The sequence below is a fragment of the Magnolia sinica genome, chromosome 2, assembly GCF_029962835.1.
Source record: "Magnolia sinica isolate HGM2019 chromosome 2, MsV1, whole genome shotgun sequence".
Taxonomy (NCBI): domain Eukaryota; kingdom Viridiplantae; phylum Streptophyta; class Magnoliopsida; order Magnoliales; family Magnoliaceae; genus Magnolia; species Magnolia sinica.
In genome coordinates, this window is record NC_080574.1 from 113,558,511 (window position 1) to 113,702,689 (window position 144,179).

The 144,179-nt window shown below is 38.8% G+C and overlaps 1 protein-coding gene across 7 annotated transcripts; it reads left to right on the plus strand.

Annotated features, from left to right (window-relative positions):
- The first annotated feature begins 3,499 nt into the window (after positions 1-3,499).
- LOC131237414 (protein SIEL) lies at positions 3,500-43,695 on the plus strand. Of its 7 annotated transcripts, XM_058235159.1 has the most exons (10): positions 3,500-4,367; positions 8,169-8,249; positions 10,210-10,443; positions 10,926-11,117; positions 23,237-23,377; positions 23,994-24,086; positions 40,081-40,622; positions 41,211-41,414; positions 41,490-42,626; positions 43,023-43,695. In XM_058235159.1, exons 1-9 carry the CDS (start codon positions 3,666-3,668, stop codon positions 42,118-42,120), a joined length of 2,820 nt encoding a protein of 939 aa, XP_058091142.1. In that variant the 5' UTR covers positions 3,500-3,665; the 3' UTR covers positions 42,121-42,626; positions 43,023-43,695. The 7 variants fall into 7 exon arrangements, with proteins under 7 accessions (XP_058091142.1, XP_058091144.1, XP_058091143.1 ...); XM_058235155.1 differs by having other exon boundaries at positions 3,502-4,367; positions 41,211-42,626; XM_058235156.1 differs by having other exon boundaries at positions 3,502-4,367; positions 41,211-42,626; positions 43,114-43,695.
- Positions 43,696-144,179: the final 100,484 nt, after the last annotated feature.

A 144,179-nucleotide genomic window follows, 5' to 3' on the forward strand; every position in this document is an offset into this window, starting at 1 on the left:
ACCCACTGCTATTCTACGTGTAGGCCTCACTATGAAGTATGTGTTTTATCATCACGGCCCATTATTTGGGTGGTGGGGCCCACCATGATGCGTGTGTTGTATCTATGCCGTTCAACTACTTGTGATATCATTTTATGGTGTGAGCAAAATAATGGGTTAGATCTAAAGTTCAAGTGAACCCCACCATTTAAATAGCGGACCGTGACATTCACCGTTCAAACTTCTAAGGGCCATGGGAGTTTCCAATTAAGCTGATATTGTTTTCACTTCATGATCCCTATGTTTCTTTATGAATAGGCCGGGTCTTAAAATACATAAGAGCGGGCTCGACTTGATATATATGAGGCCCACCGGCGCGACCTATTTGATATACATGAAGCCCAATGGTGTGACCCATATAATGCGGGCCATGTGATGTGGCCCACTTAACTTACGAGGCCCAGATGCGAGGCCGTTATGATATATTTGAGGCCTAAGTGCGAGGCCCACCTGTTGTGTATTCGAGGCTGATGAGATGTATGTTGGCCCACATGACGAGGCCTATGTGACGTAAATGAGGCCCATCATGATTGTAACGTGGGGTCATAGGCCCATTATATGTTTCTATGTAGGCCACTCCTTGGGAGCAATGTTGGTTAGATGTCCACATTGATGGGCAATGATAGTTGGATGTCCACATTGTGACCTTCCCTTAGGCCTTGTTAGACCCATTCTCATCATTCCCTTAGTGGGTTAATCCAAATAAGTGGGCCCCATTCGCCGTAGACGGATGGCTTCGTACAATCGGATTTGTTATAACCACGGTCGAGTGTCGATCTTTATACTATGGTTGATTGACTGATCATTTATAGACCCCGGTTTGTTTATCAGTGCCATTGTTGTGATTGATTTGTCGATTTTGATTATTGACCGATTCTAATTTATCGTGGCCGATTGCCGATTATCGATCGAGGTTGATTATTGATCTAGGCCGATTATCGATCAAGGCCAATTACCGATTCTGATTTGTCGTGGTCGATTACCGATTATCAATTGAGGCCGGTTATCGTAACGATTGCCGATTTCGATGGTCGGGGCCCAATGTAATGTATATGCGGCCTGTATTTGAGGCCCGCTGTAACGTGTATTCAGCTCGTGTTTAAGGCTCAATGTGTGATTTATATGAGGCCTATGTGATGAGGCCCATTGTGATGCATTTAAGGGCCAGGCGATGGAGCCCATTGTGATGTATGTTAGGCCCATGTGAAAGACCCATCGTAGTGTGTATTAAGCTCTTGAGTGGGGCCCATGTGTCGTATATTTGGCCCTTGTGAGCCATGGGTCCACTATATGTTAGACTCTATGTGGGCCATTCCCTGGGGGAAATGCTGGTTAAATGTCCACATTGTCGAGGCTGATTGTCGATGTCAGTTATTGATACTGATTATGAGTATGTGACAGCATAGCATCATGATACATGCCCATACGCATCATCTGCATGTTTGTTATGAGATGTGGTTGATCATTGCATATGTCATTGGGCAGGTTGTTACGAGACTCTCTGATAGGCGGAGGTTATCTCACATGAGCGCACGGTATGTGCAGGATTGATGCATGACTGGATTGTATGACTCATGCATCTTGCATTATGATTACTGTACGCCTGAGCGACATCAGGGCTATAGCCTCCACAGGCATATCGTGGATGACCAGATGGGACACCGAAAATGTTGGTTCTAGCATACGGGCGCCATAGATGTCCCTGGGTGAAAATCTCTAAACCTCCGTGGCCAGGAGACGCCCTAATGTTGAGACCTAGTGGATACGTGAGCGCCGGAGTGCCGAATACCAGGAGGCCGCGTCTCCCACGTGTCGTGGTCGGTTGGGAGGAGGTGTGACCTTACCCGCCCGAGGGTAGGGGGCATAGCCAGGCTGAGTTTGACCAGCTCCTGAATGAGTCCGCTATCGACGTGCCGGATAGGTATTGGCAGACTATTAGCCAGGCGGATAGTGAGGTTTTTTACGCTCACTTGGACTGTGCTGTTAGGAGAGGGGCTGTGCCATTTGGAGTGTACTAAATCCTGGTGATGATCCCAGAGATGTACCGTATTAATATGTGGACTTATTGAACAGGATTTGCATACTCACTCATTCATTCATTCACTATCCACTCGGGCTGGTGGTGCGCAACTATTTGTTATATGAACTTTCGCAATGGCCAGGATTTCGGTTGGGGCGCACGACTAACCTGAGATCAGGAGTTTACCACATTGAGTCTGATTATCCAAATTTAGGTATGAGACTGGTTTGGATGGAAGTCCCTTGTGATGGACCCTATAGCCTGCGATACTACGTATTATCATCCCTACTTCACACTCCAGCATGGTCATTCCATTTGTACTGTATATTACATCGCATCCTCGGCATCTGACATTTAGCTCTTTATGACTCTTCATTTGCATAGCTGTTCTGTATCGCGTATTCTAATATTGCTTGACTCATGGACGTATCTGTATTTCCGCTTACTCTGTTATCGTATGATTTATGATATTGTCAGTATTTCTGTTTACTCTGATAATTCATGATCTTGTCAGTATCTCTGCTTTATTCCGATATTGTATTATTTATGGATTACCAGTATTTCTGGTATTGTATGAATATGACATTGTGTTGAATACTTGACACTTACCTTGCGCACATACCTACACAACCTTCTAAGCTTTCTATAAGCTTATGCACGATAGATGCGTGCAGGTGATGTTAGGTTGTAGCAGTGTTGAGCTTGGAGCGTGCAGCGGTCTTTTGGAGCTTGATTTTCGATTTATGTATTTTCCTTTCAGCATTGTACCCAAATGATTATATTAGTGGATATGTGATGATGATGTTGCCTTTGTGAATTGGGTAATCTTGTGGTTATGCTTATTATGAGTTAAATTTACATTGGAAAATCCTCCTTGTAGGATCCCAGGATCGGAATCTGGCGTATAGACGCCAGGAATTGAGAATGGGATACTATGGAGGCTGTCGGCACCAGATTTGGCGATCGAGATTCCAGTGAATCCGATTTCCGGATTTGAGTCGTGATACATCGGCATTCGATTTGAAACCGAACCGCATCCTGCTCTAGCACGTCCGCGTATCAACGACCAAATTTTGAGCCAAACAATTGTCATTTGCAACCAATAGATCATTTTTCTAGTAATTCAATAATTAGCTGTATATAATTTGCTTCTTGTCATTTTTCTTGACCAGTATTTAAGATTGATTAACAAGGGCCACGTAATTTTTTTGGTTTACGGAGAGATGTAAATTGAATATGGGAATGCAAAAAAAAGATCCACGTGGATACAACCGGTAGTACAATTACCTATCTATTTGCCAAGAGCATCATGAAGTAATATACCTTAAAAAATAATAAAAATAAAAATTCTGGAATTGGCACGGAACCAGATGAATCCCATCCCACCTAATCCCTTCTAATCCCACCGCCCAAACAGGCCCTTAGTGTGGTGCCAGGTTCCATGGGTGGGTGTGAGCCCAGGCTTTTCCTGTCTCTATTAAAAACCAGTCTCTCTTTCCCACGGGGATCGTCCATGGGTTATATCAGTCCAAACAGGCCGTGAGCAAGCAAACCTCGTTATTTAGATCAAACACGAGGGAACAACAAAAAGACGAGGGGAAGGAGTATGCCCGCCAACCAAGCCATGGACGCGGCACCACATATTCTAGACATCCCTCTCCCTACTGACCGTCGATCTCACCTCCATCTCCTCTCATCCCTCCGTTCCGTTGTCTTCCACACTTCGTTTCCTTCCGAAGCCACCATTCGCAGCGCCATCCACGCCCTCTCCCTCCATTTAAACCGCTGCGACGAACACGACCCCATCCATCTCCACCAAACCCTCAATCTCCTCACACACATCTCCCTCCTTCACCCTAACCTCTCTCCCCTCGTAATCGACACCGTCCATTCCTATCTCCGCCATCGATGGCCCACAGGCCGATCCGACCGTCTCATGCTGGACGCCCTCGCGGCGATCATAACAGTATCAGGCCACGGCCGCAGCAGAAGCTCACTGTCCACGATGGAAGGGAGCGTCATCATCTCGCTGCTGTCCAGTCCGATCGCAGCCGTCCGTTTACGGGTTCTTAATCTGATGGCGCAGATACTGAATGTGGATTCGGATACGAATTACGCGCGCGCGTTTTTGGGGTTTCTGAAGGATCCATATCCGCTTGTGAGGAGAGCTGCTTTGGATGGATTGGTTGGTTTTGCCAAGTTGAACGGTGCTGGGATGTGCAGTTTGATGACGGAGGGAATGTATGATCGTACAGTCAAGCTTCTACTGGACCTAGATGAGATCGTGAGACTGGGCGCGATTCGATTGGTTAGAGATTGATTTTTTAGTATCTTGCAGTATGAGTTCTTTTTGTTTCAGGAAAGATCACCTGCCACCAGCTGTAGGTTAGCTTAAGCTACAGCTGTTGTCGGCCCACCATGAAGATAACTGATGTAGAATTCAGGCCGTTCCAATTGTCATCTGGGACGCACATCAACTCTCCATTGTTTCTGTACATGGTGGCTGCATGGTGATCGGACCGACCTGATTTTGGACGATGATCTTCATGTCGGGCCCGACTCTTGCATGGACCTGATGCTGCACACAACTGACATGCTGGCACATGGGACTGGCTGTAGGTTAAGCTAATATACGACTACTTGCAGGCAATCGCTAGTCTCTCTCTCTCTCTCTCTCTCTCTCTCTCTCTCTCTCTCTTTCCTCATTGCACTTGGAATGGATCTATCATACAATTGTGCAAATTGGATGATCTTAGCCACTCATGTTGGGTGGATTTTTGCCCCATGAACGCTGGATGCTGCTGCTTTTTCTCCTATTGGTCATTCATTTGCTGGACACTGATTGGATGTCCAAGATTATTTGATGAGATTTTTATATATCAGTACCTTAGGAATTGGGCATTTGCATTTGGGCACACAAGTAAATCGTCTATGCCATAAGCTAGTGGCTCATTCATATTTTTCGCATCCTGGTACTTTTGGTTAGATATATCTTACTTTCTTTTTTTTTTTTATAAAAAAAATATTATTTTTGGAAGGTAATTACTTTTGTTAGTTTAAGTAGCTGATTTATTAATTATTATTATTATTATTATTATTGTAAATGATGAAAACCTGTTTGTTTTACAAGTTATTACAATAATGTAAAGGAAATGTGCAATGATTACAAATTACTTGTTTCTTGACAACAACTACATTTGACTGCCAATTCCTGTGTTTGGTTTATTGGTGGTAAAATTGTAATGATGATGACATTTTTACATTATATTGATGTTAAATCATCACCAAAATACACTAATGTTACTGTTTGGATTTGAGGTTTTTCTTGTAATTACATGAAAAGGTGCAATTATTACAAGCTAGTATTGTCTTGTCTCCTGAATACATGTTTGGTTTGGCAGTGGTAAAATCACAATGATGACACAATTCTTTTACATTACCAGGAAAATGGGCAAAAGAAACAGGCCCTTAAATCAGCGTGGCTTGGCAGTTCAGTCTTCTTGTATACCACTTTTGACTTTAGGAAAAGAGAGGACTGGTTTCATAGTCTGCATGACTGGTCTAAAATATTATCTTATGGCAAACCATTGTGGTTCCATGCTTGGTGATTTTGATCACTTGATGTCGAGGGTCCCATTGCAAGTGGGCAGCAACACTAGATGAAATGATAACCCTCTGTCTATAATGAACAAAGCCCTGATTTGCATTAGGTTATAATCAATTAAAATAGTTGATTAGTTAGTCCCACTGTAGATTGCTGTACCGTGAAGATTGCTCTACCAAATGACCTTAAACTCTTGTCAATTATGAGCTGCAAGGTTGACTAATGCTTATGTGGGTGGGATCAAGTTATAGCTCAATGAAAACATAATCTGAATTTAAATCAGGTTAGAGAAATCAAACTCAAACTGAGTTGACCCAACCCAACATAAAATTGGATCGGACCAGTTGGGATCTGATTGAGCTCGGCCTAAGTTGCAGCCCTAGGTTTTGTTCATGCCATGTCGGCGATGGGCTCCACATGATGTGGGATCTTGTACTTGCATGCCATGTTGGCAAGTGCTTTATGAGTGGGGTTTCCATTCTTCCTGTGTGGAACTGGAGTGTGGTAGAGCAATCGCTCCATAGTATATGTGACATGGCGAAGGGGCGTTACTTGATACTTTGACAAAGTATCAAGCTTGATATGCAGGCATTGAGAAATTGCACAAGTGACATGATTAGCTCATTGTGGAATCTGCTCTCTACGGAACATCCTAATATCAGATTGGTTGAATAATCTTGGCCTCAGATTTATTAATACTTGTTGAAATAGGTCTGTCAGGCATTTTTCATTTTAATTACCCAATAAATGCCCATCATGCACCTTTGAAAGAAAAAAAGAAGCCCACCAGTCCATAGTAAGATAATTATATAAGTGTAATTTTAGTTCATGATAAATCTAAATTGGGGCCTGTGATTTAGACACTTCAATTTGAATTACCCGTATGGCACATATGCAATTTCTAAGTGCCCGTGTCTCATCCATTACACTTTTTTAGAGTATCAAAGTTTTTGTCACATGGGAAAGGGTTTCGCTACATATACAAGATACCATCTACATGCTCGTGCATGTGCCGTCATGGACCGCATGTGCAATATCCAACCCGTCCATCAGATGATCTGATTTTGTAGATGTCTCTTCCAATTAAAGATCTCGTGAACCCATTAGGTGGGCCACCGTGCTAGAAACAGTTGCATGGGTGAGAAATTCCGGCCTAACTATTGGACCAACCTGATTTTTGGCCTAGAAGATAATGCAGGGGCATTTTCACACCAGACTCAGGTGAGGTAGCCTGTGGGATGCAGTGGCACACTCGGGGTGGGTGGCCCGTGTGAGGCGGGTGCCTTGTGTGAACCCATGCAAAGTGGGGCCCACGAGGGGGGTTCGGCTGAGGTCCTAACCCATGGGATGTGGGGCTTGGGCTATGGATAAATGGATTAATTCACCATGCTCTATCAGTTCGAGCTTTTAGAGCAAGTGGTTAATTGTCCTGCATCAGAAGATCTACAGTGGTACCCCTCTGATGAATGAATTGGATGTCGTACTTGTGTTGCCACACCAACACATGCGGAGTGTGTAGGAACTTCCTAATACACAGTGTGGACTTAGAAAAGTGACAATATCTTAGAGAAAACTTTTGATACACAGGCAGAGTGCAATGGATGATACACAGGCACACAAACCATACAGGGGCAAAATATAGTTCAAATTCTATCATTCAGGTATTGGACCCACTTCAAATGTTTATAAAAATAACATACCTTTCTGGAACAATGCTCTAACTAGCTGATTGATTGATATCTAATGGACAATCATGCTTGTTGCCATTTCATACATAAGGATATTTTTGTCATTTACTGAAGTGAAAACCAGCCGCTTAAATTAACAGACCTTAGAGAAATCTACAGAAGGTACCGGGATGCAAAAAACCTGAATTATGAAGGTACCTTAAAGCATTACAGCTATAATTATGTACCAGAATGCAAACATCCAATTACTAGTGCACTTATATACAAAAATTGCTTATTTGATTGATGTGAATTTTGGGCTATGGCCCATCATGGTGGGTTCCACATTTTTACACCAGAGAATGCTATTGTTGAACTTTTGGTTAATGCACAGTCAACTGGCTTGTACTACCATAAAATTGTGAAAATTGGACTGTGTTAACCATCACAATTCATAAGCAACGAATTTTGCTTGTTGATGTGTAGCTCTGCCATTTTTCATTTTATCAGTCCCCTTCCAGATGATGAGCGGACACTCATGCTTGTTTGATCAATGCATTTTTGTGGCCATTGCCCGATCCATGGAAAGGCTTCATTTAAAAAAAAAATAAAAAATTAATTAATTATTTAATTTAATACCACTTGGTTTATCTTTACAGTTTGATAGAAACTCTTCGTTAGAAGTTATCTTTTCTATTGTATGCTTGTTGCTGCTTAGCGTACGATACTGCTCCAGCCTCCAATTACTTGATTGAGAATTCCGTTCTCATGTATGGAGTTGCTGTGATGTGCCTTAGTTCAACTTTATGAAATGAGTGAACGTGATTTCGAAATTCAGGTCAGCGAGTGGGGGCAAATTTTAGCTGATGCAAATTGTGAAGTGGATAACAAAGAGCAATTAGATGAAATATTTCTTCAGGTACTACCCCCCGATGACCATGCTTTGTTATGAAATTCTTTCATCTTCTCTTTATCTTCTCTAAAGCAAGTGGTTGCAGTACTTCTGCCAACCACTAATTATTATTTGGTGCGTTTGATCATTACAGAACTTTTTGAGTGCAATCTCATTGTTTTAATGATCGAAGAGGTTTTGATGCCCTGTACCATGTATAGTAGAATCTTTGATGCTTGGTATGCTAAGCTGGGTTCTAAATCCGTGCACCCAAATTCCAAAAGAACTAACAAAATGTTATGCTAAAACACACCATATCATGTAAATTCAAATTGTAGCAAATAGGAAAGCCATCTATTTATTGGCACATAGAGAGACCATATTTATATTCCATGCAAGCATAAAAGAAACATCACAGTAGAGTTCCAAGATGAAAATGTAAAGCTCATACAAGGCTCATAAACATCTCTTAATGCAACACATTTTGTGAATCCACGTGTAAAACCACTACTCTTCCCATCTGATTTTTTGAATGTGGTTGACAATGGTTAATTTTTCGTCCTCGAAGATATGCTTATTAATTGCACATGTCATGAGAAAGTTGTCATTCACAACAGAGGGGAGACTGTTTGGATTCTTTTGTTAGGCCAAGGTGACATGTCATTTTAAAACCAGGTGTCCAAAATTAAAAAAATATGATACTTCTTGAAAGATCCAGACAACTGCTATTTATCTACAGTCAGCACTGCATTGGATCCTATGGGACCAGTCAGGAGACACTGAATGCTGTCTCAACATTCGCTATCCAATAACTGCTCAAGTGTGGTCATCATTAACCCACCATGTGTAGTCTGCTATACATGTTGCATGCAAGTGGAGAAAGATTCCTGGACCCATTAATCATGCTCCTAGTTGAAAGTGCCTCCAGCTGACACATGAATGTACCTACCTTTCTTTTTACAAAAGCCACTGGGGGTATCGGTACATAGTTTGCCACTACAACATGAAATAAATATGTGACTGTTAGAAATGCACTTGATGACTCAAACGACTTGTGCTTGAAAGAATGAACACGCTTGTTAAACGAAGTCACTGAGACCAAACTCTGAATAATTACTCCAAAAAGAAGCACCTCTGGATGAGTCATTCCTCTTTCCCTGAATGGACTCCAAATGAAGCGGCTTCGGAAGAGTCAAATTCACAGCAACCGGTCCTCGCTAACAGATACCTCTAGCGCCAATTTACCACAAATACTTCATTTCATTAAAGTTTACATAGTTTTTAAGAATATTAACTGCTACATTTCTTAGCCATAGATTAGGATCTATTGTTTTTTTGTAAAAATGAAGTCTTAACAATCTATTTGTGGTGTAAGAGTGTAGGTCATGTCATGCTAAAGTTTGAGAGTATTTATGACATTCCCTTGAAACGGGTTTCCTTCCCTAAAGAGGCAATCACAACTTTTATAGGTTAATTTATGGCTGTCTTGTCTGCTAATTGGAGTTATAGGGTCTTGCTTATTAGCAAACAATTAGTTTTCTGCACATTTGGGGGCTGTGGTTCAGTGATCCAAATTGTTGACCTGATGGGCTACACAATGGAACCTGAAAATATCCCAGATTGGACCATCCCAACCCGTTGATCAGTGGACAACAAATAGATGATTTAGAGAAAAGTACAGCAGTGGTACACATTTACTGTGGAAAAGGCCAAATATTGAAGGGTCAGGGCATTTCCTATCTGGCATATTTTTGTGTATGCAATTCATGGCGGGTTCTATCAGATTCAGATGAATGGCTGAGATCACTGAAGCATGGATCTTTCATATTCATAATCTTGCACGTTGAGAAACTGTGGGTTACTTACTGGTGAGTAGGAACCTATAGATCCTCCTAATAATTTGTTTCTACTCAAATCTTTGAACTAGTTTTTTAAAAGTGTATAAAATCCTTTTTTCCACTATCTCTCATATCCTAACTGCTTCCAGCTTTGCTCAATGGTAAGAGACATGAGTATGAAGGTTAGAGTTGAAGCTTTTCTTGCCCTTGGGAAAACCAGGCTGGTATCTGAGGATGTACTGTTGCAGTCCCTATCGAAGAAAATATTAGGCAATCAAAAAGAAAGAAAAAGTGCAGGTAAACCCATTGGAAAAGAATCTGCACTTTCCACATCAAGTGCTGCTGGTGCTTTTGTACATGGGCTCGAGGATGAATTCCATGAGGTAGTTTTGGCTGCAATTAGATTGTGTTTCCTTGAGGAACCATGCAATCCTGAACCTGAGTGTATCCTAGATTCTTAGCATCCTTGGGTTTTCACGCGAGTGGCGCCGGTAATTCAGTGATCCAGATCATTGATCTGATGTACCCCACCATGGATGGGGGACAGTGGAAATGTCTCCTTGATGACAGTGATAGCTTTGATTTGTGGCCTGCAAGTAGATGGGTAAAAAAAGCATACAGCAAGGTTCCCATTCAACTGCAAACAAGCCAAAGATTGGTTGCTTAGGATTTCCAATCTGGGGACTTTTGAGTCTTGTCCATCCTAGTTTGGCCCATCGTATCAACGCTCTGAGTCTGGACCACTGAAACATGGGATCCACTTATACAAAATGGAAATAGAAGGATCTCTGCATATTCTCGGGTCGAGGATCATATGGTTCATATTTTTTCATAGACTTACTATTCCAAATGCACCTTCTTAAAGGTACGGAGAGCTGCCTCTGCTTCCTTGGGATCACTTGTAATATTCTCTATCCAGTTTGCCGATGATGCCTTAAACTTATTGATGGACATATTAAATGATGATACCTCGGTTGTTCGGTTGCAAACTTTGAAAACAATGTTCCATATGGCATCATACGATCATCTGAAAGTGCAAGAGAAACATATGCACATGGTATGGTCCTTTTACTGTAACTTACAAGGTCCTATGTTTGAATGCAGATGTAGAATATTAGGGCAGTACTTTAACTGTGGATTTTAGTATCTAGTGCTAATGTTTCTGAATTGGATTCTGTTTGTCCTCTCTAATTCTCTGTTAGAAGTTTTCCTTCATATGAATTCATGCATGTTAAACTCTGTTAGAAGTCTTCCTTCTTCCTTCATATGAAGTCACGATCCACATGCTATCTCTTTTCAGTACTTGTAGAAGTAGCACCACTGGCAAAACCTAGGTGATGGAAAATGGTCTTTCTCCCATTTTTTATCAGTTTAGTTTGAATTTCGATTGAAAGTTAATTGACATTGTGAGTTGATATGTTGCATAAGAAAGACAAGGTTTGAGAAAATCCAAAATATTCTCATTGTAAAATAGTAAAATTCATCTAATGCCACATCTATTTCTTTGATTGAATAGCGTCTCTTGGAAAGCTCTAATGTTAACTTCGATTTGTCGTGAATCAACTACAAATACTAATGTAATGCACCACAAAACAGACTAAACTGTTGTAACGAATAAAATCATCGTCGTCATCATCATCATCATCTCTCTCTCTCTCTCTCTATATATATATATATATTAAAATTTTATTAATCATCTTGCTCATATTAATCTTCATCCTCATCATTATCATGAAGATATATGTTTTTTTGGTCTCTGGCCTTAGGGCTCGATTGGGAGCTTGTAAATAGAAGTAAATGGGAAATGGATTTGGAGGTAAATAAATTGGGAGTAAATAGCTTACAAAGTTGTGTTTGGCTGGGAGTAAATGAAATGCATTTGAAATCAAAATATTCTATTTGGATGTGAGTAAATTGGAGGAATTGGAATGTATTTGAATTTTTCAATATATTCACAGGAATATATGTGATATCCCAAATCAGCTTGAATATCCCAACTTAGTGTACATGTGTGATATTTAATAGAAGGATTGTAATTAGCCCATTGAAATATATACTTTAGCCAAAAATGAGAAAATTTCGAGTCTCAGGTAGGCCACAAACTTGTCAATGTTTTTTAACCATCCATTTAGATGGCCATCCTTCGGACAGTTTGGATCATTCTTTTGGTGTGATTTTAGTGATGTAGCCGATATTTGCTTTGTTTTGGAGTATCATTAGTGTGACACGTGTATGGCGGACGTGCATAGCAACACCTTTGTTTACATGTGCGACTCTCCAAGGGGGCTCAAGGCATTTCACCCCATTTACTTCCAAATCCTCTCTCGTAGAGAGGATTTCATTTACAAGCACATTTACTCCCATTTCATTTCATTTCATTTACATGCGTTTACTTCCATCCAAACACACCTCAAGTACCAATTACCTTCATTTACTCCCAATTCCACCTATTTACCTCCATTTACTCCCATCCAAATGACCCCTTAATAAAATTCATCATCTTTCAAAAATAAAAAAATAAAAAATCACAAGGACCTATGTCCAGCTATTTGGTTTTATCAATCTTGTTTTGCTGATCGATCCTAGGCCCTACGACTACCCTCAATAAATGAACAAGCTTTCATAATCCTTTATGCCACTTGAATTGAATTTTGTTAGATATTCTTCTCAATGTCTTTTCATGCCCTTCAACCGTAAGCAATGTTCCCCTCCTCACGAGTGCTGTATCTAGACTTCATCGCACATGATTGAACAATCTCAGTATGCTTTCTAGTGTTTTATTTCCTATTTGGAGTACTCCAAGGTTGCTTCAGATGACCTCATTTTTAATTTTATCCTTCTTGTAAAATAGTGGAAAGAGATGGAATAGAGAAGAAGAAAGAGAGAGAAGGGAAGAGAATGTAGAAAGTGGATAATGGGTTGAAGTTAAGTGTTTACACCTCTCCTCTCCTTCTTATATATCATGAAAGTTTCACAATTACAGAAATGTCATTAATAACAAAAGCAAAAATCCCCTCTTATGTCCTAACCAAAATAACCCATTTAAGTGGGCCCATGTAGGCCCATATCACATTCATTAACACTCCCCCTCAAGTCAGAGCATAAATATTATAAGCTTGGAATATATGTGTAGCTTGAGTGGAATGAAGTGAAGACATCATCAAGTCGGTCCTGAGATTAAACATATGAAGTAGAGATTTTGCCTTCGGAAACATTCTTACGTATGGAGTGACGATCAATTTTTATGTATTTAGTTCTTTCGTGATAGATTGGATTGTTTGCTATGTGTGAAGCAGCTTGATTGTCACAAAATAACTACACATGTATGTGCAATGTAAATCCCATTTCATGTAATAATTTCTTTATCCACATTAACTCACAGTCACATGAGTATGAGCCATTTCTTTGTACTTTGCTTCAGTACTCGATTGGGACACTACATTCTACTTCTTGCTCTTCCACATGACTAGACCTTCTCCCACAACTGTACAATATCCATAGCGGATCGTTTATTTGCTAAGGAACCTACCGGTCTGCATCTTAATATCCTGTGATCCAAAGATGACCATTCCATTTATAACAAAATTCCTTTACCTAGTGTTCCTTTCTGGTAACGCAAAATTCGAATAACTGCTTCCATGTGAGATACTTTTGGAGAACTTATGAATTGGCTTACCACACTTGCTACATATGATATGTCCGATTGAGTAATGGTTAAGTAGATAAGTTTTTCAATTAATCTTTTGTGCCTCCTCCATTGTTGTCAAATGTGACCGCATATACGCATACTGTGGATCAGAATCTGCCAAGTATGCCATGGCATACTTTAATATGCGAGCGCATATGCGATCACATACTGCATATGCGATTGCGTATTTACCAATAGTCAATTTTTTTTTTTTAATTTTTTTTAATTTTTTATTTTTCAATTTGGTGCACTTTTGTTTATAAATAAGCAATTATATCCCATCCATTTTCACTATTCTTTACTCCAAAGCTCTAAATCTCTCGCTTTATCTCTCTTACTCTATTCTCTCTACAACTATTTCAAGTATGTTTATTTTTTCTATTTTGTAAGTTGTGCTTGTTATTTTTATAAATTAAGTTGTAAGTTGTAACTTAAAGAGTAGTTTTGAGTTATCCATTTATCAATACAATTTATATTTTGAAGTTTTTTAATAATTAATTCTCTCTTAATGTAGCTTGTTGATTGTTTTGTTAAAATTTATGTAAATCTAATATAAGTTATTAAATATATAACTTAATGAAACACTCAAAATATAACGAAATAAGTAAAATAACCCAATCCAATCATGTGTACTAATTAGGCAAGTTTTTCCTTTTTTTTTTTTTTTCTTTTTCATTTTTTTTTCTTTTTTCAATTAATTTTTTCAAAAAATAAAAAAATATGCAATGACATGTGCAATTATGCGATCACATATACAAACAGCATATGCTGTTCGCATACGATCGCATATGTGATTTGACAATATTGGCCTCCTCATATCCTTCATTGCATCTCCTTGATCACTGACAACCTTGTGATTAGGATCGATTGGAGTGTCAACTGGGTTGGTCCCAAGAAGACCCGTTTCCATGAGTAAAATTCATAACAATTTTCCATTGAGATAGATTAACTCCTTCGGATCTGGCCACTTCTATACCAAGAAAGTATCAAAGATGAGCCAGATCTTTTATAAGAAAATGTCGTTGGAGATGCTTTAGTTCTTCAATCCCCTTGTTGTGCTTCCAATGACAATAATATGATCCACATATACTACAAGTTCAATGAGACTAAAGATACCCTAATGTACAAAAACTGAATGATCAGCAGGGCTTTGAACAAAGCCATAGTTTAATACAACCTTGCTAAACTTGTCAAGTTGGAAGAGGGGTGATCCATGATTAACAACTACGGACAGTATAATCATAATGGAATTAGATTTGGCCCTAAGAGTGAAGGTTTCACTATAATCAACACCAAGTGTCTGACTATACCCCTTATCGACTAGGCGAGCCTTCAACCATTTAAACGTACCATTAGGATGAAACTTGATTGTGTAGACCCATTTGCAACCCACAACACTTTTACCAATCAGAAGAGTGGTAAGTTCCAAAGTGTCATTCTGATGATGTGCATTGATCTCTTCCACCATAGCTTGCTTCCTCTTATGTAACAAAGCTTCCTCATATGACTTGGGAACAAAGTGAAAAGATGGGGATAAGGCAAAGTTGTGGAAATTTAGAGATAAATAATGAAATGAAACATATTTAGAAATGGAATGATCGATACATATACGCTTACCCTTTCTTAGGGCAATATGAATATTAGATGTATTTGAAGAACTCACTGGACCACAAGTTTTTGAAGAAGATATGTTGGACGACACATTATGATTGGTTGTACCATTTGCCCGGTTTTGTCGTGAGTTGACTTTTAGTTGAGGAACAGTGGGAATGGTAGAGGTAATAGATGATTGAGGTTGGATGTCTTCATTGACCGCAATAGGTATGTGAATAATTTCCGTATCAAAAGATTTGGTATCTTTTGAGAAGAATGTGGTAGACTAAAAATAGGTAACATTTGCACATATTTATTGCCTTCGAAGTGATGGACTATAACAAAGAGAACCCATCCGTGTGCGAAAATATCCAAGAAAAATACATTTAATTGCTTAGGGATCAAATTTATTGTGGCCAGACTCTAATTGATGGACAAAAGAAACATATCCAAAAACATTAGAAGGTAGAGGAAATAACAGAGTATCTGGGAACAAAACTTAGTGATGTAGGATGATGCAAAACCAATTATGTGACCGAGATTTAACTCAAAATCAAAGGAATAAATAAAATCATCAAACTAAAGCGTGATGCACGTACAAACAACATGAAGCCCAAGAGATGACGGGTATGATTTGAGGCCAAATCACAGTCACAAGCCCTTTGACCAAACAAAACACTCATAAAATTGGGCCCAAGGAAGATAAAGATGTTTCGACTAGCATATGAGTAGTCCGGGTTCAATAAGTGAAAGTTTGATGTTTCCCTGGTTGGACCAGGGTAGTTCCAACGCAAAAATTTTGAGATCTAGGAATATTAAATGCAAACGGCCAAACCTGAGTTGCTTATCGTGGACAAAGGAACATAACCGACTCAAAATCAGAACAAGTGCGCCCCACATGTGCGTGTGGCAGCCACACGGGTGGCCGTATAGTCACATGTGTGGGTTGATCATGTGGTCCATGCACAGGTCGAGTTCGTTAATAATGGAAGATGGGTTTAGGTGGCCCGTAGGATCAAGTAAAATCATATCCAAGTGAAAACAATGAAAAGGAGGCTTTGTTGGAGTCACTTTCTTCTTACCTTAGGATTGAAGATTCAAAGAGACCTACCACCTATGATTCATCAAGCATGAAGTGGAAGAGGAAAGATCTTAGGGACGAAGGATAGAGTGACTTCACACCCTCTAGGCTTCTATCCAAAGATCTAGCCTTCACAACAATGAAGGAAGAAGAAAGTGACTCCCACAAAGCCTCCTTAAGATTTTCTCCAAACTCACATTAGGTTTAGATATCCCCACCCCACTTGCTTTATATTATTCCAAAAAATTGTTGAAATGACAATTTTGCCCATTTAGTAACAAAAGCAAAATACCTTTTATGTCCTAAAAGGTAAAAAGTCTAATCTACCATCCCAAAAGAAAAAAAATCTTATGTAACAAATAGATGTCCACCGTCCAATCACAAACTAAAATGTATAAATCATCAAATAACATAAAAGAACTAACTAACAAAAGGGTCCAACATAATCTAACCATCGGATGGCCCTATGATGGGATATAAGATGATCCAATGGATGGACAATCATGTAGACCATGATCAACGATGGGATGGTTTCCAAATATGGTCCATGCAATCCATGCTTTTCTAATGCTCGCCGATGACCATTGGCGATCACCATCAGTCACCTAGCCAAAGTGAAAGTGCCGATGTAGCTTGTCGACACCTAAGTCTCTGATATGTACGGAGTGATGGTGTGATGTCCGCATCACTTGGAGAGGCGATTGACCCTTTAAAACAAATGAGTCCATCCGATTTATCAGAAAATATACTATGAATACTGCACCACTCTAAAAATTCTTAGGTACATTCATGTGAATTAAGAGAACACGAGTTATTTCAAGAAGGTGATGATTTTTTTGTTTTGCAACTCCATTTTGTTTTTGGGTGTGCACGCATGATGTTTGATGTAGGATTCTTATTTTAGAAAAAAAACTGACTAAAAGCTTGGGACATGTACTCCTCGACATTATCAAATTGAAACACATGCTTTTGAATTAAACCTATTTTGCATTTTCATGTGGAAAGTCTTCAAAATAGAAAATAATTCACATCTATCCTTCATTAAATAAAGTTATGTTATTCCTGAATAATAATAAAAAAATGTAATAAAATACTTAAATCCAGACCTACTAGGTATTTTAACTGGACTCCAATTATTGAGTGAACAAAAGAGATATTTCTCAATACGTGGTGGAAAAGTAGCGTGGTGATGCTTACTCAACTTATAAACGTCGTACTCTAGACATGACATCGACGTCAAGGAAGGAATGATATTCTTAAGAATATTCACTGATGGATGACCGATGCGACAATGCCATTAATAAGCTGAGATGTCTTTTTATGTTGTTGCGCTCCCAACGTCATGATCAATATAGTACATCCCATCATGCTCATATCCTCCACCAAGTGTCCTCTTCATGATTAAGTCTTGGAAAACACAATGAAGGATAGAAAGTGACACAACAAGAAAGGAATTTTGTAAGTTTGCTAGTAGAGAGAAGGCTTAAAGGATTTTACAGATTTTGAAATAAGTAAAACAGAGGATAATGAAAGAAAGGGATTTTGTATGAATGGTATCCATTTCACATGCTTTGTATTGGATACCATCTCCCAAAGTGACAGAGGAGCTTGTTAATGAGCCATCAATAAACGAAAACATGTTAGACTGACCTGTCATATGGTCGGACGCTCTAGAGTCAATTGATATGCCTCGTTTGGCACCATGGATTGGAAATCCTCTGGATTTGGAATACCTTGGATTCCGAAATCTCCGGTTGTGTTTGGCACCCTAGAATCCCCTGTAATCCAAAAATAGTTATGCACTTAATTTATATAGTATATTTACATGAGCTTGAATTTAATTACTAAATCAACTTTAATATTCCTAATTAGTGTACATATGTGATGTTTGACACAATGATTGTAATAAGCAAATTGAAATATATACTTTGGCATAAAATGATAAAATTCCAAGCCTTGGATGAGCCACAAGCATAAGATCACAACTAAGAGACTAACCCTAGGTTTCTTAAGAATTTTTTTTAAAAGCACAAGCAAGATAAGAGATACCAATGGGTAAAAGAGAATACGAAATAAGAAGATTTGGAGAAGAAGAAAAAGGATCAGAAATGATGAAGCTTTCATGGCTACTGCTGTGGATTATCTGATTGATTCGGGATATCATTAGTGGGCCACGTGTCCATAAAAAAAATCAGTGTTCCACATGTACAATAGTTTATTAGCCTAGTGACACATGTTACACATGTGACTCTCCTGCCTTTAAAAATGAGAAAAAAAAGGAGAGGATTGGTAATCCAATTAAAAGGGAGGGATTAAAAAACTCACCGAAAGTGAGGATTGGAAATCCCCTGGACATGGAATACCTTCTAATCCACCTTGCCAAACAACCGATGGATTCAAAATACCTTCAAATACCCCCAAATCCAAGTGCCAAACGACTCCATAGAGTATGAGAATTAGATCCGAAACAAGCCATACCTGAGGTCACGAATGTAGCTATAGGGTTAGAAGTAATTGTAGAAGTAGTAGGAACTGATTGATTCTATAGATTGTTCAGTAACTTGGTATATTCTTCTTGGGTCAGAGTAGCGATCGTGCTAGTAATGCAGGACAGATGATTTAACCTAGGACGGTGTAACAAAATTAAATAACAGATTAATTAGAGCAATGAAAACACAAAGTAAAGCTAATCTATCACAAAATTTAAACATTCAGTTATGTAACATGTTTGAGTTCAAGCTATACGAAAGTCATTGTTTGAATTATCTCCAATATCATCAAAATGTCTCCAATATTGTCGTTATCTCCAGCTTGGCGATACTGATAACACCAGTAACACCGTTAGTGATACCGATAACACCGGTAGTATTAGAAATTCCAAGCATCAACAATGTATTGCCAAGTACTACCAACGAATCGATATCGCCAATATTTTCAATCATGTAAATTCCAGGTGTCGCTTGTATTTCTAATGTATCGATATCACCAATGTATCGCCAATATTTTCGACTGTGTAAATTCTTGGTGACACTTGTATCACAAGTGTATTAGTGATTTTTCAATAATATTGCCAACGTAGAGATATCACAGAAAGTTTGTTTATTAAAAAAAAATCTATTTCAAAATTTTTTATGAGTGCATCATTGTATGCAGTTTTCCATTTGTCGTTGCTAATATTGATAATATCTAAATATTATCATTATCGCAACATGTGCCATACCAAGACCACAATCATTTGTTTCCTTTGCTGTTGTTGATGATTTCTTTGCAAAATATCGCGAGTTGTCGATATTCTGCAATATCGATGGATGTTTGGATGGAAGGTTGAATGGATGATTGGATGGTTAAATGGGATGGTTAAGATTGTTTCTTACGACAACGCATGCTTTTAAGCCCCCATTAAATGGAAACTTATTGCGTATACATTCTCGTTGCAAATTTTTTATTCATATATATACAAATGTGTATTTTAGCATCTCCTGAAGTTTCATTGAAAATTCTACGGTTTTTCCCATGTTTCTCACATTTCTGGTTATCAGCGATATTGTCGGCGATATCGATATTGTTTTCGTATCCCCGACCAGTGAAACTTGTAGCGATTCCAATACTTCGAACATTACTGACAGTCCAACAATGTTGATCTAATAAAATATCAATTAATCAAGATCTATGAAAGGTAGAACTTCCGTCTAAGCATAGGTACTAATCATCATTCAAGGGAAGTACTTGACTTTGTTAGGATTGGTAGGTTTTGGTTGATTTCGAGGTTTAAGGAATTGGGGAAATAGGTTTAGGTTTTCATATTTAGGAAAAATAATGTTTGGGGATTTGGTGTTTTGGATTTGGGAATTAGGGTTTGAGGATTTAGGGATTTAGGGTCTGGGGATTACGGTTTGTATAGGGAAACAAAGGATAAGAGGGAAGGGAAGGCTGACAGTACGGACAACCATGCAAGTTTGTCTGCACGGTTGTACGAAAAGGAGGGTACAGCCAGGGATGGTCGTACAGTTGTATAGTAAGGGGGAGTGGATCGGGTGGAAGTTCAAGGCGGGTTAGGTTGAGGGTGTAAGGGTTGGAAGAAGGAAGAATAAAAACGGAGGTAGGGATTGTTTGTTCATGGAGAAAGAGAAAAAGAAAACTAGAAAGAAAGAAAACAAGAAAAGTGAAGAAATACCTTTTGATTGAATAGAATGAGAGAGAAGGATAACTTGGAATCACTCCATGGCATCACACCAATTAGTCATACGTGTTTATGGAGTAGTAGATGTAGAATTAGCCAGAGGAGGCATGTTGCTTTTTCTAGCGTGGGAAGCTTGATTAGCCCCTATAGGCTTCCCATGGAGGTCCCACTATTTTTCAACAAAATGATTGGAGAGCTCACAATGCGTGCGTTTCCTAGGTCTGCGATCTTTGCTATGACCACCTCCCATATCCCCACAACCACTTCTTCCACCACGACCATCACTGCGGCCCTAGCCAGATAACGATGCTAGAACCAGGCTATTAGTGGCTCCACTTGTAGAGCCCAAAGATACATGTTGGAAGCGTGCGTACACATTGTTTAAAGATGACACATATTTACCACCCAAAATCTATGCACGAACCAGTTTATTAAGTTTCTACCCATATAAGAATTTTGCCACTTGGAACTTTTCACTTTGTTGATGTAATCTCTCCAAATCAGTAGTTAGGGGCTGGTGTACGTTTAGCTCTTCCCACATTACTTTGATTTTGGAATAGTATTTACCCAACGATTTACCTCCTTGTTGAAGCTTGAATATTTCTTTATATAACTGATTAGTACGAAATATGTTTTTATCAGGTGAATACTTTTCTTGTAGAGCACTCACATTTCCTTAGCTTCCAGAAATATGACATTTGCACATATGGAGGGTTCTATGCTACTCCATACCGGGTCATGATTCGTTTTATTTTTTGGATCCATTGGTCATAGGTACTAGATTCTTAGATATCCTAATTTTCCCTTGACCGTGAGAAAACCTTCGATTGATTTAGGCCACTGTAAATAATTTGTCCAATTTAATTTTATAAAGGTTATCTAGACTCCTAAAAAATCAGATAGGTTTATATATATATATATATATCCGGATTTCGGGTCACTTTATCTCCATGACAAATAAAAGAAGAATACCTCACAAGCATAAACGCAGGCTAATCTAGCACAGTCGATAAGTATCACACTTGAATACTTCACACGATGCGCACGTCACCCTAGACAAAAAGATTAACTCACATGTCTACTACTTTCAACCGGCCATGAAGAAATATAATCACGAACACTACATCTAATATGTGCAAACAGACCACATGTTTGTAATGATCTCATGTGAGATGATATCATTCAAGAAGCCAATGTCTTCATTTCCCCATGCACACACGGACCATTACAAAAGGACCAACACACAAAAGAAACCCTAGGTTTCTTAAGAATTTTTCAGCACTAGCAAGATAGGAGACACCAATGGATAAAAGAGAATAAGAAATAAGAAGATTTGGAGAAGAAAAATGAGCAGAAATGATGAAGCTTTAATACCATGTAAAATAGTGGAAAGAGGTCGATTAGAGAAGGAGAAAGAGAGGAGAAAAGAATGTAGAGAGAAGAGAATGGGCTGATGTTAGGCTTTACACCCCCCTTCTCATTCGTTTATATTTTGAAAGTTTCATAATTATAGAAATGTCATTAATAACAAAAGAAAAAATCTCCTCTATGTCCTAGACTAAAATAATCCATTTAAGTGGGCTCATGTAAGCTCATATCATATTCGTTAGCGCTAGTCTTCTCACTCCAAATCCTCATCTACATAAAACTCAATCTCTCCTCGTGTTGCTTCTAATAGCCCAACACTCCACTCCAACCCCATATGGCAGGGCCAGTCGAATAACGGTCTTATAAAAATTTCCCTGAAGTTTCATAGGCATACCATGATTCCACAATGCTCCAGAGGTGATATGGATTTTGGCCATTTGCGATCCACATCTCTATTTCTAGTGACCCAAACATATTCTTCTACAATGTTGTTGTTGATTAAGTTGTAATGCAAATTTATATGTACAATTTAGAGATTTTATACTTTGGTTTATTTAGGAGCATACATGTACTATAATACCATGTATGCTAGGTCTAAAGTATTACCATTTACATTCATCATTTTGTATATAAATTGCAACATGTGATTATAAATAAAACTGAATTGCATAAACTTTGTGTATTTATTGGAGGGACCCACATTATCATACCTCTAATGTACCATGTATTGGAGGAAGAAGCGTACTGCGTGCCCTTTCTGGTAGCTCATACCGAAGCGACCTGTGATCCAGGTAACCTTGGGAGGGACAATATCTTAGAAGGCAACTCCACTATGAACCTACAGTATCAAACTCAATTAAAATCTCCAATTAGAAGGGATAATAATAACTGACATTTCAAAATAGACTAGGTTTCAGGATTTGGCCCTTGTCCTCTCACAAATGTTAGCAGATGTTGGTTGCAAGTCTATTTTTCATAGACAACGAGGATCCAGTTCGGTCTTCTTCTCTCCAATCTTGGATGGGTTTTGGTCTGATTGAGGTTCAGCACTCCACCCATTTATGTCTCAGCTTTGAGCATGTTATAAAAATCAACCTATATTTAGTAGTCAAATGAATTTAATAGTATGAATATGAATGTTTGAGATGCTTTGTTTGAAGATTTTTTCTATTATGAGTACTTCTTTTCTGGTGTTCTTTATTCTTGGACAAACTATCATTGGAATGCATATTCTGCTCTGATTATATATCCTTGTGATCTTTGCAGTTCCTCAATGTGCTAGTGGACTCAGATTCCCCAATCAGACATGCAGCAAGAGAACTACTTCGAGTTATGAAGTTGCCTAATCTTGAGATGTTTAGATCATCAATTAATGGTCTTCTAACCAATTTGGAAACATATCCAGAGGTGCAGTGCTCCTTTACTTCTATTCCAGTGCACATTCTTACATTAAAAAAAAGTTATGACTTCTGATATTTATTAAGAAAGGAAAAAAGAAGCCCTTACCGAGGTTTAAATTTTAAATTTCAAAAGATCTTAATAAATTTAGTCATTTTTAAAAAATAAAAAAGGACAACAGCTATTGTTTTTGTGAAGTGGAAGTCATGCAAATTACCTGCCATTATGACCTTATCTATTGACTAGGTAGATCTCAACCATTGCCTTTAACCATTGAGGCACCTTCTTTCATTGTAATGTTCTGCATGCTTCCAGCATGCTAGATAATGGGGTAATCAAATTCTTTCTTTTATAGGTAGGTTATCCAACTTACATTCATAGTGAATTTGAAATTAAAGTTGCACATTAATATTATTATCCTACAAATGATCAAAAAAGGAATCTTGCATCTGTAAAGCTACTATTGGTGATAACTATTCAAAGTTTCTCTTGAATATTCTATTGCGATATACCTTTCTGTTGTGGAAAATATTATATGTGTTGATTTGAATAGCATTATTGAACTCATTACTTTCAATAGTACCTATTGTGTTTACTTTATTGTTTATCATTTTCCTCCTTTCAGGATGAAGCCGGCATCTTCTTTGTTTTATTTTGTATTGGTAAAAGTCATTGGGACTTTGTTGTCAACTTTGTGAAGGAGTTTTCTCCAGAGATGGTAAACTTCCCCTCTAAAACACCACAAAAAACTGACAAAATATGCTTTTACTTTTGTTAATATACAAATTGTACACCTATTTGAATTGATCTTCAGGTACCATTAAGCTCTTAAGTTCCATTCTAGCACTGTACCTAGATGTTGGATGGGCGTTGACTACTTGGCTTTTCCATTTTGCATCATTAACATGGGGAACTTAATGCGCGAATATCTCTTCAATGAGGTTTAGGCTATCTGCTTGCTAAAAATCTTGTGTAATCACATGTTAGCAACGTGGCAAATGATATATCAGACTGTTAGCTAAAGATGTGGTTTCTAAGTTGGATCTTTTCATATGTAGTTTATTCTTGCTTCATGATTTATGTCCTTTACCTTTTATTAATAAAACTTCATCTCTAAAGAAATGCTTAATGTGCACCTTTGGTAATAATTTGTGATTCCATGGTAAACAGCTTATATACTCTGCCTGGTGATGATTTGCTAGTTGGTCCCAAGTCCTCCGAGTGAAGGAGGAGAGTCATTGATAGACTGTGATGCAGGACACATGATTTAATGCTAGCATGCAACATGGAGATTATGAAAGAGTCCATAAAGTAATTCAATTAACAAAAGATGCTAACCTACCAAGTAATTAAGAGTAAACAATATGAAATAAAATTTGATTTAACTTTTATCACATCCCCGCACGCTAAGAAATCACATAAATCAATTAAAACTAGGACTGATGGAAGGATAAAACTTCCAATTTAGCATAGGCACGTTCCACACACAAGGGACAAATTTATAGGTTTTATGATTAAGGTTAGGAAGGGGAAAATCTGAAATTTGGAAAATTAGGGTTCATGGGAATCGAGGATTTTGGAATTAGGGTTTTTAGAAATGGGAGAGATAGAAAATTGAAGATCTAGGGTTTAAAAGGTTGTAACGGAAAGGAAAAGAGGAATATAAGAGAAGAAGAAGAATAATACCTTTTGAAGAAGAGAGAGGAAGGAGGTAAGAAGAAGAATACCTTTCGAAGAAGAGGAAGATGAAGGATATACCTTGGGGAATCCACCACCAAACAAGTTTCTACCATTCCTTTCGAAGAAGAGGAAAAGGAAGGATATACCTTGGGGAATCCACTACCAAACAAGCTTTTACCCTTCCAAAATTTAATTGGAAGGGAGAGTTTTTTTTAAAAATCCCTAGAAAATAATGGGAAAAATTCTTTCATACAAGAGAGCTTCTCTCTGTCTCTCTCTCTCTCTTCTTCTTCTCAAATCTCCACTATGGTTGGAACTCCACTCCCCTTGTGGTTTTATAATTAAAAAATTCGGAATTAAAATTTAGCATAATTACAACTATGCCATTCATTTAAGTAAAATGTCCCATCATCCAAAATAAGAAAACTAAAACATTTATTATCAATCCCAACCATCAAATAAATCTTAAAAATAACAAAAAACATAAAGAAAGCAAGATTAAAATCCAAGGGGCCCAAATTGGGAAGATCTGGTGGCCCGATGGCTTGATCGACAAGATCCAATGGTCGGATTGACACGAAATAGAAATCGTATAACTAAAATGATTTCCTAAGCAACTCACATGCATCATCCCAAGATGGGCTCTTCCTGATGCACGTCCAATGCATGTGGGGTCTTTAAAATGGCCCGGCGGGGTCCATCTGGAACTCGTCTCCCATCCACAAAGAAAGCTGCTCTGATGTGGGTGGTCATCTCCATCTCTGGTACACCCGAGTAGGTCCTTTGATGTCCCCATCAGATTGGTAGCCAATTGTCAAATTGTTGCTAGGGAAACCATATTGCTGACCCCAAATATTTGGGACAAGGCTATGATGATGAATGACAAGTAATCTATTCCCAAAATAGAACTTTAATGACACCAAAATATGAAACTCATACTTTGTCTAGAATGCGTTCTTGCAACTTAGGATTTCAGATCAAGAAAAGGTGTTTTTGAGGTGTTAACAGTTGGGTATGGTCCCATGGCCCTCTTGGTTTTGGTTATGGGCCTATGGTCGACAAGTTTCTTAGTGTTTTTAAAGTTGGGATATGCTGGACACAGTTTATTGTACAGGGGTATTGTTGTCATATTTGTTTTTTTTTTTTTTTTTTAATATATTTATAAAAGGGGGTGGGGACGTGTAACCCAAACCCATTTCTTTCTTTATTCATCTTTTCTTCTCTCCTCTCTTCTTTCTTTTTGCTTCTTCTCTTTTTTAATCTCTACACCAATCTACATGGTATTAGAGCCCTTGAAAAGGCGAGCTTAAGAAGTCCTATAGGGGGGGGGGGGGGTGAATAGGACTATGCCAAATAATCGAATAAAATGCTGAATAAGTAAATAAATCAAAGATCTCAATTGCACTAGTATTGAAACGTTGATTCAAACTGATTCGTAGGACAACCTTCACCCAAACAAGTTTACGCAGGACAACTTTATTTCACGAATTTGATAAAAATCAAAATTCCAAACTAAGCAAGAGTAAATAAAACTATCTATTACAAACATTCACCACTTTTGCATAAAAGAAATTACAATCATTCACCACAACACCAAGAATTATAGTGGTTCGGTGTGTCAACAACTGTTCTCAAATAGCCACACCTACTCCACTCCCAAGATTACTAACCACGTAATCTCGGCTTTCACTATGAATAAGGTTTTCACAGGCTTACCTTAAAACCTGATACAATTGTGATTTTATCGGGCTATCACAAACAAAGAAACCCTTCACTGAGATTTTCTGGCTTATCTCAGAAAAACCAACTCTGAGATTTTCTGGCTATCTCAGAAAAAACCAAATACAAAATATAAATGTATACTTATCTTCACCGTAAAAGAAGTTGTAGCCGTAGAACCGCTTTTCTTGAATGACGAATGTTCAATGTTTGGTTCGATAGAAAAGGTCCAGGGATCTATTGATTTTAATTACATTTAAAACAATGGCTACTTATATTAATTCCTTTAAATATCAAAATGAAGAGTATTCTCTCTCTTTTAAGAATCAGAATGATAAAATAAGAGATTAAGGAGTTAAGCAAAAAGCTATAAAATGATTTATAAATACCGCTTGATAGCTTGACAATTAGTAAGGCTTCTCTCTCTCTTGCAGAAGGATTTTGGTAAACTCAAATTGTATTTTTGAATTGATAAAGAACCTCAATTTATAGGCACAGAAGTTGTTGCTTCGACTCGTCTAAGCACCAGATTCAGTTCCAACAAATTTTCAATTTCGAGCGGGATAAGATCTAACAGATCTTCGACTCGTCGAAGGCAATTCTCGACTGGTCGAAAGCTCTGCTCGACTGGTCGAAAGCTTTGCTCGACTGGTTGAAGGAGCCAAATTTGAACTGATTTTCATTGCTGGACTTCAAGTTGAGGAACGCTTGACTGGTTGAAGAAGTAACAAAAATTCTTTTATACCTCGGCTGGTGCTAGGACTGGTAGAGAAATTCTTAGACTGGTCGAGCCAAAACTTAGGCTGGTCGAAACTCAGTCAATTATAAGTATAAAAATCCAATTTTAAATATGTTTTGAAAACACCTAAACCTAAAGTCTTTTTAGGGTTTATAATATCTGTATGGATTGAACTTCACTGCCTCGAAGTATGTTAGAGACTTGAACTTCTCAAAGGAGCTTGATCTTCTACTAGAACTTTAGTAGCTCAAGCTTAGTATATAAGTAGAGCTTGAGCTTGATTTTCAACTTGAGCTTGACTTGAACTTCAACTTGAGTTTGTCTTGAACTTGACTTGAACTTCAACTTGAGTTTGTTTTGGACTTCAATGTGAGTTTAACTTGAACTTCATCATGAGCTTGAGTTAAAGATCACTTTCTAAGATGTTTTGACAAGACGAAATTTGACAAGCACGGTGTAGAATGTGCTTTAAAGATAATAACACTTACAGCCCTGTTAGGAGTAGTTCGAGCTCCACAGTCTTCTCCAATTTACCCCCTAGTTGTTGGATTTAACTTTGGAGATCTTATAGAAACGTTGGGGACTGATCGGGCTTTAAGGGAAAGTAAGTTGCTATTTTTGTGTGCAGAAAACATGTTTTTTTTTTGCATCATTCTTCAAATAGAAAGAAAACGTCCTCAAAAAAGGAGCATAGACACTTTGACGGATAATGAAGGCTCGTTGATTTTTCCTGAGGTGATATTTAAAGGTTTTTTTTTTTTTTAATTAAAATTTTTTAATTTTTTAATTTTTTAAAATATTGGTTTCAATGTGTAGATGCAGTTTTTGGTTGAGTATTCCTTCGCGGAAAGTCGTATACAATGTTGGAATCGTTTGGACATGAATTAGTTATTTTGGGCCAGAAATTTTTGTGTTACGTGATTTTGGACTAGTTGTGTGTGGATCTGGCATTTAAAATTAGGGTTCTTCATTGGTATTGATCATTGGTATTGAAGTAAGTTTATTGTGGAATGTATATTGAGTCCAAAAGTGTAGTTGGTGGTTCTTCGTTTCTTAGGGAAATGCAAGGTCCCTCCTTCAATGCCTTAATAACCTCTATCAAGTTGAACAGGAAGAATTATCTTCCATGGGCCAAGTTTGTCGAGGTTTTTCTCTTAGCCTGTGAAAAGGATCAATATCTCACCGATCCTAAATTGGAGGATTTTGACCCTAAATACAAACAATGGAAGCATGAGATGCCCAAATTCGATCTTGGTTATGGAATATCATGGAGTTTGAAGTGAGCTCAAATTTGGTGTGTTCTTAAACACGACAAAAGATGTTTGGGATACTATGAGGATGATGTACTCCTTTGAACAAAATATTTCTTATGTGTATCAATTATATGAGATCTTCTGTTTTCTCTTTTCAAAGGGGGATAAATCCCTTGGTGAATACTTCGCAAAATTGATTGGGATGTGGTAGGAGCTTTCCATATATCATCCTATCACGCCTGACATCACCCTCATGAAGAAGCAGCATGAAGATATGAAAGTAGTGAAACTTCTATTCAAACTGCCAAAAGAGTATTAATCGACAAAGTATCAAATTTTGGCAGGAGCTTCTATTCCTTTAGTGGCAGAGGTTTATGTAAAGCTTTAGAGAGTCTCCTTGGCACGCGAAGTTGATAATGTTAATGTTAATGCATATGATAAAATTGCATTGGCCTCTTCTTCCAGTTATTTTATTTCACGTGGAGGCCATGGTGGATGTGTTGGGCGTGGTGCTCTCCGTTGTGGAAGAGGTTATAGATTCTCAAGGGGAGGTAGAGGTGGTTGTGGTGGTCAAGGAGACCGCACGTGTACTCCTTGTGGCTTGACCAGTCATACTGTGGACTTTTGCTGGGATCTTCATGGAAAACCCAAGGACTAATCAAGCCCTTATGGTAAAGGATGCTTCTTCCAATGGTAGATCCACTACTCTTGCTTCTTCTGATCCTGGTGGTGAACAGATTAGTGTTTCATTATCATGAGCGGAATATGCACATTTTCTATCTGCTAATGGCTCTACATCCAGCAACAATGCCTCCACCTTTACAGCTACTTTGGCTCAATCAGGTAAAGCATTTCTTTTGTCATCTGCCTCCTCTTGGATCATCAAATGTTGGACATCCGACCATATTTTTGGTAATCATAGTCTCTTTTCTTCTTTTGATTGTTTTTCGTCAAATGCGTCGGTTACTTTAGCTAATGGTATGTTGTTTAATGTTTTGGAGTTGGTAGTGCTAAACTTAATGCATTAGTCTCTGTGTCATCAGTTCTATATGCATCTAAGTTTCCATTTAGCCTTTTATCTGTAAGCAATGTTTTAAATATCAACCGATATTTCCCACGATATATCTTGTATCCCACCTGTGCGATACGGAACACATGGGTAGTGCCGATATATCCCATATGTTCGATTCAGTGAGCATTTTCAATTTCCGATACCTTTTTTGTTGAAATTATATTAAGTTAGTGTCAAATGGTATAAATCCATTGGTTCTTCATGTTTTGCATGAAAAATCATGGAGTTGGAGTTTTGATTTCGATATCTATTGGTTCTTCATGTTCTCCATTTTTTTTTTTCAAAAATTTCCTTCAACTAGCTATCAATTGAAACAAAATTTGAAATATTTTAGAGTATTTGATAAACTGATCATTACATACACTCAATGTTTAAATTATCGACGATAATATCGAATTATTGCCGATATTTTTTGTATCGCTAGCTCTTCAAAACCAAAAACTCCATATTTCTTTCCTGGATATTAGCGATATTTTGCCGATTTTTTTTCTCGAAATTTCACCGACAAAATCAAGCCGTAAATACTGGAAAATAAAAAAGAATCAATTTAGAAATACCTCTTTCCGGAATATTGAGAAGTGATTGGACTGTGGATCGGCGGTGCTGGTCTTCGAAAGTATGAAATAACTCAAAAAATCTGGGATTTCGGCGAGCTTTATTCTAATATTGTTGGGATTTTTGTCGAAAATTGAATCTATGTTGTGAGCTTGAAAATGCTTTCGAGATTCTAGGGTTATAATACTTGCGGTTACGGCAGCGGCAACGGCTGCAGAGAAGTAACTAGTGTCGACTTTAGGGTTTTGGAAGAAGGGTTTTCGAAACCCTCTTTCGAAGAACTTTCCTTCTAAGCTAACCTTTTTAAGTTTTTCTAAAATGTGTATTTGACACACTAAAAAAGCATGGGTCACCACCATTTTGCCTTGAAACAAAATTAATAGATTAAGTAACTTTTAAGCTATTTTATAGCGTGAGTTTCACACAACATAATAAGACTGGTTCACAATTATTATACATTAAAAAATTAATAGTTAACATAAAGCTTTTAAAAAAAGGTGTGATGGTTTGGGGAGTGGATTAGGTGCGGTCCGTGCCTCACCCTAGATGGTGCGGCCCACCATGATGTATTTGTCCATCCGTTTCTCAGAATGTTTTAGGGCATGATCCCAAAAATGAAGAAGATCCAAATCTCTGGTGGACCATACAACAATGGTGATTGAATGCCATATCATTAAAAACTTCCTAGGGCCCACCTTAATGTTTCCGTAATGTTTATTTGCCATCTAACCCATTGATAAGGTCACATAAACATGGATGAAGGAAAAACCAAATATCAGCTTGATCCAAAACTTTTGTGGCCCATTAATGGTCAATCACCATCGTTTCCTATGATAAAGTCCTCTTGAGAATTGGATCTACTTCATTTTTAGACTCATGTCCTAAAAGGGTCTTACAAAACGGATGGATATGGAATGCATCCATCAAGGTGGGCCCCTATGGTTAGATGGTTGGATGGATGGATGGATGGATAGATGGGATGGATGGATGGATGGATGGATAGATGGGATGGATGGATGGATGGATGGATAGGTGGGATAAATGGATGGATGTTTGGATGATTGGATGGGATGGATGGATGGATGTTTGGATCTTACGTTGCACCTAATCATCTCCCGATGGTTAGATGGTTGGATGCATGGATGGGATGGGATGGTTGGTTGGTTGGATGGATGTTTGGATGATTGGATGGGATGGATGTTTGGATAGATAGATGGGATGGATGGATGGATGTTTGGATGATTGGATGGGATGGATGGATGTTTGGATGGTTAGATGCATGGATGAGATGATGGATGGATAGGTGGGATGGATTGATGGATGATTGGATGGAATCTGTGTATGGATGGATAGGTGGGATGGACGAATGGATGTTTGGATGGATAGATGGATGGATGGGATGGATGTTTGGATTATTTGATGCAATGGTTGGATGGATGGATGGATGTTTGGATTATTTTATGTGATGGATGGATGGTTGGATGGATGGGATGATTGGATGAATAGATGGGATGGATGGGTGGATGTTTGGATGATTTGAAGGGATAGATGGATTGTTGGACAGATGGGATGGATGGTTTGATGGATAAATGGAATGGATGGATGCATGTTTGGATGACGTGATGGGTTGGATGGATGGATGGAATGGTTGGATTGATGGATGGATGAATGTTTGAATGATTGGACAAGGTGATTGGATGAATGGGATAGTTGGATGGATGAGATGGATGGATGAATGTTTGAATGATTGGATGGGATGATTGGATGAATGTGATAGTTGGATGGATAGGATGGCTGGGTGGTTGGATGGATGGATGGTTAGTTGGATGGGATGGATGGACAACATGGATATACCATACATAAGGGGGCTCCAAAAATGTGTGCTTTTTTTAGTTCATTTATTTTTACATGTCTTAATTATTTTATGTGAATTGCATTTGTATTATATAAACTTATTTTAGTTACTATTAAAGTGATTTCTTACGACAACTCATGCATTTAGGCTTTCAATACATGAAAACTTATTATGTATGCATTCTTTTTTGCAAATTTTTTATTCCTAAATATGTAAATACGTGTATTTCTGCATGTCCTGAAGTTTCATTGAAAAATTTCACTTTTTTCCCCATGTTTCCCCCTTTCCCTGCATTTTCGGTTATTGGCGATAACGATATTTTATCTTTATCTCCGATAGCGAAACTTGTAGCGATACTGACAACTCGAACACCGCATACACTCTAATTTCGAAAATTGAGTTAAGTGGTCTGATTTGGGGAAGATTGGGGAAAAATCAATATTTTCCCAATTTGTCCCAAATTACTTGCAATTTTGCACTCCAAACATGAAATTAAGCATGTATGAGAGCTGGTCTATTGATTTTTTAAGTCCTTGTCAATTTTCAGAAAATAAAAATCATGTTTGAATTAAAAATTATTAAAATATTATTTTTTTCTCGAAATTGCCCTTTAACTAGTTGTCAATTGAGACTAATTTTGAAGTATTTAGGAGTGTTTGATGAATTGATCACATACACTCTAAATGTTATGCATTGAATTTGAATATAGTTGCATTAGTTCAGTTAGACAACGCATAGCTTAGGACCCTATACAAACGAAACCTATTATGTGCACTTCTTTTTTGAGATGTTATGATTTAAAAGTGTGTATTAAGGTCTTTTTTAACATTCCTTGAAGTTCTATTGAAAAATTCAACCATTTCCCCAATATTTACCAAAAAGTGCGATAAATTACCCGATACAAACGATATATCCTGAGCGATAAACGATATCTATCTGTATCCCAAGGATGCGATACATAACGTGATACCGATGTTTCAAACACTGTCTATAAGTAAGCTAACAAGGTCCTTGAATTGTTGCATTTCCTTCTTTCCTTCTTATTGTGTCTTTCAGGACCTCAAGACGGGCATGACGATTGGTGGAGGTCATTAGCGGAATTGTTTGTATAACTTGAAAAGAGAACCGGTACTTGTGCTAGTGCTTTCTTTAGATTCATCAATTCAACAACATCGTCATTTGGGACATTCATATCTTAATAATCTACACACTCTCATCCCATCTCTTCCCAAGATGTTAAAGTTGGAGTGTGAAGCATGCGAGCTGAGTAAACCTCATAGAGTTCATTTTCTGTCTAGAATTGATTCAAGAAGCGATGTTCCATTTAAATTAGTTCGCGATGCAGGACATGAAAATTAAATATGATATGCGAGATTTCAGGCTTAAGATCGCATTAGTTCAGAAACAATTACACAAATTCCATATCTCACATGAAAGTTCAAACATTCAATTAAGGAGAATCTATGCGGGTCCAGGCCTACACATGATAGGGCTGGATCAATAAAAATTATGAACCAAACGATACTCCAAGATAAGAAATAATTATCCACACATTCATAGTAATCAGTCCCTAATCCAGGGGATTCAGAAATTCTAATTCGGGAAACCCTAAGGTGAGAAAAAGGGCATAAAATTGGAGATTTGAGTAATTTAGGGTTAGGTTTAGGGATTTTGGGTGAAAGCGGAGTGAAAGAGAGGAGAGAGATGAACCAGAGAAGTACCACATGTATGGACAACAACAATGGCCTACACGCACGTGTATGATCCCGACTGCACGTGTGTGGGGCCCATTATTCAGAAAAATGCCACCTTGGCCGTGGTCGGCCAGGGATGGACTCTAAAACCCCCAAATCTCAGCTCGATCCGATATACCGTTTGTGCGTGGTGCTCCGCCGAAGTTTCAGCCCTCTTGTGGGGTCAGATTCTGAAATTCTGCTGTGGGGAGGAGAATTGCTGCAATAGATGATTGATTCGAAGTGTAGATGATGGGGTGAGATGAGAAGAAGGGATGGTAGAAGATGGGTAGTAGAGGTGGCGATGGATGGGGGTGAATCGGGATAGATGTGGCTTCACACCACGGTAGTTAACCCTTCGATGAAGGGAGGGCTTCGCACCCAATTAGGCTTCACAACTCAGAGAGTAGGAAAACGCAGAATTTTTATTAATCTTCGATGAAATCAAAAGAACTACAAGGGGTGCCTATTTATAGGAAAACCCTACACTCCAAAACTCGCACCATATGCGCAACCTATTACTTGACGATGAAGTAAACTAAAATAAAAACTAAACAAAGAAATCTAAAGTGTTCATGATGTTTTAAATAATAACAATAAGCAAAACCTAAAATATGAAATCAATCTGACTAGTGGGCCCCGATCATGAGATCCTAAGATGGGCTTTACTTGATCATCGGGTCCACTCCAAGGAACCAAAAATCCATCTTCTAGATAGGGGGCCATCCTTGGACGACGTCATCGATCTAGATCGACGGTGGGGCCCTCCTTCGTGCGTAGGGGGGCGGCGTGCATGTGATGTCCCCATCAGTTCATAGTGATTTGTGGGAACCAGCTCAAGTCCCAGGTTTGTTAGGTTTTAGATACTTTGTTCTCTTTATTGATGATTACTCTAAGATGATGTGGTTATAGCTAATAAAGCATAGGTTAGAAGTCTATCATGTATTACAAAATTTTTATAATGAAATAAAGAATCAATTTGGTGCAAAATTGCACACGTTTAGGTCAGATAATGCCCTAGAATTTGTTTTTAAGGATTTTCAAACCCATTTACCAAGGGCATTATCCACCAAACCTCTTGTGCATATACACCCCAACAAAATGGGGTGGCTAAACGCAAGAATAGACATATGGTGGAACTCGAGCCTTGTTGCTAGGAATGAATGCCCTACAAATCTTCTAGGGTGATGCAATTCTTACTACATGTCATTTGATTAATAGGATGCCTTCATCAGTTTTAGATGGCGAAACATCATTCTCTATTTTGTTTCCTAATCAACTAGCTTTTCCTATTCTTCCCAAAGTGTTTGGTTGTACTTGCTTTGCTCATATATTTGGGTTTAGTCGAGATAAAACTCTTGCCTCGTTCAGTTAAGTGTATTTTTCTGGGATATTCACGTACTTAAAAGGGTTATCGATGATATTTCCCACCTCTAAGAAGCATTTTGTGACTGCTGATGTAACTGCTTTGAAGATGTTCTGTTCTACGTTAAAGATGATCACACTGTTAACACCAAATCTATGGAAACTCCATTGCCAAAGGTATTTCCTTCAGATTTTGATGTTGAGATACCTTCGTCACCTCAGAAGGATTACACACAAACTTATTACAGAAAGGAGAAAAGATGAAGCATTATAGACAATTCCCCTTCAATCCACGTAGTTGGGTACTACACCTACTAAGGTTTTTAGTTCTTTTGAGGTTGCAGATGACCTTCCTATCGCAATTTGGAAAGGTAAACTTTTTTGTGTTACCCTATTTCCAACTTTGTCACTTTTACCCATCTGTCCACAAATTATCACAAGTTTGCCCTCACCATGTCTGTTGTATCCATTCCCAAGTCAGTCCAGGAGGCATTGTCTAATGAAAATTGGAAACGAGCTATGGATGAATAGATGAAAGCCATGTACTCCAATGATACTTGGAAGTTGATTGATCTTCCTTCAGGTAAGACTCCAGTCATGTACAGATGGGTGTACATAGTTAAGTTCTTGCCAGATGGGTCAATTGATTGTTATAAAGCTAGGTTAGTTGCTAAGGGATATACTCAGATTTATAGGGTAAATTATATAGATACATTTTTCCTAGTGATGAAGATTAATTCAGTTCGGGTTTTATATCACTTGTTGCAAATCATGATTGGCCTTTCTTTCAGTTAGATGTGAAGAACACATTCTTGCATGAAGACCTACACGAAGAAGTTTATATGGAGCAACCTCCGGGTATGTTGCTTAGAGGGAGTCGTCTAATGTATATAGGTTAAACTAGTCAACATATGGGTTGAAGCAATCATCACGTGCTTGGTTTGAGAAGTTCAGGACTGTAGTTGTATCCTTTGGGTTAAAAAGGTGTAAAGTAGATCACTCAGTCTTCTCAAAGCACTTAACCTTTGGCTACATTCTTCTGGTTGTGTATGTTGACAATATTATAGTGACTGGTGTTTTGAGGGTATTAAAAGGTTGAAGGCATATCAAAGATTTGGGTCTTCTTCGATATTTTCTGGGCATTGAAGTGGCAAGATCGAAAGTTGGAATAAATGATGTAGGACAGGATGATCTAACATAATATGATGCATTGAAACTAGATAGCGGATTAACTAGAGCAATCAAAAGACAAAATAATGCTAAACTACTAAAGTAAAAGAAACTCAAATTTGTAACATGTTAAGGTTCAAAACACCTAATAACAGTCCCGCAATGTGATTCTTATAAAGTATCAAGCTATTAGGATTGTGTGGAAGATATGACTCCCACTTAGCATAGGTATTAAATCTGAATATTCATGGAATCACTTGAATTCTAAGAGTTTTGCATGTTTAGGGCTGTTTTAAGGGTTAGGAAATGTAGGGAATAAGTTTAGAGTATTTAGCAAACTAGGAATTTAGGGTTTTGATACAGGCATTTGAGGATTTAGGATTTTGGGGATAGGGATTTGAGGGTTTAGGGTTAATAGGTTAGGGAAATTTGGGGAAATTAGGTTTAGGGTTAATAGGTTAGGGAAATTTGGGGAAATTAGGTTTAGGGTTATAAGATTTTGGGAGAATTCAGATGAAGTTTTAGATTTGGGGATTAAGGTTTGGAAAGATTGGGGATTTTAGGATTTGGGAATCTTAGGGTTAGGGTTTGGGATTTATGTTTAGGGGTTTTGTAAAGGGGATCAAAGGGAAGATGGAAGTCAAAGATTCGAAGCTTGGGGGGCCACAGATTGGGGCAGTCCGTACAGACATTGTTCACGACTTGAGCTTGGGTTCAGTTGGATGTAGGTTATGTCTAGGTTGGTTTAGAATCATAAAAGAAAAAAGAAAGAGAAGATGAAGAAAGAGAGATGAGAAGAGAAGTACCTTGAGAGAGAGAAAACGAAGAGGATAACTAGGGAAATCACTCCCTAAATGGCTTCACACCATCAATCCCATTGCGAGATGAATTGCTAAATCACATAGTAAAGGAGAGGAAACTCTTTTCATTCATGGTTCACAATAATCAAACCCTAAAGGGGTTCAAACCTTTTATAGTCTCCAAAAGAGACTTTTACAAAAAACCTCTCTCAGGAAAAAATTCTCATAAAAAATCCTTATCTCAAGTAAAACATAAAATAGTCTAAAAATAATAAATTAAATGACAAAAACTATTCAAAACAAACAAATCTAAACTATCCTCAACTATTAATGGCTAATGGGGTGATCCACGATCAAGATGGCCCACGATCAAGAGTGGTCCGAAGGTTCATCGTGCGCGATCCAACAGGCTAATCGATGCACCCATTCAATCCAACGGTCCAAATGCTCCAAACAAGCAACCCATGCGCATCTACCCACTGTGTGGTCTTCAACGATGGCTAGGAATGCGACTTGGGCCTCGTAGGCCCCAGTGATGATTGTCTAGACATAAGTGCTGGGATGTCCTCATCAATAAATCTATGTTAGAGAAAATATACTTGTGACCTGCTAAAAGAGATAGGGATGTTGGGAGCTAAATTGGATGATGCTCCAATAGACCCTATCTCAAATTAGAAGCTGAAGAAGGAGAATTGTCAGAAGACCCTAAAATGTACTGGAGACTTGTTCGCAAACTCATCAATTTGCCTATAACCATGCATGATATTGTCTTTTCAGTTAGTGTAGTGAGTCAGTTCATGCAAAGTCTAAGGACACCACACCTAACAACAATTATGGGTATCCTTAGGTATTTGAAATGTTCCCTCGGGAAGGGTATCTTATATAGAGCTCATGGTCATCTTCTGGTAGCCGGTTATTCAAATGTATATTATGCAGGGTTGATACATGATGGAAGGTTGACTACGGGTTATTGCACCTTCTTAGGTGGTAATGTGGTTACTTGGAAGAGTAAGAAATAAAATGTGGCTGCCGGATCAAGTGTTGAAGCTAAATATAGGTTAATGGCACATGCGACTTGTGAGCTTATGTGATTGAAATCTCTTATCAAAGAATTGGGTTCTGATGTTCAGGTTTCAATGTCTTTACCTTGTGACAATCAAGTTGCGATACATATTGCCAATAACCCTGTTTTTCATGAGAGAACAAAGCATAAAGAAGTTGATTGCCATTTCATTCGAGACAAGATATCTTTGGGACAGATCCACATACCTTATATCTTATCACATAATCAGATCGCAACTGTATTCACCAAGGCTCTTGGAAAATATCAGTTCGACAAACTTATATCCAAGTTGGACATGCAAGACATCTATGCTCCAGCTTGAGGGGGTGTGTTAACGGTTGGGTATGGGCCTATGGCCCTCTTGGTTTTGGTTATGGGCCCATGGTCCACAAGTTTCGTAGTGTTTTTAATCTTGGGATATGCCGGACATAAAGTTTATTGTACAGGGTTATTTTTGTCATATTTGCTTTTTTATTACTTTAATAAAAGAGAAAAGGGGGTGGGGACGTTTAACCCTTCCCCATTCCTTTCTTCCTTCATCTTTTCTTCTCTCTTCTCTCTCTTTTTTTTCTCTTTCCTTCCATCTTTTCAATCTCACCATCTCAATCCAAGTCTTTTAGGTCTTCCTCTGTTCTACTTTTCAAGCCCTTTAACTCTAATCAAACATTCCCATTCTGACCCAATCCGTCTTTGGTCTTTGTTGCACATGACTGGATCATCTCAATATGTTTTCCATAATTTTATCTTCCATTGGGACCTCTCCTTGGCTGCTTCAACATCACTTTTAATTCTTCCTACCTACTCTTCCCAAGCATCCATCTCAACATACTGATTTCCTCAAACTCAGTATCTTCTCTTTTTTGCTTTCTAACTGCCCAACACTGCCCCACATTGCATAGGCGGTTGAATAGTTGTCTTATTAATCTCTTTAAGTTTCATTGGCTTGTGGCTATCACACAATACTTCAGAGACATCACCACTTCCTCCACCTAGCTCTAAGTCTATTGTAAACATCTTTATCAATCTCCCTTTTACATAATAGAGCCAAGGTGATGAAACACATGGCTTTTGAGGAAACATTTACCAAGTATAATTATAACACATTAAACATCTCAAGTGGAATTCGTTTTTTCCACAAGTGCATTTGCTGCAATATTAGAGGCCATCTGGGTCAAGATACTCGTAAATACCTATTTTATTTGTTCCTTTAACATGTTGGCCTGCTAAACTGGCAATTCAACAATTGAATTCTTGTCTAGTGTGACTTAAATAGCAACAGAAGTTCCTTTTTCCTGCTTGTTTTTCTTTTGATAGAGGTGCTGCTAGAAGGCAACTCAAATGCTGAGCATCATCTATATGTTTTTGGCTTTGGAAAGAAGTCAACACCAAACAGCCGCTTAATGTGTGTTATGACATAAGAACTCTAATCTTGAGAATACAAGGTTGCCATCATTTTTATGAAATATAGACTTGGTTATTGACTCATTAGAGCTGCCATATCCTATTTCATTAGGATTCTTGAGTGTGTTTGCCTTTATGCACTAGGAAGGGCCTAAATTATGTCTCTTTAACTATGGTAGGAGCTTGTGCTATATATTCTTTCTTTTCATGTTTCTGGTTAATCACACCAGTGTTTCTCTACTAGATAAAAAAAAAAGAAGAAAGATTGTCTCCATTATTTTTCTTTTAATTTTTATATTTGTTTCAGATAGAGCCTTCTTCTAAAGGAGAGTTGGGGCTTGATAGACCTCGGGTAGCAGCACTATTGGTATTAATCATAGCAGCACCTTTTTCTAATGAACAGCTCGTCTATGGTATTCCAACACGGCTATTTTCTTATGCAGTCCCCTTCTTGGGAAGGATCTCTTCCTCGCTGGAAGATGTTATAAACAGAGATTCCCTCTTGGCTTATTTGTTTAGTTGCAGTAAATCCAATGCAGCACCAAATTCTGAAGAGGGTGAAAACTTCTTGCATGGGGTTGAAAGATGTTACCTAAATCATAATAGTAAAAAGAAAACAAGCCAAATAGATGGCTCCTTGCAGCAAGTCAGTGATGGTGCCTCTGAAGTCCATTTTCAGGACAGTTTGTCTGACCTGAGGCAGGTCTCAGGCCCCCCTGAAGCATTCCAACAGAAAGCAGCAATCCTTTATGAGGCCACACATGTCGTAAAGCTTATTCTGAAAACGGTGGCAGATGCCTGGCCTCTGATAAAATTGGGTTTTACAGAAGAAGTACTAAGGATATTGAGGTTCTAATCTCACAATATGCTTTCTCCCTTGCTTTTTCTCACTGTTATCCATGTGGAAATGTAATTTGAGTGCAGCTTGCTGATTTCCTGATTGTGTGCACCACACTGGAAGTGGCCATGTGGCATAACCATACACTAGCCAGGTTGCTCATCTACAGTTTTAAAATCACGCTTACTAGACAATCTTGATTGTATGAGTAGCAACCTGCAAATGGACGGTACACACCACTGAACAAGAAACGGTCCACCAATTGGATGGGTAGAACCATCCGTAGTAACTAATAAACATTACATAAAAACATAAAAAATGATCATTAATCTTTGCAATTTGTGGACAGTCAGCTATCTGCAGTAGGACAACAACGAACACTCCAGATCAATGGATTGCATGCAAAATATCCAGTTTGAGTGCAGTGCACAAGACAAGGAAATTTGTATGCTATGCTCAAGCTAGTTTTCCCCATTATGTATAACCTTTGGTAGAAAATCTAATTCGTCTTTTTGGGTGGCAAAAAAGTTCTGTTGGTTTTGGAGGCATTATCTGCCTCTTAGATGTCTCTATGTTTGCTAAAATTTTCATTGCATTAGGGGCTGCAAAGAAGAGCTGTCGATGATTACTGTGCATTCACACAGATCTGTCGGTGTATTAGCCTTTGCCTCCCAGTATGTTAAGGCAATCAAATTTCTAACGAAAGCATGGGAGCATTTACAGCCGAGAAAGTGCTGGGTTATGGGAAAGGGGGTCTTAGATCTGCTCCTGGACAAGTTAGACACCAGTCTTACCAGTATGAGGTATGCCTTTTCAGGGTGCAGTAAAGAAGAGGAATTCCATATCTTAAATCTGATATTGCTTAGTTGTGTACTAAGGTCATCGAAGGTTGGAATTTGCTGTGGCCTCACATTGAAGAGATTACAGGCTATGGTTTCTCGTATACAAGTTCTTTGTGAACCCTGGCCCACTGAACTTCCTGATTTCGTTAAGGAGTTAATAAAATGTTGTGAGGTGAAAATCAATGATGTCTCGTACCCACTTCCTGTTCATAAGTTAGTTGAAATCTTCTCCCTTGAGCAAATTGTTTTCAGTGGAAGATTCAAACACATCAAAGCAGAACTTCACGTCCCCGGTAATGATTCTGAAAATCCAATTCCATACATCTCAGGATTGCCTGTGGGCATTACATTTCAGATCACGTTGTATAACATTTCAAGCAAGGACAGGCTGTGGCTACGAATGGCTTTGGGAAATTCGGTTCAGTATATTTTTCTGGATTTTTGCCAATTTGAAGGTGGCGAGGAAGTGAGGAAATGCACAGTTGAGGTACCCTTCTACAAAACTCCAAAAGCAGCTTCGTTCACACTGCGGGCATGTTGTGGTATGGAATGTCCATTTGAAGATGTCATTCCTCTGATGAAAGGTCAGGGTGGGCCAAAGTGCAGGCTTACGTTTCTTTCCAAGGAAAAGGATATTTATCTGGTCATTATTGACAAAAACAGTTAAACTGCTCGAGCTTAGAGATTGGTCTGGAGATTATCTTCTACAATTTTGTTCAAGAGCTCAAAATATATCAGATATACAGATAAAGAAACATGTTGTTGGAAGGGGACAGAAAGGAAAACATGCAGAATGGTTTCCAAATGGTGATAGAACAGCAGTATTCCAAGTTGTTACTGCACTGCTGAATGGAGTGAGAACTGTGCCTCATGCTGTTTATGCTGATGAGAATAAAAGTTTGCAGCAACAGACATGGCTTTAAGGGGGACAGAAAGGAAAACATGCAGAATGGTTTTCGAATGGTGATAGAACAGCAGTATTCCAAGTCGCAACTGCACTGCTGAATGGAGGGAAAAAATTATTTTCTGATATTACTGCCTCTCATGTTGTTTATGCTGAAGAGAATCAAAATTTGCAGTAACAGATGGCTTTCTGAATCCCTAGCCCTGTTCAGCTCTCATGTGAATTGGGCCCAGTGCCATCTTTCACGCTGACTATGAAAAGAATATATGGTGAGGCCCTAACAAATTAAATAATTGAATATGAGTAGATATGTATGTGTGTGGCATGCACATAAGTCAACCCAGACTGGCCAATCTTGGGATCCCTTGTGGATGGAGCATATCCCGAATATCTCAATATTTTTTTGATCTTATCCATCTGATATTGGCTGTTACTAACAGCTTTTGTTTTATCTGCCACATTTGGGCACCAATTTGATGGATGGTCAGGCATCTGATAATTGTGATTTTTCGTCCATCCATAATGTGCCCATGTTTTGGGAAGTCTGGATTTGCTATGCATGCATGCCATGTAGTTGAGAAAATGCGCGCACACAGTAATCTAGTCCTTGAATATACATGCAAACTAACATCTAGCTGACTTGTTCTTATTTTGGGGTATGTCAGCTGTAACATTTAGGGATTTGATCACTGCTTACTTTCTGGAATTGACTGCCAGCATCTCATTATGGAATCTTCAATTTATTGTGTGATTCAGTGCAAAATGAAGTTCCATCAGGTTGTAGGGCCTCGGAAGCTGAAAGAGAGTTGTGTTGTTCCTTTCTGTCACTTAGTCACTAAGTTTGTGCATTCAGAAGGAGCCTGCATTGATGATGTTTGGATGTGCACATGGGAGTAGTCAAGCGCTAACATTGTACCAGAGGATGAAGGGCTAGAAGGTAACAATCTCTTGTATCTCTTTATGTTGCTGTGGATTATTAGGCCAACTTTAACCAGTTGCTCAATGGACAAATCATGGTTGATTACCTGTCTACCGTATGCATGGTTGTACGGTTGGCAAATCTGGACCATCTGTCTGGTAGGTTGTACTATGGATGGCCCACTGTAGGAAAACCACGGTGGAGAAACAATACTTGCTGTTGATTCATAGCATTCAAATGGATAGTGAAAATCAAGAGGTGGGGATGGGTCCTGATTGCCTGTTAATCAAATGCTAGTATTACATCAGGGTGTTTTTTATACCATGGGCCACCTAGGGCCCACCTGTTGGGTGGCTGCATTCACTGCTGCCCGCTTGTATTTTAACAATGAACTGGAAAGCTCGGATTATTTAGTCATAGTTGATGTGGTGTTAAGGGAAACTAGATTCTCTGCAATGGAGAACTGTGCCTGTCAGGAGTGAGCTGATTCAAATTGAAGGCTATAAAAGGGCAAGGGGAAGGCCCTAAAGGACGTGGGGGGAGATAGTAAGAAAAGACTTGATGACCTATGGTTTAACTGAGGATATAGTCCTCCATAAAGTGAATGGCTGAATAGGATTCGTGTAGCCGACCCCAAGTAGTTGGGATCAATGTTTTAAATAGCGGTAGCGTGTTGCGTAGCGTTCAACCCTCTGTAGCGTGTAAGCGTAAGCTACACAATACTTCTATTTTATATATATATAATAGTAAGAAAAAAGCAAAATATATAAATGTCACATTCTTCAAAATAAAAATCCCAAAGTTAAGAGCATTAAGTACAATACAAGTATAAAGAACATAAAACCGACAGTAACCGGCATTTTAAAAGGGAAAAAATAGGAAAAAACTGAAAATACCAAGTTATTTTGTCTCCACATCGAAAAAAATTCAAAAAAAAAAGGAACAATGGGCCTTAAAAAAAATTTAATGGCAAACGTTCAATCACATTGTTTCCCATGGTGTGGTCCACCTAAAATGTGGATCTTACTCATTTTTTTAGCTCATTCCATAAAATGAGTGTCCAAAATAGATGGACGAAGCAGATAAAATACGTTACATCATAATGGGGCCCATGACGCTGCGACTCACGACTGTAACATGAGCAGCGTCCCCAAAATAAAGGACGCGGATTAGATACTAAGAGGTTGAGTAGCGAGTGGGCTACTGAAGTGACGTCACCAAATTCCGTGGGCCCCATTATGATGCATGTGTTGTATCCACACCGTCCATCCATTTTGAGATATCATTTTAGGGCATGAACCAAAGAATGAGGCAGATAAAAAGCTATAGTGGACCCCACCACTGAAAACAGTAGGGAAAGTGATTACCACCGTTGAAACTATCCTAAGGCCCACCATAATGTTTACTTGAAATCCAACCTGTTCAAATGTTCCAAAAAACACGAAATAAGGGAAAATACAAATATCAGTTGGTCTAAAACTTTTGTCTCCTTCAGAAGTTTTTAATGGTGGGCGTCACTGTCCCCACTGTTTTCTGTGCTGGGGTCCACTGAAGCTTTGGATTTAACTCATTCTTTGGATATTGTCCTAAAATGATATCTACAAATGGATGGAAGGTGTGGATACAAAACATACATCATGGTGGGGCCCACGGAACGTGGTGACGTCACTTTAGTAACGAGTCTAGCTACTAAACTTGTCAGTAGCTAATCCGCACCTGAAAAAAAGGGTCCGATGCCATTTTCGAAAGGGGAATAGGGTTTCCCGTTTCTATCTGGAACCCAAATCCCAATCTGAGGGTTTCCATTTCGAACCCAAATCTCCGAATCGAACCAAAATTCCCGAGAGATCGCAGATTATTCTCCAGAATTCTCGTTGATTTTGAAAATTTCATCCATTCGAAGAAAAAAGAAAAAGGGGAGGTTTTTTCGTACATGCGGAAGACCGAAACTCAACTGTTGTCGATTAAGGCCCACCGAATTCTTCTTCCGATCAGGCGTACCTCTTCTACAGGTACTGAAATCACCTTCTTACAATTTTTTTATATTTTATATTTTATTTTTTGGCATTTACGTGCTCTCCCCAAAATTACAGGTAGCGCACGCTACCCGCGCTACACGCTACGAAGCCGTAGCATACGCTACGACCCCTGTAGCGCACGCTACAGGGGATATACGCTACCTGCTATGCTACGTAGCGATTTTGCTACACTATGCTACATAGCGTACGCTACCGCTACGCTATGCACGCTATTGAAAACACTGGTTGGGATAGAGTGGGATGTTGGGAAAGGTCTTCTCATCTATGTTTACTGGAGGAATTATATGAATCTCCAGCCAAGGATATCCACTGCATCCTTGAGAGTTGAGTTTGGATAAGTGGGACTCAGGCTTGGGGATCTAGATCTGAATTTTGTTCCATCGGGCTCCATTGTGGATAGACCGTTCCTTTACTACCCTAGCTTGGGAGCTTACACCCATCCAGTGTTTGGGCTTTTCCCATCAAATGTGGACCACTGCTGTATTTCTTCTTTACTGTTTCTGTCCACCAATAGAAAGGTAGGTTTATTCAATAGGACTTCTGGGATTCCCCAATCCACAGAGTTGTCCAACAAAACAACAGTCTACATCACTAATCCATGGCCTCCACTTGTCCAAACTGAGTCTTGAGGATATTCCTCAGATGGAGTTCTCATACTCATTTTTCTTTGGGGAGTCGCTTGGTGTGAAACACCTTCCTCAGAGGCAGATTCTTTGAGATGGCTAAAAGATAAATCTGGGAGCTTTTCAGTAAAATCGTTCTCCATGACCCTATGCGGGGCTGACCTTAGTGATGGGCCTTGTGCGACATCGTTCATATGGAGTTATGGCGCTCCTCCAAAGGTAGCGGCGCTTGCCTGGCTAGTGGGGAGGAAGAAGGTGCTTAAAATAGATAACCTTCGAAAGCGAAGCTTCATTCTTCCGAATGTTTGTTTGATCTGTATGCATGGCAAGGAATTGATGGATCACCTCTTTATTCATTGTTCTTTTGCAAAGAGGTTATGGGATCATTTCTTCACTTTGTTCGGGGTTGATTGGGTAGCGCCAGGCTCCCTTGACATTTTGTTTTTTTCCTAATTTGGTGCGCGCGCGTGCACAGGGGAGAAAAATCTGGCGACTATGTTTACCTGGAGGCATATGGACCATTTGGCAGGAAAGGAACAATAAATGCTTTAGAAATGGTGGTAGGCAGTTTCCTGAGGTGTTTATCGTAGCAAAATCTTTTGTAATCTAATGGACTTTATCTTCAAAGATCATGAAGTCCTTTCTAGCTTCTTCTTCTTCTTCTTCTTCTTCTTCTTTTTTTTGGGGGGGGTGGGGGTGGGGGTGGAAAGGGTTGGTTTCTTGTATTTGTATAGTTTGGGCTTTGGCTCTTTTAGAAATAATATTGTCATTGTTTCAAAAAAAAAAAAAAAAGAACAATCAATGCTTCAGAAATGGTGGTAGGCAGTTTCCTGAGGTGTTTAGCAGAGCAAAATCTTTTGTAATCTAATGGACTTTATCTTCAAAGATCATAAAGTCATTTCTAGTGTCTTGAGGGGAGTTGTAATTTCCCGGTCTCTTGTATATTTGTAAAGTTTGGGCTTTGGCTCCTTTAGAAATAATATTATCATCGTTTCAGAAAAAGAAAAGAAAAGAAGGGCAATTGCTATAATTGTAGGATCAGGGTCAGCTTGTGATGGGAAGTGGATCCCATGTGTGCTGACTTTTTTATGTAGTGTGATCTAGTCTCACCTCCATCCACAATCTCAATGAAAAAAAAATAGTATGCACCTTGTTACTTACTGAATTATTTTCCTTATAAGAATGTTGTACCTTGATAAAATATCTGATTGTACCACAGGTAATCTCTACTTGGATGGCAATGCTGATGCTGGTTGCACCATTCTCCTTCTGCTCTCCTTAAAGGGAAGTGAATGGCTGACCATTCAATCTAATCTAATGAGATGGGATGCTTCTAGTCCATCTCAGAGGTTGGAGTGGATTTGGTATCATGTCCTTGTGCAGTATTGTTATCTTTTCGAAAGATTTTACACTGACAGTGATATTAATCCAAGGTATTGTTTGGCAATTAGCTAACTATTAATATTTACAAATAATTGGTGTGAGATTCTTTATGACACAGGAGACTTTTCTTTGGAACTTCACTTTTGGAAGAAATCTAAAGGATGATGAGATCGAACCCGTCTCTGAGAACCATTGTACAGAGAAAGTGCTACCTTTAAGTGGGAAGGACTACAGACTTCCGAAACTGCATGTGCAGTACCTTCTCAGCAAAGCCTTCTTTTCTAAAGCTTTAATAGGGGGAAGGTTTTTGGCTGCCCTGAGAGATGGTTTTCCCTTGGACAGTGGTAGCGGACAAAATATTTTACATCAGCACTTTCTTCCTAGCTTGTCTTATGTCAGGCGAGGAGTCTGTCCATTAACCTTTGCAATCCATCTGCCATTGTTTTCTGGACCATTGATGATAGGATATATCAATCCCACCCCCCCAACTCACACACGCACACACGAAAATTCCTGTGCAATTGAAGAAATGCTTTAGGATGTATTGGAGCAAACCTTGGTTGTGGAAGTGATGAATAATCACGTGCAACGATGACCATTTCTTTTCTCCCAGCACATCATTTATGTAGAATATCATCTGTACAAAGCACCACACTATCATGATAATTGCAGAAGATCAGGCGGATCCATTCAGCAAGTGGAACCCGTTGTCAAAATCGGTTGACAGATGATACTATGAATCAGAGTAGTGGTGTAGCTCCGCTGGTTAGTGGATTGGCCTGATTTTCACACCAGATGATAATTGTCATGTGGCCTTCTTCATATATCAGATATTCTACATAAGATACTGTAAGGGAGAAAATGGTGGTTGTATGTCGAAGTTCACTTGTAGCCATTGTACCCGATCATTTCCTGTGGAAGAAATATAAAGCTTGCAACTTCAACCCTTGAACACCCTAACGTTACATTTCCAGCCAAGCACACCTGAGAGATCCATTCTACCAACTGGCCAAAAATTAATCAGGAAGCCAAGCACAAGCCTAATGAAGAAGCCCTACCTCGTAGCCCAAATGAGTCCGAAAGTTGGGTGGGCTTGTTTGACGCATTCGAGAAATCACGGGAAGAAAGATAACAAAAAGAAGGGAAAAACAAGGACAGATTGGAGCACAAATAGACCTGATTCATACTACCACATGATCTGCCTTATTCACACTACTACATGATGTCTCCATAGCAACAAATAATTATAACGAGACTTTGAAGTACAAACACAAACAATGGTGGAATATTCAATAAGACTCCAAAATACAAACACAATAAATAATAGTGGAACATTCATTGAGTGTTGCCATCAGAACTGCTGGGTGGTGCCACAATTCTGCCACAAAAGCAGTCATCAAGAGGCATGCAACGAGCTCAGCTGGTGGTTCTTCCTTCTGCAACGGGCAATCAGGAGAAAACCGTGCCACTGATCTCCATCGCCCTGATCTTGGCTCAGTAAATCAATTTCATTGCTCAGCTGCTAGATGCCATTGAGCTGCCTTTTAAGAATCATCCAAATAGGCCCTTAGATGACCATAAATGTGTTTTTCAGTTTATTCCAATATTTTATATTAAATCCTAAAACACAAAAACAAATAAATACAGTGAATGATATGTAATAAAGCATATAACCATGGAGGGAATTCAAACAAAATAAATTGTTGTTATGTTAAAATTTAATGATATTTTATTTTAGACATGAGGGAAGGTGTAATAATAATTATGAATAACCAAATGACAAAAAAAATAAAAAAATAAAAATCTAAAATAGTAAATTGATAAGAGAGTAAATCAATTACCTTACAGATTTCTCCTTCATGCTATCTTCAAAATTTCATGAAGTCAAAAATATACTGAGGCTTGTAAATCAATAATCAAGCAAAAAGTTTTGTCTATGGATTTAATACTCATTTTGTTATATTCATGCACATATATTAATAGGAAAAAATGTCATGAGCCTTTTATAACTTTTTATATGTTAAATAATTCACAACGCACATGGCACTTAAATTGATACACAAACTTTTGTTTATGCATTTAACATCCATTTGTTATAGTCATGCACTCTTTGTATAATATTTTAGTGGCAAAATTTTCATGAGTTTTCTCCAAACTTTTAGGTGTTAAGTCATCCACAGTGTATATGATACAGATCAACTCATTTTTGCATGATGTTATAAACTTGAAATGGACATTCAGTTTATATGCCTGAAGAAGGGCTGGACAAGTTCTAATTTCCATGCTTAAATATTTCAGTATATGGACCATTATAATAAGTATTGAGAGAGAACTCATCTCGTGAATGAGATTTGATGATTTTTTAATTTGATTGTGACCTGCAACCTCCCCCATATGTCGCATTATCCAGCATATATTTAAGGTCATGTATAGATACATGAAATCCATAGAAAAAAGAAAAGAAAAGAGCAATGATGATCCAATGGTTGTTTCCATGAGTAATATTGAAAAATGGAGTTCAGTTTTTGAGGTGTTGTTCGGATAGCAGATGACAATCTAATATTTAATTAAACAATGGTCACCTTATTTCTTATGTTAGTGAATCTTATCTATGGATAAGTCTGGTGATTGTTTTGTTGAATCTACAATTTTTTTTTTTTATACTATTCAAACAATACAAAAGGTAAAATTAAAGAAAACAATCCTCATTTTACTTAAATTCCAACCATCTGAACATGCATTATCAATTCACAACGACTTTTTCACTTAATGACTCTTAGTCCTTTTGTGGAGTTCCTTCTGATCCTTGTTGGTAGCAATCAATGAAGAAGCTAGATGCTAAAATGGAAGCATGTGATCATGTCAACCTCCTCTTGGTCATCTGTTATGAGTTGTTAATGGGGTGCGTGATCTGGTTGTTCCATCTGTTAGAATATAGTGTGTGTGTGTCTAAAATGGTATTATGAGGTTGACATCTTGGGAGATTCCCATGAGGTTGAGCTCTGTGGACCCCACCGTGATGTATGGTGGACATCCACACCGTGCATTTGGTAGGTCCCATCTAGGTTGTGTGATGTATAAAAAATCAGCCGTAGGTGGGCCATATCATCTCAAACTATGAAAAATCATGCTTGAAACATCTAAAAGCACTTGGTGGGGCCCACTTGTGTTTTGGAATGGCCTGAAATCTGGTGTGACTCGTCATCCAAGTGGGACACACACAATGGATGGGCTGGATGTCTGTACCACATTTCATTGGCACTTATATACTATCAGGAAGGTTTCAGTGGGCAGACATTCACTCTAACCTTTGTTTGTGGTGTGGCCCACCTTAGTTATGAATTGGCCTGATTTTTAGGCTCATGGCTCACCGGCTCACCATGGAAGGGTGCATTTGAATAATGGGATGAATGCCCCTCTCACATCAGGGTGGCCCCACAGAACTCGACCACATGGAAAGCTTCCCATGAGGTTGACCTTATAGTACCTTTTCATATACCCCACGTGATGTGTGTTGAACATCAACACCATCAGCCAGATGCACCGTTCCATAGTGGGCCAAGGGCTTAAAAATCAAGACAATCTATGACTTGGGTGGGCCACACCACATACAATAGTTGAGAGGGGTTACCTCCCATTGCAACATTCATAATCATTTATTGGGCCCACCGAGATGTTTTTCACAAATCCAGCGCATCCATTGTGTGTGTGTCACACTTAAATGTGGGATTAGACCAATTTTCAGCTGCATCCAAAACTAAGGTGAGCCCCACCAGGTGCTTTTATATGTTTAAGGCATGTCTTCACATGGTTTTAGATGGGATGGCCTACCTGAGTGCCGTATATGATTGATTTTTGGGATATCCCATAACATGAAGGGGACCCATCTGGCTGATGGTGTCGATGCTTTGACACACATCATGGTGGGGCTCACACAGCATGAAGTCGACCTCATAGTACCATTTCCATATATATATATATATATATATATATATATATATATATATATATATATATATATATATATATATATATAGAGTCATGCTCCCCTGCACACCTACGCACGTGCGCACCTTTGCACACGTGCCATGTGTGTCTAATCTGAACGGTCCATGTGATGCGGAATCCCATAAAACCTCATGTGGCAAATTTGCACCCGGATATAATATTCTGGTGGGCCATAGCAAAGAGAAATGCAAATCAAGGGAGGAAACTGTTTTTATTTTTCATGGCCCATCAAAGTTTTAGATCAAAGTAAAACTTTTACTTGGGCCCGGGGGGTTTCAGGACGTGCTGCTTCACATGAACCGTTCAGATTTTGGATCCAAATCACGTATGATGGGTTCTCAAAAAAGTTCGTACGTAGTACGTACGAACTGGTTCGCAGGTGAGCGTTTCCGTGTATATATATATATATATATATATATATATATATATATATATATAGTAATGGTCTCCTGCAAGAAATTCATGTGCGAGCGGCGTTGAGAAATGGAGAGTCTTTAAAAAAAACTCTTTCCTACATTAATGGAGAGACTCTTAGAATTGTAAGTGGATTTCACGTAAAAGCCTTTCGTTGGAAGATCCTGTGCAAGGATTATGTGTGGGCCTCCTATGATGTTTATGATAAATCCAACCCGTCCATCTATTTTTCGAAATCATTTTAGGACATGCGACAAAAAAGAGGAGGATCCAAAACTTAAATGGGCCACATGAGATGAAATAGTGGGGATTTAGTGACCACCATTGAAACATTCATATGTGAACAAAAGTTTTGCATCGGTTTAAGTTCCCAGTGTTTTCATTTCATCTCAGTGAAAATGACCTTATAAACGGTTTGGATGGAATATAAACATCAAGGTGGAGCCTAGGAAGGTTTCATCGGTAAGCATTCCTTTCTCCAATGTTTCATTTCGTATGGCCCACTTGAGTTTTGGATCCTCTTCATTTTTTGTATAATGTCCTAAAATGATATCTAAAAATGAATGGACTAGTTGAATTTCACACAAACATCACATTGGGCCTCACACAAAATCCTTGCCCAGGATCTTAATGAAAGGATTTAGCAGGAAATCCGTGTCCCCTGGAATTGGGAAACGGATTGGGTACTCCTCTATTTGGGCCCCGTATGTGTTTCATCCATGCCGTCCATCTATTTTTCTAGATCATTTTATGGTATGAGACCAAAAATGGGGTATATCGCAATCTCAAGTGGACCACATTACAGGAAACAGTGTTGAATGGACATTGACCATTAAAATTTTTTTGGAGGCCATAAAAGTTTTGGATCAAGCTGATCTATGTTTTTTCCCTTCATATGGGTCTGTATGACCTAATCAATAGATTGGATGTCAAATAAACAGTACAGCGGGGCCTAGGATGATTTTAATGGTGGATATCCAATCAGTATTGGTTTCATGTGGTATGTTCCATCTGAGACTTATATTTTTTTCATTTTTGAGATCAAGCCCTAAAAGATATTTAAAAATGGATGAAACACATACATCATGGTGGGGCCCACAGAGCATTGACCGCCAGCCATTGGGCTAAGGGCAGGGGAGTAGCGAATCTATTTCCCAGAGTAACACCGGACGTGGATTAGATATTGAGAATGATTGACATCACTAAGCTCCATGGGCCCCACCATGATGTATGTGTTGTATCCATACTGTCCATCCATTTGGAGAGATCATTATATGGCATGAAACAAAGAATGAGGTAGATCTAAAGCTTAAGTGGACCCCACCATAGAAAACAGTGGGGGTAGTGACACTCATCGTTGAAACATTTCTAGTGCCCACCATGATGTATTTTTGAGATCTAAACTATTGGTAAGTTAACATAGAGATAGAGGAAGTGAAAACACAAATATAAGCTTGATTGGAAACTTCTATGGCCCCTATAAATGGTTTGGAAGGAATATAAACAACAAAATGGAGCTTAGGAAAGTTTCAACGGTAGGCATTCCTTTCCCCTCTGTTTCATCTCGTATGACCCATTTAAGTTTTGGATCCTTCTCATTTTTAGTCGCATGTCTTAAAATGAGCTCGAAAAAAGGATGGTAGTGTTGGATTTATTACAAACATCACAGTGGGCCACACCCAAAATCCTTGCAATGGAACTTCCTGCTAAAGGCTTTCGCAGGAAATCTGCCTGAGAAATTTACATGCTACCTTTTATCCAGTGATTTTTACGAAGGATACAAACCTTACCTTACCAACTTAGACTTTGCATGTACGGTCGGAGCAGTTGAGGATGAAAATACCCCTGCTCTTTAAAGTAAACCGCTATGGATTATAACCGTAGCCATAGATAACATAATCCGTAGCCATAGATACTGTAAGCCAGTTTGGTGGCCTCCCCCCCCCCCCCCCCCAAATCAAAACCCGAATCGGGGCAGGATCGCCAAATTGCTACGTCCCTGCCACTTGCTTGCCTGTCCGGCGAGGCCATGTTGATCTGGCGGTCCCCCTATGGCTACGAATTATAACCATAGCCGCAGGTATTGTACACCATTTTCTTTGCCATCCAAACAAAACAAATAGTCACATCAAAGATAATCTATTTTCGTTTTCTGCTGTTTGGCACTGGATCCACGGTTTCCAAACATAGCCTAATAGAAAGAAGGTAAAAATAATAATAAATGAAATAAAAAGATGCAGTTCTTTAAGATGAGATAGTGATGTTGGCTTTATAGAACAACTGAATGACCTTCATTTACATGGCTCGCCAGGTATTAAGGCACTAAATTTCATTTGAAGATGACTTTTATTGCCTGATTTTCCACATAAAAGAATTCAACTTGTGAGAACCTCTTGTATTTGAGAAAATGGCTGATGTGTTACCATTTGGATTAGTGCTAAAACAAGAATGTAAGGTTATCTTGCCAATATTCTGAATCCTTTTTTCTACCAACTCAACTGTGTTTGTAAAAAAGATTTGGCTATATGATGAAAACCTGTCTTAGTGAATAGTGATTATTACTTCAACTTTGGAATGCATTTTGAAATTGAGAGAGGCAACCTAGGACTTGTGCGAGACAACGTAGAAATTGAGAAAGGGAACCTTGAATTGAGCGAGAGAAAATACAAATTGAGCAAGGCAACCTAAGAATTAAGTGAGATAAACTACAAATTGAGTGAGGCAATGTAGAAATTCAGCGGGGCAAACTAGGAATTGAGCGAGGCAAACTAGGAATTAAGCGAGGCACTACAAATTAAGCGAGGGAACTTAGAAAATCAGCAAGGGAACCTAGAAATTCAGTAAGACAACCTAGGAATTAAGCGAGGCAACCTAGGTAGAACTACAAAATGAGAGAGGCAACATAGGAATTGAGCAAGGCAAACTACAAATTGAGCGAGGCAATCTAGAAATTTAGCGAGGGAAACCAGAAATTTAGCGAGGCAACCTAAAAATTTAGCGAGGCAACCTAGGAATTGAGCTAGGCAAACTACAAATTTAGCGAGGCAACTTAGAAATTCAGCGAGGCAACCTAGGAATTGAGCGAGGCAACGTAGGAATTGAGTGAGGCAAACTACAAATTGAGCGAGGCAACCTAGGAATTGAGCGAGGCAACTTAGGAATTGAGCGGGGTAAACATGAAATTGAGCGGGGCAAACATGAAGTACAGCGGGGCAAACATGAAATTGAGCGGGGCAAACTTGAAATTGAGCGGGGCAAACTTAAAATTCATCGGGGCAAATATGAAATTGAGCGGGGCAAACTTGAAATTGAGTGGGGCAAACATGAAATTCATCGGGGCAAACTTGAATTTCAGTGGGGTAAACATGAAATTCAGCGAGGCAAACATGAAAATGAGCTAGGCAAACATGAAATTGAGGTAGGCAAACACGAAATTCAAATGAAATAAGACTTAAACACATAAACTAAACAATCAAGCACTTAATAAATTTGAGCGAGCTTCAGATAAAATGGAATAAATCTCAACTAAAATTGCGCGAGGCAAACATCTAATTCAACGAGGCAAACTTGCATTTCAACGAGGCAAGTTTCTTTACTTAACATAGTTTGTACTATACAGAACCTATACATTCTTGTAGAATAAAATATGACTGCATGAATTGTAAAGGTAATAGTATATGATAAATATGAAGTGATATGCATTCCTCTGGCCTTTGGTTTTAAAGCTTGGTGTTCAACCGAAAACTTGCATTTGTCTGTCAAATTATGGATGCTGTGTTCATTACTATTCATAGAGTGACAAACATACTGGATTTAGTATTATATCCTATTTTTATGTTTACTGGTTTGCTAGACATGTAATTGGATGGAACTTGCTTAGTGACTCGGACAGTGTTTTTCCTATGCAGTCCTATATCCGAGTACTTGAATCCACTCCAGAGAACAGATTTGCACTTCTAATGGATCTTGAATATCTAATTGGCATTTCTTATGTTGATAACATAGAGGTTTTTAAAGTAGTCATGTTAACTGCATGCCTTCTTTTCTTTGTAATTGAATTTGTATAGAGTCTTACCTTGTCTGCGTCAAATGCATGGACAAGTATGCTTGGATTACTGGAACTCTTTAGTCCTTGGGCTATTCGAGGCACATCATAACCCTGACAAACATGCTGCTGCTGCTGCAAGCATGATGGGGCTTTAGATACTTTAGATATGATGCGTCTTACTGCTATTGTGCCTAGAGTTTTATAGTTTCAATACATGGCATAGGTTATTATTAGTGTTATTTTTTAAGGTAAGCATTGGAAGGATCATGTAAGCTAAGATCCACAAGCTAATGTTGAATAATATCGACCATATATCAATATTATCGAGAGACTATTTCTCGATATATCGACCATAGTTAGATACTATTGAAGATCCTTACCAAAATGTCCAGCAACCAAAACATAAAAATTCATAATTTCTCGATAATATCGAGCGTTGTTCGATAATATCGATATGCAAAGGAACCAGTTTGAGGATCTAGACCTCTAAGTTCTGTCCAAGAAGAAAACTTAGATAAGAAAGAGTAGTTTAAAAAGTAGATATTTCTTTTAAACTGGTTTCTAGTTATTAGCGATACTATCGGCGATATCGATATTGTTTCTGTATCCCTGGCTAGCGTAACTTGTAGCGATACCGATACTTTGAACATGGTGGGTAATAGTAAGTTAACACCCTACACTGGTTGGTAATAGCAAGTTAGCACCCTACAGTTTAAGCAACAAGCACGAGAGAGTATACTTATATAACTAACATGTTGCTAGCTGTTTCGTTAGGACTTTACATACGTGACAACTGCTTTTGTCTAAGTATCAGATGACTATGTATATGTATGTGTATGTATATGTGTTGGCAATAGGAAGTTAGCACCCTACACTTTATTTGTTTCTAACTATTCTGAATTTTGTATTTTAGAAACCATGGTCGATAATATTGGAAATTCATCGATTATTCGAGTTTTGTTGCTGGAAAATTTTCCCATTCATCTTCAATATTATAAAAAATTCAGCCATTCTCTTGTCTTGAAAACTACAAGATCAATAAGAGCTTGTGTAGCCTTGTGCCTCTCTTTTACTGGCATAATGATTTGAGGACTAGCAAGATAACCTAATATAGTTTTAATCAGCCCTTTTGCAATCAACCCATCCCTCGGATCAACCCTCCCAAGGCTATCGTGATTAGATAAAGAACTCGGACTGAAATGCACAGACTTGAAAATTTTCTGCACTCCAAGATTACTGTAAACCTCGTAAATTTTACTTGAATCAATGGTCTGTAAGCTGGACCGCGGGTACTAAATAAATAGACTACTATCTTCGCTAGCTTCCATAAATATTTTCCTCAGTTGCAGGTCATCTGGTATAAAGAGCTTATCCTTCTCTACTAACCAAATTCCAGCCATGGAAAGGTAAATCACCCTAGCCCCAAAGTAAATCGAAACTCGTTTACATGCTTGTTTAGGTCTACCTTGCAACTAGAAGGAATTGATGATTTGTTATGGCATCAAACAAATGAATCTTATAATTATATCATGATTACCTTGGAATCTGAGTTTCCACCATCTGATTCCAAGTCAAAATTGTACTATCACAAGATCCAATTTTCTTATTTTTTGGGTTGGGGTTAGACTTAAGATCCCCTTTTCTTCTTATAATTATCCTCTAATGAATCCTGGTGGGGGCACCAAAAAAACAAGAGGACCGGCGAAGGGGTAATACCAAATGATCAAGGCATGAGTGCATGTGGGTGAGTGTGTGTGCAAAAAAAAAAAGAAAAAAAACAAAAGAAAAACAATTGGGGGGGCCCCGCCAGATCGGCGCACGCCCATCATAAACTGAGTCTACTGATTTTACTAAGTTTGCATAGAAACATTATAACAAACTATCAGATTGAGAAGAAAGTAGTGGGGAATGAAGATCCACTAAAGGTTTCGTAGCCAAGGAGCCAATGTAAGGGCATATGGCGAGTTCTACCCTTACATGATTCGAGACAGTTCTTTCTGTAAAGATCGAATAGAAGATTCTCATAGGAAAACACTAGTAGTTGTTAGTTGTTTACTTTTGATAGTTGTATCAATATCTTCTGGAATTGTTTTTAATCCTCCACATTAAATACATGCTGACAGGTTAATGTTGTAAAGAGTCTAAATTTCGGCGAGGACATTTTCACTGATTTGGAGCTCTCAAAGTTATCTGACTTCATAAGCGAACTTCGTCTTGCAGGTTGAAGGGGAGAACTATCAGGTTGGTACATCTTCCTTTCACTCCTCATCCCTTCTGTGTAGTCAATTGTCATGAACTATAGCATCCATGTACTTAGGCTGTGTTTGGATGTTTTATTGAAGTGAATTGTGATAGTTTCGATTTAATTAAAGTAAATGGATGAAGCGAAACTAGGCCCAGTGCATTCATAAGCATCGAAAATTGGAATTACAGACCTTTTCAAGTCCAATATGCATAGATTCAATATTAGAGAATTGTCATGGTGAATAAGAATGGTGCCACCCTTAGCTTTGGTCATCTTGTCTATAAGAATTGAATGATTTTCAATTCTTTTAGTTGAGCATCCAAATGCGCACATATGTAACTAAATCCACATGGGTTTGTGATTTTCAAGAAAAAATGTACAATAACTATGAAGGACATGTTCTTCTACTGTTCCTTTATTGAATTGTTTGATAGAATTCTAGCATTTTGTGAGTATTATAGTATACTAGATTATTTACATCAGTATCCCTACCACATACATTCTAGTTGGATTTGGTTAGGATATGATATATTAGGACTGTATCTTCGTTGGACTGCGGGTACCAAACAAATAGAATACCATTTTCGCTAACTTCCATAAACATTTTCTTCAGTTGTAGGTCATCTGGTATAAAGAGTTTATCCTTCTCTACTAACCGAATTCCATCACTAAAGGCAGTCTAGGAGGGCAACTTGGTTATTTTCTCTTTGAGAATATCTTCAGTTTTTGGGTTCCAATTTTCAAGTACATATGTCCAAAAGGAGCAACACTTCGCCAAACTCACTTCGTGTTGATCATTTAATTCCGAGTCGTTCCATAGGTTGACATAGTTATTGGTCGAGGGAACCATTGCAATTGAGCAGGGCAAAAAGACCATCCCTGTCATGAATCACACAACCCTTTGAACTCACCCACTCTCTGTCTTGAAATTGAGCGGGGCAGACATGAAATTTAGCAGGGGAAACAGGAAATTGAGCGGGGCAAACACGAAAATTGAGTAGGGCAAACTGGAAATTGAGTGGGACAAACATGAAATTCAGCAGGGCAAATAGGAAATTGAGCGGGGCAAACATGAAATTCAGCAGGGCAGACTAGAAATTAAGCAGGGCAAACAGAAAATTAAGCGGGGCAAACATGAAATTGAGCAGGGAAAACATGAAATTCAGCAAGGCAAACATGAAATTGAGCGGGGCAAATTGGAAATTGAGTGGGGCAAACTGAAAATTGAGCGGGGCAAATATGAAATTGAGCAAGGCAAAGATGAAATTGAGTGGGGCAAACCGATAATTGAGCGAGGCAAACATGAAGTATACAACATGAAATATACAACATGAGTGGGGATCAATTAAAGGTAATAAATATTCATTGATTATAAATTTTATTCAGTTAAAATGGTACAAGGTATATCAAACAATTTAAATAATCAACATCTCACAAAAATTCCTCCCATGCCCTTGACAAATATCATCTACAGTTTACAGACAGACAATTATATGCTATTGACTTCCTCCAATGGGTGGTGAATTTTTGTATAGCACACTCTCGTAGGGCCAATAATAACACACTCTCGTAGGGCCAGTAATATCTCTACTACCTATACCTGTTAGAATGAAATTGCACCAAGTTAAAAATCTAGAATTGACTATATACTGTAATCATGTAGAAAATAAGAAGTGTTGTTACTTGTAGAGGAAGGATGCAACCACATATAATGTAGCGAAGGGCACTTGATGTGGCAATGCCAGATTCAATTCCTTGTGACATTGTATAGTTTCCCAAAATACCCCAAGAGTAGCTATAGAAATCATTTAGCAAGTCGACTAGGTGAATATAATCCATGTTGCACATGGTTTTCAGTTCGGTTCTCCTAAGAAAGCACTCCACAACCAGAAGTAGGGCAACCTTCATGATATCCTCGTGCTTATTGGTGTCAACTAATCTTTAAAACACATCCATTAAGTGCTTCTTTAAGACTGGATATTCTTTGAAGTATTTTTCTCTTAATGTACTAGTAGTACGACGATTTTTCGGTACCGTACGCTCTCCAGACTTAAGGCCCGTAATAAGGGTGAAGTCCATCTCCGTGAACTCCAATCGTCTCCCCCTAATCTCAAATACTAGATCACCTTTATATCTTAGAAAAAGAAGGTGAAATAGAGCCCCTATAAATCTAAAGGATGTAACATGCAATAAAAATAAAAATGGGGATTGGCTAAACAAATTTATCCGACTATCATACTTCTCTACTCCACCCTTCACCTTGTTAAACCACCATTTCAGTGTACACTTATAGGTTGGGTTTGGGATTACAATAGAATTTTCTTCACCTGCAAAGATGAATTGAAAAACATATTAAACATAAAATTCACAAGATAATCATAATGTACAAAATCAGACATAATTGAAAACAATGTAGCATTTCATGAATTTGAACAAGCTTCATATGAAATCGAGATAGAAATTGAGTGAGAAAATACCGAAAATTGAGCGAGACAAATTATCAAAATAAGCAAAGCAAACTATCAAATTCAACGAGGCAAACTAGAAAATGAGCGAGGCGACCTATAAATAGAGTTAGGCATCAGATCGAGTCGAATCAGATTGGGTTTAACTCGACTCGGTCCGAGTTTTGCATGGCTTAACTCGAACTCGGTCCGATCCGGGATCGAGTCCGAGTCATCGGACTTGATCCGATCCTAACCCATACTGGCATGAACCGATCTGAGTTCGATTCGGTCAGGAAAACCGAGTTGGATCGGATTATGCCAGATTCGGATGGGTCCAGTGTTGAATATGGAAGTGAAAAAGATATCTGAAGAGAAGGGATGATGATAGGCAGATGCAAACGGATTCAAAGAAGTATAGAATTTAATGTACCAAAAAAATCACAAAATCCAAATCCTTTCTCAAAATCTATTTCTCAGAAAATGCAGTATGAGATCAAATTTAAAAAAAGGGCACAAAATCAGAGAAGGAAAATATCCAAATTCCTTTCATGAAAACTACTAAAAAATGCAGAAATAAAAATTACAAAAAAAAAGAGAAATCCAAATGGCAAAAAAAGGAAACAAAACCTACTTCCTTGCTTAAAATCTACTTCCCAAAAAATTTAGAGAAATTAAACAAAATTACCAAAAAAAAAAAAATGATTCCTTTCTTCAAACTTCTTAAAAAGTGCAGTCCCAAAACAAACAACCAAAAAACAAAAACAAAAAAGGAAAAAGAAAGAAAACCCACTTCAAAAGCACAGAGAAATCATCAAAATCAAATAGAAAAATGGAATTTCCTTCACCTTTCAAAAGATGCTTCCCTCTCTCTGACCAGAATTCAATATGATTTTCAGCAGAAACAGAGCTGAAACGGATCGAAATCGCCCCCAAACATCTCTCAAAGCTTCCTTAAATCTTCAAGAAAAACCTAAAACTCCAAAATCACAAATCTTATTTTCAGCAAAGATCTTCGACCAATCCGAATATGATGATTTAGGGTTTAGTGATTTAGGGTTCGTCACGGTGGGTGTTCTGGTAGAGAGGGAGGGTAGGGTAAAAGGTAAAAAAAACTTTATATATATATAGTTAAGGGTAAAATAGTAATTATAGATCGGGTCCGGTCCGGTTCGAATCAGATCGGTTCCAAACAGATCGGATTTCGGTTCGGTGCGGTTCGATTTAACTTTGACCTGACCCTGACCGAATTAACGGTCGGATCTGCTTGATCCTGCTCAAACTTGAGTGATTAGGCCGTCGATTCGGCTCGAATCGGGTCGGACCTGGTTGGATCTGGTCGGATCCAGTGGATCGGGTCAGGTTTGCCCAGCTTTACCTATAAATTGAGCGGGGCAACTAAGAAATTCAGCGGGGCAAACATGAAATTGAGCGAGGCAAACAGGAAATTGAGCGGGGTAAAGTGGAAATTGAGTGGGAGAAACATGAAATTCAGCGGGGCAAAGTAGAAATTGAGTGGGGCAAACTAGAAATTGAGCGAGGCAAAGTGGAAATTGAGTGGGGAAAACTAGAAATTCAGCTGGGCAAACATGAAAATCAGTGGGGCAAACATGAAATTGAGCTGGGCAAACTAGGATTTGAGCGGGGGAAACTGGAAATTGAGCGGGGTAAACTAGAAATTCAGCGGGGCAAACATGAAATTCAGTAGGGCAAACATGAAATTGAGCAGGGCAAACATGAAACATAAAAAGGGCGGCAGCTTTCTTGACTATGGTTGGGCTAACATTGGAAACTTTGATGATCTTGATAGAATCTTTAGGTAGTGCCCATTTTTTTCTCCTCTTTTGCAGCTTGGTAGTTTGATTTATCATGTAAAATAGTCCCACTTCTTTTATGTCATAATTCAATGGTATTTATCTGATAGGTTATCCTCACAACTAATGATTTTGCAGAAATGACTCCATGCTTGGGCATGAAATGATTGGCAACATAGATGAGTTGTGGTCATCTTCGACCAATGCGATCACAAGCCCAGCTCAATCTTTTCCCTTTACTGCAAGCTCTCCAAGTTCAGATAGGTTAAGGGCTACGTCAGAGAAGTATGAAGTCAAATTGGAACTTTAGCCCTACCAAAACTAGCCTCTTGGCCAAGAATGCAACATAAAGAATGATGCCAATGTACTACAAATTAAAGATGAGGCTGCTGGATTGACAAGTAAACCTAAATGGAAGAGAAGGTATGTGAGTATATGCATGTAGATGACCTTTTATAGTTGATCTTGATAAATAATGCATTACGCATTAGCATTGCTTTTGCAGATAGAAGATAGCACTGAGACAACTGCAGAAACAACAACATCTCAATCCTAAGTTGTGAGTGAAAGTAGTGGTGTTTCATTTGAAAATTTTAGTTGGTTTGCAATGGCATAATTTATTAAACGTATGCCATCCTTAATTTCTCAAATCATGAAATTTATTATTAATATTTGGTGTCTGATAATGTGAAAGAATATCTTATGAATGCCATATTCTTAAAGAGAACTTAATGATGACTGTATCAAACTGATATATAATTATAGTTGTAACATGCTACATGCTATTTTCTCTTCCACTAGGTGCAGAGGATGACAGTTGTCAACTTCATTTCTTTTCTGTTAGAAGTTCCAAGTAAATGCTTACAATATTCGAAGCCTATATATCTATTTGCATCACACACTAAAGCTTTGAGACATTGTTGACCTTGCAGGCAATTTGTTCACTAGTATTTAAGTGGGGTAAAGTAGAAATTGAGCGGGGTAAAGTGGAAATTGAGCAGGGCAAACATGAAATTCAGCAGGGGAAACATGAATTTGAGCAGGGCAAACTAGAAATTAAGCGGGGCAAACTAGAAATTGAGCAGGGCAAACATGAAATTGAGCGGGGCAAACTAGAAATTGAGCGGGGCATACTAAAAATTCAGCGGGGCAAACATGGAATTCAGCGGGGCAAACTGGAAATTGAGTGGGGCGAACATGAAATTGAGTGGGGCAAGCATGAAAACTGGAAATTGAGCGGGGAAATTAAGAAATTCAGCTGGGGAAACTGGAAATTCAGTGAGGGTAACATGAATTTCAATGAATTTATAATACAATTGAACTAGCCTAACACATAATTGAAATGCAATTAAACTAGCCTATCATGAATTTCAATGAACTTGAAATGTGATTGAAGTAGCCAAACATCAAATTCTAAGGTCATTACTCAGGGAATTCAACTAATCATGAACTGGGAATGTCGGCGACAACTCGAGCATATTGCCGAGAAGTAGGTCAAATAGACCAAGAACTCTTGAAATTTGAAATCATTTTGATCAGTATGCTTTTATTGTACTGAGTTAATTGATTTGGGCCCAAGATTCAACTTGAATGTATGTGGACTATCCACGACATTCATCTGTTTTTCTATCTATATTAAAGGTTTGAGCCAAAAATCTGATTTCGCTTGCTACGCCCCACAATGATGTTTTATTTATAATCCATCATGTTCATCGGATGATGTATACATAGATGAACCAATGGCCCAGATGTAAGCTTCATCCAATAGGCAATATACGAAAATATACTTATGGTGCGTGCTTTCTTCAGTGGACCAGCCATTTTCAGAAGATGAGGAAATGCTGATGTATGGAGAGGATGCAATCCAATGGGAAAATGGTATGATCTAGTGGATGGATTTTTGTACCGGAGAAAATAGGTCTTTTATCTTTCTTAGTGTAAAGGGAAAGTGAAAGCAATGACAGTGAGAAGGAGGGGTATTTTCATCCTCAAATTCGTTGTCCGTACGTGAAGGTCTAAGTTGGTAAGTTAAGTTTTGTTTACTTCATAAAAACCACTGGATAAAAGGTGGCATCTACAGTGGTAAATTTCTCAATCCGCCTCCTGCGGTGAGCAGAGAAGAAATTGGATTGCCTATTGAGTTACTCAGTACGCTCTTATCGTGTTGAGTAAACTCTGCTAGGCCCACCGTGAATGTATGTGGTTTATCCAAACCGTTCATCCGTTTTCCCAGCTTATTTAAGTGGTTGAAACCAAAATTGAAGCAAATACAAAGATCAAGTGTACTATAGCACAAGAAATAATAGGAATAATGATTTCCACTGTTGAAACCTTCTTAGGCCCCACAGTGATGTTTATTTATCATCCAACCTATTCATGAGATTAAAAAAACATGGATGAAGGCAAAAACCAAATATAATCTTAATCTAAAACTTGAGTGGCCCTAAAGAAATTTTCAACGGTAGATGTTCAATTCACACTATTTCCATGGTGTGGTCCATTTGATATTTTGATATGCTTCATTTTTGGGTTTAAGCCATAAAATTATCTAGTAATATGAATGGAAGGAGTGGATAAAATATATAAATCATGGTGGACCCCACAGAGTTTTCTCGGTATGCTTAGCAGACTGATTACTCACTATATATGCAATCCACTTCCCTTTTCAAATATATAAATCACGGTGGGCCCCACCACAATGTATGTGTTTCATCCATTTTTAAAAATCATTTTAGGGATTGATCTAAAAAAATGAGAGGAATATAAATCTTAGATGGACCACACCACATGAAACCAATACTGATTGGATATCCACCATTAAAATCATCCTAGTCCCCACTGTATTGTTTATTTGACATCCAATCTGTTGATTAGGTCATATAGACCCATATGAAGGGAAAAAACAAAGATCAGCTTGATCCAAAACTTTTATGGCCCCCAAAATTTTTTTAATGGTCAACATCCATTCAACATTGTTTCTAGTAATGTGGTCCACTTGAGATTGGTATATACCCCATTTTTAGTCTCATACCATAAAATGATCTAGAAAAACAGATGGATAACATAGATGAAACACATACATCATGGTGGGGCCCACATAGCACCGACCACCTGCCATTGGCTGGTGGCAGGGGAGTAGCCAATCCATTTCCCAATTCCAGGGGACGCGGATTTCTTGCTAAATCGTTTACCATTAAGATCCTGGGCAAGGATTCTATGTGGGGCCCAATGTGATGTTTGTGTGAAATCCAACCAGTCCATTCATTTTTAGATATTATTTTAGGACATTATACCAAAAATGAAGAGGATCCAAAACTCAAGTGGGCTATACGAGATGAAACATTGGGGAAAAGAATGCTTACTGATGAAACCTTCCTAGGCTCCACCTTGATGTTTATATTCCATCTAAACCGTTTATAAGGTCATTTTCACTGAGATGAAATGAAAACACCAGGAACTTAAACCGATACAAAACTTTTGTAGCCATATGACTGTTTCAGCGGTGGTCACTAAATCCCCACTGTTTCATCTCATGTGGCCCATTTAAGTTTTGGATCCTCCTCATTTTTGGTCGCATGTCCTAAAATGATTTCAAAAAATGGATGGATGTGTTGGATTTATCACAAACATCGTAGTGGGCCCCACACATAATCCTTGCGCAGGATCTTCCAATGAAAGGCTTTTGCATGAAATCCGCTTGCAATTCCAAGAGTCTCTCGTGAGTGTAGGAGAGAGTCTTTTTTTTTTGAAGACTCTCCCTCTCTCAATGCAGCTGAATCCCAGTCGCTCACTTCATCTTATGACTTACATGAAGGCTCGCACATAAATTCCTTGCGATATGGTTCGCAGGAGACCATATATATGCCGAATGCTCAGTTGCACACCAGTTTGCACCAAACTTTTTTGAGAAATCATCATACGTGATGTGAATCCAAAATTTGAACGATCCACATGAAGCAAAACCTCATTGAACACTCCAGGACCAATTTTTACTTTGATCCAGAACTTTGGTGGGCCAAGAAAAATGAAAACAGTTTCCTCCCTTGATTTGCATTTCTCTTTGCTATAGCTCACCAGAATTTTTAAACAGGGTGAAAATTTGTCCCTTGGGGTTTTATGGAATTCTGCATCACATGGACCGTTCGGATTAAACGCCCATGACATGCATGCAAAGGTGCGCACGTGAGCATCTCTCTCTCTTATATATATATATATATATATATATATATAACCGAATGCTCAGCTGCTCACCAGTTTGCATGGAGCTCGTGCGAACTTTTTGGAGAATTCGTCATACGTATGTGACTCCAAAATCTGAATGGTCCATGTGAAGCAACACCTCATAAAACCCCCTGGCTCAATTTTTACTTTGATCCAAAACTTTGCTTGGCCATGAAAAATGAAAAGAGTTTCCTTCCTTGATTTGCATTTCTCTTTGCTGTGGCCCACTAGAATTTTAGATTAGGGTGAAAATTTGTCACTTGGGGTTTCATGGGATTCCGCATCACATGGACCGTTCGAATTAGATGCCCATGACACATGTGTAAAGGTGCGCATGTGTGTAGGTGTGCAGATGAGCATGCACACACACACACACACACACACACATATATATATATATATATATATATATATATATATATATGTAGACACATACACACACAAACTTATATCTCCGCATAATAGCAGGCCACATATAGAGATAGTATAAGAAAAGATCTTTTAGACTGTTTTATGTAAACACAATGATTTTTCTGACTCATTGTAAACTCGAAAGTGGTAATGGATAGGCCCATAAATAGATTTAAACAGTTTATAAACTTTCTTTGTGTACTTTTTGTATATTACTCACAGACTGTTGTATATATATATATCTCTTCGTTCAAATAACCATTTAAGAATGTGTTCTTTATATCCACTCGATATAACTCTTAGTATAAACTTGCGACAATGGACAAGATCATGCAGATTAAGCATAATTTTACAACAGTTGAAAAAGTCTCCTCGGAATCAATGCCTTCATTATATGTGAAATATTTTGCAACAAATCATGCTTTATACTTATTCACTATATAAAATTCCGTTCTTTTGATATTGAGTACTGAACGTCTTGAATTTTCACTATTTTGGATTGCCAAAGAAAATCCTTTAATTATATATATATATATATATATATATATATATATATATATATATATATATAACTAGCCTACGCCATCACTTACTGACTCTTGACGCTTGAGGTGAGCCTATACGTAGGTGATACGAATAAAGAACCACACGAATTCGATTAATCAACCATAAGAAGTCAACAAATCCACCCAATCACTTAAACTTCAAGTCTAGCCTCATGATTTGTTTATCTAGGGCCCAAATCTAGCCAATCTATCACCGACCAACCGAGATAAATATAACTAAATAAAGACTTACTTAAAGCCGAGACAACTATGGGTCGGATCTTAATTAATAAACCAAATCAACCCAATTACTCATTTAGCCTAAGAACTAACGGTCTAGAGTGATCATGACTGAATTGCCATTTTCGCTAATTAAGAATAGTCCACACTATGAATATAGTTAATCCAAACCCTAATAATTACGCACAAGAAATCTTAATACCTAATTCATTAAAAAAATGCCCTAATTATCTAAACAAGCTCTAGACTGCTCGTTAGTAGGCCACTAGTTCCGAAACTATAGAATAATGTCCATCTCACTAGGCTTGATGTCCATCGCGAGTGGCAAATCAAGATAGTACCCAAAACTGTATAACTTGGGACAGAGGTTGAGTGCTTGAAATGCACAAATACCCTGGGCTGAAGCCTAAAACTTAAGTGAAATAGAATGTCTACTCTTTCACGAAGTTGTGGCTTTCTGACCGTCGGATTGTGACTAAACTTGAGCCATGAGTCAGGGATATTTCCTTACTCATATCCGTATAACTGTGGCCCTGATCGAACACCGATAGCCATTGATTGCGAGTAGGGTCCCGACAGTCGATCAAGGCATCCGATCTCTACCAAAATTGGATCGATCGCTCATCCTACAATGAGGCATCTGCCCCATGGCGCTGATGAGCCAATGAGCCCTTGAAGGAGCCCTGTGGGTGTAAATCCAGCCCACTAGGGGCATGCATGTTAGGAAAAGGGCCCTCAGGGCCATTTAGGCATAAAATCCAGACTATTTAATGCCAAAAATTTCACTCTCTCACTCCCATCTAAATTTCTAATTGCAAGGGAGTGAGGGAGAGGGGAGGAGAAGGTGGGAGCTCTTTAGGGAGCTAGTTTGGGGGTTTTCCTTGCTGCCGCTGCCCAGGTCAGAGCCCTCAACTCTGCCCCACTGTAGAGAATGGCCCACTGACAATAGAAAGGTAATCCTTTGGCCTCTTTTAAAAATTAAGCCTTGCGGGCTATCGCATGCACCCTTACGAGTAACCTACTCGATGCAGGGCTCAATCCATCAATTGCTCAGTCGGTATCCTAAGAACGGCGCTCGAGAATCGTCGGACCACCCCTAGGTGCGGACCATTACCTTTAGGTTGCCAATTATTGAACCTATGTCTCAATTAATAATTGTGTAGTGAAAATTATGAATTTCATGCTAACTGGTGACTAATCCTTAGGCCTATTATCTTCCGTGAAGTTTAAATTCTGTTTATGGCGGCCGATATTGATTGCATGCTTGGATACATTGGACTCACTAAAATTCCATGCCCACATGCTCCATATTTTTCCCTTAATACATGCGCCTAATTAGTTGATTGTTGTAAATTGTGCGATGATTGAATAATGCACTTGCATGCCTATTTGTTTACCCATATCAGCTAGAATATCCTGAAACATTGATGAGTTTGGTTTCCTATTCCCAAGTAGAATTATTTGTGGCATGCTATAGAATTTTAGTATATTGGTAATTGAGTTAGCTAGCAAATCAAAAAAAATTCACAAGGACTGCCCTACTGGATCATTTGCCCTGGGCCAATTCGACTAATTCAGGCCGAAGATGGACAACCGATAGTAGTTGGACTACACAGGATGCTAGCACCCAGTGCTAGTCGTGCCGTAGTTCGCTTGAGTCAGCCGAATTAGTCCACTACTTATCCAACCATGTGTGTTCACCATGTATGACTAGGCTTGTTTGAACCTGAGACACCCCTCGCCCCTGGAACGCCCATTTACAAACGCTATGATATGATCCACAAGTGTCGTGAGCCGGACATGGTGATATGGGACATTATGCTTGAGCTGTCAGCCTATGTTGAGGTGACGACCTCCCTGTAGTGATCATGAGCAACCTAGTTTACAAACCCGTATTTCTTATGAGTTTAATTGGAATGATGAACCCAAACAGATCAAGAATTGCAGGCACGAGGCCGCTACAGCCGCCCTAGGCCTCGCGATTGGATTAGGGCCTGGATTTTGTGGGAGTGCCTCAGTTTTCCAAATCTTGCTGGATGAATGAACATAACTAAACATTCAGCTAATATGATCATTGTCGCATTACGTCAGTTATATTGGCGACTTGGTAGTTGAGGTCGCATTAAGGAAGTGTTGGTCATATGCGAACGTGTAGATGGAGTCGCTTTGAGGGAGTGTTGGATGGCGAGGGCATGCATCCTATTATAATAGTATGCATTTGCATTAACAAAAGTATCTATGGAATGTATGCTTAAATTTCTTTTCATTAATTGTGCATGTGGATTTGATAGCCTGTGTAACTTGATATTAATGGAGCCACCGAGTTGATCACTCACTCCCACTTTGGGATGGTGTTTTAAAACACTAACCAGATACTTTTGTAAATGCAGGTACTATGGAGTCTAATGCGTTGGAGGAGGCGCACACAGACTCAAAGGAGTCCTCGTACTTCCAGTTGCTGGGTGGGCCGATGTAGGACACTTTCAGGATGTCAATGAAATTTTAAAGTCGATACATTTTGTATTTTTTAAACTGCATATTTTTCTTAGTTGTTGTCCTGTACTGTGGATAAGCATATTTTACTTGTTAGTTAATTTACTTGCATTAAAATTTACATTTATTCCAGAGTACATTGCATAGTCTATTTTAATTCCATGAATTGCTCAACTGCCAGGTAAAATGAACTATGGAACCCCACTTCCGCAAAGCATAAGTGACACCCGAGATATTGAGAGTCGAGTATCTACTCGGCCCCCGAAATCTGGGGCGTTACAGGTGGTACCAGAGCATGAGTTTAGAATTAAACTGGACCGTGGGCTGTAGACTTAACATAATGCATTTGCTGACATAGATGGGGGGCATTAAGACTTAGTGACATTAAACTCTAGGACTGAACCCTTAGTCATCTCAAGTAATCGAGCTTTAGCTTATGAACTTGAATTTGGAAAGGATTTAATTTGAGAGAGAGTAACTGCGATAGTGGTAGAGTAAGAGTCTTGGAACACTAGAATGTGTTTTGACCTTCAATTGGGCAGGAATTCACAAATCCAGTGTGCGTAACCCAGCATAGCAAGGATAGGAGGCTAAAATAGCTTGCTCTACCCCAAAATCATATATGGCACGTCCAAGAACTCATTCTGGTTTGTGAGATATGTCCGTCTTAAGTTCTGACGGTCCGGATCACCTCTGTCCCTGATCGAGCTTTTCTAGTCCATCCTGACCATAGAACGATAAAAAAAAGGGGTCAAAAATGGAAAGAGAGGAAGGAATAGAATAGGAAAAACTAAACTTCGCCACAAACCGACACCCCGATGCCCAAATAGGCCACCACTGACTTCGATCGAGTGTTTCCGGTCCATCAACATTTTTATATCAAAACCTTTGTCCTAGAAAAATGAATATCAAAACCATTAACTAATAACCTAAAAACATAAATTAAACTTGGACGCATGCCCAGTGTAAAAATAGTATCACGGAGGATTATTGCCCGCCCTATGTGTGCACAGAGATGGTAAACACCAATCCCTAGCACGTCTTCAAAAATGTTATTACCAATGTAGATATTGTGAGGCTCGTATCCTAGCTCGTACTGTTTCGTAGGCTTCCGTAGTCCTCCCGGTCGAATTTCGGCAACCCACGATCTGTTATCTGCAGTTGCGCGCAACCTTGAGTCGTGTCCCGTATTCCAGAGTCGGATCAACCCGAGACTTATACTCTAGCGACCGCGCTGTCGCCGTGGTTCCGATGCCGCGTCTCGCGCGCCGAGGTGATACTCGGGCCAAGAGATATGGGCCCATGTTCAGTTCGAGGAAAGCACCACGCGTTGCAAATCCCAAGAGAATCCATCACATCAAATGTCAAGTATACTCCCATCACTCACCATCACTCACACCCATCCCGAAGTATAACCACACTCCCCAAAAGTCAACCTTTTCTTACAACAAAGTACCTACTTACATCACTCACTATCCCTCTCTCCCATCACTTCTCTCCCATCACCTCTCTCTCTCTCATTCTCTCTCTCACTCTCCCAAGCAATCCAAGCCCCAACGTCCAAGTTTCTCAAGCTTCCATGGAGAAACTAGTGTGGCCCACCTTCCTATCTCCTAATCCCACCCTTCAAGCCTCATCTCAACCGTCGGATCACATTCTTTGGAGCTATAGAACGTGTTGATGGAAGAATGAATAAGAGATCTTGAGGTGGGTGCTTTATAGGCTAGATTTTCATATTTTGATGATGGGTCAAGTGAGACCTACCGATTGATGGTATGGATCTCACTTTGGACCCTAGGTGTGGCCAACGGTCCACCTTGATTCTCATGATCATTCCATGATGGGGCCATTCTCCATGGACCCCATCATGATGTTTATTTTCTTTACATGGATAGAGGTCATTTAGACCTTTCATTTTGGTGGAGAAGGAATCTCTACCGTTGATCCTTGATTTGGTGGGCCCACGTGTATTGGGACCCACTTGATGTATGATTGAATGTAAGGGAGAGCCCATAGTGTCGGGGTCCCTCCATCACACGGGTGTGTCTATCTCTCTCTCTCTCTCTCTTTCTTTCTTTTATGGTATGTGATGATGTGGTTGTGTGGCCCATCCGGATGGACCCCACCATGAAGCATGTATTTGATCCAAGCCATTTGTAGGTGGGGCTCACTTTATATATGTCTATGTTTCACACCACCCAGCCATGTGGTGGCCCACCTAAGCAGGGCCCACCTTAATGATTTATTTGCACGCCCAAAAAGAGTCCAGCGTCTGGACGTGAGCTTAGAAACACAAATATTAGCTTTGGTTAAAAGCTTTTGGGAAGGGTTGTTCATGCAGGCCCCACCTTGATGCAAGGATCAAATCCATTCCATCCATCCTATTTCCCAACTCATTTTAGGCGTTGAGCCGAAAAATGAAGCTGATCCGACTAACTAGTGGGCCATACCTTAGAAAATAGTAATTTTCACCATTTAAATTCACCTTAAATTTTTCTACACGCCGAAACACGTCGAATATTGGACTCATTTGATCTATCTCGAGTCGTAGAGTGCAATGGCTGGAGCGGATTCACCAGATGTGGGCCCTGCACATGAAAAACTATAAAAAAATAGATTAAAAAAAAAACAAAAAAAATATATGCAGCAGATGCTGCTGCTGCCAGAGGCGCGCAGGCAGCGCCTGCTGCGTGTAAGCGGGCGGATAGAGGACCCACGGTCCAGCCGTGGGCCCCACCATGATGTGTGTTATTTATTCACACCGTTCATTAGGTGGGCCCCCTCCAAAAATCGGCCCTATCTAGAGCTCAGGTGGCCCATATCATAGGAAATAATGGTGATTGAATGACTGCCATTGAAACCCTTTTGGGTATCACAGAAGTTTTGGATCAGTTATGAAATTTATTTTTCCTTTCATCCAGGTCAGCGTGACTTTATCAACAGGTTGGATGACATATAAACATTATGGTGGGCCCCACGTGGAACCACAATGATGTATGTGTTTATTCGCACCGTCCACAGCAGTGGACGGTGGAACCCATCATGATTTATGTGTTTTATCCACACCGTCCACACCTGGACAGTGGGACCCACCATGATGCATGTGTTGCATCCAAACCGTCCAACCATTTGGCCAGCTTGTCTTACAGGCTTGAGACTAAAAAAAAAATTAGATAGATCTAGGATCAAGTGGACCACACAACAAAAAGTAGTGGGAGTGAGTGTCTGCCATTGAAACCTTTTGTTTCACGTAAGTTTTGGATCATTAGGAAATTTCTTTTCTCTTAATCCAAGTCTGTGTGACCTTATGACCAGATTGGATAGAAAATAAATGATACAGTGGGCCTTGAGAATTTTTAATGGTGGAAATCATTATCGCCACTTATATTTAGAATGCGGTCCAGATAACCTTTCAATATAATTTATTTTCTTTATGCTTTAAATTGATCTTAAGCATATAGGTGAATGGTGTGGTTGGTGAGGCCCCTTTGATATATACATGAGGCCCATGTGATTAGGCCCACCTTGATATACATGAGGCCCATGTTGTGAGGCCCATTTGATGTATTAGAGGCCCATGGGTTGAGGCCCAATGGGATGTACATAAGGCCCATTGAATGTGATTCCACCCTGGTTTATGTGTTGACCTTTATGGCGGGCTATACCTTGGGAGCAATGATGGTTTGACGTCCACATTGTTAGAATAATGTTGGTTAAATGTCCGCATTATAACTCTCCCTAAGGCCCATTGATAGGCCCATACTTGTTGGGTGTAGGCCACCTAGGCTCATCTTTGTTGTGAGGATAGTTCATCACCTTACTTTGTGTAACTCCATGATTCATGCCCATACACATCATATGTATGCTTGATATGAGTAGTGACTGATCGTAGCATATGCCATTGGGCAGACTATTCATGGGACTCATTGATAGGAGTTATCCACATGAGTTATGTGTTACATCTAAACTGTACATCGGAGGGCCCCACCGGCTATATTACTGTTGTAGTTGACGTCAGCAAATTCCGTGGGGACCACCAGATATATGTGTTGTATACCCACGCCATTCGTCCAGTTTTGTGGAAACCACCATGAGGTATGTGTTCATCTAGGCCGTTCGGCCATGTACCCTACCGTGATATATGTGTTTCATCAACGCCGTCCATCTACCTTCTGTGGTGTGGGGCGTATTGAGATGTACATGTCTATATTCACACCGTCCATTTGGACGGTGCTGATTGGAGCCGACCTTGATGTATGTGGCCTTCCATGATGCGTGTGCTATATTCACGCCGTCTATCCATTTGGATGGACGTGTGGTCCACTTTGATTTATTTATTTAATATCCACATCATTCAGATAGTGCTGGACAATGTTTAGATCATGTTGATTTATATAGGCAATGTTTGGGTGGTGCTAATTTACTTGGAAAATGTTTGAACCGTGCTGATTTATATAGGTAATGTTTGGGTGGTGTTGATTTACTTGGGAAATGTTTGGACAGTGCTGATCACATTAGTGAACCATGTACCCCTATAATAGTGTACAGTGATACACATGATACACCTACAACCATTGAAATGAATTTTGGTGTAATCCAAGCCCACTTGAAGCCCATTGGTGCGGCCTATCCATGAGGCCCATCATGATGTATTATTGGCCCATGTGCAGGGCCCACCTATTTGTATTTTGGCCCATGTGACAGGGCTCACTTGCCTTGTATTTTGAGGCCCATGTGATAGGGCCCATCTGCCTTGTATTTAAGGCCCATATGATGGGGCCCACCTGCTGAATCTGAGGCCCATGGGCAAGGCCCATTGTGATGTATTCATGGCCTAAGGGCAAGGCCCATTGTGATATGTATTAGGCCCATGATGTATGGCCCACTTGATGTATTCGAGACCCAGGTACATGGCCCATTTGATGTATTTGAGGCCTATGCGCAGGGTCCACCTGTCGTGTATATTAGACCCGTGAGATGTGACCCACTTGATGTATATGTGGCCTATGAGTGAGGCCCAACATGATGTGTATTAAGTTCTTGGGTGAGGCCCATGGTGTTGTAAAATTGGCCCTCGTGTGAGGCCATGGGTCCATTGTATGTTAGGCTCTATGAGGGCCATGCTATGAGGGCAATGTTGGTTAAATGCCACATTGTCGATGCCGGTTATTGATACTAATTATGAGTATGTGACTGCATAGCATCATGATACATGCCCATACGTATCATCTACATGTTTGTTATGAGATGTGGTTGACCATTGCATATATCATTTGGTAGATTGTTATGAGACTCCTCGATAGGCGGAGGTTATCTCACATGAGCGTACGGTATGTGCAGGATTGATGCATGACTGGATTGTGTGACTCATGCATCTTGTATTGTGTGCCCTGGCGACATCAGGGCCGTAGCCTCCACAGGCATATCGTGGATGGCCAGACGGGACACTGAAAATTTGTTCTAGCATCGGGCTGCCATAGATGACCCTGGGTGAAAATCCCTAAACCCTCTTAGTACTAGAGGACGCCCCAACGTCGTGACCGAGTGGATATATATAATCGCCTGAGGGCTGTATACCAGTAGGTCGCATCTTCCAAAGTGTCGCAGTCGATTGGGAGGGGGTATGACCTTACACGCCTAAGTGAGGGGGCAATATCTAAGTTGAGTTTGACCAGCTTGAGGAGTGGGTTGGCTATCGACGAGTCGGGCCCGATATTGGCAGACGGATAGTGAAGTCTCTTCCACTTACCCAGTTGTGCGCTCGGATAGGGGCGGCAAGCTGGCGTAGAGTGTAATAGACCCCGATGATGATCCCAGAGATGAACAATACTGATATGTGGACTTATTGAGCAGGAGTTACATACTCATTCATTCACTATTCACTCGGGCTGGTGGTGCGTAAATATTTGTTACGTGTACCTCCGTAATGACCAGGATTTCTATTGGGGCATGCGACTAACCTGAGATTAGGAGTTTACCACATTGAGTCTGACTATCTAAATTTAGGTATGGGACTGGTTTGGATAGAAGTCCCTTGTGATGGACCCCATAGCCTGCGATACTACGTACTATCATCTCGACTTCACACTTCAGCATGGTCATTCGCACTGCATATCGCATTACATCTGCAACATATGGTATATGGGGTTACTTTGTTTATGCATTTATATGGCCTAAATACGACTGACGGTATTCGTGGACTCATTAGGATTTGCATATTGCATTGCATCATCGACATCTAATATTTGGCTTGCTGTATCTGCATTGCATAGCTGATCTACATTGCTTCGTCAGTATATGATATTGCTTTTATTATATTTCTTCATCGCATAGCCTGGATAGGGCTGATGGTATTTATGGGTCTTTCAGTATGTTTTCGCATTACTCTGATATTGTATGATTTATGAACTTGCCAGTATTTCTGATATTGTATGAATTATGAGCTTGTCAGTATTTTCGCTTACTCTGATTTCTCTTATATTGCTTACTTAGCACTTACCTTGTGCACACACTTACACCACCCTCTAAGCTTTCTATAAGCTTATGCACGATAGATGCGTGCAGGTGGCGTTAGTTTGCAGCGGCGTTGAGCATGGAGCATGTAGTTGACTTCTGGAGTTTTGATTTTAACATATGTATTTTCCTTTCAGCATTATATTTAAATGTTTATATTAGTGGATATGTGATTTTGATGTTGCCTTTGAGATTTGGGTAAACTTGTGGTTATGCTTATTACGAGACAAATGTACGTTGGAAAATCCTCCTTGTAGGGTCCCAGGATCGGAATCTAGCATATGCTACTACGGAGGCTGTCGGCACCGGATTTGGCGATCGAAAATTTTGTGAGCCCGATTTCTGGGTTTGGGGCGTGATAGAAGTTGGTATCAGAGCATAACTTGGGGATACTTGAATATAACATCACATATCTACTGATAGCTACCCCACACTCTATGATTGTTGAGAACTTAGAATGGTTAGATCCCCGGGTTCGAATAACTTAGAGATTTTCTGACATAACTCCCTACCGTTGAGATTGTGAGGCTGCTTAGTATTTGAGCTTCGATCATTTCTAATCCGAGATCTAATATTAGTGGGATCATCATAGCATTCATGAGGCATTTTGGGAGCAGAAGGCTGAGATTCGCAGGCGTTGTCCCCATATCTTAGGTGTTTGATTATGCGGGCATGTTGTGTTCGGAAAGGATTTCCCTCTCTTGGTGAGCTCTTTATTGGTCGTGTTCTGATTTAAATTTCGAGGACGGAATTTTTATTAGGAGGGGAGAGCTGTGAGGCCCGTATCCTAGCCCATACTATTCCTTAGGATTCAATAAAATCTATCTTAGGAATTTTGTATCTCTTTATTTTGCAAAATCTCAATCTCTTTTAATCAAAAGGATATTTTACAATATTAGTATTTCTTACACAGCTTAAACCCTCTCAAGTTTTCTTTCTAGATGTTTATCTAGATTTCATAGCCTTTTATTAAGGTTTCAACACAATCCCCCTCTTATGTTCAAACCATCAATCTCTCTTTCTGTAGGATTTGATTGAATATGTTAATATTATTCTCATTTTTATTAATTAATCCCTCAACCACTAAATATTTTAATGAAGTATGATCGATATGTTTTAATAAAATAAAAGCTTAACGAAAAAATGATATAATTTTATATTAAAGGCCTGCTTACGTCAACACGATACTTTCAACATTAAATTAGAGAACCATTGTTGAGTCGCTCTGATACCACTGAAAGTCTCGATGCGGAAGAGTGGGCCTGTAGGATTCGACGGTCTAAATGATATGAGACCTTCACAAAAGCTGGTGATAGACGATGTAGGTCCAGTGATCCACATAACCACTACAAGAGTAGATGTGTTTGATCACCCATTTGATTCTACAGTAAGGATGGTTCCATACTATGATCTGCGGCTTGGATTGTTTAAGGGACGATCCAAATGGACATATAAGGATATGACATTTATTTCTCTAGCCTCTCGTGATTTTCAGATTATTTTCACGAGAGAACTCCTTCACTTTTATATGAAAATCCCATAGAGTTTGAATGAAGTTGGAGGATATCCGATTTCAATCGATCTCCTTATCTAATCTGTATTCAAAGTTGAAGTTCAAATTCAACTTTTAACCATGGAGAGAAAACAAGTCTTCTAGTGATTGCACACAAGTGAGCCCCACGTGCCCATGTCCAACAAATATTCCGCTATATTCCAAAAATCTTAACAACATGGAGTTGACTTGCATGCATACTTCAATCAATGCGTACACACCACTATATATCTAGCCTCGCACACAGGTGAAACATTCAAACCATCTATCACGTGGATAGGCAAATGTGGTCTAATCAGTGGGTGTGTCACAATGTTAGAAATAAGCCAAAGAATTAGAAAACTTCATCCAATTTTCCATGACCATACAGTTAATTATGGCCCACCTGACTAGTGTGCATTAGTTGACTTATACACATGTATAAACTTAGCAAAGCTCTACACATTACGCAATGAATTCCTTTTCCGATGGTCGTGATTCGCCGATGGAGTGTCTGCCACCACCCATTAGGTTCCCACATGATGAGATACTCCAATGATTTGAACCGCTCATACTCTTGCTACTTCCAATGACTTCCAATGAAAGCCATTGGAAGTCATCACTTTCATTGTTAGTGATGGTTGTAATCATATGTTAAATGTGAGCTTCTTGAGTTGGGCCTTAATTATAACATAGATTCCACAACATGGACTGTTCTGATCATTGGCCTACTTGGCATGCCGGCTCACATACCGGATCCAGTCACCAAAAGGCCTATTACGGTCGAAATCCTTCCATCTAATCTTCCGGCTCTCCTCCTCTCTTGTTAACATCTTTCCTTCTCTCAGACCGTACCCAACCCAAGACGATTTGGATGAGCTTATGATAACTAAGGTTTGTTCAAGTTGGATTGACCCATTTTACAGTTGGGTTGAGCTTGGTGTTGAGATGTGGAGCCTCATCTGGGGGCTGCACGACCGGTCATGGCCCCTGCTCGACCAGTCGTGTAGCCCCCACGACCAGTCGTGGACTGGCTCGACTCAAAGTCCAGTGAGCATCAATTTTTGGGTTCCGAGGTGCTCGACCGGTCGTGGCCCGTGCTCGACTGGTTGAGGGGTCCAATCGACCGGTCATGCAGTCTGTTCGACCAGTCGAGGTTACGCAGATTCGTTTCCGAATTTAATGCGGGCTGCGGAAATTTGAGTCGGTTTTCACGAGGGTGCGAAAGGGAAGTTGCCTAAACTATAAATAGGTGTCCCTAGGGCTTTTCTAGGGTATGAGAAATAATTCTAAGGTGTTGGTGAAGGGTTTTCTCTTTATTTTCAAGGGAGAGGTTAATATATTGCCTTGTAATCTTCGTTTTTCTTCATAGTGGAAGTTTGCGTCCATTGTTTTTTTACCATAGTTTGGGATTTTTTCATGTATATCTTGTCTTGTGGTTTGTTTGGATTGCTTTGATTTGTTTCTAGTTTATATTTTTTTCTTATTTATTGTTTGAGGGTGAGACTGGAGATTGGATCTCGGTTCACTGCGTTGTTGGCGTGCTGCGCAACAACTGGTATCAGAGCTATTGGTTTAGTTCTATTGGGAGCGATGACGGAAGAAGGGAATACTAGAATTGAGAAGTTTGATGGTTTAAACTTTGTCTTCTGGAAGATGCAGATGGAGGATTATCTGTATCAGAAGGACCTCTATATTCGTCTAGGAGGAAAAGAGAAGAAACAAAGAAAATGACAGATGATGAATGGTTTTTATTGGATCGAAAGGCTTTAGGAACAATCCGACTCTCTTTATCTAAGAGTTTCGCCTTCAATATATCTAAGATGAAAACCACAAAAAAATTAATGAAAGCCCTAGCCATCATGTATGAAAAACTCTCAACGTCCAACAAGGTTTATCTTATGAAACAGTTATTTAACATGAAGATGTCAGATGGTGGGAGCATGGCTGAACATCTAAACGAGTTCAACACAGTCACGAGCCAGTTGGAATCCGTTCGCATTGTTTTTGAGGATGAGGTTAGGGCATTATTGATCTTGTTTAGTTTGCCAGACAGTTGGGAAGGTTTGGTGATTGCTGTGAGCAATTCCTCAGGATTGACAAAGCTGAAATTTGATGATGTGGCCGGTCTAATTCTCAGCGAAGAATCTAAAAGAAAGGCATCAGGAGTTTTAGGCGATTCAGGGAATACTTTAAACATTGAAGGAAGAGGAAGATCGCTGAACAAAGGAGGCAATAAACACGGACATTCTAAGTCCAGGAAGAAGTCCAAGGGACCGAAAGACAAAGATGGGTATTGGCATTGCAGAAAGAAGGGGCATATGAAACGTGATTGCAGGGCGCTCAAGAAACAAGAAGGAAGCTCTCAAGGTGGGAAGGATTCAGTGAATCTATCTGAGGAGAGTGACATAGAGGCGTTGATCTTGTCTCTTGATGCGAGGAATGAGTCTTGGGTTATAGACTCGAGTGCTTCGTTTCATGCCACTTCATGTAAGGAAGTTCTGCGTAATTATGTATCAGGTGACTTCGGGAGAGTCTACCTAGGTGATGATAAGCCGTGCAGTATTGTTGGAAAGGGGGACGTTCATGTAAATCAGAAAAATGGAACGACTTTTAAATTGAAGGATGTCAGACATGTACCGAGTTTGAAATATAACTTGAGCTCAGTGGGGGAGTTGGCCGATACCGGTTATGTGACGACATTCACCAGTTATTCCTGAAAGATCACAAAAGGTGCATTGGTGATATCTCGAGACAAGAAGGAAGGTACTTTGTATGTGACTTTAGGATCGTATAGTCCACTCGCAGTCACATCAACTGGAGTGAATGGGCAGTTATGACATCAGAGGTTGGGACATATGAGTGAGAAATGGATGAAAATGTTATTGTTAAAAGGGAAGCTACCAGGGCTGAAGTCTATTGACTTGAAAATTCTGTGAGGATTGCGTGTATGGCAAGCAAAAAAGGGTAAGCTTCAAGAAGATGGGACGCGCTCCAAAGACGCATCTATTGGAGCTTGTACACACTGATGTCTGGGGACCAGCACAGGTATTATCTTTTGGTGGCTCACGTTATTTTGTTTCCTTTATTGATGATGCTAGTAGAAAACTGTGGGTCTATTTCTTAAAATATAAATCTGATGTATTTGATGTATTTAAGAAGTGAAAAGTTATGGTAGAAAATGAGACAGGTAAAACAGTAAAATGTCTCAGATCTGATAACGGGGGAGAGTATTGCGATAAGAGATTTGAGGAGTATTGTGCAGTAAATGGAATCAAACATTAGAAAACGATTTCAGGGACACCACAACAGAATGGTGTAGCTGAGCGCGCCAGGAGCATGAGGTTACATGCAAGATTGCCCAAGACCTTTTGGGCAGATGCTGTGAATACTGCGGCATATCTCATCAATAGAAGTCCCTCAGCACCATTGGATGGAGGGCTACTAGAAGAAACGTGGACTGGAAAAGAGGTGAACCTTGCACATCTCAGAGTATTCGGTTGTACTTCATATGTTCACATTGATGCAGAGCACAGAAACAAGATGGATGCGAAGTTCAGGAGGTGCACGTTTATAGGCTACGGGCAGCATGATTTTGGCTATAAGTTTTGGGATGCAGAAAACTGAAAAATCATCAGAAGTAAGGACGTAATCTTTAATGAAAAAGTGATGCATAAGGACAGTGTGCAGGAAAATAAGTCGAGAAAAAAGAATTCGTAGAGTTGGAAGAGTTACCGGATACGGGTGTTACAGCGCCACAGGATGATCATGCATAGGAGCATTATGAGGCAGAGCCACATAAACCGGTTGTGAGAAGGTCTACTCGAGAGAGGAGACCCACAGTCTGATACTCACCCTCCTTATATTATCTACTGCTGACAGATAATAGTGAACCAGAATGTTTTGAGAGGCATTATAGTCGAAGACATAGGTTAAGTGAGAGCAGGCCATGGATGATGAGATGGACTCTCTTGAAGCTAATCTTACATGGGAGCGAGTCACTCTACCCAAGGGTAAGAAAACTCTTCATAGTAAGTGGGTTTATAGACTGAAGGAGGAGCACGATGGTTCGAAATGGTACAAGGCTACATTGGTTGTGAAAGGGTTTCAACAAAAGTCAGGTATCGATTTCACTAAAATATTTTCACCTGTGGTGAAAATGTCTACGATTCGTATGGTCTTAAGTATAGTGACTACAGAGGACTTACATCTAAAGCAGCTAGTGTTAAGACAGCCTTTCTTCATGGGGACCTTGAAGAAGAGATATATATGCATCAGCCGACAGGATACGTGGCACCAGGAAAGGAGAACAAGGTGTGTAGACTGAAAAAGAGTCTATATGGCCTGAAGTAGGCCCCAAGGCAGTAGTATAAGAATTTCGACAGTTTCATGTTAGGAAACAGTTTTAAGAGATGTCATGAAGACCATTGTTGTTATTTGAAGAAGTTTGATACGTCGTACATCATCCTTCTTCTGTACGTTGATGATATACTTGTAGCCGGTTCAAGCATGAAGGACATCTCAGATCTCAAAAGACAACTGTTTAGAGAATTTTTCATGAAGGATTTTGGATCTGCAAAACAAATCCTAGGCATGAGGATAAAGCATGACAGAGAAAATAAGAAATTAGTTTTGTCACAGGCAAAGTATATAGCTAAGGTACTTGATTGATTCAATATGAGAGGTGCTAAGCCGGTTAACACTTCATTAGCTAACTACTTCAAGCTATCTAAGGAGCAAGGTACAAAGATGCAGGAGGAACGAGATTACATGGCTAAAGTCCCATACACGTCAGCTATTGGGAGTCTCATGTATGCTATGGTGAGCACGAGGCCAGACATTACTCAAACAGTGGGAGTTGTAAGCAGGTTCATGAATAACCCCAGGAAGGAACATTGGGAAGCTGTGAAGTGGATCCTTAGATACCTGGTAAGTACTAATGATGTAGGGTTATGCTATAGTGGATCGAAAATCAAGCTACAAGGCTACGTGGATTCAGATTTGACAGGAGATATCGACAGCAGAAGAAGCACTACAGGTTATGTCTTTACTCTGGGTAGTGCTACAGTCAGTTGGGTCTCTCAGTTATAGAAGATAGTATCTATCAGTACGACGAAAGCAGAATATGTTGTGGCTACAGAAGCATGCAAGGAGATGGTGTGGATGCAAGGTTTCATGGAAGAGTTGGGTAAGAAGTAAACAGATTGCAAGCTGTACAGTGACAATTAGAGTGTAATACACTTGGCTAAGAATTCAGCCTTTCATTCAAGGACTAAGCATATTGCCATCAGATATCACTTCATACGTTTGTTACTGGAAGATGGATCGATTGCTCTGGAGAAGATTCATACAAGTGAGAATCATGCGGATATGCTGACCAACGCAGTCACACGGGAGAAGCTGAAACTTTGTTCAGCTTTGATTAGTCTTCAGGCTTGAAGACGGGGAGGTGGTGCACTCTGGATGTAGAAGACGAAGGTTTATGTCGATGTGTCTCCAAGTGGGAGATTGTTGAGATGTGTAGCCACATCTGGAGGCCACACGACCTGACATGCAGCCCCCACGACCAGTCGTGGACTAGCTCGATGCAAAGTCCAGCAAGCATCAATTTTTGGGTTTCTAAGTGCTCGACTGGTTGTGGCTCATACTCGACCGGTCAAGGGGTCCGCTTGACCGGTTGTGCAGTCTGTTTGACTAGTCGAGGTTACGCAGATTCGTTTCCAGATTTGATGCGGATTACGGAAATTTGAGTCGATTTTCGCAAGGGTGCGAAAGAGAAGTTGCCTAAACTATAAATATGTGTCCCTAGGGCTTTTCTAGGGTATGAGAAATAATTCTAAGGTATTGGCAAAGGGTTTTCTCTATATTTTCAAGAGAGAGGTTAGTATATTGCCTTATAATCTTCATTTTTCTTCATAGTGGAAGTTTGTATCCGGGATTTTTTACCCTAGTTTGGGATTTTTCCACGTATATCTTGTCTTGTGGTTTGTTTGAATTACTTTGATCTGTTTCTAGTTTATATTCTTATTGTTTATCGTTTTTGGGTAAGACCGGAGATTGAATCTCGGTTCACTGCGTTGTTGGCGTGCTGCGCAACACTTGGGTTAGCCTACAACCCTAACTTGACCCACTCCTATGTGTATGTATGTGTATAATAAGCATGCTTGTATTTTCTAGCCTTTATTATGAAATATTTTCTAAAATAATACTTAAATCTTATTTAGGAGACTAGCAATGGGCTGATGTAGAGTGCGTCACGGACAGTTTCATGGCCAAGATAGACTAGAGAAGGCTTGATCAGAGGCGGAAGTCCGAACCGTCAAAAACTTAAAATGGGTACATCTCGCAAATTGGAATGAGTTATCCAATATGCCATATATGATTTTGGGGTAGGAGAAACTACTTTAACTATCTAACCCCACTATGTCGGGTGACCCACACCGAATTTGCAAGATTCCATAAGATTGATAGTCGAATTCCCATTTTATTTTCAATTTACCATTTATAGTTTAATTATAACTTTTCTTCCGTTGGGCTTTATGAGTTATATCCAAAAGTGCTTAGAAGAATGATGAGAATAACATGGTTGAGGCAAATAGGACACTTAACTATTTTTGGTCGAAAACCATGAGGTCTAGAAATCTTGATCATCTATAAATAGTAAGTTTACTATTTATAATAAGTCACTATTTCTAGGAGTTTTACTTGTAGTTTGATTCCCAAACTTCTTTGGAGGGTTCATATTACTATTTAAGGGGTTGTAAACTTATTTTTGATCATCAATTAATTTATTTCAATTCTTTAAAAAATTATTTCTATTTTCTTATTTTCTCTGTCAATCGGAGGCATCTCTGTGAGGAGTCCAAAGTAGCTTCGTGAATTCGAGGTAGATTTCCCCTATGGAACATGGTGCTCGACTTCCACACGTCCTTCGTCCTTCCTTGCCCTGCGTCATGGGGTCAGCGCACCAGATTTAAGAAATGAGTAGGCCTCCACTAAGGTTGGACCCAATGTTTATTTAGGCTAAACCAAATTTAGAAAATACGTGCATTTATGGTATAAGCAGGTGGAACCGAAATGTGGTAGAGCCATCTCCTCATGGTGGACATGGTGGGGTCAGGTGTCTATTTGGACCTTCTGGTGCGTTCTAATGGACACGTGTTACTTTTGCATAACTTAAAAAAAAAGAAGGGTGGTTATTCATGTTTCTCACATTTGGCATTAATGTACAGCTCTCTGGACCGTCCAAATTGTGGGTCCCATTGTGGGTAGAGCACATCATTAAAATCGCACTGATCATGCACTCCTAACCATCTAATTAATAGATAGCTATCAAATGAGTGGTTGAAATTAAAATATTGAGTGGTCCAAATTTGAAAAGAGAAATACGATCAGCTGGTTAATATCAGCAATTTCTGTTATCCACCATCCATGGTGGGTTGGGTTAGCGATTTGGACCGTCCATTACTTTTTTTCACTTTCTTTAATTTGAGGGATGGAAGTTTTGGATTTTGGCCCATTGTGGCCCAGATTATTATTGTATCAGGTTTATTTTTGGGATATGGGACCAGTAAATTGAGGATCGACTGATGAACGGATCCGATGTTACACACGTGTTCCCCCAATATAATATGTGCGGCAAGCATACTTTCAAAGTGCACTCTTGTACGGGAATTTTCATTTTTTGGTGGTGCTGAGCTATCCCCGATTCCCGTGGTCTACGGGAAGTTGGGAACATCAGTCCAGTCTATCAAATCAATTAGTCTATCCAAATCACGTGGCCAACGTGGATGAAGATCTACCCTAGAACCGTACAAATAGAATGATCGTAACCATCCAATATCTGGGTAACAGATGGATGGCTGAGATAAAATGGTCTGTGGCCAAAACTCGATGCTCGAAATCAAATGGCTATGGGTGCGTTTGCTCGCATAAGATATCATGAAGTACGGACGCGGACAGGGTACTATACCCCGCCTGTCCCGACCTTGGCCTAAGCGGAGGTTCTGAGGGGCTACCGTGATGCTTGAGTATTATCCACACCGTCTATTTATTATTATTATTTTTTTCATAAAAATGAGGCAGATCCAAAACTCAAATGGACAACGTAGTTGAGATTGAACGCCTACCATTAAAATCTTCTTCGGGGCACAGTGGCTTTTAATCAAGCCTTCTGTTTTTTTTTTTTTTCAATAGCTTGTTAGCACACAGCATTGTTAGTCACCCCCGATAAGGGAATCAAGCTTATATCCGTGTTTTCCTTTCCAGTTCAACGTGACGTACGCGGGTTGATACTATGTAGGGCTACCATGATGTTTGGGATAAATATATCATGTCCATCTGTTTTGTGATATTAATATAGAACATGAGACCAAAAGTTAGGCAAATCTAAAATTCAAGTGAACCATAGGAGAAGAAATAGTGGGGATTCAATGGTCATTAGTGAAACATTCATAAAGCCACAATAGCTTAGTATAAAATATTTTGTGATTTCACTTCATGACCTTATAAAGGATTTAGATGGCATATAAACATCCAGTTGGAGCCCATGAAGGTTTTAATGGCAGGAAGCTATTTCCTTAGTTTCTCCTCTTGTATGCTCCACTTTATATTCAAATTTACCTCATACCTCATTTTTGGTCTCATGTCCTGTAATGGTCTCACAAAACATACGGACGGGTGGATTTATCCCAAACATCATGATGGGCCCCACCTAGCATCCTAGCTCAAGAACTTCTTGGTGAAGGATTTGGCAGAAAACCTATGTCTCGACATGACCTCATGAACAGGTTGGATGGAAAATATACATCGAGTGTGTCACGCCCCATAATTTAGGTACTCGAGCAAGGCTACTCAATACTCAAATTCTAAGCACGTGAGTTACAATTTATATATTATCATTAATGCACAAGTAAATACTCAATCCTACAAGGCTATGTATATATAAAATAAAGGAGGATAACTATTAATTTTCAAACTTAATTAAACAACAGTGTACTATACAATCTACAACTTAAGCAACTAATTAAATTAAATAACTTAACTTATTATATTAATATTGAAATTTCAAACTAAACCTAATGCAACTAATAATAAAACCTTGCCTACTCGAAATATTCTAACTCGACACTTGTATGATTTAAATTTAACTTGACTACAACGACTCAGTAGGATCGTCTTAGACACAAATGTGAAGATCTAGATTTCTTATGTCTTTAAGTAAGTAATATATTTGAATAAATATAACAACAGAACTTATGCTAATATTGAGTAAAAAGAATGTAAAAATGATATGCATACGATACTATTGATGATTCAACATGAATAATTAAATAAACATAGAAGATTAATTACAACACCGTACTCAGTGTATGACCACGTTACATTAACGCCCATGCATCGGTACCTTGTGGTGATCAGGGACCCATTTATACGTTAGTTGGTCAGACTATTGCTCTAGTTGTACTTCTGATGTATGTCCACGCACACGATTGTACTCATACGCCGTACTTAAAGGAGACTCCGAAAGATCCAATGGGTTATAGGGTCTTTCACACAAGGAATACGATTGCCCTACTTGCTGGCTTTAGGGTTTATCACCCAAGGGACACGATCGCCCAACTTGCTGATACAAATATACTTTATTTCTTTTTTCTCACTGTTTTTTTTTTTAAATTCAATAAACAATAGAGACACATGAACGACACAAATAATTCTAAAATCAACAATAAAATAATTTAATAAATCTAATTTCTACGTTACAATGCAGAATTTATACAAGGTGTACAAATTTAATATTGATAAAAATTTAGCCTATAAAATTGTAAGAAAAAAGGCTGTTTATTGTAACCGACAGTAATTTGAATTTTCTAAGGGTACAGGCCGTGTTTCGTAATAGTGTGAAAATTTATGCCAAAGCCCTTGACTTATCTGAAAATTTTATTTGAGCTCTAAATTTATGATTTTCTTTTTATATTTTATATATTGATATAACTAATTAATTTTTAAAATTTTGAAATAATATAAAAAATTATAATATTAAAATTCTAACTTAAATAATTATTTAACCATATATACTAAAGTTTATATTAATCGCCAAACACAAAATTCTATAATTCTCAACAATTCCATAAATAATTTTAATCTCATTTAATTAATTTCAAATGGATTTAGTTAATATTTGAATTGAATTCATACTCCAAGTGAGCGTAATTACTATTAATTTTATCAATAGTAACTGCAAATTAAATTATAATATAAACTTATAACTTAATCAAACATCTTAAGATAATTCTTGATTTAGGTTAATAAATCAACTAATCTAAAGTCTTGGATCTATATTTTGTATATGTTAAATTTATTGAATTAATTATTCCGAAATGTTAATCAATATATCAAATTAAAATTTTAAAATCTTCAAGAGGATTTATGCTACTAATTTAATTTATATACATCAAATTTTCTTATAATTTGTATTTAAGTTAATTTATTTATAACATTAATTATTATTTTTTAATAAATTTCTAGATTAATTTGAAGTTAAATATAAATGAATTTCAATTAATTAAGGAATCCATAAATTTAAAGTGGGTTTTATATTGTTGATGGTAAAGTAGTTCAATTCAAAAGAGTCTATAATTACAACAAATTGAAACCATAAATTTACGTAAACATTTTTAGCAATAATTTAAAATTAATAATTCTTAAGAATTTTATATTTAAAATTAATTATATATAATTTTTTAATAACAAAAATTTAATAAAAAAAAGCATCTACAAATTTCATATATGAGTTAGAATTACACCAAGAACATGGAATAATTTATTTTAAAATTAAAGGATTAACTATCCTATTATATGAATTTTAATTAATTAATTATAAATAAAATTGCATGAAAATTCGAATTTAAAAACATGAAAATCTAAAATTCCAAATTCGTATAAGATCACCTACATTTTAAAAAATTTCTGTTGATTCAACTTGAAAGGGCTTGATTCAATATCGATCTCTCTCTTGATCTACAGAGTTCTCCTTGTCTTCTCTCTCTCTCTCTCTCTCTCTCTCTCTCTCTCTCCTTCTCTCTCTCTCTCTCTCTCCTTTTGAATTGATTGTTTCTTTGTTTTCTTTCATTTTTTTTAATTTTTATTTTTATTTAAAGCTGGTGAGAAATGGAATGGAAGAGTGGGGAATATGGGACAGTTTCGTTTGGTGGGAGGGTCTGGTGCCCATTACCATACGAAAAAGAAGGAAGAAGGGAGAGTTGAGGAGTAGGTTCAGGCAGTGACGTGCTTTCGCACGTCGCGCAAATAATTCTGTTTTTTTAATAGATGTGGTGGGTCTCACTAATGATGCTATAAATCCACTCCATCCATCATCTTAGGCTGACCATGAGAGGACATGATGCCAAAAATGAGGCTGATCCAAAACTCAGGTGGGCCACATGAAAAAGGACGGTGGGGTTGGTTCTAAAAAAAATAGGTTGTTACATTCTACCCCCTTTAACAAAAATTGTTCCCAAAATTTAACACACCTATCATATGAAGAGATGAAAGTACTTCTCTCGGATTTCATCCTCTCGCTCCCAAGAAGTTTCATCCTCGCCATAATGCCCCTACTGAACCTTCATGAGTGGTATTGTTCTTGTTTGAAGTACTTGCTCATTTCTGTGGAGAATGCGAATCAGTTGCTCTATATAAGATAAGTCCTCTCGGATTTCCAATGGCTCTCAGTTAATGAAATGCAATGCATCTCTTTCATACTTTCGAAGCATATATACGTGAAATACGTCGTGGACGCCAATAAGCTAAGGAGGTAAGGCTAGTCTGTAGGCTACAAGGCCTACTCTCTGCAAGATTTCGAATGGTCTGATGTAGCATTGTACCAATTTTCATTTCTTTCCAAATCACATAACTCCTTTCATCAGGGATACCTTCATGAACACATGGTCTCCTATGGCGAACTCTAAGTTCCTTTGGCGATTGTTGGCGTAGCTCTTCTAGCGATTCTGAGCGGTATGTAGATATTTTTTGATAACAACAATCTTCTTGGATGTCTCTTGCACTAGTTCCAGTCTCAACAATGTTCTTTCACCCACTTCGGTCCAACAACTTGGTGATCTGTTTGGTCTTCCGTATAAAGCTTCAAATGACGCCATGCTAATACTGGACTGGAAACTATTGTTGTAAGCGAATTCTACTAAATAGAGGTGGTCGTCCTAATTTCCTTTGAAGTTACGAATGCAGCTGCGAATCATGTCTTCTAGGATTTGATTTACCCACTCCGTTTGTCCGTCAATCTGTAGATGAAAAGCTGTGCTGTAGTCTAACATTGTTCCCAAGGCCTTCTAATGACTATTCCAAAAGCGTGATGTAAACCTGGGGTCTCAATCGGATACAGTGGACACAAGAATACCGTGAAGCCTAATGATCTCCTTGATATACCATTTGCTTAACTTGTTTAGGGATGAAGAAATACGTATAGGAAGGAAGTGTACTGAGTTTGTTAACCTATCAACGATCACCCATATTACATCATTATGATGGCTTATTTTCGGTAGTTTGACAATAAAATCCATCGATATGTGCTCACACTTCCACTTTGTAACCCATAACAATTGTAAAAGTCTCGACGACTTCTGATGCTCCACTTTAACCTACTGGCTGGTAATGCACCTTACAGCGTAGTTGGCTATCTCCCTCTTCATATTACTCCACCAATATTGACGCCGCACATCATGTTACATCTTAATTCCTCCTGGGTGGATGGTGAATTTTGTACGGTACGCCTCATCTAAGACATCTTATTTCAATTTAGATATGTCAGGATCAGATAACCTCCCTCGAAATCTGAACCTACCAGCAGAGCCTACTCGTCACTCCAAGTTGTCCTTTCTTGCTTCCTCTGTTATTTTCTCTTGTAGCCATGCATCATTATTCTGCACTTCTATTATTCATCGCACGTGAAAAAGAAAATCCCGAATAACTACATCCTAATATAAGAATTAAAGGACTAATTTAAATATATAATTAAGAGATTACTTACTAGAGTGGGCTACACCACTAAGTTACCGATATAAGCCCAAGGTTCATCGATACGAAGTCTGACATCAAAATCTTTAATTAGATTAAGCATCTCCCATTCTTTAATCATTAAACTTGTCAACAGCTTCGCATCTTCCTGCTTAACGCGTTCGCTATGACGTTCGCCTTGCCTGGATGATAGAAGATGTCGAAATGATATTCCTTCAAGAATTTCATTCATCTCCTCTGCCACATATTTAGGTCATTTTGATAAAAAAGATACTTTAAACTCTTGTGATCCGCATACATTTCAAACTGCTCACCATAAAGATAATGCCTCCAAAATTTTAAAGTTAACACTACAGCTGCAAGCTCTAAGTCGTGAGTGGGATAATTCTACTTATGAGGTTTCAACTGCATTGATGTAAATGTTATTACTTTACCACTTTGCATTAGCACACATTTTAACCCTTGATAAGATGCATCGGTATATACCATAAATCTTTCTCCTTCGGCTGGTAAAGAAAGTAATGAGGCTTCCGTTAATCGCTTCTTTAACTCAGAGAAAGCATGCTTGTAATTTTTATTTCATTTAAAAGAAGTACCCTTCTTGGTCAAGTTAGTCAATGGCCTTGCTATCTTAGAGAATCCCTCAATGAACCTTTTATAATAATCAGCTAATCTGAGAAAACTGCGCACTTCTGTCACATTGGTGGGTTGCTCCCAATTTAACACTGCTTCGACTTTTGATGGGTCTACCAACACTCATTTTTCTGATACCACGTATCCCAAAAACTTTACTTCATTCTTCCAAAAGTCACATTTTGAAGCTTTGGCATACAACCAATTGTCATTTAGAGTCTAAAGAGCTATTCGAAGGTGTTCAGCATGATCCTCTTGTGTCTTAGAGTAAATTAAAATATCATCTATGAACACTATCACGAATCGATCCAAATACGGTTTGAAGACCTTGTTCATGAGGTCCATGAATACTACTGGAGCGTTCATTAGTCCGAAGGATATCACTAGAAATTCATAATGGTCGTACAGAGTCCTCAAGGCAGTCTTGGGTACATCTTCATCTCTAATCCTCAACTGATGATATCTAGATCGTAGGTCTATCTTTGAAAAGTATTTAGCTCCCTTCAATTGATCAAATAAATCATTTATCCTCGGCAGCGGGTACTTGTTCTTGATAGTTGCCTTATTAAGTTGACGGTTGTCACGCCCCAAACCCGGAATCGGATTCACAGGAATCCCGATCGCTGAACCTGGTATCGACAACCTCCGTAGTATCCCATTCTCGGATCCCAGCTCCCATATGTCAGGTTCCAATCCTGGGATCCTATAAAGAGGATTTTTCAACGTACATTTATCTTGTAAGAAGCATAACCATAAGTTTACCTAAATCACAAAGACAACATCATCATCACATATCCACTAATATAAACATTTAAATATAATGCTGAAAGGGAAATACGTATGTCAAAATCAAGCTCTAGAAGTCAGCTACATGCTCCAAGCTCCACACTGCTACAACCAACATTAGCTGCACGCATCTATCATGCATAAGCTTATAGAAAGCTTAAAGGGTGGTGTGAGTGTGTGAACAAGATAAGTGCCAAGTATTCAATATAATACTATAATCATACAACATCGGAAATACTGGTAAGATCATGAATCATACGATATCAAAGTAAGCAGAAATACTGACAAGTCCATAAAGATATCATTAACCTCATCTAGGATATATGATGAAAAGACATAGCAAGCCAATATCATATACTGAGAAAGTAATATAAATCGACTATATAATGAGGAAACATAATAAACTAGATATCAGATATCGAGGATGCAACACAATATGCAATTTAGAAAAGCTATGAATACCATCAACCTTATCTAGGTCATATAAATGCAGAAACACAGCAACCCAGAATGCCATATGCCGAGGATGTAATTCAATATACAATATGTGGTGCAAATGAAATGACTAAGCCGTAATGTGAATTCGGGATGATAGTACGTGGTATCGCAGGCTATGTGGCCTATCACAAAGGACTTCTATCCAAACCAGTCCTATACCTAAATTTGAATAGATAGACTCAATGTGGTAAGCTCCTGATCTTAGGTTAGTCGGGCACCCCAATCGAAATCTCGGCCATTGCGAAAGTACACATAACGATTAGTTGTGCACCACCAGCCCGAGTGGATAGTGAATGAATGAATGAATATAATGTTGAGTATGCAACTCCTGCTCCACAAATCAGTACTATACATCTTTGGGATCATCACTGGGGTCTAGTACAGTCTACATGTAATCGCCGCCCATTGACGCCCGACCATGCAAGTGGAAGAGACCTCACTATCCGCCTAACCAGTAGTAAGCCAATATCAACCCGGCACATCGATAGCGGACCCATTCACGAGCTGGTCAAACTCAGCCTAGCTATGCCCCTTACCCTTAGGCAGATAAAGCCATACCCCCTCCCAACTGACCACGACACAGTGGGAGACGCGGCCTCCTAGTATTCAGCACTCGGGCGCTCATGTATCCACTCGGTCTCGACGTTAGGGCGTCTCCTGGCCATGGAGATTTAGAGACTTTCACCCACGTACATCTAAAGTGCCCAGATGCTCGAACCAAACATTTTCGGTGACCCATCTAGCCATCCATGACATGCTTGTGGAGGCTACGGCCCTGATGTCGCTAGGGCGTACAGTAATCACAACACACAAGCAATATGCATGAGTCATACAATTCAGTCATGCATCAATCCTGCATATATCATGCGCTCATGTGAGATAACCTTCGCCTATCAGGGAGTCTTATAACAACCTGCCCAATGACATATGCAATGGTCAACCACATCTCATGACAAACATGTAGATGATGCGTATAGGCATGTATCATGATGCTATGTTGTCACATACTCATAATCAGTATCGATAATCGATCTCGATATCATATACTCATAATCGGTATCGGTAACTAGCATTGATAATCGACCTCGACAATCGGAATCGACCTTGACAATTATCCTCGATAATCGGAATCGATAATTGGAATCGGCCTCGACAATTAGAATCAATAATCAGAATCGGCCTTGACAATCGGCCTAACAATCTGGATCGACAATCGAAATAGGCCTCGACAATTGGAATCGACAATTGGAATCAGCCTCGACAATCAGAATCGACAATTGGAATCGGCCTCGACAATTGGCACATAAACAAGGCGGGGTCCATAGATGAACAACCGCTCAACCATAATATAAAGATTGGCCCTCGACCATGGTCATATCAAATCCGATAGAACGTGGCGAATGGGGCCCACCGATTAGGGTTAACCCATAAGAGAATGATGAGAATGAGATTATCAAGGCCTAAGGGAAGGTCATAATGTGGACATTTAACTATCATTGCTCATCAATGTGGTCATTTAACCAACATTGCTCCTAAGGAGTGGCCCACATAGAGCCATACGTATAGTGGGCCCTCGCCCTCACACAAAGGCCAAATATACATCGCAATGGGCCTCACTCAAGGGCCACATATACACCACATCAGGTCTCGCCAAATGGGCCACGAATACATTACAATGGGCCACATACCTAGGCCTAAATACATCACAATGGGCAGCATCTTATGGGCCAGAAATACATCACAATAGGCCTCAAATACATCAAATCGGGCCGCAACATGTGGGCCTCACATACATCATAAAGGGGCCTCTCATACATCACATCGGGCCTTGCTATCTGGGCCGAAAATTCATCACAATGGGCCACAACCCATGGGCCTCAATATACAATGGGTGGACCCTGCAAGATGGGCCTCAAATACATCAGGGTGGGCCTCATGGATAGGCCACAAATACATCCAAGTGGTCCCCATGGATGGGCCATAAATACATCAAGGTAGGGCCCACCATAACGTACATTCTCCATCCAATTTGATCATAAGGTCATAAAGACTTGGATTAATAGGGAAAACAAATATCATATTGATCTAAACTTCTGTGCACCCAAAAGGGATTTCAATGGTAGACGTTCAATCCCTCACTAGTTGCAATGTGGTCCACCGATCATAAGGTCACAAAGACCTGGATTAAGAGGGAAAACAAATATCATATTGATCTAAACTTCTGTGCACCCAAAAGGGGTTTCAATGGTAGACATTCAATCCCTCACTGGTTGTAGTGTGGTCCACCTGATAGATAGCATGGATATAGAATAAATACATCAGGGGTGGGTCCCATTGGTAAAACAGGTGGACGACTGGATTTCCAGTGTATACATTAAACATCGGCCTACATGGTGCTGTCCAGGGATGGACGGAGCAATATATAATACATATATTAAGGTGGGGTCCATGAGTTAGATAGCATGGATATTACACATATCAATGTGGGCCCCACCATCCAACAATTACTGGATGGTGCTGAAACACATACATTCAAGGTGGGTCCCACAGTCCCAATCCAGCGGACGGTGTTAGACACACGTGTAGGGTGGACCCCCTACAGATTGATGGAGCTGATAAAATACATAAATCATGGTACGTTCCACCCGTCCAAGACAGATGGACGGAGTGGATGCAGAATAAATACATCAAAGTGGGTCCTACATACATGTCCCACCAACAAAAAAAAGGATGGATGGTCAGATGGATGAAATGCATACATCATGGAGTGGCCCATGTACATCGTCCAGATGGATGGTGTGCCTATACAGTACATATATTAAGGAGGGCCCCACCTAGCAAAACGTTGACTAGATGGACGGTTGGTGGAACGCATACATCATATGGCCCACAGAACTTGTGGACGTTACTGCAGGTGGGACTCACACGTCTGGAAGGCGTGGATGAAATACATGCTTTAAAGGTGAGTCCACACGTGTGAGACCCACCGTTCTTTCCTTTAAATGGTCCAGCAGCAACGTTGCTGCTGGACGTCCCAAGATTGGACAATCAGGATCATATCTCATGGGATGGTGGGCCACGTGGATGGAATCTACGGATGGATGGAACACATATAGTAAAGGTGGGTCCCATGTGGGGCCCACCATAATGTACTTTATATATATATATATATATATATATATATATAATACACATCAGCGTCCAGGCCCGCTGGACGGCTTGCACGTGATACATCATCAAGGTGGGTTCCCAGGTGAGTGGGCCACCCCACAATCAAGCTGACATTTGTATTTTTCCTTCAATCAGGTCCGTCCAAACGGACCGTCGGGTGGGACCACTCGGTGGACGGTATGTACCACCCTGAAATTCAGGGGTCGAGTAAAGCTCTACTCCCGAGTTCCAACGCATCACTTATGCAACATGGATAATGCTGTTTAGATGTCGTCCATTAGTAATGCAGTAAACATGAGTAAGATTATACTAAAACAACATATCATACTCCAGAGTTAATGTAATTTGGCAAGTGGAAGATTGAAATATATGCATTTAATTATGAAAACGTTTCACAAATTTTGGAGTATGAGTATGAAGCTGGGCTAAATATATACATGTGTTGTTTCTAACCATATAAATGCGAGAAGTAAATGTGTTCAACAAAACAAGTATCCTAGTAGTCCCTGCGCATCGGTATGAGATCTACATAGATCCGCCCGATAGTTGAACGTAGGAGAACTCTTCCTCCTCGCCTACGAAGTCTAACTCTGCTGTATAGACCTCGCCATCACCTGCATTTAAACCAGAGTCTAGGTGGTGTTTAAAACACCGTCCCAAGTGGGAATGAGTAGCTAATTCAGTGGAACTATAAAGTAAAGGTTAACATTTTATCAATTCAATCAAGCAGTAATGATAAAGCAGTACAACAATCATGTTCTAAGTACTCTTGTTAATACAGGGATGATATACTATAATGATGCATGCCCTCGCCTGTACTCCCTCAGCGACATCATCTCACGGTCGCGCATGCAACACTCCCACTGTGCTCAACTCCATCGCCAAAGGCACATGCATTGTGGTGCATGTGCATGTTAGCCAAGTTCTTAATTAGACCTATTTATACAGTAGGTTTGGGAAGCTAAGGTACCTCCCTTTATATCATTTACCCAAACAATGATCCATCTAGGGTCATTAACCCTAGTTAATCACATACGATAGGCAAGCTCGAGAGTTTACACTCTATGTCGCTATGAGAGGCTCGTCAGTGCCAGCGTAGGCCTATTTTGTACTTAAGGTCACACCACCAATGCCCTACTAACTGACAGTCTATTTTCGAAGGCTTGTCACCAACCTGACTGGGAACCACATCCAGGCTGCACCGAGGTAGGCTGACAGTTTGAATATAGTGTCCCATACCACCGTATTCGGCTCACGAGTTTTGGGTTGCTCACTGGTCACTACAGGGAGGCTAGTCACCCTAACGTAGGCTAACAACTCGACCATGGTCTCCCATACCACCATGCCCGGCTCATAAGTCTTAGCGGATCGTGGTACCATGGTTGAAACAGACTTTTACATTGGTAAGTGGTACCTTAGATTTAAGTAGTAGCATTCATTCATGGTAAACACACAATAGGCCCATCGGTTTATTAGACAAGTTTGACTGGTACAAGCGTACGCTGAATTAATCGATATGGTACCACTGTTGACAATTATCGTACGACTCGGATTCACCGAACGCATCAAAATGTGGCGAGACTAATTCGACCACTCAAACAGAAATTGTTACCGATTGCTTGGACTATATAGTAGTCCCAATTATACTTAATTACAATAGGTAACCACATGTGATAGTCATAACAACATTTAACAAACAATCTAAATACAATAATCATTTGAGCATTTTATTAAACACATAAAGCATGCTACTAAACATGGCATTTTTATACATAAATCACATATGTGAAATTAAAGTTACGTGAAAGAATTTATACACATAGGTAAGGTACTTGAGAATCCTTTCTCAACACCCTTAATAATTGCTATTCAACAAACAATTATTCATTCAGACATTTTATCAAACCCTTAGCCTACACATTACCAAATACATAGACTAGATTAGTTATGACGTGAACTATAATAATTTCCTACACAACATAGACTATAATGCATGTAACAAACATGGATCTTAGATTAGAAATCATAACAAACACAATTCACCATTTCATGTTCAGTCAATCATTTCAACAAACACATGGAATGCATTTTGTATTATACATGGACTAAATTAGTTATGACATACATTATGGCAAGTCCTGTCACATGGGGATTGTTATACATACAACAAACATGAATCCTAGGTTAATAGTCATGCAAGCTCAAATGTGATTTCATATTCATTCAAAGATTTCAACAAACACATGGAATGCATTTTGTATACAACCTAGTTTACACATATATGATATATTGAAAACGTCATAACTAAGATAATATAGCAGTAATCAAGTTAGACATAAATCATTAGCTGACATTGAAAGCCTTGAAAATCATAACCTAAACGTTTATAGTCCGTACCTTTCGTCGGTATGCTCGTTACGAACTTGGTTCGTACACCATGACTTCGTCTACAGCACGACGACTACCTAAATCATGAAGCGGGTTAGCTATTTCATCGATTCTTCTATTTGGATTCCTAAAACAAGATTAGGATTAGAATTTCTTACCCAAATCGAAGTTGGAATCATTCGTGTAGTGATGGTGGGGAGGCGATTCAGCGTATGGAGTCGTGGGAGTGAATCCCAGCAATGATTTCCTTATCTCTCTCTCTTCTCCTCACTCTTTCCTCCTCTTTTCTCTCTTCTCTCACCTAGGGTTTGAGAAAATTATATGGAATGAGAGAGGGGTGGGTTAAGGCCCTTGTATAGGCCCAGAACCGACGCAAATGGCCCCGGGGCCATGGTATGCCTGGTTTGTATCCAAAGGGTGAATGTTTCTGACGATTGGGGCCCATCGGGAGGTCCATTACTCACTTATGGTATAGGGTAAGTTCCCTAGCAATGGATCTAGGCCTGGATACAATTTCGGTCCGATCGGATTAACAGATCGACTATGGAGGGACAGTTTCAGTTCAACGACTATCGTCACTCGATCAGGGCCACAAGTACACTGACATGTGTAGGGAAATTCTCCTGATCCGAGGATGTAGTTGAGTCAGAATCTGATGGTCTGAAACCTTAAATTTGGCCCGTAAGTGAACGACCCAAATCACTTAAGTTTGAGTTCATTTTCTAAAGATATTCGCATTTCCCAAACACTTTGCTCCGGGCTCAAGTTGTGCATTTCTAGATACTATTTGGACTCGATTCCCACGTGGTTGTCAAGCCCAGTAGGTGATCATAACTTTATAGTTTCGCGGTCATCGGACTTTCGACACGCGATCCAAGTCCAATACGGTGTTCCAATGTGCTCCTGTGAGCAACTGGGTTTTGAGATTGCTCATAGGTTTTTAAGTGATGTTGAGTTAGTGAATGTAATGGTTTTGAGTCTTGTAGTTTGTATAAAAAGTGGTTCAAGCCAAATCTATTGATTGTTTAGTTTAGTACTTAACTACGTGTCGCCCAATTACGACAGATTATGTTGCTTTATTAAAATCACCTATTTATTTTGTCAGATTCCATTAGACTAATGGCCCAAAACTCATTTTTATTTATATATTTACTATTTTAGTAAATTTAAGTTTAAGTATTGTTTTCCATCATTTAAATGTTAGGATTAACGTCTACTATGAAAGTACTTAGAAAAATGTGAAGAATAAGGTGGTGAAAGGTGAGATTTGTGAAGGAAATGGGTTGAAATGGGATTTTAAACTTTGGGATTGAGTTCTGAGAAGTCAATAATGTGTTATGATTGACCCATTGCCTAAGGACATTTAACTCCAGGTTGGCAAAAATTCAGGACGTTACAATCTACCCCCCTTAAAAAATAATTTCGTCTCCAAAATTAGCTAAGGGTAATAAGTAAAGATTTTATTATTCTTTTTGCTTAAGTTTTATTGATTCAAGTTTATATGTATGGCAGGGTGTATACTATCTATGCTAGTCTGGCTCACTATAGTCTACCCTCCTTAAAACTTTTTCGCCCTGAAATTAGCTAAGGCTCCTATTGGGTCTGTATTTAACGAGTGCATTTGGGGATACAGTGACCTTGGCTATTTGTAATTCAGCTCGTACCCATTGTTAGGCCTATTCTTTAATATGAATTAGTTTAATACTCGAACCCTAATTGCTTTCCTTCAATGACTTCATTATTGACATTCTAAGGAAGATTCAGATCCTATTTAGTAACCTAATCTTACGTGTAACCTGGATCAATTTCCTTCAATCCTGGGCCTGTGGGTTATTAGCCCACCAAGCTTCCATTGCACTTATGAGTGGGTAGATAAGTGTACTTACCTACTTAACCCGATTGAGTTCATAACTTTTCTACCCTCTTTAAAAATTATTTTTATACTCAAGTCTCAGGAATCTATGTCCCAATCCGTATGTCGGAACAAGGTATAACTTAGGACCTATCCTTGACATGAAATGGGAAACGACATCTCAATACATTGGTCTTCCTTCCATCGATGATGTGTACTATGACATTGGTACTTATGGTCATAGAAAGGAGCTAAAAATGATGGGTGTTGTGGTTGATTTTAGGGACGGGTGTGAGTGTGTGGCAAGATGCCTAAATCTACCAAAGAAGGACTTTTGCCACGGTCCCGACTTACCTTCTTTAATCATGCCCAGTTGAATACTATAAGATGATCTATACATTATTAGTACATAAGGAATTTGAGCAAAATAGGTTAACTGGTAGACTATCTTTCTAAGTTCATATGCACAATATATATGCTAGAATGGTCTGTGATTCGGGACCTAATTCCTAACTGTCTGTTGCTCATTTGAGAAATTTCTTGGCCCTAAAAAAAATCTCTATTGGCTCTATATTCTTAACACTTCTCAAAGACGAAGTAATAAACTTTTGGTTGTAAGTGGTCGGGCCAACACGGAAGGAAAGTTGTGTAGTGGGTCTGAGCCGGATACATAGACCTTCTGCCTAGTCTATGACAGAAAATCTGTCATATTAGTTCTTAATCCTAGTTAATCCCGATCTTCTGCTTGATCAGAACATTGAGTTTATTGGTAACTACTAGGATTTAGAATTCGATTCAAACCGCGAATACTTCGCTTATATATTGTTCCTCTACTCCGTGTTCCCAATCGTAATAAGTCCTTGGGTAGGTAATTCTAAGGGGTGTGTTAACTTGACCTAATATTTAATTCGAAGGATACATAAGTTTTCTCTGAGCGTGACTAGTTTCTAAGTCAAAATAACTTTCCTAAGAGTTATTAAAGAAGCCTATAAGTATCAAGGGGATCTAACGAAAGAATGAGGTTTCACTCCAACCTAATCAAGCCAACTAACTAAGTCTATCATTCAATTATTTTAGCATAATCAGCCTTTTACATTTCTTAGTATAACCAGTAGCCTAGTCTTAATTAAAGAGTAGCGGTAATCCAATAGTTGTAATCCAAAGTCTACGCTCATACATTAGATGATTTCGTACCATTTCTAATACAGGAAATTGTTTTATCGCTTAGGGTTAAAAGTTGTCTGATTGGAATTGAGTAGTCTGAACTTTAATTTAACTATACTTGAGCACTTCACATATGCCCATACTAGCTAGAGTGGTCTTAGGTTCACGTTATTAATTTATTGTGTTTCCTATACTGTCAGATTTTATATAATCCTCATTCCCATGGTCCTAAGGTAGTTCTATATCCTTTTCTGGCATTTTTAGTTAGTATATTATTTTAATTATTTTTTTAATAGTTCTTCACCAAGTCTACTTCATCTCCATTAAATTTTATTAGATTTCATCTTGTAGATAAATTTTAAAAATTATAAAAGCAACAGCTGTCCAAACTAATGATCTTCGTATAGTTGTCACAATGACCTATATTTATCTATATTAAAATTTTTATTATATTTTTTTACTTATTTTTATATGAAACTAGACTTATCAAGCTTCAATTTATCTTTTAAATTACCTAAATCGGAGTTATAACGAGGGAGATATGACTTTTTAAAGTTGGATAAAAGTTATAGAAAACGGGCTGCCCGGCTCGTTGGACCGCGAGGCCTCGTAGTAAGCGCGATTCCATCGCGGTCCGCTAGACCCTGGGGTGATAACTCACCCTGGGGGTGATGGCATCCCCCTCAGGGTGCCAAAAATGTGTGGGACCCACCTCGGGTCCCCCCAATTTGCGTCGTTTGGGCCCCCGAGTCCGTTTGATGTGGTTTCGGGTTCCATCTCATGTATATTCATGCTTTTCGGGTCCTTTGAGTGTGGAATACGCCAAATTTTCATCTAAACCTATCGATTAATGGTCTAGAAAGGAATTGGGATCATCTCACATGATCGCAGGTACATACGGGTCATACTTCAACTGTCAGTTTCACCCGTCGGTGAAACTTGGGATTCTAATGTGGTTTTTAGATTTCATCGCCCCATCCTAAGTAAGAGTGCATCAGAATGCGTTGTGTTACCATAACCCATGTCCAGTTTAATCCAAATCATGCTCTGATACCATCTTGTAACACCCTGAAATTCGGGGGTCGAGCAAAGCTCTACTTCCGAGTTCCAACACATCACTTATGCAACAAGGATAATGATGTTTATATGTCGTCCATTAGCAATGCAGTAAACATGAGTGAGATTATATTAAAACAACATATCATACTCTAGAGTTAATGTAATTTGGTAAGTAGAAGATTGAAATATATACATTTAATTATGAAAACGTTTCACAAATTTTGGAGTATGAGTATGAAACCGGGCTAAATATATACATGTGTTGTTTCTAACCATATAAATATGGGAAGTAAATGTGTTTAACTAAACAAGTATCCTAGTAGTCCCTGCGCATCGGTATGAGATCTACATAAATCCGCCTGATAGTTGAACGTAGGAGAACTCTTCCTCCTCGCCTACAAAGTCTAACTCTGCTGTATAGGCCTCGCCATCACCTGTATCTAAACTAGAGTCTGGGTGGTGTTTAAAATGCCGTCCCAGGTAAGAATGAGTAGCTAATTCAGTGGAACTATAAAGTAAAGGTTAACAAGTTATCAATTCAGTCAAGCAGTAATGATAAAGCAGTACAATAATCATGTCCTAAGTACTCTTGTTAATGCAGGGATGATATGCTATAATGATGCATGCCCTCGCCTGCTCTCCCTCAGTGACATCATCTCACAGTCGCACATGCAACACTCTCGCTGTGCTCAACTCCATCGCCAAAGGCACATCCAATGCGGTGCATGTGCGTGTTAGCCAAGTTCTTAATTAGACCTATTCATACAACAGGTTTGGGAAGTTAAGGTACCTTCCTTTATATCATTTACCCAAACAATGATCCATCTAGGGTCGTCAATCCTAGTTAATCACATACGATAGGCAAGTTCAAGAGTTTACACTCTAGGTAGCTACGAGAGGCTCGTCACTGTCAGCGTAGGCCTATTTTGTACTCGAGGTCACACCACTAACACCATATCAACTGAAAGTCTATTTTCGAAGGCTCGTCACTAACCCGACTGGGGCCATAGCCGGGCTGCGCTGGGGTAGGCCGACAACTCGAATACAGTCTCCCATACCACCGTATTCAGCTCATGAGTTTTGAGTTGCTCACTAGTCACTACGGGGAGGTTGTCACTCTAGCGTAGGCAGACAGCTCGATCACAGTGTCCCATACCACCATGCCTGGCTCATGAGTCTTAGCGGATCGTGGTACCATGGTTGAAACGGACTTTTACATTAGTAAATGGTACCTTAGATTTAAGCAGTAGCGTTCATACATGGTAAACACACAATAAGCCCATCGGTTTATTAGACAAGTTTGACTGGTACGAGTGTACACTGAATTAATCGATATGGTATCACTATTGACAATCATTGTACGACTCAGATTCACCGAACGCATCAAAATGTGGCGAGACTAATTCGGCCACTCAAACAGAAATTGTTACCGATTGCTTGGACTATATAGTAGTCCTAATTATACTTAATTATAATAGGTAATTACATGTGATAGTCATAACAGCATTTAAAAAACAATCCATATACAATAATTATTTGAACATTTTATCAAACACATAAAGCATGCTACTATACATGGCATTTTTATACATAAATCACGTATGTGAAATTAAAGTTACGTGAAAGAATTTATTCACATAGGTAAGGTAGTTGAGAATCCTATCTCAACACCCTTAATAATTACCATTCAACAAACAATTATTCATTTAGACATTTTATCAAACCCTTAGCCTACACATTACCAAATACATAGACTAGATTAGTTATGACGTGAACTATAGCAATTTCCTACACAACATAGGCTATAACACATATAACAAACAGGGATCTTAGATTAGAAATCATGACAAATACAATTCACCATTTCATGTTCAGTCAATCATTTCAACAAACACATGGAATGCATTTTGTATTATACATAGACTAAAATAGTTACGGTATACATTATGGCAAGTCCTGTCACAAGGGGATTGTCATACATACAACAAACATGAATCCTAGGTTAATAGTCATGGCAAACTCAAATCGTGATTTTATATTCATTCAAACATTTCAACAAACACATAGAATGCATTTTATATACAACCTAGTTTACACACATATGATATATTGAAAATGTTGTAACTAAGATCATATGGCAGCAATCAAGTTAGACATAAATCATTAACTAACATTGAAAGCCTTGAAAACCATAACCTAAATATTTATAGTCTGCACCTTTCGTCGGTATGCTCGTTACGAACTTGGTTCGTACACCATGACTCCATCTATAGCACGACGGCTACCTAAATAACGAAGCGGGTTAGCTATTTCGTCGATTCTTCTATTTGGATTCCTAAAACAAGATTAGGGTTAGGATTTCTTACCCAAATCGAAGTTGGAATCACTCGTGTAGCGATGGTGGGGAGGCAATTTAGCATATGGAGTCGTGGGAGTGAATCCCAGCAACGATCTCCCTATCTCTCTCTCTCTCTTCTCCTCACTCTTTCCTCCTCTTTTCTCTCTTCTCTCACCTAGGGTTTGAGAAAATCGTATGGAATGAGAGAGGGGTGGGTTAAGGCCCTTATATGGGCCCAGAACTGACACAAATGGCCCCGGTGCCATGGTACACCTGGTTTGTATCTAAAGGGCGACTATTTCTAACGAATGGGGCCTATCGGGAGGTCCATTACTCACCTGTGGCGTAGGGTAAGTTTCCTGGCAATGGATCTAGGCCAGGATACAATTTCGGTCCAATCATATTAGCAGATCGACCGTGGAGGGCCAGTTTCAGTTCAATGGTTATCGTCACTCGATCAGGGCCACAAGTACACTGCCATGTGTGAAAAAATTTTCTTGATCCGTGGGTGTAGTTGGGTTAGAATCTGATGGTTTGAAACCTTAAATTTGGCCTGCAAGTGAACGGCCCAAATCACTTAAATTTGAATTCATTTTCTAAAGATATTCGCATTTCCCACACACTTCGCTCCGGGCTCAAGTTGTGCGTTTTTAGATATTATTTGGACTTGATTCCCGCGATGGTTGTTAAACCCAGTAAGGTGGTCATAACATTATAGTTTCGCGGTCATCAACTTTCGACACGCGGTCCAGGTCCAATACGGAGTTCCAATGTGCTCCTGTGAGCAACTGGGTTTTGAGATTGCTCTTATATTTTTAAGTAATGTTGAGTTAGTGATTTTAATGGTTTTGAGCCTTGTAGTTTGAATAGAAAGTGGTTGAAACCAAATCCATCGATTATTTAATTTAGTACTTAACTACATGTTGCCCAATTACGACAGACTAGGTTACTCTATCAGAATCACCTATTTATTTTGTTAGATTCCATAAGACTAATGGCCCAAAACCTATTTTTATTTATATATTTACTATTATAGTAAATTTAAGTTTAAGTATTGTTCTCCATCATTTAAATGTTAGGATTAGCGTCTACTATGAAAGTACTTGGAAAAATGTGAAGAATAAGGTGGTGAAAGGTGAGATTTATCAAGGAAATGGGTTGAAAAGAGATTTTAAACTTTGGAATTGAGTTCTGAGAAGTCAATAAGGTGTTATGATTGACCCATTGCATAAGGACGTCTAACTCTAGGTTGACAAAAATTTGGGACGTTACACAGTATGTATCAAGTGGGACAGACTCCAAAAAAAATGGAGAGGGAGAGAGAGAGAGAGAGAGAGAGAGAGAGAGAGAGAGAGAGAGAGAGAGAGAGAGATTAGTGGTAATGGAGGCCCCCCGCTACTATGGGCCCCTCTTTGATATAAAGCATACATCAAGATGGGTCCCACCATATGTGGGCCCTCTAATCATCAAAATCACATAAAAAAATCACCCACCTTTAGATCTCCACTTCCTTCTTCCGCCAATGCATCCTAGAGCTCCGAGGGGATAATTTCAACGGTTGAGATGGACTTTTGATGGTGGAGATGGGAGGTCGGAAGGTGGGCCACACTAGCTCCTCTCTTATTCTCCTTGGAAGCCATGGACGTTTCCTCTGAGAATTGCTTGAATGTGGGTGAAGAGAGAAATGAAAGAGTGATGGGAGTTGTAAGGATAGATGACATGGAGTGTATGGTTTCTTTTGACTTTTGGTAAGAAGGGAATGGTTAGGTATGGGTGTTGTTGACTTGGTGAAGAGAGATGTATGGGTGAGTGATGAGTTGTACTTAACTTATGATTGATGAATTGATGTGACGTGTCGTAGAGATTCTCTCGGTATTTACAACGCGTGACATTTTTCTCGAACTAAACGCAGGCCTACATCTCCTGGCCTGGGTATCACCTCGGCGCGTAATACGCGGCGTTGGAACTGCTGCGACGGCGCGGTAGCGAGGATACAAGTTTTGAGTCGAGCCGACTCTGATATACAGGACACGACTCAAGATCACGCGCAAACATTGATAACAGATCGCGGGTCGTCGAAATTTGACCGGGAGGACCGCGGAGGTCTACGGAATGATACGGGCTAGGATACGGGTCTTACAACGGTAATCGATGTATAGCCTCAAAGACTTATCCTTCTTTCTTACAAATAATATTGGTGCACCCCATGACAACGTACTAGCCCTAATGAAGCCTTGGTCTTGGAGCTATTAAAGTTGCTCCCTTAATTCTCTCAATTCAACAGGTGTCATACGGTATGGTGCTCTAGAGATTGGTGCAGTCTCAAGTACCAGACCGATTGTAAAATCAACATCTCTCTTTGGAGGTAATCCAAGAATATCTTAAAATATTTCTGCAAATTCATTAACAATCGAAATTTGTTCTACTCCTTGGGGTTCAACTTCCAAGATGACTGACAAACTAACCGGTGCTCCCTTCCTTCGCATTTCATGGAATTATAACGGTAGTCGCCCATCAATATTCAATATGAGTATCTTCCTAAAACAATCGATTTTGGCCCGATAGAAAGATAACCAATCCATCCCCAATATAATATCGTATTATCGCATCGACATAATTATAAGATTAGCTGGTAAATTTACATTCTTAATCATGCTTGGATAGGATTTACAAATCTGACTTAAGTCCACTGAATTACCAAGGGGGTTTGCTACTGTTAACTTTTTATCTAATGGAGTAAGTGATAACCCAAGCGATCATAAGAGGCAGTAAGAAATAAATGAATGCGATATTTCAGAGTCAAATAACGCTCTAACTAAGGATGAATAAATGACGATTGTACCTTCAATTACATCACCGGTAGCTTCGATGTCAGGCTGAATAATGTCATCTGTTGGTGGTGCTGGATCCTCATATAAGGGTGCGGCATCATCATAAGTCTGGATCGCTTCATCCTCAGACTGTGCTGGAACATCATAACTCTGAATTGAGCCATCGTATTATTGCGCCAAGTTCTCGTAAGGTTGCACTGTGTTGTCTCTTGATTGTACTAGGGCGTAGACTCATCCTTAGGCTTGTGGTCGTGGCGCTTAACCTCCCTGCCTCAACTGCTGGTACTACTGAGATCTAACCTGTGGCTGCGGCTGGTGAGGTGGTCTCTAATATACCGACGAAGGTCCTTGTTGTGGTGGGCTAGGGTATGACTATAGGAGCCTTTGTGGATATGGCTGATGTGGTCTCGAGGAAGGTTGTGATGCAAAAGGATGTAGTGGAGGTCGCTGGGACATAGGCGGCGACGCATATTGCTAGAAAGGCCTGAAAGACTGATGTGACAGTCTTGACCTTTGTGGATATTGAGTGCGCTGTGGTCTAGAGCAAAAACGAGAGGTGTGGCCCTCGAGTCCACAATTATAGTAGAATCCCAAAAATCGTGCTGTAAGAAGTGCTGCCATCGGTCTGTCCATCGATGTCGGTGTTATTCTCTGCCTCTTAGTTGCATCTTGTTGGGTTGGAGATATATATGTAGCAGTTCTAGCACCACTCCTTACGTCCTTCTTTTGATCATGATTCTTTTAATATTTGTTGATGTCTTTCTCCATTGCTAAGGCACCCTCCAACACTTCGGTATAGGTCTTCTGTACGAAAGGAGCTAATTGTAAGAACTCTGTGGTGGGCCTTATTGATCAACGGTCTGGATTGTCCTATAGTTGGACTATGTGATTGGGTAAACCAATGGGCCCCACTTCAGGTGATTCGCTGCGCAATCTATCTATGCAGTGGTGCATATTAGGGTTGGAATGCTATAATTATTTTACGCAGACAACAATTTGAGTTGAACTAGGATACAACAATGTGGAGCAGTGGAAGAGAGAGTTATGATGGGATTCAAACTCTCATCTCTATAGCTTCTATATAAGAGAGAGTTGGGTCCCCGATCCTACACAACGACAGAACCCTAAGTCCCATCTATGATTCTGTATACGAGTGTGAAGGAGGAAGATTACAGCATTGGTTTTCTAGTATTCTAATTTGGCATTCATGGCGTCTCAGTTAGGTAAGCCATCCGAACCCTAGATCTCCATGTCCTATGCACAACAGGTCTCTGGGATTTTCGCATCTAGATTTTGTTACAGTTGGTATCAAAGCCATCTGTGCAGAGGCATGGATGATCAGATTCATCTATTACAGATTCATATCAGCAATTGATTTTTTTCAAATTTGAAACCCATATCAGCAAGTAGGGTTTTCCAATTCGAAATCCAGTCAGTTAATTAATTAGGGATTTTGAATCCCAATCCCATATTGGGGATTTCAGTTCTATTACCCCAAATCCAGTTAAAATTAGGGATTTTGGATTTGAACCCCAGATCCAGTTATCCAATTAGGGATTTTGAATCCCCAAATCCAGTATTAGGGATTTCAAATTCAAAACCCCAAATCCATATATTGGGCGTGTAGTGACGGATTTTAACACCCTTACCTATGTATTTCAATGGAGGGTGCCATGCTTATTGCAACGCCTGATAGATGTCAGAAATTTGGTCATTGTTGCAATCTTCAATCGCCTGGTACTCATTCACACAGGGTTTAAGGTAGCCTTGCCCTATCTCTGGTATCTGTCAACAACATTGATTGCCACAGTCTTCCCATAGCTCAATCACGTATCTTCGTGGCCATGCGATTTAGATCCAGCAGCTGGGTTTGAGGGAAGACAGGTGCAATTGCCATTGATTCAGGCCGCCTATTATCAAGACCTTGCCGAGGGGATCGAGCAGAAGCTTCAGCCCTTTCTAGTTCTTCCCTTCTGCTCCAGCGGTGAATGGATTTCGCCCATTGAGAATCGCAGTGCAGCGAAGGCCCTCAACCTTCCTTGTTTTTTGTTTTAGGGCTGTACTCATATTGCTCTTTTTAAATAGGAATCGGGCCCGCGGATCCATTTCAGACCTGATTGGACTGATTCGAGTTTGTCGACCCAATTTGATCTGTTCGGGTCTGCAGACCCTTTTCGGATATGTGGATAAGATCCTGTACGATCCTTATGAATTATCCATCGTTGTGCTATCCTGGAGCCTTCTCTTTGGGGCCTTATTTTGGGAATCCTTTATAGAATCTGATCCGCCTGTTTTGGATTAAAATGAGTATATAATCTAGAACATTCACTGATGGACACTTATGTTAGAATCTAAGCATCTGTATGAATTATTTCATGCCATAGATTATCGTATGAATGTTATAGACCGAAATTGTAATGCTCATTCATGACGATCAAATCATTCAGAGTCACAATTCGGCCCAATTATGAGCCCATCACCCATCCTTAGGAGTGGATATGGATCGTTGGAATGTATGGTGTGAAACCTATCCATATCTTTCACTTTAATGTTCCCTTATTTTCCAAAGGGTCAGTACCAACTAACTTATGAGCCGCATCAGACTAATCAAGATATAATCCAATAAGAGGCAGGATTATAATCATGATCCTGAGTCTGTCTTTGTAGTATTGGATTCGATTGTATTAGCCACCATAGTGACCTCAATTGATGAAAATTTTACAAGTAAAGACTTGTGTCATTTGGATAAGGAGGATAGCATACAGTTGCGTTCACATTTTCAAGCATACGGTAACGAAAACATAGACAATTACCGTTTGGCAGTCACGTGAACGAGTGAAGTAAATGGTGCTGATAATGTAAAGCTGAAAGACTTATCTCACCCACAGGTATTGAGTGTCTCAGATTTACATGACTAACATCACTTAGTTTCATGTTTAGGAAGATCACTGGCATGTTATTATTACCACCCACAGGAGGAATGATTATGATGTAACAGATTCTCACTAGGATGTGATGGTTGGGCCCATCTTCATCGTGGATGATTTAGTTGATGCCTCCCTTAGCAATTGAATTGATTATCTTTGCCTGATATTAGTTTACATTCATGAATTGCTTTATGAAATAATGAACTAATGTGAGTACGTATGTATCTCTTCTATTTCAGTCTTAATTCTAACTAATACGCATTAAGTCCCTCCCCTAAATGGATCTAATTATGCTCAATGGAAGGACTCCATTGAAGTTGTCCTGGGTTGCCTACAATTAGATCTTGACCTGATAACACCAGAACTTCCAAAACCAACTGATGATGCCACTGAAGTAGACTATAATAGATGAGATGCATGGTTTAGATCAAATGATACATGCCCGAAAGTTATAAAGTATTTGATTTCTAAATCTTTGAAGGGTGCCATGCCTAAAACAGATAAGGCCAAAGGTTTCTTGACTAAAATAGGAAAACGATTCAAGAAATATGATAAGTCTGAGGTGGGTATTCTTTTGAATAAATTGACTCGCTCATCCTATGACGGAAAAGGAAATATATGTGAATACATTGTAGAGCAGATAGAGGTTGTTTCTAAGATCCGTTCTCTAGGCCTTGTACTCACTGATGATCAACTGGTTCATTTGATCATGAACAACCTACCTCCTCAATTCGGCACGTTCTTGGTAAACTATAACACTCTAAAGGACATGTGGACATTGGATGAATTAATCACTCAGTGCGTTCAAGAAGAAGATAGGATTAGGCAGATGGTTAAAGTTCAAAATGTTAATATGGTGACCTCAGGACATGGGCATGGGCATGGGTATAAAGGTAAAAGGAAAAGAAACTAAGGTTTTAATAATGGATCCTCTGGTCCTCTATCTGGAAACTATGAGAATCAATTAGGAAAAGGATCGAACCGCAAATGAGCTAAAGGAAATGGTTATTTCTTTTGCAAAAAGGCAGGCCATCAAAAGAAAGAATGCGAAAAGTATAAGAATTGGCTCATAAAGAAAAGTAATAAATGGGCATGGGCATAGGTATAAAGGTAAAAGGAAAAGAAACTAAGGTTCTAATAATGGATCCTCTGGTCCTCTATCTGGAAACCATGAGAATCAATCAGGAAAAGGATCGAACCGGCAAATGGGCTAAAGGAAATGGTTATTTCTTTTGCAAAAAGGTAGGTCATCAAAAGAAAGAATGCGAAAAGTATAAGAATTGGCTCATAAAGAAAGGTAATAATTCTGTTCTTGTCTGTTTTGAATCTAATCTAACCGATGTTTCGGTGGATTCGTGGTGGATAGATTTGGGAACAACTATTCACATATGTACTTTTATGCAGGAATTACTATAAGCTAGGCCACCAACTGATGCAGAGCGCTCAGTATATGTAGGCAATAGTGTCAAGGTAGACGTGAAGGCAATTGAAGTCTATAGGCTTAAGTTAGAGTTTGGTTATTTTTTGGATTTAGTAGATACATTTTGTGTGTCGTCTATAAGACGCAATTTAGTTTCAATTTTCTATTTGGATAAGTTGGGATATTCATTCCAATTTAGAAATAAAAGCTTTAGTATTTACTTTGATTCGATTAAAGTTGGAACCGGCTCTATAGTGAACAACTTATACCAGTTAGACTTCATTGCCTCTCCCGTCAATAATGTTAATACCTTACATGGAAATAAAGTAGGATCCAAGTGAAGGCTAGACTATGAGAATTATGCGAGAAGAAATTCTACATTCTCTAGACTTCTTCGCTATAAAGTGTGCATTGATTGCATAAAATGGAAACAGGCCAGAACTAGAAAGAAATTTGCAATAAGGAGTGTAGGTCTCTTAGATGTGATACATACGGACATTTATGGACCATTCTCTACAACTTTATGGAGTGGACACAAATATTTTATTACCTTTATAGATGAATACTCTCGTTTCGAGTACCTCTATCTTATCAATGAGAAATCAGATGCTCTGGATGCTTTTAAAATCTATAAGGCCAAAGTTGAAAACCAACTTGATACAAAGATTAAAGCTGTCAGATCTGACCGTGGTGGTGAATACCATGCCAAATATGACGAATTAGGTTGCAATCTAAGGCCATTTACTAAATATCTACACGATTGTGACATTGTCGTCCAGTACATTATGCCTGATACTCTAGAGCAGAATGGTATGGTTGAAAGACGCAATCGCACCCTTATGGATATGGTGCGAAGCATGATTAGCAATTCGACATTGTCAGAATCTCTGTGCGGTGATGCAATCAAAACCGCAGTTCATATACTTAACAAGATCCCCAGCAAAGCAGTAAGAAAAACCCCTTTAGAGTTGTGCAATGAGAGAAAACCAAGTCTCCGATATCTACATGTTTAGGGTTGTCCTACTGAGGCCAAAATTTATAACCCATATGAAAAGAAGCTCGATCCTAGAACTGTAAGTTGTTTCTTCATAGGATATCCAAAAGGATCAAAGGGCTATCGATTCTACTGTCCTTCCCACTCTATTAGGATTGTTGAGACTGAGAATACCAGATTCATTGAGGACGCTGAAAACATGGAAGCACGAACATTAGAAATTTTGTATTTGAAGAACAAAGGACTATGACTCCAGTTGTAGTCACTTAAGATCACGTGGATATTAATGATGCAGTTGATCCTGCAGTCACTGTAGAACACCATATAAAACATCATGTACAAACCACTGATGAGGAAAATCCAAATCTCACCCAACAAGCCGAACCATTAAGAAGATCCGAAAGAGAGAGAAGACCTGTAAATCAAGACGATTGCATCGTATACTTACAGGAGCACGACTTTAACATAGGGCTGGAAAAGGATCCTGAATCCTTTACACAAATCAAACAAAGTGCTGATCCTTCTTGTTGATTCGATGTCATGAAAGATGAGTTAAAATCTATGAGAGACAATAAAATATGAGATCTTATTGAATTACCAGTTGGAATAAGGCTGATTGGTTGTAAATGGGTATTTAAAACTAAACGGGACTCCAAGAATAATGTTGAAAGATATAAAGTCAGACTTGTTGCCAAGGGTTTTAACCAACGTGAGGGCATTGACTTTAAGGAGACTTTCTCACCAGTATCTAAGAAAGACTCATTTAGGATTATAATGACTCTTGTAGCTTATATGGACTTAGAGTTACATCAGATGGATCTAAAGACTACATTTCTCAATAGGGATCTGAATGAGAATATATACATGTTACAACATAAAGGTTTTATAGCTAATGACTCAGAACATTTAGTTTGCAAACTAAAGAAATTCATCTATGGGTTGAAACAGGCATCGCGACAGTGCTACCTAAAGTTTCATAAAGTAATTTCCTCGTATGGTTTTGTAGAAAATACTGCAGATGAATGTATCTACATTAAAATCAGTGGGAGTAAGTTCATTATGATGATTTTGTATGTTGATGACGTTCTGTTGGCTAGCAGTGATATCAGGATGTTGAGAGACACCAAGAAATTCTTATCTCAAAGATTTGAAATGAAAGATCTTGGTGACGCCTCTTATGTCATCGACATTGAGATTTGCCATAACAGATCACTTGGACTACTCAGCCTGTCATAGAGGACCTATATTACCAGGGTATTTGAAAGGTATGACATGCAAAATTGTGCTTCTGAACAGTCGCCCATTGTGAAGGGCGACAGATTTGGCTTATTTCAGTGTCTAAAGAATGATTTGGAAAAGAATCGAATGAAAGAATTTCTATAGGCATTAGTAGTAGGGAGTATCATGTATGCTTAAGTTTGTATGCAATCGGACATTGCCTTTGTTGTTGGAATGTTGGGTAGATACCTATCTAATCCAGGAATGCAACATTAGATAGCTGCAAAGAAAGTATTATAGTTTCTACAGAGAACGAAGGACTTTGGACTCACATACAGAAGATCTGATCAATTGGAGTTGATTGGATACTCAGACGCAGATTTTACTAACTGTGTTGACACTAAGAAGTCCACCTTAAGATATATATTCATGATGATTGGAGGAGTTGTGTCTTGAAAAAGCGTGAAACGGTCTACCACAGCCTCGTCCACCATGGAAGATGAATTTATTGCCTGCCATGAGGCATCTAATCAGGCACTATGGTTACAGAGTTTCTTCTCAGGTTTGTGGGTATTGGAGCATATCCCGAAACCATTAAGAATATTTTACGATAATTCAGCTATTATTTCCTTCTCTAGTAATTACAAGCATTCATAAAGGTTGAGGCATATCGACATCAAATATCTTGTTGTAAAGGAAAGAGTTCAAAATCATCAAGTGTCTGTGGAATACATCGGTACTAAGCAGATGATTGCAGATCTGCTCATTAAAGGGCTCCCTGTCACGCCATTTTAGGAACATGTGACATCCATGGGAGTCATTGATTCCACAGATGTTTTCAGTTAGTGGGAGTTGAGCGTACTTTGATTTTCATAAACATTTAGAGATCTCATTTTATACAGTTTTGATGATTTTGATATAAAAATTTATTTTTGTTTCTCTATATATATGCGCAAAATTTTGAGTAAGTAAAACTATAGTCATGTCTCGTTGGAGACATGTGAAAGTTTCAGGACCTCTTAAGGATAGGCACATATCATCACACTAAGTGTGTAATCCTTATATCACAGTTTCTAGTTCCTGATCTATGTCATTAAGACTGAAAGTACTCGTGACTGCGTTTAGCCTCACTTCGCCTAAATTAAATGTTGTGACGACTACCACGGTTCGATACTGACGGTCTTGATGGACCAGATTGAATAGCATTACTCATATTGTCCAACAATTTCATTGGTTAACCATTTGGATGTTTTCTTAACAATAAAAACTTATTTTCAACATTATTCTATATGATAATAATTGACATTACTTAATGAGGCCCAAGTGGGAGAATGTAAGAACTCTATGTGGCGGGCCTTATTGATCAACGGTCTGGATTGTCTTATTAGTTGGACTATGTGATTGGGTAGACTAGTGGGCCCTACTTCAAGTGATCTGCTATGTAATCTATCTGCGCAGCGGTGCGTATTAGGGTTGGAATGCTATAACTGTTCGACGCAGACAACAATTTGAGTTGAACTAGGATACAACAATGTGGAGCAGTAGGAGAGAGAGTTATGATGGGATTTAAATTCTCATCTCCATAGCTTCTATATAAGAGAGTTGGGTCCCTGATCCTACACAACGACAGAACCCTAAGTCCCATCTATTATTCTGTATACGGGTGTGAAGGAGAGGAAGAGTACGGCATTGGTTTTCTGGTATTCTAATTTGGCATTCATGGCGTCTCAGTTAGGTAAGCCATCCGAACCCTAGATCTTCCTCTCCTTCACACCCGTATACAGAGTAAGACATATGGTGTGGCCCGTTCTCAGTGGCATTGGGACCAGGAGCTCCTGATGAGGCTCCGACATCAATGTTGTGATTCGCCATAATCTACGATTGATTAAACATGTAAGCTTAGTGTGTGACAACCAAAGTAGATTGTAGTAACTAAATTGAATTGTAAGTATCATTAAGGGAATGCATACTATTTAAGGTTTCTAGGAGCATGGAAAATTTATTAAATTGCAAGAAAGATTAGATAATATAAAAGACTTACACATGAAGGTTAAGAGAATTCAAGCAGTGATATGTATCAAGGTTGTAGTGCAGAAAATTCAAATTCTTAGGATATTATTCTCGTTAATGTTTCTGGTGCTTACATGTGTCAGATTGATCTAAAACTTTTTATGAGGATACATCTATGAGTATACTATAATTCTATAAAATTTCAGCCTAATAAAAAGTCTACAGAAAATCTAAAATTCAGATAATTAGGTCTGTCCAGAAACAAATGATTTCTGGCTAGTATACACATAAGTTAATATTGGTATAGGATAAACCTAGATTTACATTTTTGAATTATTTTTTACTAAAACTAAACTTGTTAATCGTAGACTAGAATTTTGAATTGACTTAAACAGAGTTGTAATTAATTAGTTATGATTTTTGTAAGTTAAGTATTTTCTACTTATCATTATTGTCCAACTTACCATAGTGTGCTAAAAATTCTTAAAAATTACTTAGGGTCCAGATTTGGGTTGTTAGTTCAATGTCAAGCCTAAATAAGATCATATTTGATGTTCACATAAATGTAAATGATGCCTAAGTTTATATTTTTATTTTTTCTCATAAAATCAAATAGATTTATGTTTGAGTTACTAATTTGAAAGACAACCATAGGTCCACAATTTTTAATCTCAAACCTGGCTTTAATACCAAACTGTCATGCCCTAAAATTTAGGTACCCGAGTAGGGAACTACTCAATACCCAAATTCCAAGCACATGAGCTACAATTTATATATTATCATTAATGTACGAGTAAATACTCAATCCCACAAGGCTATGTACACATAAAATAAAAGAGGACAACTACTAATTTTCAAACTTAATTAAATAACATTGTACCATACAATCTACAACTTAACCAACTAATTAAATTAAATAACTTAACTTATTACATTAACATTGAAATTTCAAACTAAACCTAATGCAACTAATAATAAAGCCCCGCCTGTTTGAAATATTCCAACTCGGCACCTGTATGGTTTAAATTTAACGTGACTACAACGACTCAGTAGGATTGTCTCAGACACAAATCCGAAGTTCTAGATTTCTTATGTCTTTAAGTAAGTAATATATTTGAATAAATATAACAACAGAACTTATGCTAATATTGAGTAAAAGGAATGTGAAAATGATATGCAAGCAATACTATTGATGATTCAACATGAATAATTAAATAAACATACATGATTAATTACAACATCGTACTCAGTGTATGGCCACGTTGCATTAACACCCACGCACCGGTACCTCGTGGCGAGGGACCCATTTATATGTTAGTTGGTCAAACACATGTTCCAGTTGTACTTCTGACATATGTCCATGCATACAATTGTACTCATACACTGTACACAAAGGAGACTCCAAAGGATCCAATGGGTTTTAGGGTCTTTTACCCAAGGGACACGATTGCCCTACTTGTTGACTTTAAGGTCTATCATCCAAGGGACACGATCGCCCAACTTGTTGATACAAATATACTTTAGTTCTTTATTTCTCGTATTTTTTTTAAAAATTCAATAAACAATAGAGAATCATGAATGACATGAATAATTCTAAAATCAACAATAAAATAATTTAATAAATCTAATTTCTACGTTACAATGTAGAATCTATACAAGGTGCACAAATTTAATACTGATAAAAATTTAACCGCTAAAATTGTAAAAAAAAAACTATTTATTATAACCGACAGTAATTTGAATTTTCTGAGGGTACAAGCCGTGTTTCGTAATAGTGTGGAAATTTATGCCAAAGCCCTTGACTTTTCTGAAAATTTTATTTGAGCTATGAATCTATGATTTTCTTTTTATATTTTATATATTGATATAACTAATTAATTTTCAAAATTTTGAAATAATATAAAAAATTATAATATTAAAATTCTAACTTAAATAATTATATAACCATATATACTAAAGTTTATATTAATTTCTATATACTAAATTTTATAATTCTCAACAATTTCATAAATAATTTTAATCTCATTTAATTAATTTCAAATAGATTTAGTTCTTAATATTTGAATTGAATTTGTACTCCAAGTGAGTGTAATTACTATTAATTTTATAAATAATAATTATAAATTAAATTATAATATAAACTTCTAACTTAATTAAACATCTTAAGGTAATTCTTAATTTAGGTTAATAAATCAACTAATATAAAGTTCTAGATCTATATTTTGTATACGTTAAATTTATTGAATTAATTATTCTGAAATGCTAATCAATACATCATATTAAAAATTTAAAATCTTCAAGAGGATTTATGCTACTAATTTAATTTATACACATCAAATTTTCTTATAATTTGTATTTAAGTTAATTAATTTATAACATTAATTATTATTATTTTTAATAAATTTCTGGATTAATTTGAAGTTAAATATAAAAGAGTTTCAATTAATTAATAAATCCATAAATTTAAAGTGGGTTTTATATTATTGATGGCAAAGTAGTTCAATTCAAAAGAGTCTATAAATTACAATAAATTTAAACTATAAATTTACATAAACATTTTTAGCAATAATTTAAAATTAATAATTCTTAAGAATTTTATATTTTAAATTAATTATATATAAATTTTTTATAACAAAAATTTAATAAACAAAAGCATATAAAAATTTCATATATGAGTTGGAATCACACCAAAAATATAGAATAATTTATTTTAAAAATTAAAGGATTAACTAACCGATTATATGAATTTTAATTAATTAATTATAAATAAAATTGCATGGAAATTCGAATTTGAAAATATGGAAATCTAAAATTCCACATTTGTATAAGATCACCTACATTTTAAAAAATTTCTGTTGATCCAACTTAAAAGGGCCCGATTCAATATCAATCTCTCTCCTGAGCTACAGAGTTCTCATTATCTTCTCTCTCTCTCTCTCTCTCTCTCTCTCTCTCTCACTCTCTCTCTGTCTCTCTCCTTTTGATTTGATTGTTTCTTTGTTTTGTTTTGTTTTGTTTTTTTTTAAGCGAGTGAGAAACGGAATAAAAGAGTGGGGAATGTGGGACAGTTTTGTTTGGTGGGAGGGTTGGTGCCCATTACCATACGAAAAATATGGAAGAAGGGAGAGAGTCGAGGAGTGGGTTGGTTCGGGCGATGACGTGCTTCTGCATGTTGCTGCAGATAATTCCCCCCTCCCCTCCCTTTTTTTAGATGTGGCGGGTCCCACTAATGATGCTATAAATACATTCCATCCATCATTTTGGCCTGGCCATGAGAGGACATGAGGCTAAAAATGAAGCTGATCCAAAACTCAAGTGAGCCACACGAAAGAGGATGGTGGAGTTGGTTAAAAAAATGGGTTGTTACAAAGTGGGCCTCAGGAAGGTTTCAACTGTCATTATCAATGCTACTTCATGTGGTGTGGTCAACTTAAGCCTTGGATCTGCCTAATTTTTGGGTTTATACCTTAAAATAATATGAAAAAAATGAATGGACGGTGTGGATAAAATCTATGCATCACGGTGGGCCCCTCGGAGCCTCTTCCATGCCAGCTCAGGACCACAGCGTAGTACCTAATCAGACGCATCAGTCAGCACCATGTAGACATGCACCATGATATGAATAAAAAACTTAATATAACTGTTGTATACGATACAATAATTTCTTTCATGCCAACACTTCTGTTTTGTGGAATATCTTAATATCCGATCCATGCATAATGTGGATCACATCATGGTGAGTATTGAAGATAAAAATCAAACCGAATCACTGGTTGGGTGGGCCACACCAGTTTGTCGGGTCATTCCCTTGGCTATCCAAAGATTTTCATATTTTAGCTCGCCCAATGATTTGATCAGCCTAATTTTCTTAGATCATGGATCATCATGGTGTGATCCACATTTTTAATGGATTAGATATTCTTCGCATGACATGTTGGCAGTGAATAAATGGGTGTATATGCACATACATTGGCTCGTCTGACCATTCTCTGGTATCAGATTCCCTCCGAGAATTTTACGACTGTGGACCCCACCTTTTATCCAGCGGTTTTTATGAAGTAATAAAAACTTAACATACGAACTTAGACCTGCTTGTACGGACAATGAATTTGAGGATGAAAATACCCCTGTTTTTTTAAGTAAGCTAGTGTATGGCTACGGATTTAGTGGCCCTCTATGGCTACGGATTATAACCGTAGCCATAGGTACCATAGCCAATCTGGCAGCTGACCCCGACAGTGGGACAAGACATTGAATCGGGGTCGACCGGGTCTGTGGGACAGTGACTCGAGGTCGACCGAGTCAGTGGGATGTGGCTTTTCAAGGCAAAATCAGATGGTTAACATCATCTTCTTAATGTAATTTTTCAGTTATTCTCCATAATCAAGTATTCATGCACCACTCATGTTTTTTTTTTTTTTTTTTAATTAGCCATTTTCTTCAATTTTGGAATGAGAAAACTAGTTTGGTTCCATGTCTCTAAATTCAGATTGATCATATAATCCTAACCATCCAATTGATGGACATCAAATGGAGGGTTATAGTAAAATAGCCAGTGGTCCAGAATCTGACTAATAATATCACCATCTCAATGCGATATTTGGGTTATGCTTCATCAACAATTGTGCATGCATTATGTAGCTATCAAATTCCTATGTTGGTTGTCTCATTTTGGAGTGGTTATACTGAAAAATCTACATCCCTGATAACCCATGAGTACATAAGCAATGTTGACATGTAGTTGGTGATTAAGGTGGATGATTGAACATTTTGTATTGAATGCATTTGTACTAGCACCTTTTACCTAGATTAAATGATGGTCCGTCACAATGTGTTTTGTCCTTGTTCTACAGCTAAGATATAGATGCAAGTTGATGATCCATCTCAATGTGCTTTGTCTTTTCTCTATACATGAGATATTGATGCAAACAGTCACAACTTTATCGAACATGTCAGATTGGTTAATGGCCTATCCTAAAACCTTAACGATCAAGACTAATTTGCTTAAGAGAACTCAGTTTAACTATATGTTTTAAAGTCATTGTGATATCTTGAATATCTGATTGTAATTTGAGGAGCATGCATGAACTGACTAACCACTCTATTTATCTAACTGAGGAATTGCTTATTGGTTGGTGGTGAGATAAGAATCTTTTCATTTCTTACCAAATAATTCTGAGGAAAAATTCTTCAATTTTTGAATATAAACATTATATCTAGGCCATTGTTTATTGTTTATTGGTATGTTCTCGAGTCATCATTCCTATTGAATTATCATAGACAAAACCCATGTGCTAAATGATATTGAAAATGGAGTTTCTGCAAAAATCGAAAGAGAATTTAACCACTTTTGTAGAAAATCTTGGGTTCTTCAATTTTCTATTTCGCAATAAAAGTATATTGAGATCATACTTTTAAAATACAAATTCGACTCAAACCCTGTTGAGTTGAGTAAACTAAAACAAAAACTCAGGCAAGTTTCTTGAAAACTCACACTAGTTAAATTGAGCGGGGCAAACATGAAATTTAGCTGGGCAAACTGAAATTTGAGTGGGGTAAGCATGACATTGAGCGGGAAAAACATGAAATTGAGTGGGGCAAACATGAAATTGAGCGAGGCATGCATGAAATTCAGCGGGGCAAACATGAAATTCAGCGGGGCAAACTGAAATTTGAGCAGGGCAAACATGAAATTTAGCGAGGCGAACATGAATTTAAGCGGGCGAAATTGGAAATTGAGCGGGGTAAACTATAAACTGAGCGGGGCAAACTAGAAATTCAGCAAGGCAAACTGGAATTTGAGCGGGACAAACTAGAAATTGAGCAGCCAGACTTGAAATTCAGCGGGGCAAACATGAAATTCAGTAGGGTAAACATGAAATTTAGCAGGGCAAACTTGAATTTTAGCGGGGCAAACTTGAATTTCAACAGGGGAAACATGAAATTGAGCTGGGCAACCATGTAATTGAGCAGGAAAAACATGAAATTCAGAGGGGCAAACATGAAATTGAGCAGGGTAAGCATGAAATTCAGCAGGGCAAGTATGAAATTCTGCGGGGAAAACATGAAATTGAGTAGGGCAAACATGAAATTTACCGGGCCTTATCTCGCTACTTGGCAATTGCGTAGGCCGTGGTCAGCTCACTTATTAGCAAGACCCATTTTGACGCCGATTTCGAGGCATGGTATGCGATCAAAACCAGTAAACACCCCTCAAGGCTTTGCTGTTACAAACATTATCAAAGTTCAATACATGTAAGAAAATAAAAAAGGAAAACAGATTAAGGATTGCCGAATTAAATAGTTACCGTAAAATATGTGGGACAAAACTTGCAATCCTGAGGATATGTTATTGAAAGGTTGTTATGCCTTTTCTCAAGAAAATCGATGTATATGTCGATAGCCTAATCAATAAGATAGTACGATCTAACCATAGATTAATATAACAATTTATTATATGTCAATCAATGCATATAGAGAATAAATTAGTAATACTTACCTCGCTATCAATCCACGCATCCTTCCTCTTTATCGTACTGAACCATTTTCCCGCTGTCATGTTCTTGTTTGCTTCATACTAGTCCTCTGCCTCTTTCACCTTCTGTGCGGATAGTATCCTGAATGGATCTATCCGTAGAGAAATGGTATTGGGGAAGTAGCAAAAGTTGTTACTTGCTCGGGTTCGGGAACCATTACAGGAGTGGTATCGAATGCAGATAGGGACAAGTACGGAGAAACCTTGTAATATGACGGCTTCGGTAGCCTTTTGTTTCTCCTTTGATAAACGGGATGAGAAGTGGATGCATCCAATACATTACTTTTGGCAATTCTATACGATTCCACATCCAAATCCCCATGTCCAAGTTCTTGTTCTTCAATATCATTTATCTCCCCTCTCATTGTCAACTCCTCACCCTCCTCCATCATAAAACGTCCCCTCTGTGTACGACTATCTTCCTTCTCCTTATTAAACTCATCCCTCTCCTTCGCTAACTTTTCCTTGTCCTCAAAAAATAAATCCCTTTCCCTCTTTAACTGTGCTCTCTTATTCAACTCCTCTCTCTCCTTCTTCAATGCTTCTTTCTCTTTCAGTAACGTCTCCCTTTCATCAAACCTTGCTTCTTTCCTTCTCAACTCTCTTCCTCGCATCGCTGAATTTCTAGGTTGCCTCACTTAATTTCACCTTGCCTCGCTCAATTTTTTACGTTGCCTCACATAATTATCACCTTGCCTCGCTCAACTTCTACTTTGCCTCCCTCAATTTTAAGCTTGCCTCGTTCATTTTCTAACTTGCCTCGCTGAATTTCTAAGTTGCCTCCCTCAATTTCTAGGCTCCCTCGCACAATTTCTATGTTGCCTCGCTGAATTTATTTCATGTTGCCTCGCTGAATTTCTAGGTTGCCTCGCTGAATTCCTAAGCTGCCTCGCTCAATTCCTAGGTTGCCTCGCTCGATTACTAGCTTCCCTTACTCAATTCTTAGGTTCCCTTGCTCAAATCCTAGGTTTCTTCGCTCAATTCATCGATTCCATCGCTCAATTCCTAGGTTTCCTCGCTCAATTTTCAGTTTGCCTCGCTCAATTCCATGTTTGCCCCGCTGAATTTCTAGGTTCCCTTGCTGAATTCCTAGGTTGCCTCGCTCAATTACTAGGTTCCATCGCTCAATCCTTAGCTTCCCTCGCTGAATTTTGAGCTTGCCTCATTGATAATATGAGAGCTACAATTCTAAGAGATCGGAATCCCCGAATAATACATGAAGGGAAATCTCCACAAATGAACATCTCAATTTGAGCGGGGCAAGCATGAAATTGAGCGGGGCAAACATGAAATTGAGCGAGGTAAACTGGAATTTGAGCGGGCCAAACTACATATTGAGCGGGGCAAACTAGAAATTGAGTGGGGCAAGCATGAAATTGAGCAGGGCAAACTATAAATTGAGCGGGGCAAACTACAAAATCAGCAGGGCAAACTGAAATTTGAGCGAGGCATATGTGAAATTGAGCGAGGCAAACATGAAATTCAACGGGGCAAACTGGAAACTGTGCGTGTAAGCTTGCCATAATACACAACTCGATTAAATAATAGAGGACCGAGTACTCACATTCCATAATAAATGAGAATGATAAAGAACTTAAGGAAATAAAGAGTAAATAATGCGTTAATTTTTTAAATAAACAAATAAAGAGAGTAAGGATTAGGGCTTCAAAGATGCGAATGACTTCATGTAGTGCTCGCTAAATTCAATGACGTTATCTATCATGGAATTGCGTAAGGCAAGCATAAAAATTGAGCGAGGCAAACTAGAAATGGAGCGAGGGAAGCATGAAAATTCAGTGAGGTAAGCTAGAAATTGAGGGAGGGAACCTATAAATTCAGCGAGGCAAACATAAATTTGAGTAGAGCAAACATGAAATTGAGTGGGCAAACATGAAATGCAATGGGGTAAATATGAAATTGAGAGGGGCAAACATGAAATTGAGAGGGGAAAACTTAAATTTCAGCGGCGCAAACATGAAATTCAGCGGGAAAAATCATGAAATTCATCGGGGCAAACATGAAATTCAGCGGGGGAAACATGAAATTGAGTGGGGCAAACTTGAATTTCTATGGGGCAAACATGGAATTGAGCGGGGCAAACTAGAAAAATCAGCGGGGCAAACTGGAAATTGAGCGGGGCAAACATGAAATTGAATGGGGCAAACTAGAAAATCAGTGGTGCAAACTTAATAATGGACAACACCACATGATAATTTTGAATTGAACTTCTACTGTAGATCATTTCTTAGGGGCCACAGAAGTTTTGGATCAAGCTTCTAATTGTGTTTTCTATTAATCCATGTCTGTATGATCTTATGAACATGTTTGATAACAAACAAACATCATTGTTGGGCCTACTATGGTTTCAATAGTGGAAATCATTATCCCCACTATTTCCTGTTGTATGATCCACTTGATCTTTTGATATGCTTCAATTTGGGGCTCAACCCTTTAAATTAGATGGAAAAACGGATGGACGGCCTGGATATACTACATATATTCAATATGGGCCCAACTGAGTTTAAAATATACCTATGGTACATGCTTTCTTCATTGGACCGACCATTTTCAAAAGATGACAAAATGCCGATGTACGGAGAGGATGCAATCCAATGCTGATAAGGTAGGGGCCATGGCAAAATGGGCTTTTTGTCTTTCTTATTGGAAACGGAGTGAGGAAAGGGGGTGAAATGAAACGGCAGTGAAAAGGAGGGGTATTTTCGTCCTCAATTTTAGTGTCCGTATGAGGAGGTCTAAGTTCGCATGTTAAGTCTGCATTGCTTCATAAAGGCCACTGGATAAAAGGTGGGGTCCACGGTCGTAAATTTCTCATTCCCTCCTCTTCATGAAAGGCTAGATATTCCACAAATCACAGTTCGGACGCGAAGAACCGAATTTTGGACGGTGGATTACATCAAAACAAATCAAACCAATCAGACGATCCTAGCAATCCGATTCCCCTGATTGAATTTGAACGGTTGAAATTTTCCTTTCACTATTCATTTGATGTCCTCCAACTGGAAAGTAGACTAAGTTCAATGGAGAATATTGTGGGACCCGTTTGGATTGATTCTAACCCTTCAATCTACCAAACGAATCATTCTAAAGCTTATAGCATCTGTTCGGTGGGTGACACGTGCGTTTGTATGATGTGCCATACTCTGGCAAAGTAGGATATGATTCTTCCAATGACCATTGACTAAGATTGACGACTATTCATGAGCTGGACTCCTGTGATAGATTCCCCACTATTTTGAAAATGGTGGTGACACGTCCTTTTCACATGTGGCCCACATGGACAGCTATCCAGACCTCACGAATTCTCTTTTAGATTGTTGATTGGTCACATCTATAAAAGTATGCTAATCAATGAATCCTAATCATCCAATTGATGACTATCAAATGGATGGTTGACGTATAACTTGAGCGGGATGGATTCAAAGGGAAATTTCATATGGTTTCTATTCGGACGGTTTCGATTGCTGTACAACCATGCTTTGTCCGACCCTTATATAAATTGCCCTATATTAAGGGTTCCTTTGGCATCATAGATTTAGAGGGTTCGAGGAACCCTAGTACGGTTAGCATCATAAAATAACCACGGTTTTAAATATCTATGTGAGAGAGAGAGAGTTTGAATTTTAAAGTGAAAGCTTGGATTTCACCTAAAATCTTTTCAAGAATTGCATGTATGACATGTGTCACTAGATTATTAATCTATTGGACACATGGCTCAATGATGATATTTCCAAACAATTAGTTTATCAATTGCATCACTATAATTACAATAATATGGTGATTTGTGCTGTCCAATTATTGTCCATGTAAATTAATGGTTAAAAATTGTTGGTTAGTCATTTTGATATGAATTTTTGCTCGTGGCACATTCGAGACTTAAAATTTCATCATTTTCGAGCAAATCATATATTTCAACAGGCTTATTACAATCATGGTGTCAAACATTACATTCTCAAAACTCATTAGAAATTTTAAAGTTGATTTAGTAATTAAATTCAAACCCTTTTTAAATATGCTATATATGGTTACTTTTGGATTAAAAGAGATTCTAAATTCAGAATGCCAAACACAACAGGAAGATGACCAATCGAGGGATTCCAATCCAGGCTCTCAAACATGCCCTCTGGTAAAAGTGTAATCCATATTTCATTATTGTGCTATTTAGCAGACAACATGTCCTACATTTCCACAAACTGAGATCCAAGCCACTCGTCATGTGGGTCGCACCACATAGATTCACCACACCAAATTTCAGGCCGCTACACCCTTCTTTAGGCCATTGGTGTCCGAAAGAAATGGATGGCCATTCAATTATATATGTACTTGTGTGTAGCTTATTGATGAGCAAACAGGCTTGGTCCCTTCCAATCTGTAGATTGGTGGCCCCCAAATGGACAGTTAACAGAAACGTTCCACGCCGCCTGAAAATGACAAGCATTGGATCTTTAGAATTTTCTAAATTTACTAGATGTCTTGATTGTGTTCAAAGGGGTCGTTTGGATGCCTGAAAGTCTTTTAAGTTGTAGAGGGATTACAAGTAATCTGATTATAGGTATTGTTTGAATGGTTGTATTTGCCTATAAAGGCTTTTCATGCTATAGACAAATTATAACTTTAATTGTAATATGAAATCTGATAAAAAGTTATGTTTCAATTTATAAATAAAGTCCTTACAACTAAAAAGTCATTATACATGTTAAAACATAATGATTAATATACACTTATGATATGTAGGGCCTAGCATAATATACAAAGTATATCTAATCTACTTCCATTGATGCTCTCTTGTGGCCTTAAAAAAAAATAGCTTGTCCATTATTAAATGAACCACACGAGGAAAAAATAGGATGCCCACCTATAAAAACTTCTAGATTGCATTTGAGGCCATTGTAATGGGTGGATGACATCTAATTCATTTAGCATGTGCATTCTTTAATGTTCGGCCCTAAAAAATCTCAACTGCTTGTATGATTTATAGATTTTGGAAGGTTTGCCCCCGAACTCTATGGTATGAATGTATATTTTATTCATCATAAATAATTTACAGGCTAATCAAACACACAATTTAATTACCTATAAATCACTTTAAATAGTATGTAAATTGATTATAGCCGAAACTCTTTTAATGTGTAATGTTTTTACCACTAAAAAATTACAGGCATTCAAACGACCCCTACGGTTTGCAGTGGTCCCATGTAGAATGGACTGTTCATCTACATAATGGAAACCCAGGTACGGTGTAGACGTACTCGGGTACTGGGTCACCAATTTTCTCCTTCCATTAAATAAAGGTCATTTTCGTCATTTCACAAGATTCCTCCTTCACGTTTACTTTCTCGTCTCCGAAGCGGATTAACTGTTACCCGTATAACAGCTTAGTGATTGTTACCCTCATGGTAAGGCCCACTTTGATGATTTTATTTCATATCCATGCCGGTCATCCTTTTTTTCAGATCATGTAAGAAAGTTATCCAAAAACGTAATTAAATTAAAATATCTGTTGGATCACACCACTAGAAAAAGTGATAAATAACCGTTAAAAGTTTTTTGTAAGCCTGAAAAGTTTTGGATCAAGGTAATATTTATATCTTACCTTCATCCAGTTCTGTTTGACCTTATCAACGGGTTGGATGGAAAATAAATATTTCAAATCTGCTTACAGTGAGCCATGGGAAGTTTTTAATGGTGACCGTTCAGTCATCACTATTTCTTGCGGCGTGGTCCACCTGAGTTTTACATATGTTTAATGTTCAAGATCATATCTTACAATGGGATGGAAAAACGGATGGATGAAGTGGATATACAGCATATCATCAGGGTGGGCCATTCCGCAAGGGTAACACCCATAAGTTGTTATCTGGGTAACTACTGATCCGCGCCCGTTCAACCAAACTTCACAATCCACGTCCCTTCACCAAGTTCTGTGGACCCTACGATGATGTATATGTTGGATCCACACTGTTCATCTGGAGATATCATTTTAAGTTATGAACCAAAGAATTAGGTAGATCCAAAGCTCAACTGGACCCTTCCACATAAAACAGTGGGATTGAACGCCTACCATTAAAAACTTTATATGGCAATGGAAATTTTTTACCACGCTGACATTTATGTCTTCCTTTTTCCATGTCTTTGTTAACTTATCATTAGGAAAGTTTCAAAGGTAGCATAACTGTCTCCACTGTATTCTGTGGAGGGGTCCACTTGAGCTCGGATCTACCTCCTTATTTCGGTGATATCCTAAAATTCTCTGTATAAATGGATGAACGGTGTGGACACAACACATACATTATGGTGAGGCCTACAGAACTTGGTAACATCTTGCTACGGTCAGGTTCCTTTGGGGTGATTGCCTAAGTTCACGTGGCCACTGATTGTATGCTGACCATGCCGAGAGTTACTTGCGCTACGTGGGACTCACAGTGAGGAAATTGGATTGCATATTGAGTTACTTAGTGTGCTCTTATCGTACTGAGTAAACTCTGTTGGGTCCACTGCGAATGTATCTAGTCTATCTATGCTGTCCATCCATTTTTCTATCTTATTTTAGGGGTTGAGACTAAAATTTAAGCGTACCCAAAGATCAAGTGAACCATACCATTGGAACCAATTGGAATAGTGACTTCCATCATTGAAACCTTTCTAGGACCCACAGTGATGTTTATTTCTCATCCAACCTGTTCATAAGATCACATGGACATGGAGGAAGGGAAAATAACGAATACAAGTTTGATCAAAAACTTCTGTGGCTTCCAAGAAATTTTCAACGGTAGATGTTCAATTCATACTGTTTCCTATGGTGTGGTCCACTTGAGGTTTGGATATATTCATTTTTAAGCTCAGGCCTTAAAATTATCTATTAAAATGGATGGACTGAGTGGATAAAATACATAAATCATAATGGACCCCATAGAGTTTACTCCGTGTGCTAAGCTCATTGAGTTACTCAGTACGCAATCCGCTTCCCACAATGAGATATGCATTTTATCCATTGTTCATTTATCTTTTCAGATGAAAATAGTAGTGGTTGAATGCGGATCATTGAAAACTTCTTGTGGTCACAAATTTTTTGAAGGTTTTAATGGTGGGCATTTAATTACCGCTATTTTCCTATGGCCTCGTCAACCTTAGATTTGGATCGGCCTCACTATTCCTTTTATCTCTTGAAATAATACACACACACACACACACACATATATATATATATATATATGAGGTCAACATGGGAACTTATGAGGATGGGCTATGTGGACTCATCGTGATGCGTGTAGAACATCTATCCCATCAGCCAGATGCACCATTTCATGGTGGGCCATGGGCTTAAAAATCAAGTCAATCTATGGCTTTGGTGGGCCACACCACATAAATAGTTGAGAAGGGTCACCCTCTCATTAAAACATTCATAATCATTTATTGGACCCACTGATATGTGATTCACAGATCCAGCCCATCCATTGTGTGTGTCCCACTTGGATGAGGGGCCAGACCAAGTTTCAGCCACAACCAAAACTCAAGTAGGCCCCACCAAGTACTTTTATATATTTTAGGAATATCTTCACATGGTTTTAGGTGGTATGGCCCACGTGAGTTCTGTATACGGCTGATTCTTGAGACATCCCATAACCTAAAGGGGACCCACCGTGTTGATGTTCGACACACATCATGGTGGGGCCCACACATCTCAACCTCATAGTATCATTTCCCATATATATATATAACGACAGTGTGAATAAAATATACATATCAACGGTTTTATGCTTCTAAAACACTAGAAGGGCGGTCAACGGGCATACCTTGGGTTGTGGCTTCGTCTTCAACTATTCGGACTAGGACTATTCAGAATCTTAATTTTGCCTGGCGTGATGTGGGTACGACGGCAGCCTCATTTTGCGTCCTTTGATGCCCGGACAAATTAGCTCAGATCCATAACTTAGGTGGGCCAAGGAAATATTGGAGAGGAAGACTCCAACCATGGTTTTGTATGTGGGTCATAAATCCAATATATGACCCTCAATCAGCAGGTGGCTTTCACCTGGATAAACATACTCTCCAAAGATTATGCAGTGGGACATGGCTTGTTTATAACCAGGTTTTACAAGGATTCCATGTGGCCCCAAGCTCTATATGGCTCATTATGATGTTTGTGTGATATACACTACATCCATCATTTCACTAGCTTATTTAACATATGGGTGCAAACATGAGGGAAGTCCAGAGCTCAAATAAGCACATGACAAGAAATTGTAGGGATCGAATGGTGAATTTTGATTATTAGGGCTGATATTTGTGTTTTCCTTCTATCTATATGAGAATCTCCTTAGTATTGGGTTGGATGGCATATAAACATACTTGGGCCCACAGAGATTTCAATGGTGGGCATTTTCACCCCAATTGTCTTCTATAGTGTGGCCCACTTAAGGTTTTGATCCATCTCAGTGTTTGGGCTCATTTCTTAAAATGAGTTGGAAAATCAAAAGCAAAGTGAATATAAAAAAAGCATTAAGGCATGCCATGGAGCTTGGGGTTACAACAGATTGAGCTGGATACAAGCTAGTTGTTAGAGCTGAATACTAGTCGAGTTCGAGTCAAGTTAGGCCAAACCCGGCTCAGCTCAACCCACCATGACTCAAGCTCAAGCTCAACTCGACTTGATCTTCAAGCTCACCCCTTAGCTCGCCTTGGCTCACTAGTTCGAGCCGAGCCGAGTGAGCTATTCAAGTCGAGTCGAATCAAATATAGTTATATCATTTTTTAATACTATTTTAAAAATTATTATAAAATCATTAAAATAATAAAATCAAGATTGTTGAGATAGGTACAAAGACAGTGCATAACAAGTTATCACAAGCTAACAAGTAACAACATGAGAATATTTGTTACTATAAAACTTTAAACTCACTCAACATTCATCATCAACTTATTAAAATGATCCATATGAGGAACGAGTTCTCGATCATCATATAAGAAAGTTATCACCTTTATCTAAACCCGATTCATTAACATCGTTTTCGTCATCACATCCACTTGATGTGTTTTTAATTTTGTCAACAACAGAAAATATGTTTGTAAATCTAGAGGTGTTATCTTCTCCTAGGTAATTGTTTATTTCTTTTGAATCAGAAGATGGTGAAACTTTACCATCTTGTTCTTGTATAAATTTAGTTAACTTTTTCAATCCTTTTTTATGAGCCGATATATAAAGAGTTCCCAACATCTTATAAAATAAGGAGAGCTTGGAGAGAAACTTTGATGTTTTATGACTCTTTTTAATTTTCATGCTTGGCACTGCTTCAGCGTCATGTTATTTTTGAGGAAATCGATATCTAGATGCCTCCGCCTCTTCCATACTTATCTTCAATGCAAGTTTCAATTGTTCTTCTTTTAGAGCCTTTAATATAACATTTTTTTCTTCTTTTTTCTTACTAATTCACTAATTCGTTACACTCTCTCTATTTATGAATCTTTATTTATTATAATAGGCTTGTCATTATATTTTTTATGGCTAGTTGAATTTGGTGTGAATGGGGTGGCTTTTTCTTATTTAAGTCTAAGAGAGCCCGAAATAGAATTCGTACTTCCTGCGAAGTATTGGGACATGGTTTTGCGTTTCCTCCCTCAACCAGATAAGTGTGTTCTTAGCCAGTTTGTTTTGTTCACAAATTTGTTTACACACAAATAACATTTAATCTTCATTCTTTTAGATATTGAGGAGTAGGCTTGGGTTCCATAATCCCAAATGTCAGTGGATGGGTCATCAGACGACATTTCTGCACAAGAACTTTTGTTAATAGAGAATTGCATTTTAAGGCAAGGTCATGAAGCCAATATAATTTACAAGAAATAAATTACAGTACGTTCAAAATTTAAATATTAATGTCAAGTCACTTCAAAAATAATAGAAATTAAAATTTTACAAAACAAAATATGAATTATAATAAGTAACAAAATCAAAATATGCTAAAAATTAAAAACAACGTTTAAACTTTAAATAGATGAAGGTGCAGTGCCAGTCTTGTTTAGATTCTCGATCTCTTCCTCTTCATCAAATAAATTATCACCCTAAATTAGATATAACCAAATAAAAACAACATCGTTTGTTATTGCATTATCTAGCATGATTGAAGATATCCCACTTTAGATGCCCCACTCGTGAAGACAATTATATATGCAGTCTGCAATAAACAAACTGATATGAGGCGGATAAAGGTGACAAAAGTTTAAAATTGTCTTATTTAAATTCCAATTTGCATCCACACAGTGTGCAGTTAGTGACATGTACCCCTTTATTTGGTTGGATGCGATATACAAGTCTGAAGTAAGACTTATACGTGGGACTAATGAAAAAAGGACTTTCATCTTTTTCTTATCATTTATATACATCTTCATGCATTCAATTTTCGCCATGACTCGCGAATACTTCTCAAATTTGGAATTCTAGTATCTGTTGTATTCACTAAAAACAATGCTCTATATAAATCAAAATGGTTTCTCCTCAACAAAAACTATTTTTGCAAATCCCTCTTTCAATTTGTATTTTTCAAATTTATGGGTGATGAGAGCAGCTTAAATGTCAGATTTGCTTCCTCTAGATGAGGCAAATGAGAACAATTGTTGGTCTGAAAGTGAGATTTTTTGTACTTTTAGTACAATTAATAATATGTATGTGATGATGTGAAGTTGATCTCCTAGAATACTTTGTGAATGTTGACTTGTAATGCTTACATCTAACCTTGGTAATATGGTTTAAACTCACTTTTACCTCAACCTCTTCAAAATCGTCCCAAACTATTGATATTTTCTTTCCCTTATTAGACGTATCTGAATTTAAGTTTTTCTCATCTTGTTTAATATCAATAATTAAATGAGATGTGACAGATGCACAAACACCAAGGGTAATAGAGACTTTTTCGCTGGCTATCTTTAAATGTGAAAATAGGAAAACACATGTAACATATGTGAATTACGAAGTTGGAAGGTGTTACTGTAATATGTGATTTGTACCCGACGCAACCCAACCCTGACCCAACCTGACATAACCTAACCATGACCCAACCCGACCCTGCCCAACCCTGACCCAACCAAACCCTAACCCAACCCGACCTCGACCTAACTTTGACCCAACACAACGCAAGGAGAAATAAATCAGATATGTTACCTGGCTTAAAAGATTGAAGGATAAACAAATTAGAGAGGGAGAGGTGGGGTCGCTCGTTAGTTGTCGCTGCTTGGCTCGTTGGGTGGGGTCCCTACCGGCTTGCCGCTCACTTGCACTCAGGTAGGGTGAAATGAAAGAGTAAGAAGGAAAGTGGGGGGGTCCAGTTGGGTGGGGTAGATTTAGGGTTTTAATTTTTTTACTTACACACACACACAAACGAGCGAGTCAGGTTCGAATCGAGTTTAAGTCGATTTGAGTTTGGTCAAGCTCGAACTGGACTCGATTTTTTTCAAGATATATGTTTAGATGCTTGGCTTGACCCAAACCAGTTTGAGGGTCGAGTTGGATCGAGGTCAATCAAGTCATTTCGAGCGAGTTTGTCGAGATAGCTCGACTCGTGTTTAGCTCTACGAGTCACATCCTATACCTAGCTTTCAAATACAAGTGATCTTTGAAATGCGTGGTTAACATAATAAAGCTCACTAATGAAAGGTGTGGGTATCACATGCATAATAAGGTGGCCTCACAGAGCTCAGCATAGGTGTCGTAGAGGATTTGGTAAGAGGTAGAAATATTAGGGCCTGTTTGATTTTCCAGTGTAACAATAAATACATGGTAAATGAGTAATTATTACTATTGATCGTGTTGGATAACCAGGCTGTATTTTTGCTGTGAAAAATCATACTTAAATTTGTGGGCTGCATTGTGATATATTTAACATGTCCATGTCATCCATCCATTTTAACAGAACATTTTGGAGCATCATCTGAAAACAGAATCAGATCCAATGCTCAATTGGCCCACGTGTCCATAAAACGTCCACCATTGAAAGCTATTTCTTTCACCAGGCCCACATAAGAGTTTATTTGTCATATAAACCCTTCATAAGGTCACAAGAAATAATAGCTTCATCCAAAGCATCTAAGAGCCTCAAGAAATATTTATCGGTGGGTGAATGATTTATCACAGTTTCCTATGGTGTGGTCCACTTGAGCTTTGGATTTGCCTCATTTTTGAGTTCATACCCTAAATAAGGTTGACATATACGATGAGTGTGGACAAGCCATGTACATCACAGTGGGCTCTACATCCATTTGGCAACCATCCTCGGTTCTAGTGCCCAAAATTTAAGCGGTCATATATGCATCGTTTTCGATGCAGTAATTACCTGGGTAAGTAATTATTACCTATTTACTAAGATATTTCATGTTACATGAAAAATCAAACAGGCCCTTAATGTAATTCTTGTGTGAGAAATACACTGAATGATATTATCATGATAACATCATAAGGTTTTTTAAAAATATTGCTAGTTTTGATTTTTTGCTACATTTTCACTTATTTATCCCAAAATTATTGTAATAATTAACTAAAATATTAACCAATTCACTGTACACTTATATGTGTGTGTGTGTGTGTGTGTGTGTGTGTGTGTGTGTGTGTTTAATAATTTATAATATTTTTCTTTTTATTTTTAGCAAGATTTTCTAATAATGTTTCACTGAAATTTTTAAAAATTTAAAATTTCTAGATAAAATCCCAAGCTGAAAATTTACCCATAAAATGAAATGTGGGCCACACTATGTTGATCACCTGAAATGAAATTCAGGCCAATCCACCCATTTATTGGACAACTCGGTTCATGGAATTCGTACCATTGCCTAATTTATGGTGTAATTAATGAGTGAATGGGAACCATGTAAAAATGCTCTGAAAACTTGTAAGTTCTTGGATCAGGCTAATTTTTGTATCTTCACTTCAAATTTTAAGTTGTGCCTTATCAATGGGTACGATGAAAGATACACACCGTGATGGCTCCACGCACAAACATGTTATTGGCATCACATCCCCATTGTTCTCTTCAGTGTGGCCCACCTAAAGTCTGAATGTGGCTGATTTTTTTCCCAAAGCCTAAAATGAATGATAGAACTAGAGGTGTACACGAGCTGAGCTAGCTCGGTTAGCTCCCTCGACTCGACTCGAAAAAGCTTGATTCGACTTTCGAAGCTGAGTTCGAGCTGAGTTGAGCTGATTTTTTGAGAACGAAAATGAGTTCGAGCTGCCCCAGCTCGACTTGACTCAGATCGAACCCAGCTTGAATCAAACCAGTTCAGTGACTTGGTTACTTTGAAATTGATGTTGCTCATCAAGTGTTTAATGAAATGCCTTAAAAAAGTGCGGTAGGTGTTTGATAAAATACCTGTAAAACCATTACTGTTGTCTCAAATACAATGAGATTTTGAAGGTGCAGTCCATGTGTTTGTGAAAATGCTGCAATGACGAACTTGGCTTGAGTTGGCCCAAGTTGCTGACCGAACAGAGCCGAGCTTGGCCAATCAGGCTTAAGGACCGAGCTGAGCCGAGTTCGAGCTGAGGCCAGCTCAACTTGATTCGACTCGATGTACACCCCTAGATAGAACCTGATAGGTAGGGTGGATTTTAGATATACAACCGGTGGGCCCATAGTGCTTATCTATTTTGGATGTAGTTTGTCAATCCTTGTGGGGCCCACTGTGATGTATGTGCCTACAACATACCGTCCATCCGTTTTGACAGCTCATTTTAGGGCATGATCCTAAAAGTGAAGCATATCCAAATCTCAGGTGGACCACACCACATGAAACAATGGTGATTGACCCTTAAAAACTTTGTGGGTACCAGAGTCTTGGATGAAGCTGATATTTGTGTAGTCCATTCATACATGTCTTTGCGACATTATCAACAGGTTGGATGGCAAAGTAGCATTTCATCGGCCCCAAAGAAGTTTTTATTGGTGGGTATTCAATCACCGTTGTTTCCTTTTGGTGTAAGCCACCTAAGATTTAGATTACTTCCTTTTCGGGATCATGCCCTAAAATAAACTGCTAAAATAGATGGACGGCCTAGATGTTAGGCACATACATCACAGTGGATTCCACGGTTAAGGATCCACTGACATCGGTGGACTGAGGCGATTTGATGGGTTCTGCAAGGAGATTTGCTACAAGTGACATCACTAAGTTATGCAGGCCCACTATGATGTATGTGTTATATGCACACCGTGTATCCATTTGGGTCCACTTGAGCCTTGGATCTGCCTCATTCTTTGGCTCATGCCCTCTCCAAATGGATCAACGGCATGAATATAACACACGCATCACAGTGGGGCACGCATAACTTGTGACGTCACTTCAGTCGCGATCCTTGCTACCGACGGGTTAAGTGGCTAATCCGCGTCCCTGTGGATCAACCGCGGGCGGGACGCGGATTTCCTGCGAAAGCCTTGTGCGGGAAGCTCCGGCGCTGGGAACCTAGGTGGGGCTCACTGTGATGTTTGTTATAAATCCTCTCCGTCCATCTATTTTTTGAGTTCATTTTAGGACATGATACCAAAAATGAATCGTATCCAAAGCCCAAGTGGGCCGTACTAAAGGAAAATGTGGTTAGAGAAATTATTACCGTTTAAATCTCTCTAGGTTAGAAAGTGATGTTTACATTCCATCCATACCGTTAATAGCTTCATTCCTACTTGGATGATCTGAAAATAAAAATTTTAGCATGATTCAATACTTATGTAGCCCATGAATATTTCAACTGTGGGAGTTTAATTATCACGTTTTCGGCCCACTTGAGCATAGGATAGAGTTCATTTTTAGAATACTATTTTAAAATAAACTCATAAAATAGATGGACGAAGAGGATTACTTACAAACATCATAGTAGGCCCCACCTGAGTTCCCAGTGCAGGAACTCTCTGCGCAAGGCTTTCGTAGGAAATCCGCGTCCGCCGCGGCGCGTGTTTTAGGCGGAAGCGGATTGCGTCCAACTTGGGCTCCCACGATAAACCGTCCGACCGGCGCTCCTGTGTTGCTCACCATCATGTATCTTTTACTCCACGTCATTCGTCCATTTTTTTTTAGATCATTTTAAGGGATGATACAAAAAATGAGGCAGATCTAACATTCAAGTGGACCATGCTAAATAGTGAGCTTGGTTGCATTAAATGTAAGAGTTATATTTGTTGTGTTTCACTTGAGCGTTGGATCTGCTTAATTTTTGAGTTCATTTCTTAATTTGATATGAGAAAATGCATGGACGGCGTAGGTAAACAGATACATCACGGTGCCCCCACAGGAGCTCTGGTCGGACGCAATCCGCTACCCTTTTTGGCCTGTGTAAAACCGTTGTAGGGCTGCAGCGGATTTCAGTCCACTACCATCTCACGTTATCCAGACTGCATATAGGACACACGTGGCATGTTGGCAGGAGAAAATGGCCGTATCATGACTCATGAAGCAGCTACTGTATCTTATAATTTCTTTAAAAACCCTTATATCTAATCCGTGGAAAAAGTACATCACATCATGAAGATAATATGTCATCAAAATCATTCCGATCCGTACGTTGGGTCGTCCACAAGTTCACTGAGTCATAACATCACTTATCCATAGATTTTTCACCTTTTAGCCCACCCGATGAGTAGATCAGTCTGATTTTTATATAAGACGATCATCATGGTGTGTCCCACCTTTTGGATGAATCAGATATTTTTCAAATGACAAGTTGCTGGAAAGAAATGGGTGCGTATGAAAGTTTCATTGAGGCCTCTGTATCCCATCATACTCTCGTATCAATCCCCCGCTATTCAATAAAAGGTGTAAAATATTCCACGATACACGTGCTATCCACGTACGTCAATCAATCATGTCCGACGTGATGAGGCCTATTTTTGGATGGTGCATTGCATCAAAACCAAACAAACTTTTCAGATGATCCTGGACATCCGATTCCTCTGACTGAATTTGAACCGTCAACCATTTTCTTTTAAGTATTTATTTTATGTAGTCAATGTGGACGGTGAGGATCTGCATTCACAAACATGACTCTGATCTGCACACGCTAAGGTACATGTAATGTTCATACCCTCAGTCCAAATAGTAAAATTGTGGGACCCACTTTGGGTGGATCCTAACCCTTCTTGGGCTGAAAAATAAATGGTTAAAAGAAAATAATTACGGTTGAAATTCTTAGAGAATTTGCGATCGTCTGATCATTCCGTGGGCTCCAAAAATTGGACGGCTGGAATTGAGGTTACTTCCTGCAAAGGGTCATTCATTTGTACGATATTCCATGCTCCGGCAAAGTATGGTATCATTCCTCAGCTGCTTATTCCCGACGCTATGTATATGCCCGTGATAAATCTACTCCATCCATCCGCAGTACGACAAGAATCTTTATATGCTGGAATTTAAGGGACTGGTTGGCCAACTGCATCAGGTCGATTTAAGTTTGATGTAACTGCGAAAGTGCATTTACAAGGTATTGTGTATGGATTGTTATCCATGTTTTGTAATGTCATGTTTGGAATTGTTAGATTTTTAATCCACTGTGATTGAATTCAATCCATGTTTAGATAAAGATTTGGGATTACAAAAGTATATAGCAATTCTTTCAATTCATGTTTGAGATGTAACATGTGGCCATCTTGAATCTTTCTATTATCAACTAATCCACGTTTGGATACGTGGTGCTGGGTTTAGTCCTAAATTAGTTGTGACTGCTTCATATGAGGTCACAATGATATACAAACCTTAAATCCACACCGTCCAACCCTTTTCAAAACTAATTACTGAACATCATCACAAAAATGAAGCTCAATCAAATCTTACATGGACCATACTACAGAGCTTTTATGTGATTGAAACCCCACCATTAAAAACTTCATGGATTGCACTGGAATGTTTATTATCCGTCCAACTTGTTGATAATTTCACAAGCACCCATGGGAAGAGACTACACAAATATCATCTTCATCCAAAGTTGTTGTGGCCCACAAGAAGTGTAATGGTTAATCAGTCGAGCTTCCTGTACTATGATCCATTTGTCTAGGGAATTTTTTAGGTGGGGCCCTAAAAAGAGCTTTCAATATGACTGGACAGTGTGGATGTGATCACATACATCATAGTGGGGCCCGCAGTCAGGTGTCACACCCAACTCGGTGGATCTGGGGTGTTATGTAATCCCCTTGGTTAGGATAAGCATGCAACCTACCTCGCGGGGAAAGTACATACCATATTCCTGCAGCGCTATGATGCTAGGTGGGGCCCATCATGAAGTTTATGAAAAATCCATATCGTTCTTTTGTTTGTATAGATCATTTTAGGACATGATACAAAAAATTAGGTTCTTCCAAAATTTAAGGTGCCCAAAAGATACAGAATACGTGATGGAAAATTTTTCTACCATTGAAACATTCCTTGACTCACTATGTTTTCGATCCACTAGATTTTCAAGATATTATCATAAAATGATCAAGACAATTTATTGGATGGGGTGAATTTTTCAAATATATTCCGGTGGGCCCCACCTACCATTTGAGTGCATGAACATTCAATCCACGTACTCACAATGCATTTGACAAAGGGATATGGGGAAGTGAAGTAGGTTTTGAGGAATCAATAAAAGAGATTTGGTGAATCAAGTGAGGATTGAGCAAGCGATTTGGGCGGGAGACCCAAAATAATTTTGAACACCCTTATACATTGTCCTTCCAAACACAAACTGATGGATTAAATGAGATTATAAATACAATCATATCTAACCCCACCTAATGCAGCTAACCAAACATGCCCTAAATTTCAAGTAGATCCAAAACTTAGGTGGGCTATCCCATATGAAACAATGAAAATGGAAACGTCCACCATTGAATCCCTCATGGAGCTGACCATGATGATAAACTGTAGGAGAAAATATCATCATGATACAAAACTTCTGTAGCCCCCTCTGCGTTTCCAATGGTGAGCATTCAATCCCTGCCGTTTCGTCAGGTGTGGACCACCTAAGTTTTATTTTTTTTGCCTTATTTTTAACCCCTCTTGTCCTATTATGGTATTAAGAAACTAATGGGTGGGGTGGATGGACTTGAGAAACTGATGGGTCGGGTGGATTTATCACAACATCTCTATGGGCTCCCCATAGCTTTCGACTACAAGAACTTCTTCTGACAATTCGCGTGTGCTTATTGCATTGGTAAGACTCATGTGATGGTAGAGCTGGGCATTGAGTTGAGTTGGACTGAGTTAGGGTTGATCCATTCCGATCCAGTTTGGAAATAGACCCGACCTGAACTTAACTGAACTCGGTACCGAGTTTAGTATGCTTGACCCAATCCAAGTTCGGGTCCTGCTTGGACTAATCTGGATTGAGTCCGACCCGGTCATAGGGACCGAGTTGGGTGGTTCGGGTTGAGTTAGCACAAGGTCGGGTCTAGTTGACCTTTTCTTAGAGTTTAGGGTTTATGGTTTAGAAATGGCTTAGCATAAGTTAACCCAGACACACTATAGCCAGTCCGTACGCACCCGAGCCAGTGCAGATCAAATACAAGCACTCAACTCATTCCATTTTGTCTATTCAACCCTACTAGACCTTAGTTTCACAAAACTCCCAAATTAGAATACCCTATCATATTGTATTTTCACAAGAATATATGAAAATTATGAAATAGAAGTCTTCCCGAACACAAAATTATCTTGATTAGTTGTTTTGGAGAATTGGGTAGTTGTCGAGAGTGGACAGTGAGTGGGTGGGACTGATGGGTGCTGATGAGCTGCTCAGTTGAGATGAGCATGCAGCCAAGCTATTGAGCTAGTGACTATCGGGTTGGGACCGTCTGGGTGCAAGAGATGAGGGATGGAGAGATGTCAGGTTGAGTGTGGCAGTTAAGATATATATATATATATATATATATATATATTAGCTCTATGCATCGATTTGCATATCGTGGTCGCATAAGACTGATGGTTTAGATGAAGGTGCTCTTAGTTTGAGTTTGGATTGTAAAGTTTATACCATTTGGATGGGGCGGACGAGTAGAGTACGTCGAGTCTGACTTATCCCTCACCCAACTCTGTGATGTAGTTCATCATTATTTTTTAAAATGGTAGTAAGTTTTCACATGGCACTCGTGCAAAACTATCCCACCATCCACATTGTGGTTCACATTATATATGGTGCATATCTATAAAATTTCATCGGTAAAGAAATCTTAGTATCCTTCCACAGTCTGGTTAATATTTCCGGTGGTTTGGATTGCTGAATAACGGTGCTATGCGTACTACCTATTTTTAAATGGTGTTTAACTCACATGAGTCTAATTCCAGCTCCATCGTTGTGCTGCTGGGTGCACTCCCGTCCAACGTTTTCACGGATGAGATCCAAGCCGCTCATCAGGTGGGCCGCACGGTACATATTCATCGCCCCCTAAATCAGGGGGGTGCACTCATCTTCATGACATAGGTGTACAGAAAAAAAAAAAACGGACGGTTGAACGAATTGACCAATGGTCCCAATTCAACCTAACTATTTGTGGTCCACGAAATAGCGGCGTCCCAGTAGACGGTCAACATCAACGGTCCACATTCAATTGAAAAATGCAGGCAACTATTGGACCTGTAGGATGTTCCAAAGCTGCAAGATCTCCGGTTCATGGTCCATTTAAGGTGTCGCACCACCGTACAAATGGCCTAATCGTCCACATCACCTATTTTCGGCAGCACGTAAAACACCCAAGCTCTGTGAGACCCATCGCATTGATTCGTAAAATCCACTCTGTACATCATGTGAGAGGCATTATTCTCACCGTACATACGAAAGATCAGCTCAATAGAAAATAAATATGGGCCACACCAATGAGAATGTTATAAAATTGCTCCTAAACCTCTAAGTTCACATGGTTTGGCCCCCCTAAGTTTTAGATCAGGATGATTTCTGTATTTCTCTTCATCATGGTGAGTCACACCTGATTAACGGGTTTTGATGAAAGACACCCACCATGGTGGCCCACCGAAAACCTATGGTTGGCATCTCATTCCAATTTTTTTCCTGTAGTGTGGCCCACCTAAATTGTAGATTTATATTATTTTTGGAACAATCCTCTAGAATCGATAATATCACATGATGGACGGAGTGGATTTTACAAATATCACATGTGTAAAACAGGTCACCGGTCCGAGAATTGAGTACACGTGCTAGGGTCCTTGGTCCCCAATATCACTCTCTAATTCCTCCATAAGCAGGGTCACTTTCGTCATTTCATAAGATTCTCACCGTCTGATCTACTTCTTCACCTGCGACACGTGTAAAGGCCTCAAGGCCCGTCTCCGTCGTTCCACTTCACTTCACGTCGCTGACTCCGTTAAGCATAAAAACTGTCGAAATGATTAAATACAGACGGGTGTATCATAAGTTATGATACATCCACCTTTTTACTGACAACTTGTCGTACTTGCAAAATATCTAATCCGTGTAAAATGTAGAAAACATCATTTTTATCAAATTTCAAAAAATAAGACCGATCCACTAATTCAATGTGCCACCGTACCATTGGATATCTACGGATTTCAAAATTGTATCAGATCGATGAGTTGATCGGTCTGATATTTATATCCGGTGATCATCACCGTGTGTCCCATCGTTTTCAAGGATTGGATTTTATTTTTATATGTTGGCTGGGAAAAAAATGGCTGCACCATATCTTATGATACACTTGTTATATCTTATCATTTCTCGCATGTGAAAACGAGTTTTATGGGCCCCACAGTGATATTTTCATGACATCCACTCCGGTCATAATGTACCAAATTATTCATATAAATATAGTCCTAAAAATAAGTTAAAAATATGACTCGTATGGGCCATAAAATCAGGAAGAGTTGGGAGAGGGAGGTGCGTCCTATCAAGATTTCCTTATGGTGTGGGAATCCTGAGCAATGGATTAGCATGATTTCTATATGGTTTTCCAAATATGAGTGGTTGTGCATGATGCTCGGAGTGGATTTCATCATAGAGTCATGGTGGGTCCCACATAAGTTGTCTGCACCACAGTTGTTGTGAATACGTTGCACTTTTCATTTTCGGTATATATATCT

Excerpts from the sequence above, each read along its gene's own strand:
- LOC131237414 (XM_058235155.1), top strand. The coding sequence starts at position 3,666 with ATGCCCGCCAACCAAGCCATGGACGCGGCACCACATATTCTAGACATC. Across the intron at positions 24,087-40,080 it reads AGGAGTTTTCTCCAGAGATG|ATAGAGCCTTCTTCTAAAGG; the intron begins GTAAACTTCCCC and ends TATTTGTTTCAG. Across the intron at positions 40,623-41,210 it reads GAAGTACTAAGGATATTGAG|GGGCTGCAAAGAAGAGCTGT; the intron begins GTTCTAATCTCA and ends TCATTGCATTAG.